The sequence below is a fragment of the Equus asinus genome, chromosome 16, assembly GCF_041296235.1.
Source record: "Equus asinus isolate D_3611 breed Donkey chromosome 16, EquAss-T2T_v2, whole genome shotgun sequence".
Lineage (NCBI taxonomy): Eukaryota > Metazoa > Chordata > Mammalia > Perissodactyla > Equidae > Equus > Equus asinus.
In genome coordinates this window covers 42,429,498-42,551,200 of record NC_091805.1, presented here as the reverse complement: position 1 = coordinate 42,551,200, position 121,703 = coordinate 42,429,498, and the positions used below count along the sequence as shown (strand labels likewise).

Below are 121,703 nucleotides of genomic sequence, written 5' to 3'. Positions count from 1 at the left end.
CCCCCCAAAAAGACGAGAAAGCGCACAGTCCAGGCGCACTGCGAGGGTCCGGAGCGCGCGCGCGCGCGCTCACACTCACTCCGGCCACCCTCCGGCTCCCAGACCGCGCCGAGCCGCGGGAGCGGCCGGCTTCCCGCGGCAGCGGCAGCGCAGCAACAAGTCTTCCGAGCGGCTGCCTGGGCCGAGCCGACGCTCTCACGGCAGCCGGAGCTCCGCGGGCCCGGGCTGCGTGCGGTCAACTCGAGGCGGCGGCGGCGGCGGCGGCATGTGGCCTCTTCCCCCCATTCATAAATCCAGCGCAGGGCACGGATGGCGGGCGGGGCTGAGAGGAGCGCGGCGTTCGGGCGGGCGGGGACTGCGCAGGGCGAGGCGGCAGCAGGAAAACAAGCGCGCCGCCGGAGCGAGCCTCCGGTCCTGCGTCCGCGGCTCGGCGGCGGCTGGGAGCGGCGCTGGGCTGGGCGCTGCGGGGGCCGTGCTGGGGCGGGGGGGCCTCAGACGGGGCGTCCTGCGCGGCACCGAGCCTGGGAGGCGGGGCCGCTCTGGGGAGCCGGGCTCCGGGGAGCGGGGCTCTGGGCACTGGCGAAGGAGTCTCCCGGGCAGCGGCCGAGCGGCCAAGGACACCTGCAGGCTTCCCGAGCTGCGCCGAGCGGGAGCCTCAGCGCAGCGCCCCGGCGCCAGGCTCCTGCGATCTGGCGGCGCTGGGAGCCACGCCATCCACGCGTCTGCCCATCTCCGGGCGGGGCGCCGGCCTTGGCTCTCGGTAAAGAGCGGGTGAGAGGTGGCCTAGGGGAAGGGCCGCCTCAGCGCCGGTGGGCTGGAGCTCAGGGGGCTCGCCGTCTTCCTCCGGCGATGGCAGCGGACGCCACTCTCTGGTGGCGCCTTTTCCTCCCGGCCCCGCCTCGCTCGGGCGCGCCCTCCGCGGGGCAGGATGGGCGGGGCGCGGCGCGGGGCCGACCCGGCTAGCTGCAGGGCTCCGGCGGCCGAGCTCAGCCTTCCTCCGCGGACCCGAGGCGAGCCGAAGCGCGTAACCCCCTTGCCGCCAGCGCCCAGCCTAGCGCGCCGCCCCTGCGCGCCGCCGCCGCCGCCATCCCCTCCCACCCCCCTCGGCCCCCTGCCCCCCTCCCTCGAGCCCGCAGCTCCTCCCACTGCAGCCTGGAGACTCCGAAGCGTTCTCGACCCCTGACCTCTAACCTCCGCCTGCCCTCTTCTGGGGGCTCCGGTTGCCCCCTCCTCGCCAAGCTGGTCGCGTTGTTGCGGTTTCATGGCTGACTGGAGGCCCGGGGAGGAAAGAGAGTGGAGAGAGGGTGTCGCAAGGAGAAGGCTGCCCCCTCCTGCCCCAGACACCGTGTTGGGGCCTCCTGACCACCCCACCCCCATCCTGCGCTTTCGAGGCCCAACCAGGACCAAGACGCCCGAGATCTTGATGCTTACAGCCTCTGTCACAGTCACCGAAGCCCCCGCGGTGGAATGGGGAACCTGGCAGCCTTGGGCAGAGAAGTAGGTCCTGGTCTGGGTGGAAGGAAATCGTAGTCCTGGCGCTGCTATGGGTGTGGGGTGAAAGGTCATTAAAGCCAGGGCTCATCGTTGCCCTGGGGGCACATAGGTGGTGTCCCGGTCCTGCCTCCTGGTTTTATTGTTGTTTCACTCATTGCAATTTGACTTTGCCCTTTGTATGTCTCATCTCCCTCTCTGACCCTGAGCTCCTCCAGACCACCTTTTCATCTTGATCTCTCCCACAGTGCCTGCTTCTGAGAACCTGTTTGCTAAGTGATTGAGAAGCTGCTGTGCCCAAAGCATTAGACACCAGGCCGACTTTATTGGCCTCATCCCAAGAGCAATTTCCAGATTCGTTTATTTTTATTTGTTTTTAAGTCCAGAACCTCTTCTACATCTTTACATTAATTCTCTTTTTTTTTTACTGCTTTAGGCAGCCTCCTTGTCCATCTGGATGGTGTAAGGAGGACTTCAAGGCGGAAGTGCAAGGTGACTGACACCTGCCCTGGACACCTGTGCACAATCTGATGTCCAGATCAGGCAGTACCTGGCTCTACTGGGAAAAACAAGACAAGGAGCTGGATGTGCTCTGAGGAAAGGTTACACGCCTGGTGCAAGTGCAAGTAATTCTAACAATGAAAAGTCTTATCATTAATGAGGTCAGAAAACCAAATGCTGGTGATCTTTGATGATCTGCACTAATCTGCAGAGGAGGTAGGCACCATCCTGGACTGTGGTCAGAAACACACATTTGCTGCCCCTCCCCCATTTGTGTCTAGTCCACCCACCCCTTGGACCTGATGTCTACATTTCAGAGTTTAGGTAGCTTTGAGTTTGCTGCTGCAAAAAAGAAATATCCCAAATATGACTGGGAAGAGAAGACCCAGGGCAGGCCAGAAGGCTGAGTGAGGAAGGAAGAACCACACAAGAATACTAAAGAACTGGCTGTAATGAATAGCTTTCGAGTCCTAGCTGGCAAACTCCGTTGGGGTGTCTCCCTGACTTTCCATTCTTCAGGCTGGCTGAACTCAGGTGTTCGAAGAAAGTGGAGAGGTTGATGGCAGGGGGGTGAGAGAGGGGGAGAAACTATCCCAGCATCCACACTTGAGACATTTGTTCACCCAGTAAATATTTCTTGAGTGCCTACTGTGTGCCAGAAGCTGTTGCAGGCCTGGAAATCAATGAATAAAACAGAGCCCGCCACCTCGCCTGGTAAAGCTCTGCCTCTAGGTGCTTCCATTCTGTGGCATTTGTGGACGGAGATAAGCATGTGGGGAGATAGGTAGAGGGAGAAAGCTGCCAGGGAAAAAGGAGGCCTGGAGGGGAGGCCGGAAAGCTGGGGTGTGGGGTGGGGGAACCCAGGAAGAGCCAAGGAACCCAGAGGGCCCATCTGGGAGAGGCAGCCAGTAAAGGTGCGCTGGGGAGAGGCCCCCTGAGTCAGCCCACTGACCAGCTCCTGGGGAGGGGAGCCCAGCCACAGGCCAGAGGCCTCACCACTTGTTAAAGATTTTATCCTAGAGCTCTGGGCTGACGTGTTACCTGGGTCTTTCTGGAATATTCTGAGGGATTCTGTATGCTGCAGTTGGCATCATAGGGTTTGTCCCCGTCAGTCTGTGTGTGTGAAGTCATGCTGTTTCCCCAAAACACAGATGCCAGGAAAGAGGGGAGCCCCCTGCCCAGCCTGCAAGTGTGACAGCCTTCACTTGATGGGTGGGTGCTGCCCCCTGGTGGTGCTGGGAGACCCTGCTCCAGACCTCACCCTCATCTCTGGGCTGTGGTGATGCGGAGAAAAGGGGCTGATAGCCCGGGTGACAGCTGATTCTGGGCTTCCTGTCAATTCCAGGACCTCAGGTGCCTCTCCCAGACTAACTCTCCTATCTGGGACTCTGCCTGCTCTCTCCCTTTTCCATTCCTCCAAGACCTTGGTAACGGACAGGCTTAAGCAAGATCACGAAGCAGACACAGTTGTAAATTCCTAATCCCACAAGGTTCTTTCTCTCCATTATCACCTTTTCTCCACCTTCCTCCCCTGGGTGCCCCCGTTTCTTCTGGTTATCAGAAAAGAGTGTCTGTCTGGGAGCCAGTTCATGCTAAAGTGTCAGCCACAGTGGTTTCTCTCACCAGGAATAAAGGTATGGCAGAAAGATAGGAAAAGAGGACCATGATCCCAGAGGACACTGATGGGGGCTGTCAAGTACCTGTAGACCTTCTAGAACCCTCAAATAAGGCCCTTTCTCTCTCAGAGCTGAAGCTGATCTCGCCAGTGGGAAGCTGGAGAGCTTGACATCAAAGTCATTTACCCATCTCCTTACCCTACTGGGGGCTTGGCAGGGGGCTCAGCCACTTTGGGGTGACAGGAGCCATCAATCTCTCCATCTTCCTTCTCTGGACTCTGCTTGTTTGGAGGGGCTAAAGGCCTAGAAGCTGCCAAGACAAGGTCCTATCCATTGCTACTCATGCCTCCCCCTTTTTGGCATTCCAGCTCCTGCCAGGGACTGACGCCTCCCTCAGGTTCAGGTCAAGGAGCCAGCATCCTTTCCCAGCCTGCCCTGCTCCCCAGTCTGGTTAACTGAGTTACTCTATCAGCATCATCATTGGGGCAGAGGGTGACAGTGCCTTTCCCCCCATGGAGGGAGAGAAGGGCGAACGAGAGTTTGCTTATCAGTTCATTTTATCCTGCCTTCCCCTCCCCACCCCCCGGCAGCCTGCAGGATTTGCAGGCTCCAAATAAACTGCTGAGAGCCTTTCCAGGAGGGATCTGGGGAGAACCCAGCCATAGAGGACAGTCGACGGGGCCTGGTGGAGGTCAGAGAGAATGGTTCTGCACAAGGGCTGAAGGCAGCGTTGGGTTGCTGTGAAGGTATTTTTGGGGCCCCAAGGAACTCCAGAGATGGCTTTTGATGGCCCAACTCTTAAAGGGAAGGGACCAAAAGGGTGCAGGCCATAAACTCAGGCCTGGCTGTGACTCAGAGCCCCATAAACTGTGGACTTGGAGTCATAGGGTTGGAAGGGACCTGGTGCCAGCTCACAGACACATTCTCCTTGAGAGATTTCAGGACTAGGAGCTGTGGTGAGTTCTGAGAGACAGCTGGGGCTGGGGTTGGGCCAAGGGCAGAGAATGATATGGGGGCCCCCATGGCCTCCACATGGAGACCAATGAGAATCAGGATCAGGGCCAGCTCAGTGGACCCCCCCAGAGCCCTCCTTGCTCAAGGCTGCTGGGATGGAGACCCAGCCTGGGTCCAGAGAGCCTGAGTACGCGCATGCACGTTAGCTCAGGGCCCAGCTGCCAAGACTCCTTGGCACTCAGCATTTCTCCATCTAGAAAAGTACAGATTCCTCCCACCTGGGCTAAATTCCAGCCAAACTGGTTCATTCCATTAGAGCAGTTAATTAGTCCTGATGGGCCTGGTTCCCCCAAGCAGTGTCCTGGGGACAGGAGAAGTAGTTGTTTGAAGAGGCAGACCAAACTGTAGCTCCTCTTGGATGCTCATGAAGCCCAGGGATCCTTCCCTGCCCTGGGAAGAACGGGGAGACCCAGCACCCACCCGGCTCTGACCCAGAGAGCCACAGGATGATCTGCACTGAGTCTTGCTGCTCTGCAGGTGGCACTGTGGCTGGCATGGAGTGATCTTAATAATGGTTTATTTGTTGTTGAGTGACAGCATAGTCTTCTCCCCATTTCCCAGGTTTCTTCCTATTTAAGATAATATAAGTAAAGAAAGTAGTGTGCCTGGCACAGTGAGTATGCCTGTGGGCAGGACATTCCAAGTCAAATTATGATGGCCTCTGCAAGGCAGGGATCCCTGCCAAATTCTTCTTTGTAGATTCCCAGGGCTTAGGACAATCCTGGGCACTCAGACCCCTCGATTCATGCTTGATGCATGGAATTACTGAGGCAGTGGGATGAGGGTGGGAGACCGTGGGAGCCCTGCCTGTCAGCACCTTGCTGTATGGAGGGTGCACTGGATTGAGAGTCAAGAAACCCAGGCTTTGGCCCCAGTTTTTCCCCTGCTTAGTTGTGAGAATTCTTGGTAGATCTCTTCCCCTCTCTGGGCCTCAGTTTCCCCAACTGTTCTAGTTGGGCCAGATAATCACTAAGGCTCATGTTCTGGTTACTATCACTGTGAAGCGAATTACCCCCACAACTTAGTGGTATAAATCCAACAAGCGTTTTATTTTGCTCATGATTTTATGGGTTAGGAAGCTAGGAAGGGCTCAGCTGAACCATTGTTGCTCAGGGTCCCTCACGCGGCTGTAGTCAGGTGTCAGCTGGGCTGACCCTTCACTATGGCGCATCCGTGTGGCTGGCAGTTGATGCTGGCTGTTGGCTCGGAGCTCAGCTAAAGCTGTCAACGGAAGCACCTGCAGACACACGGCCTCTCTAGCACGGGCTGGCTTCAGGCTAGTTGGACGTCTTACATGGCGGCTAGGTTTCCCCAGAACCATAATCCTTAGACCGTCAGGTGGAAGTGGCATGACTTTTTCTATTCTAGCCTCAGAAGTCACGAAGCATCACTTCCGCCATATTCTATTGATCAAAGGACACATTTGCTCATCCAGATTCAAGGGGGGAAGCATAGACTCCACTTCCTTGAAGTGTTAAAGAATTTGGGGCCTTAAAAAAATAAAAAACCACCACATCCCTGGGTCTACAGAATTCTTCAATGCTGGGCCAAGCGCCTGTGGCTGGAGCTGGCTGAGCCTGCGTGGCTGGTTGGGGCTGTTTGTGGGGGAAGCAGGACCGTGTGTAGGACCAGTGACACTCCCCTTCCTGGAGACAGTGCCTTCTCTCCTCTCCTTCCTTGGCTTCTTTAGGTTTAGGCCGCAACTATTCTTTCTGAATAGCTCTGGGAGAATGGCTCATTGCATGAGTGATGGGACCCCCAGAAGGAAGCAGGCCCCATGGATTTATTCTAGTTGTAAGAAGAAAGGAAGCTAATAGTTAATGAGAACCTATTCTATTTTAGTTTGGAAAGAATTCTATACTGTATTCCAGAAGGAGTTCATTTTTCCCATATAACATCTCTGCAAGAAAGGGATTTTATTGTCATCCTCCTATTATAGATTAGAAAGTGGAGGTTCAGGGGTTTAAGTGACTTGCCCAAGGTCGTGCAGTTGGCGACAGAGCCATAACTCAAACCAATCTCCTGCCGCACGCCCCCGGGGCAACCATGAGGCAGCAACCATGAGGCATCAACAGTGGCCTCTTGTGTCCTCCCACATGCCCTTCTCCTCCTCCCTGTCTGCTCCCTCCGCCCAGGGCGCAAACTCAGCCACTCACCTCCCCATCCTAACTTACCTGTTCTCTGCCCAGCTCTGTCTCTCTAAGCTGACTTCCCCTCAGGAGAAAGCTTCCACTCGGTACCAATGACTGAAGATGCCCAACGCCCTGGAACAGACCCATTACATGGGCAGACACAAAGTCTTTGGCCCCCTTCCAGCCAACAAGTGGGATCTGTAGGCCTTCCCCTTAATTCTTGGCAGATGCCGTGACCCATAGGATATGCGGAAGTGACACTGTGCCATTTTCCAGGCCTAGGCCTTAAGAAATTGGCAGCTTCCACCTCCTGTCTCTTGAAATGGTCTTTCTGGGCACCCCGAGCCATCGCATAAGAAGTCTGGCCTCCCAGACGTGAACTTTGCTGGACAGGCCAGCTGAGATGCTCCTCTGGCCCATGTCCCAGCTGAGCCCAGCCCTCCAGCCCTTCTCAGTGAGGTGCCAGCCATTTGAGTGAATGAGAGTGAGGCTGCCTTGGACACTCCAAACCAGCTCATCTGCCAGCTGAATACTAAAAAGTGACCTCAGTTGTCACCAGAAGAGTTGCTCAGACAAGCCATACCTGAATTGCTCACCCCAAAGACCATGAGATATGATAAAATGCTTGTTTTAAGCCACTAAGTTTGGGGAAACGATACACAGCAACATGCCTTATCTCATTCAATCCATTCATTATACCTATTTTACAGATTAGGAAGTTTAAGCTCAGAGTGATTAAGTAACTTGCCTTGGGTCTCCCAGGAGGTGGGAGGCCTAGCTGGCATTTGAACTTGAACTTGGGAAGTCTGACTCCATAGCCCCCTTGCACCCGAGCCCTTGTTATATTGCTTCAGAGTCTGAGTGGGTCTGTGTGCCCCTGCTGGCAGGAGGGTTGACATTTCAACCAAAAACATTACCTTCAACCAAAGGATTGGATGAATTTACCAGGAGTGACATTTCCAGCCCTAGGACATTCCCCTGTTTGAGAGATAGGTGGGGAGATTTGGAGTCCAGGGCACGGGGAGTTCCATCGCAAAATTCAGGGCAGTGGACGCTGATTTATTCATGTATCTGTAGCTGGCACAGAGCCTGTTCCCAGCAGATACTCAATAAATGTTTGTTCAATGAGTAAACTAACCCACAAAGGAATGTGATGAAGTTGGAGAGGTGGACTAAGACCCGGACAGAAGGGGTTTCCTGCCATCTGGTGGCTATTCCTGGAACAACATCTTCTCTATGGCAGAAGGAAACAGAAGGTTCCTTTGGGGACCTTGGCTGCCTGTGTCTGAGATCAGGCAGCACCATTGCAGACTGGAGTGGGGTGGGGTGGGGCAGGACCTCCCCTACGAGCCAGATGTCCTGCCTCTCCAAGTGTCTATGCTCCTTGAGGGTGAGGTTGGGAGCAGCGCTCCCCCTACCACCAGCTCATTCTGTTCTTCACGGAGCCGAGCATTCAGGAGGTGCTTAATACATACATACTTGGGATTGAAATTTGAGAAAACAGGTAATGTCAAACACCATATTTAATCTTTACCTTCTACTGAAGTTTGCAAAAGAGCTACCTTGAAGAGAGGGGCCACTCCCTCAGAACTTAGAACATGCTGGCTCCTGCGAACGCTTGAGTCCCCTGCCGTCCCCCTTGTCACTCTCAGGCCTCTGGATGCTGGCAGCTTTCCAGCCCCCAGCCCTTCCCTGAGATGGGCCTCCACATCTCACCCCTGCAGAGCTCAGAGGTATGGCTCTTGCTGGCAGGGTGGTGGTGGGGGGGGACTTCCCCCACAAAGCCCTCTGAGTGGACACTGAACACCATCCTCACCTCAGAAGAAGCAGCATTTTCCTCACCTGGGAAAACCCAGACAACAGAGCCCCTCCCTCAGAGAACAGCTGCAGAGATCCCATGAGGTGGGCAGGTGGAGTACTCGATGCTCAGGGAGGCCCAGGACAAGTGTGTACATTGTTAGACACCCAGGACAATTCCTGGGAAAATAAATGCAGGTCCCTCCCCATCCTCCCCAAACTCCTCAGCCAGCCAGCCTGCACCCACAACTCCCACAGCCGTCCTCTCGACCTGCCCCATCCAAGCTTTCACACAAAGCTGCCCTCGGGACCCTCAGCCTCCCCCAGCCCCTCCCCCTGATCCCAGACAGATCGGAAACGCAAGAGGAGCTTGGTAAGAACAGACACTTTATTGTACACCATGGGGGGGCAGTGGGTAGAGAGGAAGGAGGGCTCCGGGGGTGACAAGGCCCCATCCTCTCCCCTGGGCTGAGTGGTCTTGACCCAGGGCTCTTACCAGCCATGGGCCATACAAACTTGTATTGTTCCAACCTTGTGCTGGAACCTAAAGTGATGCCTGCCGTGTGTGCTTGGATCTGTACAAAGCCGAGCTCGGGATGGGAAGATACCCTCGGCCCCCACCCCACCCCAGTCAGCAGGCCCCCAGTTTCAGGGCCTAGTGGATGCTCAGGGAGTCAGGAGCATTCCCACCTGTTCAGTCTCTTCTCTTTTCCACAGTGGGGAGTTACTCCGGTGGGCTATGAGGATGGGCAGAAGGGCAGGCCCCTGCCCATAATACTGCAGGCTTGCTCAGGGTCTGGGACCACGCAGCTTCTGGCTCCCAGCCTCATGGCCTATGATGGGCTGACTCAGGGGACTTCTCCCGGCACAAGGAACGCAGTGGTCCCTCAGATTTATTGCTGGAGAGCAAAAACCAACCTCGCAGGCATCAACTTGTATGCTCCGCCTGTCCACCCCGATCTGGGCCTCAGGCTTCACACTGCCTCAGTGAAGAGGGCTCCCTGAGCAAGAAGCTGGTGACGGGGCCTGGAAGGCAGGCAGGGCAGGGCCCTCTTTCAGGCACGCCCTGCCCTGCCCTGGAGTCTGCTCTGTTTCCTGTGGGCACTGCATAGACAGCACCAAAGCCAGTGGGGTGGGCACCCTGGGCAGGGACGTGGGGGCCTGCCCCTCCCCAGCCACCTCCTGCTCCTCCAGGCAATCTGGGGCTGAATCTTACCTGTCAGATGCCCCATCTGCTCTTGACCCCACTGGCCTTGCCGCCCACCCCTTACTCCCGGCTCCCCTGAGGAGTGAGCAGAGGTGTGTGCCGGAAGCCCAGGGGAGGCGCAGCTGTTCCTTTCTGAACAGTCAGGACTGCCTCAAGGACAAACTCAGGACAGAGATCTGTGAGATGCCCTCTTGGGGCTCTTGCCATCTTAAGAAATCCAGGACTTTTCTTCCCGATGAAGAGCTTATGACTCCAGTGGGAACAGCAAGAGATTGGCTGGAAAATAAATTTGAGGGCTTCTTCCCTCCAAGGACCTTCCTTCTCTGTTTCTGGCAAACCCAGTGGTGTGAAGGCAATGAGTCACCAGCAAGAAACACGTGACTTTCCCACAGCAGGCGGCTTCCCAGAGGACCTGTCCTGAGGCCTCACCTGACACATAGAGAGGAGGCGGTGGTGGGGCGAGGGCAGCGTGGTCTTCAAGAATGGGGTGAACACTGGGAAGCACAAATCAGCACCTACACACACCCACACCCACATATGTGCACACAGCACACACATGCACACACACACACACGCACACCAAGCTCTGGGCCCTATGTCTAACAGCAGAGACACAGCCAGGACAGGGCCCGACTCACCGCAAAGGCTACAAGCACGAGCGAGCCCACGAGGACCAAGCAGACGGCCCCAGCTCAGCCCCCGTCACAGGCTGGCAGGCTGGGGCCTGGCCCAGCCACACGCTACAAAATTAAAAATATATCAAATATACAATGAAAATAGATCTGTACAGCACTGAGGATGAAAATAGTCCACCAGCCACAGTATAATATTGGGTTTGTCATTTAACAGCATTTACACCCACATGTACAGATTGAATATACAATAGAAATAGAATTTATAGAAGAGTATATATAGAGTGTCTCTCCCGGGGCCTTGCTTTTCCTGTTGCTAATTCTGTTTGGGATTAGGCATGGGGCCAGCTGGGAGGCGTTGTCAGGTGAGGGGCCTGAGGCGGGCTGTTGTGGGTGGGCTTCCCTCTCCCCTCACACACTCAGGAAGGACAGGTGGGGCTGAGAGGGCTGGAAATGGGAGAAGAGGTGGGGGAGGGACCAAAGGACTAAGGGGCGAAGGAGCGAACCCTGGGCCTAGTCTGTCCCTCTCAGGGCTGAGAGCACTGGGAGCCACAAGAGGAGTCAGGACACTGTGAGGGTGCCCCGGCCCAGCACTGTGGCCTGCTCCTGCCCTGCTCCCCACAGCTCTCAAAGATGGAGATTTGCTGTCCCAGCTTCTTTCTATCCATCCATCCAGCCAGCCATCCATCCTCCCATTGGCTCATCCATCTCTCTGCAGACATTTACTCTCCAGCCAGGTTCTAATGCTCCCAGCCTGCACTCCGAGGGCCTCCCTCTTCTTGGGGAGGCCCAAAGGTGAGGGTGGGTGGGGATGCTGTGGGGGCTGGGCCCCAGGACAGAGGCCCGGCCCTTCCCTTTGGCAGCCTCCAGTGTCCACAGCACTGCCTGTGGCCCTCCCCACCACGGGCCAGGTGGCTTGGGAAAGGTTTCTGAGGTGTCTGCACGTGACATACACACCGGGTGGCTGTGCTTATACTAGGAGAGTGAGTGGCGGCCCAAAGGGGCAGTGAAATTATCTGTCTTTCCCCAGGTGCGAGGCCTCCCGGGTGTGAGCCCCTGAACTCCAGGGACTCTATTCCAGGGGAGAAGCTGTCACTAGCAAGAAAGGGGGGCCCCAGGTGAGAGGAGAGGGAATGTGCTTCACAATTGTGCTCCAAACCTCTGAATTGTGCTGTGAACCGTCAGGTGTGCTCTGGAAACCTCTCTGTGCACTCTCCTCTTCTCTCTTGAGGGAAGAGGCAGAGCCACCACTCTGGGCTCCAGGATCGCGGGGGGCAGAGTGGGAGGAGAGGGCAGGGAAACAGCTAAGGCCTGACGGAGCAGGGAGGGCTTCAGGCTCAGGCAGGTGCATGAGCACGCCCCACTCACCCTAGGCAGGGCAAGGACATCGGAGAAGCCACCTGGAGACAGGGGCAGAGGAGCCCCCCTGACTCCCACTGCTCAAGCCAGAGGGCTCCATCCACCTCACAAGGCAGAACCCCATCCCAAGGTGAGCCCTGCATCCTGGCACATGTCCTACCCCAGCCTCGAATAAGGCACCCCCTCACACCCTCGCCCTGGTCCCTCTCACCACCACCTGGCAGCACAGAGGGACCCCAAGACCTCAGAACTGCAGGTGGCAGGTTACAGGGACAGAGAGAGGGTGGAGTGACCCCTAAAGTGGCCACTCGGAGTCTCCCCTGTGCTGAGAATCAGGACTTCTGGATTGTTCCAGTTATTCGGTCACAATTTGGTGAAAGGGTCTCAGAGGGTTACATAGGTTGGGGACCTGGACTGGGGGACAGAGCTTCTCCCGGCCCCCACACAGGTTTTGGGAGCAGAAGTCAGCTGGGCAGAGGGCCTGGCCTAGGGGCAGAGGCCAGGCTGGGACAAGTGGGCTGGTCGGGTGTGGGGCAGAGGCAGGCGGGGTGGGGGCAGCAGTCACAGCTCTGACTCGGGGGTGCCGGCCAGGAGGTAGCCACTTCCATAGCGTCCATTGGGATTGCCGCTGTTCTCGAGGGGTGACGTGCTGCCGGGCCCCAGGTAGGAGCGGTGAGTGGGCATGGGGGAGGGCGCCTCGCTGGGCACCTTGCTGAGGATGAAGCGGGTCTCGTCATTCTCCTCCAGGTTGGAGATGTCCTTCATCATGCGGCCCTTCTTGTAGGACACGGAGAGGGTGTTGGAGCCATCAGAGAGCAGGTGAAAGTGCCGCAGGACGAACACCACAGGGATGGGCAGCGTGGCCACGACGATAAGGGTGATCAGGAGCGCCATGGCCCAGTTCGGGAAATACAGGTAGCGCTCGGCAGCCTGGGGGGCGGACGGGGGTGAGGGCTGCTGCCCAGCAGGGTGACAACCTCACCCTCCCAGGACCTGCAGAACTGCCTCTTCCTGCCCTCCCTCCACCCCCACCCCCCATCCTGGCCAGGCATTGGCAGAGATGGGGTCAGCAGCAGGTGCTACTTGAGTTAGCCCGTCACTTTGGTTAGGTCTGAGCCTCCCTGGGTCTCAGTTTCTACATCTGTAAAAGGATGGGTGAGTCCCTCCACAGGCGTGGAGCGAGAACATGGTTAGAAAGACTGGACAAGGACGTCAACCTTTCGACCCTCAGTTTCCCCATTTGTGCTATGGAGATAATGCCTTCTCTCTCTTTGGGCTGTTGTGAAGGTTACAGATCAGGTGTGCAAAGCCCCTGGCAGGGCCTGGCACACAAGAGTCACCCTATAAGGGTTGATCTCTATTGCCTGTTACATTAACGGCCTGGGAAGATGCCAACGTCCCTGGGGTTTCAGGGCCCCCACCCCTCACCTCCTCCTTGATCCAGGCGCTGTAGCCCGGGGGTGTGACCCCCAGCTGGATGATGCTGGCCGTGGTGAGCACAGCCATGCACAACGGAGACACGAACTTCCACATGTAGAAATAGAAGCGGTAGGGCCGGAAGCCCAGCATCTCCGTCAGCTCCTGCATGAACCTGCCAGGGGCAGCAGAGGGCCCAGCAGTTGGCACCACCACTGTGCCTGCCCCTTCCTCCATAGCCACCTCCTCCAAGAAGCCTTCACTGACCAGTCCTTCCCTCCTGGACTCTTCGATTCTTCACATTCAATGCTCCTGATCTATTATTCTGTGGCCTGGCTACAGAGCCTCTGGGAAGGCTCTGCTGTCCTCCTCTAACCTGCTCTGACTACGTCACACTCCACCCAGGGATGTGATACAGCCTACCCGACACGCCCTGGGCTGGCACGAAGCAGTATGGGCTTCTGTGTTCTCTGGGGCCCGGCCCCACTCAGGCCGGCCTAGCTCTAGACGCCCCCTGCTGGAAAAGAGGTAGAAGTGCATGTCCCGAGTGTCCAAAGGCAGAAGTTGGCCCTGACGCAAGGGTTTCTAACCACAGCTCTCTGGGTGCAACTCTGGGAGGCTGGCATGCTCTGTACACAAATGGCATTAAAAAAAAAAGTCATGTTCACCTCAATAGCACTTAACTGAAATCTTAGATTTCTTTCCATTATAAATGCAAGCGACCACAGTAATATTAACAGTACCTGTGACTGTCACCAGTTGATTAAATCACAGATAACGTGATTTTCTTATCACATTACAATTGAAGATACCTACAACATAATTTGCGTTCATCGCTACTTCAAAATTATCATTATTAGAGCCACAGCTAGATGTTGAAACTTAATGCAGCAAAAATAAAGCACATTACTATATCATAGATTTTAAACAGTAATCTGCTAATTTTCAATATAATTAGTTTCCTATATAATCCTATATACACCTGCTGAGGTACTGGGGCCTCACCAGACTGCAGGAGGGTCAGAGCCCCTTCTAGCAGCCTCTTCCAGCCCCGGCTCACAAGCTTGCTCCCTCCTCATCGCCCGGCCCCTCCTGCCCTCCCTGGCAAGGAGATGGCTGGAGCAGGGCCCGTGAGAGAGGGTGATTCAAAGACGGGGTCCAGACGTCGGGGGAGGGTCGGGCTGAGTGGGTTGGTAGAGTCCAGGACTCACTGAGGACAAGGAGAGTGAGGCCACAGCCAACACTGAGAGTGGGGGGACCTAGACCTGGGGCTTCCTGGGGATACAGATTTGTTCTCAAACGAGGCCTGAGGCCTGAGGCCAGGGGCTGACGGTGAGTGTGGGTTTGTCCCAGGCTCAGGCCCTGAGACCCAATCCGTTCTTACTGCTGAATTCTCTTACCCACCCGACCAAACTTAAGGCCGAAACCACACTCATCTCACACCCCTACGTAGATCACCTCAAAACTGCGAATCAGGCTCCGGAGTCTCTATGTTCTTTGAGGGCAAGGGCTTCTCGTACACCCAGTAAGTGCTTAACAGGCCTAAGAGATTTCTGAAGAGTTGTGCTATGGTAATTTAAGGCAATTTAGGGTGATTCCAGGACCTGAACCGGGAAAACTTGCGTCTTCAGACTGGCTCTGCCTCTCACTAGCCAAGCGGCCCTGGGCGGTCATGTCTGAGTCTCAGTTTCACTTGTGATCTAGAAGGGCACTTTCAGCTCTGACATCCTGACTCTGTGATCTCCTGTCCCGCTCACAAGCAGCCCTGGCAACACAGCACTCTCCGGGGAGTCAGGACGGGACAGACCCCTCCTCCCGTCCCCACCCCTCCCCACATCTCCCTTACTTCTTGGTTCCATAGATCCAGGCCACGGCGACGTTCTCAAGGATGACGATGACGGTGAGTGGCAGGGTGGCCGAGTAGTCATCAAACATAGTGACAAAGTAGTTTCCGGAGCGCTGGACGAACAAGAGCCCCACGAAGAATGCAAAGACACAGCAGCCCACTACAGAGAGCCGGGAGGCCGGTGTGGGGGCAAAGGTGCAGGGTGGGCAGGCCTGGAGGTCTTGGGGGGCACCCAGGCCCTTCCCAGCCCACCCCTCCCCACAGCGGACCTGCAGCCCACCCTCAGCAGGCCCAGCCCAGCCCTGCCTGGGGGGAGGTGGTCCAGATGCTGAAGGTCTGAGCTCTCACTCTACTAGGCGGGGAACATCCCAGGGCTGGGGGGACAGAGATGGAGCAGGGGACAAGGCCAGCATGGAGGGAGGCTACCCCTGCCCAAGATGATTCATCAGGCCGTTGGGGGAGGGGCAAAGGAACCAAGAAGGAGGTCTGTCTCCTAGCTCAGGTTTGCCACAGATTCCCAGACAGCCTTCTCCCCCTGGCTCCTCAGTGCTCTTCTCTGGGCGGCATGGCCAGGCTCCAGCTGCGTCTCAGTGGTGGGGGCGGGCTTCTGGGTACGGGGTCTTTCTAAAGTCAGAGCCACAAGCTGATCGTTGTCACAAAGTGAGTGGGGTCTGCTGGGAGGAGTTACCTGTGAACATCTCCTTGGGCACCTTGAAGGTGTCGATGATGGGCGTGGTGATGCCCGCCATGGTCCCGATCATACTGCCCAGGCCCAGGTTGATGAGCATCAGGAAGAACATGACGGACCAGAACGGGGAGGCAGGGAAGTGTGTCATGGCCTCGGTGAAGGCGATGAAGGCCAGGCCTGTGCCCTGCACAGACTGTGGGGTGGATAGGGGGCAGAAGGCGAGGGCTCAGTGAGGGCCCACACCTACCGCCCCCCCGACCCAGGAGTCCCCTGCTTCCTTATGTCTGCCCTTGGAGCCATGGAAATAACTATTCCCTCTGTCACAGGGCTCCCCGCCCCCAACTAAATCCTCTTGTTTTGGGCCAGTGGGTCTCACACTTGAGTGGGCATCAGAATCGCCCCCAGGGAGTAGGACACCAATTCAGGAGTTTGCCTGTGGGACCTGGAACCTGCAAGCTGTACAAAGACTCCAGGCGATTCAGATGAAGATGCTCACATTTAGAAACACACCAAGCTCAAGGCCCTCCTCCTCTAAGAAGTCTTCCCTGATTGCTTCAGCCACAGTTTTGGCTGCTCCCAGCTCTGAACTCCAGACCTTAACGTAGTGGTCTTAACCTCAGCTGCCCAGTAGAATCACATCAGAGCCTTTAAAACCAGCAACGCCCGGGTCTCACTCTGGGGACAATGATTGATAGGTCTAGGGGTAAAGCTGGCTATCAGGGTTGTGTAAAGCCCCAAGGTGACTCTGATGGCAGCCAAGGTAGAGGACCACTGCTTTAATGCTTGGGTCCCTGCTCACGGGGCAACTGACCACACACTGCCCACTGACACACTTCTGTGTTGTCCTGCAATGTCCTGCAATCGTGAGGGAACACCTGCCCCCACTGTGTATGTAATCCTTGTCATGTGGATGTTATTGAGGTTGTATTGTATAAAAAAACTGCTACAAGAGGCTGGCCCAGTAGCCTAGTGGTTAGGTTTGCGTGCTCCTCTTCAGCAGCCCAGGGTCCATGAGTTCGGATCCCAGGCACAGACTTAGCACCACTTGTCAGGTCACACTGTGGCAGCATCCCACATAAAATGGAAGGGGATTGGCACAGATGTCAGCTCAGCAACAATCTTCCTCAAGCAAAAAGAAGAAGGTCGGCAACAGATGTTAGCTCAGGGCCAATCTTCCTCACAAAACAAAACAAAACAAAAACGGCTACAGCCCGAGTTTTATTCAGAGGACCAGGCCACACCGTGAGAATGGGGCAGGTCTTGTGGAAGGGGGAGGTCCTTCCTGCCGCCAGTCACCTGGGAAGAAACCAGGGCAGGGGTCCCCAGACTGGGCCCTTCTGCTGTTGATCACATGGGAAGAGTCAGGGGAGCGGATGCAGCTCCCTCATCTGGGACGGTGCCAGTGGAACGGAGCTGACGTTGAACATGGAGCTCAGACCTCAGTACTGGGAAAGCATCACCCTCCCTGGCCCCAGAAAGAGGGGCAGGGTTGGCCCCAGCTGACAGGAGCTGGCTCTGCCCCACATCAGCCTTGGCACCAGCTGGCTCCCAGGACCCTCTGGGCATGTCTCTCCCTTGGCACCTCTTCTAATGGAACAGTCACTTTGAAAGTTTCCAGCTGTGCCTATGGGAATAAAGGCAAGGTGTCCAGACTTGGGCCTGGGCATGAAAGAGGGGGCAGCCTGCCCCTGTCCTACGCCACCCCAGGGACTAAGGGTCACGGTGGCAGTAGGAGTTAGAGTGGGGACAGCCAGGGGAGGGGGCAGAAGCATCAAGGGGGAACTCAGAGCATGGGAATCTGAGCCCTGGCTCCCTGCTTGCTCACTGTGAGACCCTGAGCAAGCTCCCCACTTACAGGCCACTCACCTATAAAATAGCGGACAATATTAACACTCGACTCATAACGCTGTCATCAGGGCAAAAAGGGACAGACACAAAGGGCAGATGCTAATGCTAACACAAACACCTACTTTCTGCGTGCTGTGTACAAGGCACTATTCCAAACGCCTTTCCTATGACCCAATCAAAGAATGTGAAAGTCACCCTCAGCACTTCCCATGGTTTCTGTTGTCTGTGTCTGCCTGTCTCCTGTCAGGAGCCAACCTACCTCAGGGCAGCAGTTTTGGCTGTTACCTTTCCTCTCTCCCTCTCTGGGCACATAGTAGGTGCTCAAGTAAATGAATGAGTCCCTGGTGGCTTTTGGAAGCCTGCACCCAAGCTCTAGCTCCCCACAGCCTGTCTCTGGGTTCCGCACTTCCACGTCTGCCTCCCTGCCTGTCCTGGGAAGGGCAGTCTGTCCCTCACCTTGTCCAGCTCGTCCTCCAGAAGGCAGGGATCGAGGCCGAGGGCTGAGAAATGCTCCTCTTTCACGGTCTTGATGACCTTGTACATCTCCGAGTAGTCCTTGGTGGTCAGGTGGGAGAAGTTGACGTGAGGAGGGATGAGGGCCCGGCTCAGCACGTTGGAGTTGAGGTACCCCAGGATTTTCTCGGCATTCCTGCAGCACAAAGGGGAGAGGGCCAGGTCAAAAGGAAGGAGTGGGCACGACCCTGGGGGCACCACCCAGCAGGACCCCTGGACCATCAACAGAGACATCGCTGGAACTGTCCCTGGGGTCCAGGGCTGGGGACAGAGAGAGCACCTCTCATCTCCATCCCTCAGCCCAGGGGGATGGGGACTCTGCATCCACAGCCCGCCTGTCCCTCCTGGGTAAGCTGGACAGGGAGGAATAAGGACATGAGGAGAGGGGCCACCTACTCGACCACACACTTCTCATTCATGATGTTGGCCTTGAAGCCCAGCACAGCGAACACCACGAGGGTGGCCAGCACCGAGGTGAAGAAGTTGATGAAGGACACCAGGGCGGCATCGAAGTGGCAGTTGTTGTCCTGCTTGTTGTAGCTGGAGAAGGCGATGACACCCCCGAAGCCCAGCCCCAGGGCAAAGAAGACCTGTGTGGCTGCCTCCCGCCACACCTGGGGGTCCAGCATCTTGTCCAGCTATGGGGGGGCCATGGAAGGGGGAAGAAAAGAGACACACAGATGATGGTTTTATTCATGCACTGAAGTTCCCGCCACATCTGCTTCCTTCAACCTCAATGGAGTTCAGAGGCAGCGTGGGAGAGTGGGAAAGAGCTGGGGCCGTGTGACCTTGGGCAATTCCCCTAACTCCTCTGAGCCTCAGTTTCCCCATGTGTAAAACACACATAACAGTATCAACTTCAGAGGATTGTTGTGAGGCTTAGGTAAGATAAAATAAATGCTATGTCCTTACATGGTAACTTCTCAGTTAATTTTAACTGCTATCACTGCTTACCATGAGCTATCATACTAAGGAACATCTCCAGGGCCATCGGGTATGAGGTATAGTGCACCTCTCTAGGGAGTGCCATTCACTTAGACTGTAGTGTGAATGGTGCCTCCTAGAGCCATGCAGTGTACAACCTGCACAACAGCACAAGAGAACTAAGAACACCAATGTCTCCCTGATACCCCCTCCACCTCAAACCATGAAAAAAGACACCACCTTCTCCTTCCTGCCCACCCGATCTCCCTTATCCCAGAAAAAAGGCCCAATGTTCATTCATCCACATCTACATGCTTCAGGTCACAGAAGAACTCCCACCCCCCCATCTACCCAACTTGAAGAGCAGAACCAGACACTTCCCAGGAAGGGGGAGCCTCTGCCTGACCCTCCATCTGCCCTCAGACCTGACAGAGCCTGAACCCCAGTGGCATCTGCATGGCATGGGGCCATCTCCAAAGCACTGTCATGTCCATTTTCCTTTTATTTGTTCCTCAAGCCAGGGGCCACAGCCTGGACCCAGCACGGGCCTCTACAGTCAGACAGACCCAAGTCTAAATGTAACTCCCATCTTTAATGAGCTGAGAACGCTCAGGCAAGTGACAGTGCCTGCTTGATGAACCTTGGTTTTCTCATCCGAGAAGTGGGAAGAAAAACATAGCCCCCCTCCCAGAGTGACCGTGAGGACCAAATGTACAGCAGCAGGCAATGCCTGGCACATGGCAGCATCTGAGCCTGACAAAATGCCTCTGACCTAGTCAGGACAGGGTTTTTCGGTGGGAGCAGGGATTATTATTCATATTTTGAAAGAGTAAACTGAGGCCCAAAGCTGAAATGACTTGCCTGAAGTAGTGGAGCCAGCTAGTTTGGGCAGGAGTTACTACAATACAGATCACCTGGCGCTAGGCCAATGGCGCCCTCCCAGCGCCGTCTCCTGACTCAGGTGGGCTGCCAGCTATGCTCCTCAGAGGCTTTCCCTTTGACTTTTGCTGCTGAGGTGGCCCCAAGTGACCTCACTCCAGACAGATGAGGGAGGCCAAGGGTGAGTTAGAAAGTTAGCTACTCCTGCGGACACAAGCCTGCGTGGTCCTGGCCCGGCCACCCCTTACTGCCCACCGTGGGTAAGTCTATTCCTCACGTGACAAGGAGGTGGACTGGCGGGTCCATCCAGCTCTACTATTACAACCCTAACAGCCCGGACAGAGGGCCACCTGCCTGCCATTGCAGCAGCTTCCTGGGCATATCTGAGTATCTGAGTGACCTGGAGTCACTCCGCCAGCTGAGAAGGCAGTGGCAAGCTTGGAGGCTGGCAGAGCGGTGGGGCTGGGGAGGCACCCCCATGCTGAGGAGGAGGAGGTGGGGGAGACGGTGGTAGAGCTGTCGGACTTCAGGGCCATACGCAAATGGAGACCCAGGAGGACCGCTTGGCTGGAAGGTGTGTGTACTCCAGGGGAGATCAAGGCCCCCTACCCCACACATAACAGGTAAAGCCATCTTTGGTCCACTGAGAAAGCCCAGAACCCAGACCTTAAGGATCTAAGAGCCCCTTGGCACCCATGAGAAGGTGACACCCTCCCGTCTCCTCCCCCTCTCTGTGCACTCAACAGTTGTATCGTGACGTGGCCTTCCTGTGGATATGACATGCAGCCACTCATCCATCAGACCCCGAGCACCTTCTTTGGGACAGGCCCAGGGCTAGGTGATGGGAGCCATGGGGAGCAACAGCAGGCAAGGTCCCAGCTCCCACAGAGCTGACACTCAGAGAGATGGACAAAGTCAAACGACCCCACAAATAAATGTGACAAGGGCTGTGAAGGCTGAGCACCCAATGCTTGGAGAACCTGTAACAGGGGTTTGAGTGAGTCAGGAGGCCAAGGAAGGCTTCCACGAGGAAGAGATCCTTCACCCGCTGGCTGGAGTAGGGAGGACAAGGCTGGAGTGGTACAGGTGAGGCTGGGAGAGTCAGAGGAGTCAGATCAAAGGTCTGTAAGGATCCTTGTCTTGATCCTGAGAAAGCACTTGATCCAGGAAACCCCTACGGGGCGTGAAGGAAGGGGAAACAATCCGATGTGCATTTCTAGAAGAAACCAGCAGATGCAGCAGACCTGCTGGGATGCACCTTCTGGGGTCCAGTGGGGAGGTAATGGCAGCTTTGCCTAGGGTCAGGGTGGTGCAGATGGAGAGACTGTAGCAGGAAAAACCAGCATGACCTCAGTGATGGGCTGGAGATGAGGGTGGTGGAGAGGTGATGGTCACACTTCTGGCCTCAATAGCTGAGCGGGTAGAGACGGAAACAGAGGAAGAAGGGCAGGTCTTGGCAGGGTCAGAGCAGAGAAGATCAACACGTTGGTTCTAGAAACATTGCATTTACTGTGTCTTTGAGATAGCTAAGAGGAGATGTCAAGTAAGGAGTCAGACAAATGGATTGAGAGTTAGAGGAGAGAGCTGAACTCGAGATACAATTCATGAGCAGCGGTATACCTGCAGGAACGAAGTTCTGGCTGTGGACAGAGAAGAGGCAGGGGCCTGGGGCCAGTCAGGACCTCCGAGTTCAATGCAGGGAAGAAGACCTTACAAGGGAGGGAGATGGGATGCAGTCGAGGCAGGAGGAAAAGCAAGACGGGGCTGGATGATGAGGCCATGAGAAGAAAGCCCGTCAGGAAGGAGGAGGGCCCCAGGCTCCCAGTGAAAGATGCTACTGGGAGGAAAGAGCCAAGAGGTCAGGGGTAGGCTTAGCAGAGCTGCTCAGGGAGCCACGGGGCCAGAAGTGAAGTAGGAGTGAGAGGAGTTGAGAAGCAGAAAGGAAGAGATGGAGGTGAAGGGCAGCAAAATGTGCCACCCAAAACAGGCCTCTTTGGCACAGGGGTTACTGTGAGCTGATTATTTTCAGAAACTACAGACACAGGAGAAGATCAGACAACAGAGGATAAGTAAGCCTTGTGTAAGGGGAGGGCCTGTGCCAGGAAGAGAGCCAGTAGGAGATAACTACGTGCTTACCAAACACTTTCACCTTCCCATGAATCACCTTTAAATGGATTATAATGTTCAGAGTGGAGCCTGGGAGAGTGAGACGACCAGAGAAGTGGAGCAGGGTCGTCTCACACTGCTGAGGGCCCACTATGCTTAACATGTCCTCTTCCTCACCAAAGTAAGACAGGCCCATATTTCCTTATGTAAAAACCCTGGGGCCAGACTGGTTTTGAAATTCAGATTTTTGTTTCTAATTATATTTTAGAAGGCTAATATGGTGCTTATGCTACACAACTACATAACACTCCCGATGGGGTCTGGGGCAGCACCCTGTAATCAAACATGTTGGTATTTCTGCAGCAGAATATGAATATTCACACCAAGTGAATCAATAAAGACTATAAATAGCCTCACATCTGTTCAGGTCATTTTGCCGCCAAATGAGTTCTGGGGGAAAGAAAAAAACAACTCTGTTTTTCAGGGCTATTTGGATGTTGGCATTGTGAATAAAGAAATAGGGGCCTATACATGCTCCTAAGAGAAATTTGAAGATTATTAAAAAAGGAGAACCAAATAATCATTGTCCCTCTGGGAAAGGACTTCTGTATGTCCCCTCTCGTGGGTGGGTTTTTTTTAATGATCCTCCCAGAAGGCTCCAGAAATGGGCAGAGGTCATAAATGACTTAAGCCTGGAAGGCATCCTGGCATTCGCCTGTGTTCACGGATGTCAGTCAGGACAGTTCTGCCAATCAGCTGGAACCTGGCACTTCCCTCAGGCTAAAACCTGGACTAGTGGGAGGGCTCTGGGTAGTTTGGTGAGTTCCAACTACGAAGAAACACAAGATTTTGCGAGAGAGGGCAGACTGAGATGGACCCCACTCTGGTCATGTTGTTGGTGTGTTGAAAACTCTTCGATGGTCCCCACTGTCTAAGGGAAAACCTTTTTCCACTCTATGTTCTGAACGCTCTACATGCAGTGGACTTACTACTCTTCAAAACACCATAGTCTCATACCTCTGGCCTTTGCCCAGGCTGTTTCCTCTGCCTGGAACTCCCTTCCTCCCGCTCACTTTCTGGTGAACTCCTATGTATTTCTCAAAACCCAGCACAGATGTCACCCCCTCTTTGAAGCTTTTCCTGACTGCCTCTGGCAGAGCTAGTCGTGGTCCTTGGGCTCTCACAGCTCTTGTCAATACCTGCATTAGATTTATGTGTCTGTCTTCCTTTCAACACTGTGCTTCTTAGGGCTGGGCCCATCTGCCGTTCATCTTTGTATGAGCAGTGGCCAGCACACAGAAGAGCAGGAACAGTGAAGGCAAGAGAGAGACAGACAGACAAAGGCGGACCTGTTTCCCAGAGGTGAGCTGAGCGGGAAGGACCCCACAGGGGCCATGAAGTTGTACCAGCCTTTATGAGCTACCATGTGGTCTTCTAGGACAAGAAGATCCTTAGCACTTGTAACTTCTACTTTCTAAAGCATGGCTATTTTGACCCTGGCTTGCCTTCCTTTTCTCTTTCCTCTTCTTTTGAAATAATTGTTTCCTTTTTGATCTGTTCAGTCATTACTGAAGTTTTTACAAAAAGGTCTGGACCATCTGTGAGACCCAAACATATGCCATCATTAAGATTTTCACCCCTCCCTAAACCTAAAACTAAGATGTGGATAAATTCCCTGGGCCCAGTCACTGTTCGGGGCCAGGTTTCAAAAAGGAGGCAGCTACCCCATGAAGGAGACCGTAGTCCCAAACTGCACCCTCCGAGCTGGCCCTGGAGCGGGGCGGGAGGTATTTCTCAGAGGACACAGTAGGATGGCTTTGCATGCAATGATTTTGGATGCAAACAAAAATTGTTTTTTGTTTGTCTGTATGTTAAGATTGTATCTATTTGCTATTCTTCTTCTGTTTTAAAAAATTCTAGAACTTTTATTGTGAAATGTACAAAAGTGGAGAGGATAGTGTAGTGAGGTCCCAAGCATCCATCGCCCAGCGTTAACAATTATCAACACACGGCCGATCTTGCTTCCTCTGTATCCCCACCTTTTCCTCTCAATGCCTAGATTATTTTGAAGCGAACTGACGAATCCAAATCTGACATTAACAAGGGGCCCAGGAAAGCATCTGCGAGTGCCAAAGCTTCACCTTGGAGGAGAAAACTGCCCTGGGGGAGTGGTCCCTGGGTATCTCCCTTCCAGCCTGCAGGCCCTTGGAGGGGCATCCTTGAGATGCAGATGACCAGATGCCAAATGTTCATCTGGGGGTAAACTGAGTCAGGCTCCTTCCGTATTGAATGCCTGTTGTTGCTTGAGCTTAAAGGAGTTCTTTCAGGATTTCTGGGATGATGGTGCATAATTTCAGCAAGGTCTTGATCATAACGTCAACAGAGGATGAAGCCATGGCCAGACCTCAGGAAGCTCAATGTCCTTTCCAGACATCAGCAGTGACTGCAGGAGGAGAGGTGGGAAACGGGCTTTCCTCACCAAAGACAAGGCTCGCACCCTCCTTGGGGAGCCCACCCTGAAACAGCAACAGCTTCCTGCCATTTCCTTGACACAATGGCTGAGTCACTTCCTAACACAGGGAACAAAGCGTTTCACGGCATTTGACTCAGCAGCATGAAGATGCTTTTTGAAACCACAAGCAGCTGCTGAGCGCCTAGTCTGAGCAGCTGCGTGACAGGAGCACATGCTCTTGCTTCTCAGCATTGCCAGGCACCTGCCGGCGCGAGAGCCAGACGGGGCCACGACACCAGATGGCACTGGAGCATCGGGTTCCTGCTGCCCAAGAACAGTGTCACCTTCACAAGGGACGAGAATAATAACAGCTAACGCTGGCCACGCGCTCTCTGTGCACCACGAGCAGTCCTGCACACTCTCCTGACAGTGCTGCGAAGGAGCTACCATGGTTCACCCCATCTTGCAGCTGAGGAAACTGAGGCTCTGAGAGGCTAAGGAACTTGCCCTCTGACTGCTGAGAGATGAGGATCTGGGATCTGAATCAGACCATCTGCTCTGGAGCCCACCCTCTGGTCACTGGCAGGCCTGCCCTCATCATCCTGCTGAGAAGCCTTAGTCTGACCGTGGGAGTCAGAGTTCCACACTAACCTCTACCCCCTGGCCTTCACAACTTACAGGGACCCCACTTCTCTTCTTAATGCACACCCTTGACCCTGTGGCCAGTCTGGCTCGCTGGTCAGGACCGCTCGCTCGTCTAGACCCCAAGGCAGCAAAGCAAGAGGGAGATGCCCGAAGCCCCCATGCAGCTCGGGCTGTGCTGGGCCCCACCCCAGAAGACTGGCATGACTTTCATCCTGACTTCAGGTGAAGGCTGTTTTCTGACACACCCTTGGTACCACTGGGCCTGGAGGTGGACGGGGTGCTGCCCATTCCTCCAGGTCACTCGCCGTCATTCCACTGTGCACCATCTCTCTTTCCAACACTACTGCTGTCATAATTCTGGGCGATTTCAACGCCTACATCAGTGTCCCTTCCAACAGTCTGCCTCTCTGTCCCTTTGCCTCCTCCCTTCTGCTATCTTGTCCTCCCCCCACTCCTAGGGTCATGTGTGGCCTTTGTCATAACTAATAGTTGTGCTCCAACTGTAATCTCAATGTTAAGAGTCCTGCAGTCCAAAGTACCCCATCCTTCTGGCTCGCTCCTTCTAGTATCTTGACTCCAAATATAACTCAACCCCACTGGGACCTGCCTCTGTTTCACTGCCCTCACCCCGTGTGTATCATAACCTCCCTTCCTAATGGGCTTAGTCAGTGGTCCTGTACACTCTCAGCTCCCCTGCCATCTCACTCCATCGTCACTGCTTGATAAACTCCTAACCCTGGTGACTCCACCCCTCCATCTACTCTGGGCCTTCCCCCAAGCAGCTAAACACAGCTGGAGAAGTCACACAACACACACTTTGGGACCCTGGACAAGTGGGACGTTGGACAAGTCATTTAACCTCTCGTTGCTTCAGTCTCCCCATGTGCAAAACGGCCATGATAGTAACACCACCTCCAGGGTCCTTATGAGAGTCAATGAGTTCCTAGGGGTAGGTATGTATATGGGTGCCTGGCACATGGTCAGCACATCCATTGTAAAACACACAATTGTTTTAAGTACCTCACTGACTGTGGGAAACAGCCTGCTCTCAGAGATGTTGAAACGTGAAGAAGTGACCACCTTGGAACTGGCAAAGCGTTAGCTGTGACCATGCAGGCCAAGGTCACCCCTGACCCCCAGTGTGACTTCGTGCTGCTCCCATCCACACATCCCCACCTCTTCACAATTCCTTCAGGCTCACTCCTCATGAGGCCCCAAACCCTCCTCCACCATCCTTACCCTCAGCTGATGACCTTGCTGCCTACTTCACAGAGAAAAACGACACCCTCGGGAGAGAACTCCCGCAACGAGAAGCTCCTCGCCACAGCTCCTCAGCTGCCAGCATCTGTACCCACAGGCTGGCCCATCCTCTGTTCCTGTGGGGACAGCGTGTGCTCCTAAGATCAACTCCTCTGCATGGGCACTGGGTCCCAGCCTCCTGCTTATTCAAGGACTTTGGTTCCCTCCTCTCCAATAGCATCGATTTCCCCCTTTATTGGATTTTTTTAAGTGTACAATTCAGCATTTTTTAGCATAGCACAGAGTTGTGCAGCCATTACCACAATCAATTTTAGAACAACTTCATCACCCCAAAAAGAAAGTCATTTAATACTCATTAATAGTCAATCCCCATTTCTGCCCCAACCTCCCCACAAGCCCAGCCCTAAGCAGCCACTAAATTACTTTCTGTCTCTACAGATTCACCTGTTATGGACATTCCATGTAAATGGAATCAGACAATATGTGGTCTTTTGTGACTGGTTTCTTTCACTTAGCTTAATGTTTTCAAGGTTCATCCATGTTGTAGCATGTGTCAGTACTTCATTCATTTGTATGGCCAGATAATATTCCATTGTAGAAATATACTACCTTTTATTTTTCCATTAATCAGTTGATGGACATTTGAGTTGCGTCTACTTTTTGGCTGTTCTGAATAATGCTGCTATGAACACTCGTGTAAAGGTTTTGTGTGACATACGTTTTCTCTTCTCTTGGATATGTGCCTAGGAGTGGAATTGCTGGGTCATATGCTAACTCTGACTAACGTTTTGAGGACTTGCCAGACTGGTTTCCAAAGCCGCTGCACCATTTTACATTCCCACTAGCAGTGTATGATGGATTATTTTTATCATCATACAAAATTCTGAAATAACACCCTCGATCCGCTGGCCGTCTCCAGTTACCACCGCATCTCTTATTTCTCTCCTCCCCTTTACAGCAAAACTCCTGAATATAAGTGGTCTCTACTACTTATCTCAAATCCTTACCTCCCATTTTCCCTTGAACTCGTTCCTATTAGACTTTGCCCCCAGCACTCCACCAAAACACCTCTTGTCCAGGTCACCAGTGACCCCTCTGTTGCCTCATCACTTGACCTCTCAGCAGCCTTGGACATGGCTGACCATTCCCTCCTTCTTAAAGCATTTTCTCCATTTTGCCTCCTGGGATGGACACCTCTCTCTCTCTCTCTCTCTCTCTCTTTCTTCTCCTCCCTCGTTGGCTCTCTCTCTCTTCCAACCTCTAAACGCTGGGCCCCAATGCTCAGTCCTCTTCACTGACTATGCTCACTCTCCAGGTGACTGTAACCAGTCCATGGCTTGAAATACTCTGATTCCCAAATTTATATGTCCACCCGACCTCTATCTATCCAACCACCTACTCAACATCTCCACTCAGATATCTATTAGACATTTTAGACCTGCCATGTTCAAAACAGAACTCTTGGTGTTCCTCACCAAACCTGCTCCTCCCTGTCTTCCTCCATCTCCCTAAACGTCAACTCCATCCTTCTAGTTGCTCAGGCAAAAGGCCTTGGCATCATCCTTGACCCCTTTCTCTCACACCTCACATCCAATCCAACAGAAAATCCCATTGACTCTACTTCTTAAACATATCCTCAATCTGACCACTTCTCATCACTGCCATTGCTGTTACCTGGGCTCCAAGCACAGTCACCTCTCACCTGGATGAATTCACCTGGATGAGGCCTTCTAGCAGGTCTCCCAGTTCTGCCCTTGCCCCCTCAGATTCTCTGTGGCAGCCAGAATGGTCCTTCAAAGATAGAAGTCAGATCATGTCATTCTTCTGCTTGAAACTCTACAATGGCTCCCATTTCACCTAGTGTAAACATGCAAGTCCTTACCGGGTCCACAAGACCACCATGATCTGGCTCCCCACTGCCCCTTGACCACCTACTTCTCTCCCGTCCCCTTCCAGCCACACTAGCCTCCTTGAATATGCCAGACCTATCCAATCTCAAGGGATTTTCATTTATTTTTCCCTCTGTTTGGGATGGAATGTGTTACCTCCAAATGTCCATGTGGCCTGCTCCCTCACCTCCTCAGGTCTTCACTCACATGTCACCTTTTCAGGGATGCCCTTTTTGATCACACTAGCTAAAGTCACTCCTTTCCCCAACACCCCTAATCCTTCTTTCAACACCATCTAACAACTCTTTTATTTTATGCTATCTGTCTCCCTCCCCTAAAACACAAGCTCCATGAGGGCCGGGAAGTTTGTCTGCTTTGTTCACTGCTGGATCCCAGGACCCAAGACAGTGCCCAGAATATCACGGGCATTCAGTGAACCTTTGCTGAATGAAGGAATAAATGAAAGATGGTCATTTGGGTTGTTTCAACCTTTTCTTACTAAAACATGCTGTAATGACCAATATTGTGCACAAATCATTTTGCTTGTGTGTGAGTACATTTGTGGGACAAATACCCAGAATGGAATTGCTGGGCTGAAGGACATGAACAGTTGTAATTTTAATAAACATCCCTGGAAGTTTTGGTGGTTAGAAATGTACCACTTTGTGTTGAGTAAATCACATGATTAATTGCACAGTACCCCATACTTACTTGAGTTTTTTAACTGGATGTAACGAAAGTAACCAAGAGAGGTAGTATCCAAGAAATTCAAGAAATTCATTAGCTATTCACATGAGTTACTGTCCCATCAAAGATGCTAGTGGGCCATCACAGTATCCTGGCCACAATGCATTTGCCACACTCAGTAACTGAAAGTCCAAGTCCTACATTTTGGATTATTTCTGATGTTGGAAGACTTTATAGAAGTGAATACCTTCCAGGTCATTTAGCATATCCATGGAGAGCCCATGCTTCTTTGAGGTGGATTCTGAGATGCCCTGGCCAAAAGTCTTCTTGGACTCTGCCACAGCTGCCAAATGGCATGACCCCTGAGGATGTCATTCACATTGTGGCCAGTATAAATGGAGCAGTGCACAGCCTAGGCAGCTGTATGCAATGACCCTGGCACTCTATAGCACCATTCTAAGGCTAGAACTTGAAATGGTTCCAGGGTTCCTCATATCTCACCAATCCTGTGCTGGAACAGTCACAGCTCTGCAACAGTAGTCTGCCATGTGTGGACTGTCAGATGATTGTTTCGGGGAGTGGGTCCACCCTTGTTGCAGATGACTTGGAGAGATTTGTAAACAGCCACCTCACCTCAACCATCTCTATTAGCCTTACATGCCTCAAAGAGACAGTGGCACAGGCTGTGAAGGGGATCCTTGATGGAGGAGTTTGGCCTCCCCTTCCCTGCTCAACACATCCCTCCGGGGTCAAGGGCAGGAGCTGCCCCATAGAATTGCTCAGTGGATAAGGTCTCAAGATGAGCCTCACAGGCTCTATCCAGATGGCAAGTCACAAGAGCTGGATGGGTCAGGGGCCACATCTGCTGGGTTTTGGTGACCTGGCTCCTCTGGGGCCTTCTGGATTGATTTCTTTAATGTTCACCTCATGAAGGGTCTGACCACTGAAAATTCTAAAATGTAATCACACTGTTTCCTGAACATCAAGGAAACGGTTTTAGAAAGGAGCACCCCCCCTCCATTGTTCAAAGTACACATCACCCATATTGCATCCATCTGACTGGCAAATGTTGCAGTCTAACAAATGTGAACAACAGAGACTCTCATATACAACTGGTGGGAGTGTTAATAGATGCAACCAGCTTGGAGAGCAATTAGACCAAAATCTAGTAAAACTGAAGATACGCATACCCTTTCAGACAGTAATTCCACTCCTACACATATATACACTAGAGAAACTTGTGCCCATGAAAACCTGTGTAATAATGTTTACTGTTGTACTATTAGCAACGGTGAAAACTGGAAACAATTTAAATGATCATCAACTAGAAAATTAATAAATATTAGTTTAGTACTACTATGGAATAGTACACAGCAGTGAAAACGGATGTGCTAGAGCTACATATATCATTATAGATAAACCTCAAAAAACAGTGTTGAGCAAAATTAAAAGCAAGGTGCAGAAGGTTGCATATAACATGACGACATTTATGTAAAGTTTAAAAGTATGCACAAATGCTAGATGTTGTTGACAGATACACATATATATACAAGTTTTTAAAAATGTATTAGCAGGATAAATCCAAAATTCAGGATAGTGGTTATCCTTGGGGAGGAAGGGATCAGGGCAGGCTATACAGGCACTTTTATGGCGTCTGTAATATTTTGTTTCTCAAGAATGTTTACTATAGTTCAGTCAAGAAGGTGGTGTAGGCAGACTCTAAACTCACCTCCTCCCAAGGACACAACCAATTTACAACTACACTTGGAACAATTGCTCCTGAGAGAGAACTTAAAACTGGGTAGAAAGAACTCCAACAACAAGGGACAGTGCTGACTGAGGTGGAAGAGGCAGAAATTCCTTTCTGGAGAGAAAAAAAGCCACCTTCACAAGCCGTGGTGCTTCATGGCTGGCCAGGAGCAATCCTAAGGTACGCAGCCTTCCCTGGAGGAGCAGGGAACCTGAGTGAGGGAGGGTTACCACTATACGCATCTTATGGACTCAGCACACCTGAGACGAGTGGCATAATATCCAGCTTTGCTGGCTACTAACAACAATGGGGAATACCCCCAGAAAAGCTATTGGACATAAGAGGATAAAAGCCAGCTTTTAAAGGGCACATACACAAATTCATCCATTTCAGAAAGCAACCTAAAATCACCAGAAAGAAAAGTGCATGGTCCTTTAGTGGAAAGAGACTCAACTGATAGACTGTGGGTGCACCTTGGTGAGAGGTGAGACCTCCCCAGGCTGAGACCACCTCCCCAGGGATTGAAACAATGATGGCAGCCATTATTGTGACCTAGTACAGACATGCTGACACAGCTGCTGGCAGATGCCACTGGAGTTCTTCCACTGGCCTGTTAGCCCAGGGTCTGCCACACCCACTAAAGCACTGACTTAATTCAGCTCAGCCGGAGTAGGCAGCCCACCCTAGGGACTGGCCCTATCCAACAGCAAGCCCTCATGCAACTTGTGGGCCTACGTAGGCTGGGTGCCTGATCCTCTGCAGGCAGGCAAGTGGGTCTGCCTCTGAGGAGTATGGCATATGTGAGGAGTGGGTAGAGTGTGTGTGGCATTGGGAGACTGTGTGGGGCCTCTGCAATGGGGCAACTGGGTCTGCTTCAGGGAGTTGGAGCTTGCACACAGAGCAGGACTGTGTTGACAGTGTGTGTGGCCCTGTGGCCAGTAGGGCTTGTCAGCTGAAGAAGACTTGTCCTCCTCAAACAGCCCCATAGGGGATTGGCCCCACTTTCCAAAGCCTGAAACAATTGGGTGCTCCCATGCCTCAAGTCAGCCCCACTCAACTGCAATCCTGAGAGAGCTGAAAAGAGCCTTGCAGGCTTGAAGGCCCACAGCAATTGTAAGCCCTTGAGCCTAGCAGCCAGCCACGCTGGGGGGCTACTCACAGAAAAACTGCAACAGGGATGTGCTATTAGATCTTGCAGCAAACTGTACTGGAAATCCCCATGCCTGATAAAGTGACTGAAGGGTCCATAGCAGCCACATGCAGCTGAGCATTACAACCAGCTGGCCAGAGGGACAGCCTCGCCTCCCTGGGCACCTGCAGCAAGAGCAACACTGCCACAAGAGAAGGACACACATAGCCCACACAGAGGACACTCCTGGAACATTTGGAACTAGTGACAAGAGGGAAGCATACTGCTGGGCCTCATAAAGCATCTCTTACATAAGTCCAACTTTCCAAGATCAGGAGATGTAGCTGATCTACCTAATACATAGATATAAACACAGAGAAAGAGACAAAATGAGGAGGCAAAGGAATACATTCCAAGTAAGGGAAAAAGACAAAACTCCAGAAAAAGAACTAAATGAAAGAGAAATAAACAATCTACCTGACAAAGAGTTCAAACAAAAAGTCATAAGGATGCTCACGGATCTTGGGAGAAGAATAGATGAACTCAGTGAGATCTTCAACAAAGAACTGGAAAATATAGACAAGAACCAATCAGAAATGAAGAATACAGTACTGGAAATGAAAAATTCACTGGAGAGACTCAAATGCAGAGTAGATGACACAGAAGAACAGATCAGTGAGCTGGATGAAAGACTAGAGGAAATCACCCAAGCTCAACAGATAAAAGAAAAAAGAATTAAAAAGGACAAGAACAGTCTAAGGGACCTCTGGGACACCATCAAGCACACTCACATTCATATTATAGGTGTCCCAGAAGGAGAAGAGAGAGACAAAGGGCCAGGAAACCTATTTGAAGAAATAATAGCTGAAAACTTTCCTAACCTAAGGAAGGAAACAGACATCTAGGTACAGGAAGCATAGAGAGCACCAAACAAGATAAACCAAAAGAGGCCCACACCAAGATACATTATAATTAAAATATCAAGAATTAAAGATAAAGAGAGAATTCTAAAAGCTGCAATAGAAAGGCAACAAGTTACATGCAAAGGAAACCCCATAAGGCTATCAGCTGACTTCTCAGCAGAAACCTTACAGGCTAGAAGGGAGTGACACAATATATTTAGACTGCTGAAAGGAAAAAACCTACAGCCAAGAATACTCTACCTGGCAAGGTTATCATTCAGAATGGAAGGCGAGATAAAGAGATTCCCAGACAAACAAAAATTAAAGGAGTTTATCACCAAGAAACCAGTCTTAGAAGAAATACTAAAGGGAGTTATTTAAGTGGGAAAGAGAAGACCATAAGCAGGAATAAGAAAATTATGACCAAAAAAAAGTAATAAAATCACTGGTAAAGGCAAAAATACAATAAAGGTAGCAGATCAACCACCTATGAAGATAATATGAAGGTCAAAAGGCAAAAGTACTAAAATTACCTATTTCCATGATAAGAGGGTAACAGACACACACACACACACAAAAGGTTAGATATGATATCAAAAACATGAAATGTGGGAGGAGGAGAGTAAAAGACTAGAGCTTTTAGAAAGAGGTCAAACTAAAGAGACCATCAACTTAATATAGATTGCTATATATGTAGGTTATTATATATGAACTTCATGGTAATCGCAAACCAGAAACCTATAATAAATACACAAAAAATTAAGAGAGAGGAAGCCAAACATAACACTAAAGAAAGCCATCAAACCACAAGAGAAGAGAGGAAGAGAAGAAGAAAGGAACAGAGAACTACTAAAACACCCGGAAAAAAAGTAACAAAATGACAATAAGTACATACTTATTAATAGCTACTTTGAATGTCAGTGGACTAAATGCTCCAATCAAAAGACATAGGGTGGCTAATTGGATTAAAAAAAACGAGACCCATATATATGCTGCATACAAGAGACACACTTCAGACTCAAAGACACTCACAAACTGAAAGTAAAGTGATAGAAAAAGATACTCCATGAAAATGGCAATGAAAAGAAAGCTGGGGTAGCAATACTTATATCAGACAAAATAGACTTTAAAACAAAAACTGTAACAAGAGAAAAGCAGGGCACTACATAATGATAAAGGGAACAATCCAACAGAGGATTTAACTTGTATATATCTAGGCACCCAATATAGGAGCACCTAAATATATAAAGTAATTATTAACAGGCATAAAAGGAGAAATAGACAGTAACACAATAGTAATAGGGGACTTTAACACTCCACTTACACCAATGGATAGATCATCCAAACAGAAGATCAATAAGGAAACATTGACCTTAAATGACACATTAGACCAGATGGACTTAGTAGATATATACAGAATATTCCATCCAAAAACCACAGAATACACATTCTTTTCAAATGCCCATGGAACATTCTCCAGGACTGATCACATATTAGGCCACAAAACTAGTTTCAATACATTTAAGAAGATTGAAATAATACCAAGCATCTTTTCTGACCATAGCAGTAAGAGACTAGAAATCAACTACAGGAAGAAAATCAGAAAAGCTACAAATAGGTGGAGATTAAACAAAATGCTATTGAACAATGATTGAACAAATCAAAGGAGAAATCAAAAAATACCTGGAGACAAATGAAAAAGAAAATACAACATGCCAAAATTTATGGGATACAGTAAAAGCAGTTCTAAAAGTTGTTCTATAAACTTCTCATAGCAATACAGGCCTACTTCAGCAAACAAGAAAAATCACAAATAAACACTCTGATGGTGCACCTAAAGGAACTGGAAAAAGAAGAACAAACAAAGCCCGAAATCAGTAGAAGGAAGAAGATAATAAAAATCAGAGCAGAAATAAATGAAACAGACACTGAAAAAAACCAATAAAACCAAGAGCTGGCTCTTTGAAAAGATAAACAAAATTGACAAACCTTTAGCAAGACTCACCAAGAAAAAAAGAGAGAGGGCTTCAATAAATAAAATCAGAAATGAAAGAGGAGAAATTACAATGGACATGTCAGAAATACAAAACATTATAAGAAAATGCTATGAAAAGCTATATGCCAACAAATTGGATAATCTAGAAGAAATGGATAAATTCTTAGAATGATACAACCTTCCAAAACTGAATCAAGAAGAAATAGAGAATTTGAATAGACCAATCACCAGTAAGGAGATTGAAACAATAATCAAAAACCTCCCAAAAAATAAAAGTCCACGGGCTTGCCCAGTGATGCAGCAGTTAAGTGTGTACATTCCACTTCTTGGCGGACTGGGGTTTGCCGGTTTGGATCCTGGGTGCAGACATGGCACCGCTTAGCAAAAGCCATGCTGTTGTAGGCATCCCATGTATAAAGTAGAGGAAGATGGGCATGGATGTTAGCTCGGGGCCAGTCTTCCTCAGCAAAAAAAAGAGGAGGATTGGCAGTAGTTAGCTCAGGGCTAATCTTCCTCAAAAAAAATAAATAAATAAAATAAAAGTCCAGGACCAGATGGCTTCCCTGGTGAATTCTACCAAACATTCAAAGGAGACTTAATACTATCCTTCTCAAACTGTTCCAAAAAACTGAAGAGGAGGGGAGGCTTCCTTACTCATTCTACAAAGCCAAAGGTCTCCTGATACCAAAACTAGACAAGTACAGCACAAAAAAAGAAAATTACAGCCCAATACCACTGATGAACATTGATGCAATAATCCTCAACCAAACACTCGCAAATCGAATACAATAATACATTAAAAAAATCATACACCATGGTCAAGTGGGATTTATCCCAGGGATGCAGGGATGTTCAACATGAGCAAATCAATCAATGTGATATATCACATTAACAAAATGAAGAATAAAAATCACACAATCATCTCAACAGACCAGAGAAAGCATTTACCAACATAAGGCATCTGTTTATGATAAAAACTCTGAATAAAACAGGTATAGAAGGAAAATACCTCGACATAATAAAGGCCATATATGACAAACCCACAGCTAATATCATTCTCAATGGAGAAAAACTGAAAGCTATCCCTTTAAGAACAGGAACCAGACTAGGATGCCCACTTCCACCACTCTTGTTTAACATAGCATTGGAAGTCCTAGCCAGAGTAATCAGTCAAGAAAAAGAAATAAAAGGGATCCGGGAAGAAGTGAAACTGTCACTATTTGCAGATAACATGATTTTCTATGTAGAAAACTCTAAAGAATCCACCAAAAAACTTTTAGAAATAATAAATGAATACAGTAAAGTTGCAGGATACAAAATCAACATACAAAAGTAAGTTGCATTTCTATACAATAACAAGGAAGTAGCAGAAAGAGAAATTAAGAGTACAATTCCATTTACTAATGCAACAAAAAAGAAAAAAATACCTAAGAATAAACTTAACCAAAGAGGTGAAAGATCTATACACTGAAAACTATAAAACAGTTTCTGTAGAAAGAATCTGAAGAAGACACAAAAAAATGGAAAGATATTCCATGCTCTTGGATCAGAAGAATTAACATCATTAAAATGTCCATACTACCTAAAGCAATCTATAGATTCAATGCAATCCATATCAAAATTCCAATGACATTTTCCACAGAAATAAAACAAAGAATTGTAAAATTTATATGGAACAAAAAAAAGACCCCAAATACCCAAAGGAATTCTGAGACAAAAGAACCAAGCTGGACATATCACACTCCCTGATTTCAAAATATACTACAAAGCTATAGTAATCAAAACAGCATGGTACTGGTACAAAAACAGACACACAGAGCAAGGGAACAGAATTGAGAGCCCAGAAATAAACCCACACATCTATGGACAGCTAATTTTTGACAAGGTAGCCAAGAACACACAATGGAGAAAGTAAAGTCTCTTCAATAAATGGTGTTGGGAAAACTGGACAGCCACATGCAAAAGAGTGAAAGTAGATCACTATCCTACACCATACACAAAAATTAACTCAAAATGGATTAAAGACTTGAATGGAAGCCCTGAAACCGTGAAACTTCTAGAAGAAAACATAGGCAGTACACTCTTCGACATTGTTCTTAGCAGCATATTTTCAAGTACCATGTCTGATCGGGCAAGGGAAACAATAGAGAAAAATAAACAAAATGGGACTACATCTAACTAAAAACCTTCCGCACAGTAAAGGAAGCCATCAACACATGAAAAAAAACTAACAAATTGGAGAAGATATTTGCAAACCATATATCTGATAAGGGGGTTAATATCCAAAATACATAAAGAACTCATACATCTCAACAACAAAAAAACTAACAACTCAATTAAAAAATGGGAAAAAGATCTGAACAGACATTTCTCCAAAGAAGATATGTAGATGGCCAACGGGTACATGAAAAGATGTTCAATATCATTAGCTATCAGAGAAATGCAAATCAAAACTACAATGAGATATCATCTCACTCCCATCAGAATGGCTGCAATTAACAAGACAGGAAATAATAAGTGTTGGAAAGGATGTGGAGAGAAGGGAACCTTCATACGCTGCTGGTGGGAGTGCAAACTGGTGCAGCCACTACGGAAAACAGTATGGACATTCCTAAAAAAATTAAGAACGGAACTACCATACAATCCAGCTATTGCACTGCTGGGCATTTATCCAAAGAACATGAAAACACAAATGCATAAAGATACATGCACCCCTATGTTCAATGCAGCATTATTCACAATTGCCAAGACTTGGAAGCAACCTAGGTGCCCATCAAGGGACGGATGGATAAAGAAGATGTGGTATATATACACAATGGAATACTACTCAGCCAAAAGAAGCGATGCAATCCATAAGAAATGATGAAATCCAGCCATTTGTGACAACATAGATGGACCTTGAGGGTATTATGCTAAGCGAAATCAGTCAGAGGGAGAAAGTCAAATACCATATGATCTCACTCATAAGTAGAAGATAAAAACAACAAACAATCACATAGAGACAGAGATTAGATTGGTGGTTACCAGAGGGGAAGGAGGGAGAGAGGAGAGCGAAAGCGGTGATTAGGCACATGTGTGTGGTGGTGGATTGTAATTAGACTTTGGGTGGTGAACATGATGTAATCTACACAGAAATCGAAATATAATGACGTACATCCGAAATTTATATAATGTTATAAACCAATGTTACCACAACAAAAAAAAAAGGAATGTTTACTGTATTATTATATATGCGTGTTTCTATGCCTGAGATATTTCATAGTTGAAAAGACGTTTTAAAGAGTGTCTGAATCAAATGCAGAGCAGTGTTGTGCCTGCTGGGACTGGTAGCCAATCTCGTGGATCAGTTCCACTTGCTTCCGGAGTTACAATCCAGGCTCTCTTACCACCACCAAGGGGCCCATCTGGAGACCTGCGTGAATCTCCACTTTTATGCGCATCTCCAGAGTATATAATTTCCTCATAAAGTTCAGTAAAGTCTAACTGAAAGACTCAGTGACTGCATCAGACTGATCATGATTCTAGAAATACAGCTGAAGTAATTCATAAAAACAGATGGCTTTCTTCTCACAGCCGTTTTCCCCCAAAGAAACCAGGTTTGCATTTCTTTCTTCTTTGTCAGACATCTCATGTTCACAACCACCCCACGCCAGGCACATGGCTCGGGAGTCACACTCGTGCCTCAGGAGATTCACTAAGCGTTTCATGAAGTGGACCTCCGCGATTGCTCACGTAGAAACCTCAGACCTTTTATCCAAGAAAACCCAGGGCTGATTTATGCCTCATCTGGGGGAGGTGGAGTGGTGTGTGTCTTGCCCATTGCTACCCTGGAACACCAGGAGCTGCTCACAGCTGCAGAGCAGAGGAGTCAGGAGGAAATGGGGATTTCAAGCCCCACTAGCTCTGGACTCTCCTCCCTGTGTCATCTGTATGAACTTCCTCTGTAGGTGTGAGCGTGTGCGCACACGCACAAGATGGCACCACTCAGGGCCGAGGTCGCAGGCCTCAGCGGGCGGAGTTCTGACCCATGCCCACAGACTGGAATCTCACCAGGCCCCTGCTGGTGGCTCAGTGATCAGCTGGCACGTGGAGGTGGGCTTCAGCCTGCCCAGCTGGGGTTACTAACGTACACTGCTTGGGGCACCTTGAAGGGAATCCCAACCTGCATTAGAAATTTTCTTCTTTCTCAGTGGACTGGCTCATGCCAGCTGTGCCCAGTGGTCTGAGCGGAAACAGAGAGGCAGGGCCACAAGGTGGGCGAAGACCCCTGGTAGGAACCTGGGTGTATCCTTCAGGAGCCTGTGCCCCGCTGCCCCTTGTCAAACTGCACAGTGGTCCTGCCCGGCCCCCACTGGCCACAGGGAGGACTGCATGAGAGGAGATATGGGTGGATTCGGGAAGCTAAAGTCACTACCCATGGGGTCTACTATCTTTAATACAGTAGTGACCTCGTTCCCCTAATTTGGGTACAAGCTGGGTCCCGGGGAGCTTTCTCCCTTTAGGCCTCTTCTTGGTTCCTGCTGTCACAAATCCATTCAACGAAACCCCCTCCTCTCTGCCCCCATGCCACCCCCAAACCCGACTTGCCCCATTGCCTGCAGCTCACCCTGTGCTTTTCCATTCCCTTGGGTTCCCTTTGATGGCAATGTCCTCCTGCCACCCACTGAACTTCTACCTGCTCCCTAAACTCGTTTCAGAGGTTATCTCCTGAGGATTCTTTTGATTTCACCCAAATTGATGTGACTTCCCTCTCCTTGGAACCTTGAGGGCAGGGCTCCCTTCCCTGGGGCCTCCCTCCAGGGCCTGACACCAGGCCTGACACACAGCAGTTCCTCAGTGAGTGTTAAATTGCACGAAGCAGACCAGGCTCAGTGGAGCTGTTGGTGTCCCCCAGCTGCAGGAGCCCCAGACCCTTACCTTGGGAGTGAACATGTGTAGGATGCCATCGATGGCTCCTCGCAGCAGCAGCCCCCGGACCAGGAAGCAGGCCAGCACCACGTAGGGGAAGAGGGAGCTGAAATACATCACCTGCAGAGAGAACAGGGACCCACCGTGGGGCAGAGCCCCTCCTGCAGCTGGTTCCCCCTCCCTGCGCACAGCTGGGGCACAGGAGCCTCCTCTGATGGCAGCAGAAAGCAGAGCCCCGGAACCCATGGGCATAGGGCCAAACCCACCACACGTCTGGCAATGAGCCAAGACAGAAACAGGAGCGCAGACAAGCTGGAGTCAGCATGGCTGTGCCTGGGGCTTGTTTCCTCCTTTCAAGGGTTGGCGGGGCTGGGTCTGTGGCCTCCCCACCCCAAGAACTGCCAAGGGGGCGGGAACCCTTTGCTCTCCCCTCCTCATTTTTCCATGTCTCATGCCTGCTTTTCTGTCCCCGACTCCCGTGGACCCCCTCAGAACTCCCCTGTCCTTAGAGCTCCTTTGACAGAAGGCATCCAGGAAGTCACAGACACGGCTCTCAAGCAAAAACATCAGAAGAAGGCCCTGCCTCTTGTGCTTATAAATCCTGTGCTACTTTCTAGCACATGTGTTTCTCGCACATTCTATATATCCCCACGAGCCTGGCACAGAGCCTCACACAAAGGAGGTGCTCACAAAATGTGTGCTGCCCTGAAACAAATCGAGAAGGCTGTGTGGGCAGAATGGCGTGAAGGTTAAGAGCATGCGTGTCTGGAGCTAGACCACCTGAGATCCGATCCTGGCTCTACCATTTACCAGCCATGTGACCTCGGGCTGTTTATCTAACCTCAGCATGCCTCCATTGCCTCATCTATAAAACGGGTACAACAGTTCCTAACTGAAGGTTGTTGTGGACCAAATGCATTCACACACGGGCAGCACCTGATAAGTGCCACGGAGCGCCAGCTACCATTCTGGCCTTGGAGAGGGAAGAGGCGGCGGCTGAGACCACTCTCCATTTCCAGCTTTTAGCTTCCTTGCTCACAAAGTCCAGTAAAGAAACTGGGGTCTCAGCAGACAGCAGGGTTCCAGTTCCAGCCCTGGGACTGACTGACTGCATGATCTCAGGCAAGGGGCTTTCCCCTCTCTGGGCCTCAGTTTTCCCATCTGTGAAATGAGCAGATTGAACTACGGGACCTCTAACGTCCTTTCCAGCCCTGGCAGTCCAGGAATACTGACAGGTGACAAAGAAGAAAGGGCCCTTACCTGAAGGGGACTTGAAGTGCTGGGAGAAGGTGTGTGGGGCCTGGCTGGTCTGCACGCTCAGAGATGGGTGTGGAGCCGCCCACAGAGGCCTCCAAGGCCCCTTCACTCACAGCACCCACCTGCTCAAAGAGCCCTTTAGCTGTAGACACGGTGAGCTGTTGGTTTTCACCAAAAATTGCTCAGAGCAGGCTCTTCTAGGGCTATTGCTTGGGAACCCAAGGGGCTAGGATGTAGACAAACGTCCCTGGGTCAGCGCTCCTGGTTTTCCTTCTCTAAAGTTTGCAGAGCCTGCCTGAGTCATCTGAGCACAGAGGTGACTGGGGTCAAAGCAAGGCTTTCCTGCAAGCCCACTCCTGATAGACTGTCCACAGAGACCAGCTCTGCAGCACTGACTCTCCCATCACCTCCTTGAGGGCCTGTGTCGTCACCTTGCACCATCCAGAGGCCAAGCCCACTCAAAGGACCCTGCACGGGGTGGCCCAGAGTTCTCAGCCCCTGCCCTTCAGGCTTTTCTGCTGCCCCCCGTGTGGCTCTGAGTGCCCCCTCATGACTCACCTTCCCTGAGGACTGGATGCCCTTGACGACAGCCATGCCCACGATGCTCCAGGCCACAAGGAGGCAGAGGGTCATCTTCCAGTTGAGGCCCCCACTCTCCGAGATGGAGTTGGAGATGTCCAAGGCCTCTCGGTACCAGAAGTAGGTAGTGGCTGAGCTCTTTTCACACTCTGCCTCCACCACTGAAATAGCAGCAAAGGCCACAGGACCTCAGTAGCGGGGCTATGGGGCCACCTCCTCTGCTGGACCCCCACACAGAGCAGCAGTGGGCAAGGGGATAGCTGAGTGTGGGTAGCAGCCAGGGGCCGTGTTTGTTCTGAGTTAGCCAGGATCTGGCAGACCTGAGGACTCCTGAGTCTGAATCTGATGGGCTGAATCTGATCTGGCTGAATTCCCACTGATGCCACCCTCTGCCCACGTCCGTTCATGGAAGGCAGGAGGGGTTAGGCAGAGCTGGCCTCAAGTTCCGGGGGGGAAGGTCCTGAGCTGGGAGCTGGAAACCTGGATTCTCTTCCCAGACCCTCGGTTAAATCAGTGATGTGACCATGGGAAAGTTGCTTCTGGGCCTCAGTTTACCCATCTGTGAGTTGGGATAAATCACCCAGCTCTTTATAGGACTGGCATGCAAATTAAGGTTGTTTCCAGATAGAATGGTGTTAGAGTAACACAGGGTAGTTAATAACAACTAAACAAAAGTCACAACTTCCAGAGTTTTACCTACACTCACTATTTAATTCAATCCCTATAAGAACTCTGTGGGACAGGCTGGCAAGAGATCATCAGAAGGGGAAATGAGGATCAGAGAGGGTAGGTGTCTTATCCAAGGTGACAGAGCAAGTCAATGAAATCTCATGTCTGTGCCTAAGCCTCTGAGGCTCCTTCGACTCCTCCCTGAGTGAGGGCTAGCTGGGGTCCCCAGGTGGTCACACTTGCCTGCCATGGTCCCGTTCCTGATGACAGGACATTCACTCCAGGGCAGTGGGTACTGGAAGGACTTGAAGAAGTAGAAGATGCTCCACCCGATGATCACATTATAATACAGCCCAACGAAGAGGCAGACCTGAGGACGAGCATCCAAGGTGGGGGAGGGGCTCACGAGGCCACAGCAACCGCCACCACCCCCCACCCTGGCCCCATACCCCACCCAAGGCCCAGCGCTCAGCTGACTGCACACAACACAGCACACAGCCTGAAGGAGGAGGAGGAGGGGCAGGAGGCGGGCAGCTGAGGGCCTGCTCCTAATCCTCCCTTCATCTGCTATTCGGAGAATCCGCAAAGGAATGTTTCAGATATTAAAGTTCTCTCCTTTAAGCAATAAACTCTTACAATGTTAATCCTTTCCAGTTTGAAACTCTTCTAAGATGCTTGAAGCACTTCCCCATCATTTCCTGATGACTCAGGATTACAGTTCCCGAGCTGCCCTTGGGGACTACGGAGGCCTGCTCAGCTTTTCCTCTAGAGTAAATGGCCCCAGACTGCTGCGTCTTTTGAGGTTTTATGGATGCTTCTTAGTGGTTTCCTATGTCCTCCCTTCTCTCAGGACACTACTGTCTCTTGGGTACTGTCAGCAGCCTGCCTCTAGAAAGATAGCTGTTCTCATTTCTTGTCTCTAGAAAGATGTCACCCCTCATTTCTTGGAAACATAACCAACCTTGGTAGAATTGTATCTAAAATAGGAATGCCTGGATTCTGACCAAGGGTCCACGGGGTTTCTTTGAAAGTAATGCTTATACATGCAGGGATTTGCGGCGTCCACTCTGGATGCTGAGCAGTCCCTTTGAGCTCCAGGGCCCTGGCGATATTATGCCTCAGTGACACTGCTGGTCAGTGAGAGCTGAGGGCCCCCTGCTTCACCCACTTCACCTGAGCCCTGATGTCCTACAGCACACCTTACAGGGATACAGGGGGGAAGAGACACCCAATTCCTTCACCTGGGTGCTTTGAGTCCAAGGGGGACCCCCCTCACATGCATGCGTATACACATGGCGGCACCAGCAGTGTGTGCTGTATTTGGCCATGTCACCCGTGTAGAGGTGACCCCTGGCATGAGAGCTGGAGCTGCACAGACCCTCTCCCAGTCTCTGCCTGAGGCAGGTTTGGGCTGGCCCTGCCGCTAGGCTGGACAGAATCCTCAGTCCCTTCCAGAAGCAGATTCCACTTTTTACACGAGGTGTGAGCATGGGCACCTGTGGGCTTTGCCTTAAGGGAGGCTCAGTTTTCTCACCTAGACACTAATCGAGGTCTCATCTGTGGCCCCACGGATGAGCCTGGAGCCCTCATGGGGGTTCCCCATCCAGGCCAGTGGGGTCTCCCTTTCTTCCACTATTCTGAAGCCTCACCCTTCCTGGGTCGGCCACAGGCTCCTGTCTGAGTCCTTCTCCGAGTCTGCTCACGTGCACAGTAAAATGGCCAGGAGACCCCGTGCCAGGGCTGCCTCTTCCTATACCACCCACTTGCCCAACTAAAATACTTTTTGACCAGGGAAAGAGGAAGGGCCTCCCTCACGGGGAGTTGACAGGCTGGTAGCAGAGAGGGGTATCCGGGATGGCCCACATGTCCCCAGAGAACTCGGGCCGAGATGTCCCAGGCACCCCCTCGTGAATGTGTCCCAGCCTTTCCTCCTTAGCGACAGTTCCAAATACTATAATCCTGCTTCAGGCAGTGAAGCCAACTTTCAGTTTAGGAAGTATGTGGTCCTGAGACATCAGCTAGAAGCAATTCTCACATTGAAGGTCTCCCTCCCTGCCCTTGACCAGGCCCAGGCCTCTGGTCTGTAAACTCTGTCCCCAACAGCGGCCCCTTTGCTTCTTGATTAGTGCCCACCTCCAGCCCCCAACTCACTATGCAGCTGGAGAAGCCGATGCCCCCCAGGCGGGGGCACACGTAGTGCCACACGCCGATGCTGCCGCGGCGGATCCTCTGGCCCACAGCCAGCTCCAGGAAGAAGAGGGGGATCCCGATGATGATCAGCAGCACCAGGTAGGGCACCAGGTAGGCACCTGGGAAGGAGGGAGGGACGTCAGAGGGTGTCCGGAGCACGGCGCCAGGGTAAGGGAGGGGTGGCAGCCTGTCCTACAGTCTCGGCCACATCTCTGATCATCCTGAACTGTCATCAGTCCTTGTGCTCCTCCAGGAACGGTCTGGGTCACACACGTGACCTCCTTCTTCCCCTGGACTCCCCTGACCCAAAATGCTAAGGGAGGATCCAAATGTATGTCAATGCCTCCTGCTCACAAGGCAGACTCAGAAACGGACAGACAGACACCATACTGCCTCTCAGGAATCCATATATCAAGCCATAGGCAGACAGACACACTCACCTCATGATGCACTCTGTGGACTCTGTTTGCACCCCCTTCTGCCCACAGAGAAGCAGCCCCAGATGGAGTGAGCCCCTGCTCACTCGCCCCTTCCCCCCAGAGGCACAGACCCCGGGCACAGCCTTCCCTGTGTCTGAACCAGATGCTGATGCAGCAGACTGGGCTGCTCCAGGGAAGCGGAGCTTGGATGCTCTCCAGGGAGAGAAGGTCTGACTAGTATCGCCATTAATCTACAGCTAATTGGGAGGAACGGGAGAAAAATTAGCAGTTCAGGAAAGCGTAGCTGTGAGGATCACAAAGGATAGAATGGATCCGACTAAAGATTCCAGATGATAAATTAAACTTGCTTCCCTGGACCTTACTGCAGACACAATCTCGATTCCAAGTGACAGGGCATTTAGCAGGAGAATTAAAACTATGTCTGGACACAGACGAGTGATTCCTGCTGAGAGCTGTGCCAACAACCCAGTCTTGTTACCAAAGCTGTCAGCACAGCCCTGCCTGTCTGTCAAATGGTGTCAGACCAGCCCCAGTCACCAGTGCCCTGATGGTCACCCAGCACCCCCAGACCACGCTTAGCAAGAGACCCCCGGCCACACTGCTCTGCCCCCATAACATGACGTCCCACATGCTCCCCAACATGTGCCCAATCTGCCAACAAACCCAGGGGATCTTCTGGGCACAGGACCCAGCACTTGGCAACAGTCGGTTGTTATCCTCTCTGTACCGGGCATGTGCAGTGGGGGGGGTGGGGGGGGTGGTATCAGGACACCAGAAGGCACAGACACTATCCCAGGAGAGCTGGCAGGACCCTCAGATTCACAAGAGCAATGTCAGAGCATGTGTGTACACACACACACACACACACGTCACACAAGGCCGAGCACATACACGCTGAGGGAGGGGCTGGGGTCCAGTGGAGCCAAATAGGAAAGTCTTCTGGGGGAAGCTTTATACAACAGCATCCAGTTCATCAAATACGCACATGCACACAGTCACACACACACATAAATTCAACACGTCACTATCAGGAGCCTCATCATGGTGCTAAAAGGAAGGAGGGCCTGAGGACTCCTGGCTCTGTCTTTCATCCTAGTTCTGTCTCTTGGTCTTGGGCTCAGGGAAACGGAAGAGGAGAGAAGTGATCTGCAGGAAAGCAAAGGGACATAGCCCCACTGGTTTTGTATTTTCCTGCAAGTCCTTGACGGGGGCAAGAGTTGCGGGGAGATGGGTTCCAGGGTATCAAGAAACAGGTTGGAATCTTCTGTGGATGCGTCTCTCCTCTCTCCAAAGAACCCGGGAAAGCCCTCAGGGAAGTCTGTCCAAAGAGCCATCCTGCAGCAAAGACTGGCCAGCAGCCACCCGCCACTCAGGCCCGCCCACCTCAGCTGGGCCCCAGGGCACTGACTTGACCGCAGGTCTCTCCACCACATGGAGACCTAGCGAACCACAGCGCTCGGGGGCTGCGGTCTGGGTGAGCAGGATTTTTGGTTAATCAGAGGTACTTTTTCATATCAACCCCTGTTGCAATCATTTGGAAACACACCCTCTTCCACCTTAGAAAATACAACGTGGGGACACGCCCAGATTTCCCTTTCCGTTTCCGCAGCTTTCAGGAGCCTCAGGTCATCAGTACGACTGGTTGGGAGCTCTGTTCAGGGTGTCAGGAAATTTAACAGAACATGGTTATAGGGAGAAGGATTCCAGAATCTCTAATGTCACCCAGATCTCTAATAGTCTATGTCTCAGTCTGCACTATGGGTCTCGTTTCTGGCAAACCCCAAGGTTATTCTGGGGATTTGAAAGCCCCCTGGTCTCAGCCTGCTGAGATGCATACTGAGTAAGGGTTACGATCCAGACCCTGGAGCCAGACCTCCTGGGCTTGAATCCTGGCTATGCCATTTACCAGCTGTGGACTTTGGGCAAGTTACTTGATCTCTCTGCCACTGTTTTATCATCTGCATAAAGAGGATGAAAATATTAGGTAGAACCATATGAAATTACTGATATTTGACCATTTTTTACTTTCAAAAATGGCCATTTCATAGAGGATCTGAATAGATGTTCTTCCCAAGAAGACATACAGATGGCCAACAGGCACATGAAAAGATGTTCAGCATCACTAATTGTTAAGGAAACGAAAATCAAAACCACAAGGAGATACCACCTCATACCTGTTAAAATGGCTATTACAAAAAGACAAGAAATAACAAGTGTTGGTGAGGATGTGCAGAAAAGGGAAGCCTTGTGCACTGTTGGTGGGGATGTAAATTGGTGCAGCCACCACTATGGAAAACAATACGGAGATTTCTCAAAAAATTAAGAATAGAACTACCACATGATCCAGAAATTACACTGGTGGGTATTTATCCAAAGAAAACAAAAACACTAATTCAAAAAGATAAATGCACCCCCATGTTCATTGCTGCATTATTTACAGTAGCTAAGACATGGAAATAACGTAAGTTTCCATCGATGGATGAATGGATAAAGAAGATGTGGTATATATATATACAACAGAATACTACTCAGCGGTAAAAAAAGAAGAAATCTTGCCACTTGTGACAACACGGATGGACCTTGAGGGTATTATGCTAAACAGAATAAGCCAGATATAGAAAGACAAATATTGTATGATTTCACTCATGTGTGGAAGATAAAAACAAATGAATGAAAGAAAGAAGATAAAAAGAAACTTGTAGAAGCAGACAACAGATTGGTGGTTACCAGAGGGGAAGGAGGTGGGAGGAGGGTGAAATGGATAAAGAGGGTCAATCGTATGGTGACGGATGGAGACTAGACTTTTGGTGGTGAGCACACTGTAGTCTATACAAATGCTATAATTTAATTATAATGTCATACACCTGAAACCCACACAATGTTATAAACCAATGTTACCTCAATTAAAAAAACCCGGCCATTTCATATGCTTCAATTCTGTACCTATTGTGTAGGGCTGTTGTGAGAATTAAATGAGTTACTTACTCATAGTAAGCATTTGCTGAACATTTGCCTCTTTCTCACAAAAATAAACAGGAAAAAAACCCAACAAGCTAGGAGGATGCAGAATAAAGAAACTGTCAGCATCTGGTGCAGCTAAGCAGAGTTCCAGAGTTTTCATCCAGAATTAAGCAAAGTTTTGACTGGAACACCCACGGCTCAAAAACACAGAGCTTCGACTCTCATAGCTCTCAGACCAAATAGCTGTCTCCTTCCTGTGATAATTTGCCTCCTTCCAAAAGACGTTTACGATGACTTACTATAAAACTCGTAACGTATAGGAGAGTTAAAGGTAGAGATAAAAAGGGATTCCAGGAGTCAGAGAGGATGGAAAAATGAAGCCAGGAACATCGAATGGAGAGCTGAGGATCCTGAGAGAGGACAACACTTTTCTTCTGGGGGTTGTTTGTGACGCCTGGTGACATGGCGATTGTCTGGTGACACTGTGAACTGGCAGATTTTGGAAGAACACTACTCTTGGGGTGGGTGTAAGGTGGGGAGAGGGACCCTGTGATTGGCATTGAAGCCACAAAGGACAAGGCTGGAGGTTTCCAGCTAGAGTCCCCAAATGTGACGTGTCCTCCAAAGTCATTTTGGTGCTCTGAGCTCTTCTCAACATCTCACAGCACGTAAGGAAACCACACACATTCGTATCTTTGCTTTGGGCTGGTCTTACATAACTCAGCGACCTGGCCATGCCATACAGACTGAAAGCTCTGATAGGCAGCTATTTATCTGGGGGAGAAAATCTTTCAAAGCAAGGAGAGCATGTAGGGAATAGACTGTGCTGTGGAGGAAAGAGGAAAGCTCTGGCCTGACTCAGCACACAGGCTCAGTCGGGCTTTCTCACTTCCTGCCTCCAGCAGAAATTCCAGCCAGACTCAGCCTTCTGGACCGGGGAGTGTGTCCTGGAGAGGAGGGGGCATCCCTGAATGGGCTGCATCTCTGGGAAAGGCTACGTGGAGAGAGTCCCCAGAGCAGGGAGGGAAGGAGCCAGGTTAAAATGCCTGCAGAGCTGTGGCCGCCCATCAGGCTGGAGCGTGGCAACCCCAGGCACGGAGACTCAGGGGCACAAAGACTCTCCGCTGACTTAAGACACCTTCCCAGGACCAGAGCTCTGAGCTTGCAGACGTCCTTGTTTTCAGCCCCCTGAGTTTTTCTTCATTTTCAGTCAGTTTTCCCCCCAGCCCCTGCCCCCCGCCCGTTTCAAAGCAAGTTGCCTTCAGAACATTCCAGCCTGCTTTGGAGGGGCTTGAGGGGGTAAGGCCTGGGGGCATTTCCCCATCCTGGGGGCTGGAAATGATGAGGAGATAGGGGTCTGATAGCAGGGCAAGAGCCCCCAGGGAGACTCAAACTCAGGGGATAGCGTGAGGGAGGCAGCAGGTGTGGCGAGGAAGTGCTCAGGCCCTGGATCCAGGCTGCCCATGTTTGAATCCTGACTTAATCATCAGCTGGGTGACTTTGAGCAAGTTATCTAACCTCTCTGTGCCTCAGTTTTGCAGTCTCTAAAATGAGATGATAATAACTCCTTCCTCACATAGGGTTACTGCAGGGACTCAGTGGTTGAACCGTATGAAATTGGTGCTTTGGCTGTTTCAAGATGCTCAGATATCAGCGCCTTCACGTATTTCAGCCTAATATCCAGTAAGTGCTGACAACAGTGCCTGGCACCTAGTAGGCATTTAATAATAATGGCCAACAGTTGCTCTATACTCTGGGTCAGAGACAGTGTTAAGCGTTCTACATGTAAAGCTCTTTTAATCCTCTCACTGTCCTGGAAGGCAAGAACTACTATCATTCCCATTTGACAGATGAGGAACAGAGAGGCACAGAGAAACTAAGCAGCTTGGACAGGTTGCTGACTGCAAAGCTGGGACTAGAACCCAGGCCGTTCAGGCCCAGAGCCCATGTTCTTATAACCACGGCCAAAATCTCTGAGAGCTGCTAGCACTTAGCTGTTCTAAAGAGGCTCACTCTGGAGTCCTGAGCTCCAGCCTACAGAGGTTCCAGTTCTGCTGCGCAGAGGGGTATCCTTTTTGCCCCTCAGCCCAGCCCACGTGCAGGGCGCCCCGGGGCGAGCAGGGCTGTCTCTTACCTCCTCCATTTTTCTGGCACAGGTAGGGGAACCTCCAGATGTTGCCGAGGCCCACAGAGAAGCCGATCTGGGCCAGGATGTACTGCAGCTTGCTGTTCCAGGCTGGCCGGTCCTCCGCATCCAGCTCCTCCTCCACCGCCTTCTGCTTGCCGCCTGCCTCGCCGGCCACATTCAGGACGCTCTGCTTGTAGTCCACGGGCTCCTCGAGGGCCAGCAGGTCGGCCACCGACTCCGTGACATGCTCACTGCTGTGCTCACGCTGGGTCACCTTGCTGTTCTTCGGCATTGGTGCCACCTGGGCCGCACAGCCTGGCTCCCCAGCACACAGACAAGGTGGGACTGGGCTATTGTCAGCTCCTTCTCAGCCAGGGACCTGTGAAACCAGGTGAGCAGGAGAGGATTATCTCGCCACACCAGAGAGGTGAGAAGCCCAAGTGGACACAACCCAAACCAACTCCCCGTCACACACTCAGAGGCTGGTCGGCGGCTGGAATATTGAGCTTGCCTCCCTCCCCATCAGGGGCTGCCCGCTGGGGAGCTCAAGGTCTGCAGACTCAGTTTTCCCACAGGCCTTACCTGAGCCTCATCAGGAAGGTAAACCCGATGGGGCAGAAAAGGCAACACCAGACACCAAACCTAGACAGGGGTTGTCCATGATGACACTGCTCCCTTCCATAATTGCAGGTCCTAGAGTGTTCAAGATGGTCTGGAGGTCCCACAGCCTTTCCCTCCCAGGGTAGCGCAGGTTGCGGCCGAGTCCTAGCCTTCTCACGTTCTTTTTAGCCAAAACCACCTGGTGAGACCCAGGGAAGCCAGTGTCTGCCTTCTCTAGGGTCTTTCCACTCAAAATGCGGTTCATGGGCTGGTGGCATCACTGGAGCTTGTGAGAAATACAGAATCTCAGGCCCACTCCAGACTTGCTGAATCTTTCTCTGTATTTTTACAGGATACCCGAGTGATTCAAGGGGACATTACCGTTTGCAAAAAAAAAAAAAAAAAAAAAGGGCTAGAGCTCTCACCGTGAAGCCCATGGACACCACCCCTGCGGGCTCTTCATTCCCCAGGCAGGAGCACTGGCCAGGCTGGCACCAGAGCCCTGGAGGTGTTCGCTGGCTGCCAACAAATCCTGGGTCATTGCTCAGCACTGACATTATCTGAGGCCACGGCAGCCAAGAGCCGTTCTCCATCCTTCAGTGACAGTTTTACAGCAGATAATGTCTGCACAGCACGGGCGGGGGAGGCAACCCCCCGCCCCAACACCGCTTCTGCCGTTCCTCATCTGTCTTTCACGCTTTCCCTTAAAGCAAGAAAAGCACCAAGGAAATGCGGCCTCTGAAGGATCCCAAACATTCTGCTGTTTCAAAGCACCTCCTCATTAAGGGGAGGTTGGAGGATTTAAAATTAAACATACGTCCACCCCACCCGCAGTTGCCCTGCATCTTTCTAGGGATATAAATTACCCGGCTCTGTAATTACTTTTCTAATGGAAAGAGCTGCCTCTGGAAGCCACGCTCCTGTCTGTTCTCCTGGTATGTGTCGCCTGAACTGCACAGGCAAGGTCACTGCGCTGCAGAAGCGCACATGGCTCCCCCTCCTGCTGGGCTTGACCCAGACTTCCTGGCTGACTCCAGCAAACACCTGACCTTCAAAGGGACCTGGCCAGCCAGATCCTGTTACACACGTAACAAAGCTGGGAAGCCTGGCAGATGGGGACAACTGTCCATGCTGGTCTGTGGGCTTAGCCAGCCTTCCCCAGGCCTTAGACCGCAACAGTGGGTGACACTTCCCTGACCTCCTCATCCAAGGGGAATAGTAAGTCTTTAGTGACTGTCTCCTTCCACTCCAGGAATAGTCAGGGTCTTGGGCTTTGGTATGCCTGGGAGAGAGCCAGCCTGCCCAAAAGACCTCAGAATTCCCCATAAGGAGCACAGTTTTCTGTTAAGACTCCACTTCACAGTGGGTCAGCTGAACAGCCCCTTGCATCCTGGAGTGTGCCCCAAGGTGAGATTATGTGTCTGTGGACCCTTCAGCCCTCAGCCTCCCCAGGGCTGCTAGTCTGCCCAAGCTACACAAGCAAGTGGTGCGTAGGAGGTGTGGAATGGGGAGGCCTGTGTTCTTATCTGGGCTGCCAGGATGAGCCCCCTCCCCACCACCCCACCCAACCCCACTCAGCAGGTCCCTGACCCCAGGGCACTCAAATGGAGAAAACCTAAGCTAGATGCAGTGGCTGCTCGTGTAGCTACCCCACATCCCCTACAGCTTCCATCAAGAGCTTTTATTAAAAACTAGAGCTGGGGAGAAGACTCGGGGTCCCTCGGCAGACGGCAATCACCAGGACGCCCCAGCTCAGAGACTCTGCCCAGGTACTCTTCCTGCAGCGGGATCTGATCAGAACAATCTGCAATGTATTAGGGATGATTTACTGCTCATCACGCCACCACCGGAGAAAAGCAGAGGGGAGTCTGCAAGAATGCAGAATTTCTCTTGACGCTGACCAATTGGAGAATATGCTTCCCCAGAAATAGCCTCGTGATAGCAGCTAGGGTCACCAACATGAGAAAGGGCTGGGGGGGTGGGAAAGAGGCGGGGAGGGGACAGCATCATTTTAAACTAGAAGGACTCAAGGACAATGAGCACATTCTGGTAAAGCCAGAGGATACCCACAGCAGCATCACGGAAACCACAAGCATCAGCTCAATCTGAGCGGCTTCCTTCCTAAGACATCACTGATGTGCGTGAGCACCCTTCACTCGCAGATGGGGGCCTAGGGGCCTCCTGGACCATCAGGTTTGCAGGATGCAAAGTGCTGGTGCAAACTTGCAAGCTTGAGGCACTGGGTTGGGTTGCAATCATGACTGGGACCCTCTGTGCCCAATGAATAGGCTCAGGTAACAAGAGAGTCTGACAGCATATTAAAGCTTGAGGGACTCTAGCAACATTCTCATTTTATATGGGAGGAAACTGAGGCCCAGAGAGAGGAAGTGGATTGCCCAAAACCACTAGGTTGGACTCAGCAGGGGGGTGGGACACAGGAAGAAGACAGTTGGCTGTGGTGGTGGAGGGCAGGGGCTTCGAGGTCAGACAGACCTGGGTTTGAGAGCTCCCTTCAGTCATTCATTCATTCACTCATTCATTCACTCACTCATTTGACGTACATTTACCGAGTCCCTTCTCTGTACCAGGCTCTGTGCTAGGTGCGAGGGATACAGCAGCAAACAAAATCAGCAGAGTTTTTCCTCTTGTGGAGTTTATCTTTCTTGTGGAAGAGCCAGATGCTAAAGAAACATATACAATGGCCAGGGTGATGCAGGCCACAAAGAGAAATAACACGGGGGGCAGGGGGCGGGTTGCAAGCTGGAGGGCTGCTATTTCATGGTCTAGAAAGGCATGCCTGAGGAGGCGACGTCTGAGCAGAGGCACTCAGGAAAGGCACAGAAGCACCGTTCCCCTAAACATAGGTAAGTCCCTCTATTTATATTTGGCCATATAAGTGCCTTGTTTCTCTCAGGAAAAGCCATAGTGAGTTTGTGGCAGGAGTGGGGTGGGGGTAGAGGGAAGCATTTTGCAACAAGCCCATCTCAGAAAAGTCCATTTTTGCTAGCAAGAATTGGCACCCCCTGAGGCCGCTGGGGCAGCACCCCACGAAGGCCAGCCCTGCTCACCTCCCCCTGGTGTCAATGCAAGGCGGGTAAAGGCTATGGATGCAGTGCCAGGTCTGAGCCCAAAGATCAGCAACATTATTACTAACAAAAACACAGCCTCATCTTAAAGTGTAGCGCTATTATTAATCAAACTATAGCCTGTAATTGTAATAGTTTGAAACCATTTAGAAACATCTTTTACACAGTCTAAGATACAATATGGGGGGTGATTCTGCTCAGAAGCAGGGGTGCCTGGGATCAAACCCTCAGCTGTCGTAAGGGAATGGCAGCAGTGCCCACCTCGCAATGTTGTGGGGAGGACAGGTTGCACAGGTCTCACACGAGTACCAGCTTCCAGCAAGTGCTCACAAGTGTCACCATTCGTGTGGTCTCATTTGATTCACGCCCAGCCTGGGAATTGAGCTGCAGCCCCGGACCAGACAGTGCATGGCTCACGTCACAGGCTGTCAGCCTTCAGGTCTCCTCACTCCTGTGCTCCCTTCACGTTTTAAAAGGGGAGATGGCAGCAGCATCTTGGAACAGCCCTCCCTCCCCACAGCCCCCAGCTCCCTGAAGCCTGGAGTCACCGGGCTGGTGAAAGGTCAGCTTTCAGACCCGGGCATGAGAATCCAACATGTACTCAGCCAACGACCCCAAAGCACTGCCCGGGTCAAGCACCAGGATCAGAGAAGGACCCATGAGGGGCTGAGTCCTCTCTGCCCTGCCAATGCAGCTGTGGAGCCAGCCACGATCCAGGCACCTGGAGGCTGGCCAAATGCTAGTCCTGACCAGCCACCAACCACCCACGCAAACTGGCACACTGCCCTGACGTCTCTGGGGCTCAGTTTCCCTGTGTGTAAAATGGGTTGGTCTGGAGAATTTGTGAGGCCTCCTTCAGCTCTGCATACATCCAGGGAGTGCCCCTCCTGCACGTGAGTGTGAGCAAGGCACGATGTGCCGCAGGCACTAGACGCCACAGGTTCTGCAGCCTGGCTGTCATGCCACCCTCCGTCAGTTGAGAGTTCGCTGGGGTGCCGTGGGGATGCTTTGACAGCCAGCCCAGCTGTACCCGAATTATCCCCCTGTAGTAGCTGCGGTGGGTTGTAAAGCTGTTTTCACGAGCAGCGCCTCAGATGATCCAGCTCCACAGTACCTCCGAAAGGAATGCCTTAATTACTTAAGGCACAGTGCAAGGGGCTTGAGCGCCGAGAAAGCCCTCAGTGCCAGATCTGTCACTTAGCAACGGGTGCAGCTTCAGTTCAGAATAGCACATGTGAGAGGTGAGGACTGAACGAGTGAACTGTGAATCTTCTTAAAAAGAGAAAAAAATAGTGCGATGAGGAGACAGACAGGTAAAAATATCTCCTGCCAGAGGCCTGATGCCCCACAACTTCCCCAGCACAGCACTCAGCAGTTACCTCGAGGGGGTGGCGGATGGCTGCTCACCTGCCACCAGGGCCACCCCAGAATCCCTCCACCCCACAGCAACCAGAGAGCGGGGGAGCCTTCTGGAATACTGAAGTCAGCCCTCTGAGCACCCACCTCCTGGGGTCGGGCGTCTCTTGCTCAGGAAGGTTATACCAGGTAATTCAAGGGACGAACTCAAAGGAATCACTCCTTTCCCTAGCGAGACCCCCAGAGGAGCTAAGTGGAGAAGGTGCCTTCTTCTGGAAGCAGGTAGCCAAGGCGACTACAGACCCCACAGTGCCCCACTTCCCGGAGCCCCTCCGGGTGCGCCTAGCTTTGCTACCCTTGGGTCTCGTGGCTCTGGAAAGAGTGCTGCACATTCCTTTTTCTTTTTAATTTTTATTCAATTTATTTAAACTAAAAAACAAAACAGTTCACCCACTTCTCCCATCCTCCACCTCCTCACCTCTTACAACCACTAATCTGTTCTCTGTATCAATGAGCTTGTTTTTTTTTTTTCAGATTCCACATACAAGAGAGATCATATGGTATCTGTCTTTCTCTGCCTGACTTGCTTCACTTAGCATAATGCTCTTGAGGTCCATCCATGTTGTTGCAAATGGCAAGATTTCATCTTTTTATGGCTGGGTAGTATTCCATTGTATATACCACATCTTCTTTATCCATTCATCCATCAGTGGACACAGGTTGTTTTCATATCTTGGCTACTGTAAATAATGCTGCAATGATCACGGTGGGGAGGAGTGCATGTATCTTTTCAAATTAGTGTTTTAATTTTCTTTGGATACATACACAATTTCTGGATCATATGGTCTATTTCTAATTTTTTGAGGAAGCTCCATACTGTTTTCCATAGTGGCTGCACCAATTTGCGTTCCCACCAACAGTGCACTGGGGTTCCACTTTCTCCACATCCTTGCCAACACTTGTTATTGCTTGTCTTTCTGATAACAGCCATTCTAACAGGTGTGAAGTGACATCTCATTGTGGTTTTGATTTTCATTTCCTTAATAATTAGTGATATTGAACATCTTTTCATGTGCCTGTTGGCCATCTGTACATCTTCTTGGGAAAAATGTCTATTTAGATCTTGTGCCCATTTTTTAATCAGATTGGTTTTTTTGCTATTGAGTTGCATGAGTTTTTTATATATTTTTGATATTGGCCTCTTATCAGATATATGATTGGCGATTAATTTCTCCCATTCAGTAGGTTGCCTTTTCATTTTGTTGATGGTTTCCTTTGTTGTGCAGAAGCTTTGTAATGTGATGTCGTCCCACTGGTTTATCTTTATTTTTGCATGCTGCACATTCTTAAATGCAAAGCTCTATAACCGGGAAGCCAGGAAGCACCCTGGAGAAGAGGAGAGCAGCGGGAGAACGCCCAGCTCCCCGAGCCAAAAAGCTGAGGTCCAGTCCAAGACTAAGGGGTGGTGAGAAGGAAGCGAGTTTGCAAGTGACAAGTGGCTGTGGCCCAAACGGTTCTCCTAATTACCTCAGAGCCTCTGGGCTTCCACCAAGCCCAAAACAGGTCAGTCACTGTTATCAGAGATACAAATTGTCCTCCAAATGATGTTTAATTGTTTTATTGAAACCTCTGACAGTCACCTGGGGCAATCTGCTCCTAACAGGCCCTGGCCTTCACTTGGCGGCTGCTCTCCTCGGGCTTTCTCACCCAGGACACTCTCCCTCCTTCACTCTCCATCCCAATGTCACAAAGTCCTGTCAGTGTGTCAGCTCTGTCCTCTTTCCCAGCTCAGGCCTTCTCTCTGTTAGATGCCTGCAGCCGGTTCCCAACCCCCTTCTCCTCTAGGCTCAGGGGCCCCTTCTTGAAATACGATATGGCCCCACTCCCACTGCCTGCTGCAGAGAGCCCACTGCCCTTGCTGTGGCATTTGCAGCCCCTCCACTGGGCCCCCCCCCATCTCCCCACCTCAGCTTCCATTTCTTCCCTCAGTCCATCCCCCACTCTCTCAGCAGAAATCCCTCCCCACCCTCTGCCTACTGAAGCTTCCAGTCTTTGAAGGTCCAGCTGGAGGCCTGCCCTCTCACCTCCATGACACCTTCTGCAATTCCTCAAGTGAGAATTAATATCCTTTTCTCTCTCCTCAGAACACTCAGGTAATACTATTTTACACCGTTACCATTTGACTTGCTAGTTGTTTATATGCCTGATTCCTTTTCTAAACACAAAGCTCCCTGAGGGCAGGAGCTAAGGTGCATTCAGCTTTGTGTCCACTCTCCATTGCCCCCGGCGCAGCCAGTGCCTGGCACACATAGGACAGAACACAGTACTTACAGAGTTTCCAGGGTCCCTGCCTTCCCACCCTCCAAGAACAACCTGCTGCCTATGTTGAAATCTGAACCACTGCCTTCGCCTTTGAAACAAAGAGGCAGGGGCGAAAAGCTAACAGATCTGACCAGAGAGACACTGAAACCTAGCAGAAGTCTGCACACCCCATCCGGGGATGGTGGGGGGACGGCTCTAATCGAGTGCAGCCCTGCAGCACATGTGGGGAGGACCCCACGACTTGGAGGCAGCTTTCTGTTCCGTATTCATCTGTAAAATAAGGATCAGTGCTCATCTACCATTGCATCTGGTTACCACATGGATAGAACGAGAAAGAGAAAGAAAAGCTTACTGAGAAAAAATAAACAGAACAGTAATTTCTGACTCCATTTCACAGATTTGCTGGATTTTATTTTGGTCTCCCATCCATCTCTCCAGTGACACCATCTTTGCTTCTGCAAGGCCAAAGCCTGGAATCTTACTATTACAAGTGCTCAATAAATATGATATAAATGAAGTGAATCAATGAATTGATGCATTTTGAACTCCCCAAATTTTCTAGAGTTTGATGTAATTTCCAACTTCAAATTTTTCCCATTCTCTGATCCCAAGAACATCTGATGCCCAGGACGCCCCAAGTGGCAGTTTAAAGCTAAGGTAAATGAGAAGCCCAGCCATTGTTCACTGACCTTCTGCCTCTTATAAAGGAGCCACGATTTGTGCCTCACCTTCTCCACTTTGTAGACAGGATCCATCCTCAACTCAGAGAAATAAATACTGGATGGGCACAGTCTTGGCACAGAGCATTCCACGGGCTGGTAGACCGTTCCAAACAACACGCAAAGGAGCCAGTGGGATCTTCTGCAGCCCATCTCAGCTCCCTGTTGCATTTGCCAAGCATGTTCTCTGCAGTCAGTATTTTGTTTTCTTAGTCAAGGAAGAAGGGAACTGGGAAAAGAGGCAGATGGTCCCGAGAGGGAGGAACTGGCACTGGGAAATGTGACCAGGGCTGGTGCAAACCAGCTCTTTTGGTTCAGCCTCACCATTTTAGGTGAGGGGGACACACACGCCCAGTGGGTGTGTGAGCAAGAGCAGCACCATCGCTGCCCCACAGGTGCATTCTCTCTTGTACTAGAATGGAGGCGCTGAGGGGACTTCTGAAGGCAGGGTGGAGTGCAGTAATAATACCAAGGACAAGCACAGTGTACAGGCGCTACTTCTTGAGGGCTGACTCCATAACAGCCACTGCGCTAAGCAGCCATTATCTCCTTTAACCCTGCCAATAATCCTATGAGGTTGGTACCACTGTTGTTCCCAATGAAGAGGTAGAGGCTAAGAGCAATAAATTACCTATGTTCATTGAACTTAAGACCCTTGGATGCTGGCACTTTCTTGAAGTTACCAGAAAGGGTCAATGGAAAGATTTTACTCAACTAGGTCACCACTGCCACCTGACCAACAGCTGCTTTGAGTCACTGTTGACTGCATGTCATGTCCTGATTTTAAGATGTGACAGTGCGCAAAAATAAGCATCTTGGAATTGAAGAAATAATGCACACAGTCAAAAAGTGGAGGCCCTGGTCCACACCAATGCACTCTGATGCCAGAAGCTGCCTCACAACCACAACATATCACAGAAAGATCCCGGGTTTCAGAGCCAGGGAAACCTGGATCTGAGTCCTGCTGCCACTTACTAGCTGTGAGTCTTTGGGAAAGTACACAACCTTGCTTGGTTTCAGCTTCTGGACCTGAAAAGATGGAGATGAAGGCTCTGACCTCACGAAGTTGTCATGAGGATGAAATGAGATAACAGGCTGGGGGCATACCATAATCCAGCCCCTTCATGCGAGAACATGGGAGAAACGGCCTCAAACCATAGCACAGTCACCCACTGTCCCACGATGCCCTGGAACAGGTGTGTAACAAGCACGCTGGTGCCCAAGGACATGGGAGGCTGGCAGGACACAGGGGCTCAGTGCTCCAACTGACTTCCCACTTCCCTCCTGGGCTGGGAGGAGAATGGAGCCCAGAGACTCCTGCAAAGTCAAGCTACTGCTGAAATTTGGGATTTTAAAAATTCCTCTCTCTATTTCTCCCTCCCCTCCTCCCTCCTTCCTTTCCTTTACTTCCTTCAGCAATATTTACTGTACACTAACGATGCACAGGCCCTATTCTAGTCCAGCAGGGAACAGAGCAAACAATGTCCCTGCCTGGGGGATTCATATTCTAGTGCAGAGGGACGACTAAAAATCAGGCAAATATACAATCAATAGTGTGTATATAGGCATATACTATATCTATAGTACATATAAAGATATCAAGTAAATCTATAACATAGAGTATGAGGCAATGGGGTGAGGCAGGGATGCTGCAGGATGCTAACAGGAAGCAGGGGAGGGATGTGACCCACTCTTTTAAAAGGCATCACCGTAGGACAAGTGAGGAGACAGGAGGGTAGGCAAGAGATGATAGTGAGCCAGGCCAGGTGGTGGATGAGGGTGAGGTTTTAAAGAGTGAGGGAAACAGAGGAGCCCAGGGCCCATCAGGTCCCAGACAGGTAGAAGACTCATGAGATTGTCCCAGTTTGGAAAAAGAAATTAAAAAAAAAAATCAGATGTGAAAAGAAAAAATCCAGGAGCAACACCGTGAAAGCCTCACTCCCTTCTTTCCTCATTCACAGGAGGCCCACAGTGGTGATGGATGGGTCCTCATTGCATCTGCCCAAATCCTCTGGTCTGGATTTTCTTAAAGCCACTATTTTGTCTTGTCTCAGAGACAGAGGGACTCAAGGGTGTCCAATTACCTAAGTTACCCACCCAACCAAGTGAAGAGCACTTGAAGGAGCAGTGAGCAGAAACCTTTAATTACAGTCCTGACGTGCTGTCTCTCTCCTGAGAACCAGAGAGTCTGTGCCTCTTCCCTCAATCACCTTCAGTGAGCTTTGGGGAGGGGCGGGCGGGAAAGCATTCCCGTGGGGAACAAGTCACGGGACCACTGAGACCACAGCAAAGGTGGCAAACATGCTGAGGACCTACTGGGCTTACATATGTTATTTATCCCCCTAACCACTCAGGATAAAATATAATCCTCACTTTACAGATGAAGAAGCCTAGGCTAAAAGAAGATCACTATCGTGTACAAGATTACCCAGTCATGAAGGGGAAGAGAGGGACTCCAACTGTGGTCTCCCAAACTCTGTAGTCAACGTTCCTCCTGATAGGCTGGTGCTTACCAATCTTTTGCATGTGGTGACACACAGAGAAGAGAAGATTGATATGGTACACTGGGGGAAAAGGAGGAAACCCCACCACCCTGGGCCACAGCAGGCTACTCCAAGGGATGAAGGCATCATTATTCCTGGGCCACATGCTACCATCTGTGGCACTGGTTAGGAAAGTTCTCCAAAGTACCATGCTGCATGGCAAACTGATAGACCTGAGTCTCATTCGGCAAGTCAGCAGGGGGCCGAGTTCATCTACCACCATCTCTCGCCGAGGTCAGGAGCTTCGTCACTCAGCCAGATCCTTTCCCAAAGCCAAAGACATAATGCAATTTGGGGAACAAGTCAAGGAGATTCCTTCCAGCTGTTCTAAAGGTGTTCCCAATTATTAGCAGGCAGGTTGTCTCAGTGGTATGCCAGGACCGTGGACAGCACCCAACAGGCCATTTGGGGGAGCCCGTGCTGGGTTGCCCAGCAGAGGCGCACCCAGTCTCCTTCCTTTAGGTGCCCCAGAGAAAGGGCGGTCTATGTTTTCACTGAATACTCACCTGGCAGCATCTGCTAGAGCCACTTCTCCAAGTGCCTGTTCACATGTCTTGAAAGGGAGCTTTATCACATAGCACTCCCGACTGGAGTAGAATTTAAAACCAAAGGAGCCCAGGAGTCTTATAATTAAAGAGAAGAAGCAACCAGCAGGAACTTGGGGTGTGGACCAATGAATTCTATTTGCAGGTGAAAGAATAGGTGGAAAATTAGTGGTGCACAGAATCCAGCAGAAATTCTAATTAAACCAGTAATTAGAAATGATGGACTACAGGGAGAGCAACTCGTTATCTTCAAATGAACTGCAAGCAGGCTCTGGAAGATGGAGTGGCAGCTCAGTGGGACAACTGCAGCTGATGAGTAGAGCCCAGGGCCTGGGAGCCGGGGCATTATTTCCTCTGGCCCCACACTTGCCCCACCCTCACTCCACAAGAGGCCACAGGGCAAACAGGGCTTTAAGTCTCAGCTCCCAGGTTGGGGCCACAGGCTGCCCAGGACTCGCCTGACCCAGACTTATTTTCTAACAAAATATACCTGATTGTGAACGTGAGAATAATTTAGGACAGTAATCCATCTTGCATCTGAGTTTATGTTCTCACATGTGAATTTTCTATACACAGCAAATACCTAATTTTTTTTAAATAACTGGATTTGTCCAGAGATGAACAATGTTTTAATTTTAAAAATTACTAATGGGGGTGGGGGTGTGTAGAATGATCAAAGGACAAAATGGCTGCCTATGGAGCAAGGGTTTCTGGGAAGACCTCTTTGTCTGCTGCGGGTGGGAGAGCATTAACGCACCCTCACTTACAGGAACTTTCCCACCATGATCAAAGGTGGTTCAGAGGTGCTGGGCAGGCTAGGACACTATGAGCCTGTTCCTCCAGGGATGGCAATTTCTCATAGAGAAAAGGGACAGGGAAGCAGGAGGAATCAGATGCCAAGTTTCCCAGAACAGCCAAGGACATAAGTGGCAGAGCCCCAAGAGTGAGGAGAGAGCAGGCCCTCCACAGACAAGACCAGGAAGCAAGCAGCATCCCTGGGAGCAGCCCATGTCAGCAGCCGCTGTGAATAACCTGGGAGTGCTAGTGGCTTTGCTCCGGGGTCTGGGACCTCATCAGAAACTGCTGCTGGTCCCTGGCACACACTCTCCAGCACAGAAACCTGACACCCCAGAGCTCCCACCAGTGACTGGCTGTCCTTGATTCTGCAGATGCAGAAATCCCCACAGCAATGTCCAATCTGCTCTGCCTCCTCCCTCACTGCTCCCAGCACCAACCTCTGACCTGGACAAACTTTAAGGATATGAGGTCAGGGGTGGTAGAGGTCAGGAAGAGAAAAACAGACAGAACAGTAGAGCACCAAGATGGAGCCTGGGATCTTCTTCTGGATTCCAGCCCACCCAGCACCACATTCCATATTCCCCAAGCCTTGAAAGTTTACATATCTTCATTCTCTACCAATTTCCCATTGGTGGAGGCCCCTTTCCCCCTTTCTCAGGGAACCAGCTGAAAGAACTGGACCCACAGGGTTAGACAGCCTCATTTGTGTAAATGCCTAGGTTGTCAGCAAACATTTATCAAGAAGTTGTTATGGAGCCAAACCCTGATGGCCTAGTGGTGAAAGTTTGGTACACTCCACTTTGGCGGCCCAGGTTTGCTTCCCGGGTGCAGAACCACACCACTTGTCTGTCAGTAGCCATGCTGTAGCAGCAGTTCACACAGAAGAACCAGAAGAACTTACAACTATACACAACTATGTACTGGGGCTTTGGTGAGGGTGAAGGAAGAAAAAAAAAGGAGGAAGATTGGTAACAGATGTTAGCTTAGGGTGAATCTTACCCTGCAAAAGGAAAAAAAAAAAAAGCACTCCTTACTTCTCTAAGAAGTGATTTCTCTAAAAAAAAAAAAAAGGAAGAAGTTATTATGGATCCACATCACATAGTGATTAAGCGCATGAAGTTTGGAATCAGACAGGCCTGAGTTCAAATTCTCAGGTTGCCACTGACTACTTACGTGACCTGAGCAAATTATTTAGCATCTCTGAACCTCAAGTCCCACATCTGTAAGTGCAGATAGCAATCTGTCTCCTGGGATTGTAGTGAAGATTAAATCAGATGGTGTATGAATATAGCATTTAGCACAGTGCAGAAGCCTCAATAAAAACCTGGATATTATCGCTGTCTGCCAAGCATGGCGTGAGCTGCCAGAATCCAGAACTGCACTCATCTCCCTAAGAGCAGGAAAAGTAAGCATTTCCCCACAGGTCACAGTCCCACCCAAGTTCGGGACAGTGCACTGACACAGATCAACCCGTGGTACCATCCTTCTGACCTCTGGAAGCCTGGGACACCAGTCAGGGCAGGTTGATGTGAAAGGACTTTGTAGGGCCTGAGTATCAGAGTTTTCCCATCCTCGTGCTCCAGATGTTTGGCTGTGAGGACTTCTTGCAGTCCAGCCTGGCAGCAAGTGATAATTCAGACGTGGCTCTAGGAAAAAAGCCCAGATCCATCTTCCCGTTAAACTATTCTACTGCTTATCTTAGCAGCTTTCAAAGGATTAATGACGAATTGTCCTGCTGCAGCAAACCGGGCCAGCAAAGGAGCACGAGGGAAGGGAAGAGGCGCAGGCAGAAATAATATACTCCTCAGGAATCCTCTCATCTCTGTCTTTACCAACCTTGGAATTTGCTCCCCGAACCAGTGGGGGGGGCATTGATTCCAGGGTGCATGTACCACATGCACCCACACACGCATACACACATGCACAGGCACACATGCACACAGATATGCACACACGAATACACATGTGCATGCACACACATATACATTCGCAGTAGCACACATACATTCCCAGTCCCCTGGGTCAGCACGGCCTCTTTCTTGCTGCACTAGGGATCCCCTCATTTCAGCTCAGCACCAAACTGAGACACATTACAGAAGGAGGGAGCAAGGCACCCATGACCCTTCAGGAAAGGCGGGAGACACACTCCTCTCCTCTCCAGGAAAGGCCAGCCTCGCCTCTCCCAGACAGTTCTCTTGCAGCTCTCAGCTCCATCATGGATAGGACAGGTGGGGAGGAGGATGGCAACCTGGATCAAAGGGCAGGGCCCCCTGAAATCCATCCAGCAGGTGCTGCAACTTGGGCGCAGGCCACGCTCCTGAGCAACCCCAAGAAGTCAAGGTCTGTACTGGAGTCTCGCCCTGGAGCTGTTGCAGGCAGCTGAGGGCACCCAGCAAACCAGCACAGCCCTGCCCACCGCCCCCACCCCATCCTGCATCGCCCTGTTCTTACTCAGGCTTCCTCATTCCCCTATTTCAACCTAAGCGTTGGAAATAGGTCAGTTTGAAGCCGAGTTATGGGTCCTTCTCAACCACATGGGAAGCCCTGCCACTTCGATTTGTTTCCACACTCCCTCTCACATCAAGGAACAAGGACAGAGCCTAAGAGTCACCTCTGGTTAAGGTCCATAAGGAAAGGGGTGGGAACTAACATTTAATGAGCATCTGCGACGGGTCCAGCACTGCACTCAAAATAAGCCACCAGAAAAGGCAGCGCAGGCATCCCTGTTGTACAGCTGAGGAAACCAAGGCTGCAGAGGTGAAGTGACTTGCTCAAGGTCACCCTGCGATGGCACGTGGCAGAGCACTGGGCCCAATTCTGAGCGCCATCACAGAGCCTCCCGAGGAGCCTCTCCTCCCACTCCCCCCAACCCAGCCTTGCTCACCTTCCTCATGGGGGCGGAGCTTCCCAGGAGGCGCGGGATCCTGAGCTCCGCTTAGCTCGCTCTGAGGACTTGCCCACCTCCGGTCAGTGGTCCCAAAGCACCGGGAGCCCAGGCCATTCCTGCTCACAAGTCCCGGTAAAGAGCTCCATTCAACTGGCAAGCAGCTGACACACGACTCCGCGTGTGACTCAGGCCAAACAAACTCACCCCAATCTGACTGGTGGGCTCCTGCACTGAGTCACCCTCCAGGCTGAGCTGCGGGGATTTGCTGAAACCACCTACTTAGCTACAGCTGCTCCCTTAGAGAAAAAGCCAGCAGAGGAGCTGGAGCCTCTGAGGTCCCCGCGGATGGGCCACAGTCAAGGACAACCGGGAGTGACCTCAAAGCCCTCGCTGCCCAGGTGATGGGTCCGCTTCCCTGGGCCAGGGGATAATGTAAGCACAGCGGCAGGCACAAGACGCCTCCACTGCTAACCTCAACTCACGCTGACCTTGTTCTCCAGACATCAGTCAGCATTTCCGCACAGCCTAGTAGTTAGCTCCAAGTTTGGGTTGAATTCTTTTTTGAAACCATTATAGGATTTTCTTACTTCCTGGAAGTTCCTGTAACAAGAGCACTGCCCTAAAAAGAATCTTCCTTTCGCTACCACTCCCCTGTCTCCCCAGCGCAGCTCCACCTGCCTCCTGTTCACAACAGAGTTGCCACAAAGGTAGGTCTGGTTCGAAATTCCCGAATCCATAGAGTCCCCTACTTCTCAAAGAAGGAAAGAGGGATGGGATCAAATTACTATCTTTTTTACATTCCATTGACGGCGACAAGGTCCTGTAAGGAGAGTGGCCTCGGGATTCCTGAACACTTGGAGCCCTGACAGGGCTGCTTGGACTTTAAAAGGAAATAGCACGCTTCCCTCCAGGGCGGCCGCGCCCCTGGGGGAGCAGGCTTCCTAGAGCACTGCGAGCATCGCTTGAAAGCCCGGCGCACACAGGTATAAAAGTGGCCGAGGCCTCTCTTCCGAGGCGGCGCCCCCTCCAGACCTGCACCCCGCGCACGTCCCCCATCTCCGCCATTCCGTTCCTGGATGCGCTTCCCTCAGGGAGGATGGGCTCCCCGCTAGCTCCGAATTCAGCGAGGATCAACCCCAGGACGGGAAATTAAATATTCATCTTGGGCGTGAGCGCTCTGCTTCTCCTGCCAATGTTACTGTCAAGGTCACGGGCCTGAAGCCGAGCGGCTGGGGCTGGGGTCTCCAGCCGCTCAGGAGCCTCCCCGCGGGAACTGCGCCCTGGACGCGCAGCTCCAGAAGGCGAAATCGGCCGGGCCTCCTCCCTGGTCCTCTGCGGGCGATTGTCCCTGCAGCTCTGCCCGATTACCTCCGGAGTTCTCGGGCCCTCCTGAGCCCGGGAAGCTGGAGCCCAGTGCCCAACCCATGCGCGCTGCGCTAAGCACCCCCGATGCGCCGGAGGAGCGCCAGCCTCCGGGCTCCGTCGCCAGGCAACAGCGGCTGGAGCGGCAGGAGGAGCCCTGGGCCCTCGCAGGGCCGGGCGGATAACCGGGCAGCGCCGCCTCGCACCTCCGTCCTTAGGCCTCCCTGGCTGGGGCGGGGCCGCAACAGCTAAAGTTGCGGTGGCTGACCCGGTAAAGGCAGGCTGGGCGCGGCGGGCGACTCACCTGTCCCGCGTGGTTCGTCCCCCGGACTTGTCCGCTGCACTCCGACGGGGCAGCTGCAGTCGCCGACGGGTCGCGGGCGCACAGCCTTTCCCACGAGGAGCCCGAGGGTGGCGGCGACGGGCCCTGGCCGGGGCTGGGAGGGGACCCGGAGCTGCGCACCCGCACACGCGACTCTGCTCACTCCTCACTCCCTCCCTCGCCACCGGTCCTGGCCCGTCTCCCGCCCGCCGCGCGCGCTCAGGCCTAGGGGGAGCGGCCCAGGGACCAGTTTCCGAGGCGAAGGGAGCGCGTGGGGGCTGCTGGTGCCGGGGCCGAGTGTCACCCTCCCTGAGCTCTGGCTGCGCCGGCTCTGCGGAGCGGAACGGAGCTGGGAGGAGCGCAGCGCGCACTGTTCCCTCGCTTTCCGAAAGGCCACCCTGGCGGCGGGGCGCCGTGACGCAGGCTTGACTCACGCGCGGGCCCGCGTCAGTGCGAGGCTCTGGGGCCGCGATCGAGGCTCTAATGGCCGACGCAGGCGGAGGAGGTGGGCAGAGGGAGGGTGAGGGGCTGTCCCCGGAGCAGCCTCTTGAGGCCCTTGGGCAAGGGACCCAGACTCTGGAGTGGCGTCACCAGGGCTTCTGCCCTAGAGAGGAACCGGGCCCCACTGGCCAAGGGCCTCCTAAGCCCTGGTCCTCCCTTCCTTCACCTTTTCAGGCCCATCTCTTTTGGCCCTCCTTCATGAACTCAATCCCACCCAAAGTGGTTATTCCCCCTGCCCTAGCCACTTCCACCTCCACGACTTTGTTCACTCTGTTCGCCTCACTTGGAATGCCCTTTCCACTCCACCGTCCTTCCATCCTACTATCGTGCAAGACCATTCCCTATGCAATGCAGCTCTTCAATACATCTCTCCTATTGAGCTCCTACTGTAGCCAGGGGCTGCAGGGGTGGAGAACATCAAAGAGATAAGGTTATGGAACTTCTGGGAGAGGCAGAGTGGGGTTGACCCAGGTAGCTGTAATACAAGGCAGAAGGACCAAAGAAGCGTACAAGATGAGTAAAGTGGGGGACAGCGAAGGGAGAGGGAAATTCTGACTGGGCTCTGGGCAGGCCTTATGGAGGAAACGAGACAGGATCCTGGCCTCAAAGGGTGAACAGAACTTCAGACAGAAGGAGGGAAGGACGACTCCTGTGGAGGTGACAACATGACAAGGGCAAAATGCAAGACAGTGGAGAAGGTGAGCAGGGGAGATGATTGCCTGAGCTAAAGCAGGGGTGGGGTGAAAGGAGGTGAAGCTAGACAAGGCGGTAGGAGCCATTGTCCAGGGCCCTGGAGGGCTGTTTGGGGAATCAGGAATAAATTTTCTCTGCTCTAGGGGACACTAAGGGGACCTTGGCATTAGAGGCAGGTATTTGGGAGGGATGGGAAGTGGAGGCTGTCCCAGTTGTCCTACTGAAAGGCCATAGGACCATTGTCATGAACTCTGAAGCCTCTGAGATTTTACCCTTGCCATCTAACAAGTTAACCTGCCATGGTTTCATGGATGCTGGCAGAAGACATGAGACTCCTGGGCCAGAGACAAAGGACCTTATTACTCATAGCACAGCAGGCGATATGAGCTTCACATTCAGGCCAGTTTCCCTTAACCTTGAGCCCCATGGGAGGGACATGGGGCTGGCCAGGTGATACTGCACATGCTGAGGAACTGGAAGTTTAGGAAACATGAACCTTTTATGATGAGCTGCAAGGAAACCTGCTCAACGGTTGCCTTGAAGGGAGTCATTATCATTATTATAGTGGACAACAACAAACCTGCTCTGCAAACATCCTCAGAAAGATAGCTGGAACAAAAAGCCATCAGTGCCTCTGTCCACAAGACTTGTGGAAGTGAGAGACAGTGCTGGAGAGTTATCCCCCAATAGACATTTATCTTTTCACTCAGCAACTACTTAGTGTTAGGCTCATGTTTGCCTGACACTGTTCTAGGTCCTGAGGATTCAGCAGAGAACAAGACAGTGATCCCTGCCCTCATGAGCTCACATTCTGCTAGGCCCAACCAGCGACACGGCTTGGGGTTGAGGGGTGGGGCAGGAAGTAGCAAGTGATACAGGAGGCATGACAGAGGTGAACAAACATGATATGACAACTGACGGGGTGGGAGAGATGAGAGGAAGGAAAGAGTTAGAGATGGGTGGTTTTAGGGCACGGGAACTTGCAGGGGGTGTGGCGATGGGAAACGGGAGGAACTCTGCAGTCTTGCAGACCTAGTTTTCCCCCTGACTGCCATTTACTAGAGACCTTGAGCAAGTGACATAACCTCTCTGAGCCTCAGTTTCCACATCTGTAAAAGGAATAATACATACCCCATAAGGTTGATGATGAGATGACTTTATAAAAATATCTGGTATCACATCTGATATAATATGCTTAATAAATGACTATTAGTGGTATTATTAGATGATCATATTGTTATTAACCAAGAGGGGAGATCCAGAAAGAGGAACAGATTTGGGGAGCATGAAGGAAGAAGGTAATGAGATTATGGATTTGGGACATACTGGGAATTAAGTGTCCATGGGATATCAAGATGATAACCAGAAGACGTCCTTGCCTCTCTGCCTTATATCACATGTACCCAGTAAAGCCCCAACCTTGAATGAACTCAATACTTGATTTCTCTATGCCAAGTTCTCTAGAGAAAAACACACTATGGGGCACATGAGTGTCCCTCTGCCTTCATGGTCACCAACCTCAAGTGGGCTCCTCATGCTGCCCAACAACCTTCCTCTGACTCGCTGGTCAGCTTACTTCCCCACTCTCTCAAAGCCATGCCAGCCTTCTCCACTCTCCTCAATTGCCCACCTACTGTCCCTCCACCCCGACTCCATAGGTCCCTGGTTGCTTTATTCAATTGGAGGCTCCCTCGGTTTTCCACTGACAAGTAAACCTGCCCCTATCTGCACCTACACTTGCCCTGCCCTCTCCTCCTCCTTCCTCCTGAAACAGCAGGGGAGAGTGTCTCCTGCCCCCAAAATCAGCCCCCACCTGTCCACTGGCTCCCCTGGACCCACGCCTTCTTGAGAACCTCAACCACTGTCAGTTACTCCATCTCTCCTACCTTGTCAACCTTCTTAGCAACTTTTAAGCGTGTTCAAATATTTTCCTTTTAAAAAGTCACTAAGCTTTCATCCCCACGTTCTCATTTTCTTCTACATTTTCTGCCTCCATTTTCTTACTCCCTACTCATGCCTTAACCCACTTCTGCCTCATCATGCTGCCAAGATGGCTCTCTCTCACTAAGGTCACCAATGACCTCTATGTCACTAAGTCCATAGGACCGTCTCCAGTCCTCATCTTCCTGACCTCTCTGTCGTACTTGTCTTGGATGCCCTCTCCTTTCTTCTAGCACTCTCTTTCCAGGACTCCACACTCCCTGACTTTCCTCCTACCCTTCTGGCCACTGCTCAGTTTCCCTGCTAACCTTTAAATGTTGGGCTTCTAGAGCCCTATCCTTTTCTCATTCTATACTCTGCTCCTAGACCACCCCTAGACCAATGACTCCCACATTTGCCTCTCTATTCCAGACCCTCCTGAGCTCCATACACTCAACCTCCTCCTCCACCTTTCCCCTGGGCTCCCTCAGAATCACCTCCAACACACATATGCAAGAAATACATTCAACATTTCAAAGATCTACCCTGTAAAACATTCAACATTTTGCTTCTTGCTCCTTCTCCAGTGCTCCCTGTCTCCATGAATAGCTGACCCAACCGGAAACCCAATAATCATCCTTGAGACCTCCCTCTTTCTCACTCCTTCATGAAATCTGTCACTAAATTCTGGAGATTTTATCTCCTAAACACTTCTAGCATCTGGCCATTTCTCTTTCATTCTGCTGCCACAAACCTAATCCAAACAGTAGTCATCACTCACGGGGACTCTCCCAATACAATCACTTCCTAACTCCAACTCCTGTCTTGCCCTCTTTTCTCCACACAGCAGCAAGCGTGAGCTTTTAGAAGTACAGATATGACCACACCTTTCTAAGCCTGCAGAGTTTTGCCCACATCGTTAACACGTCCTTCAAGGACCCTTCTCATCTCCAGCCTCATTTCATACCTCTCTCCCCATGACCTTCCCTGAACCCCATCTACCTACACCAACCTTCCCTCAGCTCTCCCCACTCCCCCACTCCTTCCTGAGTCAGCCTTCCATGTGCCCTCTCTGCTGGGAGGCCTTGAGGTCCCCTCCTCCTCCTCCCTCACTCCCTGCCCGCTCACCCACAGAGTGCACCTCAAACCCTAATTCTTCCTGCCTCTCCTGACCATGGAGAAGAATTCTTCTCAGAACATCCCAAGTGGACATTTCTTCTCCTTTGCAGCCCTTGTCGTGATTGTAATTAAGTACTTCATGGTGTGACCGGCTGCTCAGTGATGGTTTCTTGGGCTGATGTGTGAGCTCCACCAGGGCAAAAACTATGCCATCTTCAACACAGAGTGGACTCTCCGTAAAGGTTTGCTGAAAGAATAGATAAAGCGAGGTTAGAAATATGGGTATAAAGTCCAGAAAAGAGGGTCAGAGACACAGACTCGGGAGTCACAGACATACAGGGACGGTGAAGCAGAGGGGAAGACAGCTCTGCAGAGGAAGCGTGCAGAAGACCATCAAGGGGATAGAAGCTTTGGGGGCAGTGCTTACTTCTGAGCGGCTGGAGGAGCGAAAAGGGCCATCAAAGAAGACAGAGAGGAAGAATCAAGAGGTGAAAGGACACTGCATTTCACAGAAGAAAGAATTTTGAGAAGGAAAAGGCAGGCCACGACGTCAAAATCTGCAGCAAAGCTAAAGAGGATGAAGCGTGGAGGGCGTCCTTGACAGCACGCACGGGGCGGTGGGCGTGAAGCATAGTGAAGGCCCTGAGATGGAAATGGGGAGCAGGGCTTCCAGTACAAAGTCTTCCTGAACCCTCAGGCCTCAGTGACCGTCTCTCCTCTCAACATCCAGAGAACTGATTCTGCCTTTGACCAGGCCTAGAGAAATAAATTTAAGTTCCATAGAATAACGTTCTGAGGGAAGTACTATTAGTATCCCCGTCTTATTAATGGGGAAACTAAGGCTTAGTGTGGTGAAATTATCTGTCCAAGTCATACAGTGAGGTACACCCTGGGCCAAAGTCCTTGCTCTCGATCTTGACAGTTAGGGCCTTATAATGTGGGTCCCCCTTCACGTCTATGCCTTGACTCTCACAGTAGAGTGTGATCGCTTAGAGGGTAGGGACATTTTCTTATTCATCTCTCCATGCCTCACATCCCCGGCACAGCGACTCACACATAGCAGATACTCTGTCAAAGCTTCCAGGCTGGGCAGCCCTGTCAAACACGGAGCGGCCAACACAATGACCTGTCTATTCTTTTCTCAACATCGGTCGTGCTTGAAAGAGGAGACACATTTACTGGTTTACTTCCCCTCCCCAGCTTTCCCCCTTCCACCCAAGCCTGCCTTTCTGAAAAGAAAGTGAAGGAAGGCTCCTAATTTTTCTCTCTCTCCACGTGAACCTAAGGAACACTACCCCCAGATGCGTTAAGTAGAAAGATGAAGGAGGAAAGGTGTAGGCTTTTCCCCAGGACACAAGGAAACAACCCAAGGTGCAACTCACCTAAGTTGTGTTTGTGTTTCTGGGTATCTTAAATGCACGCATGCTAAGATATGACCTCTCCTTTGTTCTGAGTGTCACAATTATTAGAGTTTTTCCAATGTCATGTTTTTTAAAATGGTCCCCAAATTCTTTGACCATACTCTCTTCAAGAAGTGAAGTCTATATCCCCTCCCTTTGAATCTGGGCTTTGTGACTGCTTGAATAAGAGAAGTATAGTCATGCATCGCTTAACGACAAGGATGCACTCTGAGAAATGTGTCATTAGGTGATTTTGTCATTGTGCAAAAGAGTACACTTACACAAACCTAGATGGTATAGCCTACTACACACCCAGGCTATGTGGTGCTAATCTTATGGGACCACTGTTGTATACGCAGGCCTCACTGACTGAAACATCACCGTCGTATATACAAGCCGTCATTGACTGAAACGTCATTACCCAGCAGATGGCTGGAATGTGGTGCCTATTTCTGGACCCAGGCCAAAGAAAAACAGTAGTTTCCATTCTCCTTCTCAGAATTCTTTTTTTTTTTAAGATTTTATTTTTTCCTTTTTCTCCCCCCAGTACATAGTTGTATATTCTTAGTTGTGGGTCCTTCCAGTTGTGTCATGTGGGACGCTGCCTCAGCATGGCTTGATGAGCGGTGCCATGTCCGCGCCCGGGATCCAAACCAGCAAAACCCTGGGCCACTAAAGCAGAGTGAGCAAACTTAACCACTGGGCCCCAGGGCTGGCCCCCCTCTCAGAATTCTTGCTCTTAGAACCTAACTGCCATTCTGTGAGGAAGCCCAAGCAGCCCATGGAGAGGACCATGTGGAGAAGAGGCCCCGGCCCCCAGCCCTGGCTGAGCTCCTGACCTACAGCCAGCACCACCTTGCTGGCCATGTGAGTGAGCCGTCTTGGAAGCGGAGCCTGCAGCCCTGTCAACCCTCCCCAGCTGACACTGTGTGGAGCAGAGACAAACTGTGCAGTTGAGTCCTTCCCAAATGCCTGGCCCACAGACACCATGAGAGAGAGAAAAAAAAATTGTTGTCTTAAGTCACTAAGTTTTAGGGTGATTTGTTACACAGCAATAAGTAACCAGCACAGCCGTGCGATGGTTCAACGAGTACAGAAGTAGCAAGAAGGTCAGTGAGCACTCTTCACCCACCTGCTGCTCTCAGGCCTGTGAGAACTCCCTCTGCCCCACTTAGAAGCAGTAAATGAGCCTCTTCCCACAGCCATCATGGGAACCCCATCCTCCTGGATGAATTGTGTTAGGTCACTGAAGAGCATGAGCAAACCTCACTCAATTAGAGTTCAAAATCTAAAACACAGCTGATAAGAGAGTCTGTACCCACCACTGTTACTAGATAAGTGTGACTTTAGAATAAATGCAGGGCTTCTTGTGGCTCCTTGAGAGATGGTTACCCTGTCACCGCCTCTGAGGGTGAAGCCAATCCCTCCAGGGCTTGGAATTTTCCCTAAAGGAAGAGGCAAACACCAGTGTAACTCCCTGGGGAAAATGGAAACTGGAACCCAGAACATCATCTCACCAATCGAGCAGAAAGATGAAGTGTATTTGCCCTCCTGAGTCAGGAAGTGAGACAGGACGGCTCCGTTCCCAGACGCAGGATGAGGGAGCAGCTCAGGAGCACACTGAGTGTGTGGTTAACACGTGGCCTGCTGTCCTGGTGGGGCGGCTCAGAGCCTCACCTCATTATTATTAGCTTGGGACCTCTCAAGGCCAGAAAGTCCTTGCCTGTGAAATGAGGTTAATAAGAGTGCCCCCCTCGTAGAGTGTGGAGCATTAAATGTGACTTTTCCAAGTAACACATTTATAACAGTAACTTGGCACATAATGAGGATTCAACACATGCAAACTCTTGCTGCTGCTGCGATGATGATGATGATGATGATGATGACGACGACGACGACGATGATGATGATGATGACGACGATGATGATGATGACGACGACGACACGGTGAGGAGCTGGGCCAGGAGTTTGAAATGGGGGTGTGCTTCAGGCTAGAGCTCTTTGTCCTGGGGTCCTGTGTAGATGGAACAGGACTTTGAGCCTAAAGAGGAAGCTCTGCCTTGCAAACCAGGCTGTCCAAACCTGACCCGCGTGCTAAGGAGGGAGCAGTGAGAACCTGAATGGGGAAGGGACTTCTCTGGGCAGAGTCAGGACAGAGCGGGCAGCTGCCCCTCCTCACCTGGCTCATCTGGTGCCAACCTTGGCGGATGGCAGCCCTTCCTACAGCTCCGAGCACACCTGAGCCTGTCTACGTGCAGAGGTCTGCTTTCCACATTCAACGAGATCATATCTGGGGAAAGCTACTCTGGGTCAGGCACTGTGCTGAGCTCAGTCAGCTCCCGGCTGAACTCAGAGGCAGGCTGTAGACAACCACAAGGACAGCTGGGAAGCTGTTCAGGAGCTAAACAACTTTTCTCCATACAAGCGGGAGCCCGACAGAAGCCCCAAAGCAGCCCGAGAGGTGAGAAGACAACGGGGAACTTCATCCAGACAGAAAAGGAAGCAAACGTTTCCTAAGGGAGTGAACATGGGGCTTGCCTAGCACCAGGGGTGTGTGTTCAGCTCAGTCTATGGTCTGAGTATCATGTTGCTCAGAAGAAAGAATAGGATTCTCTCTCTCTCTGTTTATTTATCTATAAAGACTCAAGTAAAAATCTTTATAGAAGCAGCATAGATGACTTCATTACCTTTTACATTTCTGTTTCATGGTTTCTCTCAAAACCCATCATTCTCAGTTCCATCAGAAAAATAATTGTAGTTTTAGTTTATTTCAAGCTATAAATATAAATAGCTGCTAAAGCAGTTAAGTTTGAGCTGCATTCCTAGAGTTACAGTTTTCAGATGAAGGGACGGCTGTTAACGAGTCCATCTAGCTTCCTCTCTGGAGCTAGAGGACCTCTCTAAAGAAGCAGAGACCAAGCAGGGACAAGCTTGGGGAGGAACTGACCCTGTCCCCAACCTCACAGACCTAGGTCTGGAGCTAGCTGGCCATTTAGAAGCTGTGAGCTTAGAGGACAAGCAAGACACAAAGCCAGAAGGCTAACTGGATTCTCTAATGTGGAGGCCTGACATGTTAGGCTGGAAAGCCTCTACTTACATCAGAAGGTAACAGGGAGCCAGTGAACTTTGAGAGCTGAGAGCAACATAAGGAGGATAACTTCCTATCTAGACTTCAATGGGAGGTGGCAACCCCAGAGTCCTTCAGAAGTATCTCTACTCCCTGACAGGAGACCCCAATTTCTATTCCCAGACTCCACCTCACAGCAGCTTCAAGAGAGAGCCTCGTCATTCCTGACCTTAACTCCCCAGTCTGTAAAGTGGAAGCCTCATTTTCAGGTCTGAAAGTGGTCCACTCAGTGGTGAGCAGGGTCACGGGAGCTGGGGCTCCGGGAGGAAAGTGAGGAGAGAGAGGGGCAGTGAGAGGTCAGAGACCCTGGAGGACCAGAGAGGGGCCTCCAAATTTGTTCCTGCACCCGCCACCTCACCTTCCTCAGGTGTGACTCAGGTCAGCCTGTGAACACTTGGTCCCTCACCTCCCCTGGCCACTGAGACCGTCATGCACAGTGATGGAGGAGAGGAATGGACAGCTCTTCACAGGAGCAAGAGGCACCACACAAATGCAGGCCAGGCCCCACTGCCCAACTCCAAAGGCAGCCCTGACCTTTTGCTCCTTGGAACTCGGTGGCCCGGAGTGCTGCCTGGAGAGTCTGACTCCACAGGGTCCTCACCGAGCCACACAGGTGTCCCGACTAGACACCTGCCTGCGTGAACGTCCAGAATACAAATCAAAACCGACCTTTGGGATGAGTGATGCTAAGGGATCCTTCGCTTTACAAAAGGATTCGCCTCCTTCTCTTTTTCTGAGACAGTGTGAGGTAGAGAGTCAGGTAAACTCAGGTTCTGATCCAACATGACCTAGCCAGGTGACCTTTGACAAATCACTTAATATCTCTGACTTTCAGATTCTTTAGCTGGAAAATGGAAATAATAACCACAGGGTGGTTGTAAGGATTCAATGAAGTAAAACCCTGAGTAAACGGAAGGCAGTATTCCCACCGTTGCTATTAGCAGGACCTCTTACGATGCGCCAGGCACCACTCTAAGCCTCCTACACTCACGAACTCATTGAATCATTAAACAGCCATTTACCCTGGGGGTTTTAAACATAACGTGCATTCTTCCCTTAAAAGCTGAAAGCTTCATTTAAAAAATAATTTGCAACTAAAAAGTTTAAACAACAATATAATTCAGTAATGTGATGGGAGACAAAATTAACATGTAAAATATCTATAACCTTCAGATATACAACAACCAGTTTGAAGATATAAGAAATGCTTCAGTTACAATTAGCAACAACAAAAAAAGAAAATACTTAGGAATAAACCTTAAAAGATGTGTAGAAAGTCTGCAGGAAGAAAGCTTCTGAATGCTACTGAGAGATTCAAAAGAATATTCAAACTTAAGAAATGACATATTCTTAGATTGGAAGACATGTCATAATAAATGTGTTAATTCTCTCTAAATTAATCTATAGTTTTAAAATGACCTCAAGGAAAATAACAAAAGGTTTTTTTTCTTTTTAACTAGACAAGCTGAGTCTAAGGTTCATATGGAAAAAGAAACAAGGAAATAGCCAGGAAAACTATAAGGGAGAGTAATGGGTCTGGTGGGGGGAATTCACCTGGTGGTAAAACATTATAAAGGTACAAGTTTAAACAAACGTGATCCTGGTCATGAGAAATACATGAGGCAGAACACAAAGTCCAGAAACAAATGCAGATTCAGTCATTCTGAATATGATAAAGACTATATTTCAAATAAGTAAGGGAAAGATGGATTTTTAATAAATGATATTGGTTTGGCCATCAGAAAAAAGTAAATTTGAATCTTTTCCTTACTCCTTACACCAATATAAATTGTAGAGGTATCGAGATTACTAAATGTAAAAAAAAAAATAAGCCATAAGGATGCATTAAAAGCAGTGCCTAGAGGGATGTTTATAGCCTTAAATAGATATATTAGAAAAGAAGAAACCAAACATCAATGAGCCAAGCAATCATCTCAAGAACTTAGGAAAACAGACCCAAAGAAAACAGAAGGAAGGAAATTATAAAGACAATGTAGAAATTAATGAAATAGGAAAGCAAACACACAACAGAGGGTCATCAAAGTCAGAAGTTTGTCCTTTGAAAAGTCTAACTGTTTTTTAATGAAGACTAAAAGTACTAAAAGAAAACATGGACACAATTGTGATCCTGTTGGCAGGGAAGACTCTCCTAAGCGTGATGGAGTCCCTGGCACTCCCTCATGCCTCCTCCTGCTTTACTGTTCTCCAGATCACTTATTGCCACTTGGCACTCAATTCACTTTCCTGTTTATTTGCTTGTTGTCTGCTTCCCAACTAGATGAACGCTGTGTCCCCAATACCTAGAACAGTCTTGCCCTATAGTAGGTGTTTAGAGGTATCTGTCGAGTGACTGTTTAAGAAGTGGGGGAGGTATTTCTTTAACGTACAAAGAGTTCCTAAAAATCAGTAAGAAAAAGAGAAAAGGATATGAGTAGAAAGTTCTTAGAAAATAAAATACAAGTGTCTCTTACATATATAAAAAGAGGTTCAATTTCATTCATAATAGGAGAAATGCAAATTGAAAAATAATGAGATACCATGTTTTAACTATTATGTTGGCAAACAATTTCTTTTAAAAAAGTTGATAAAATCGTCTCATTTGCAACATGGATGGACCTTGAGGGTATGATGTTAAGCGAAATAAGCCAGACAGACAAAGACAAACACTGCACGTGGAATCCTATGTGGAAGATAACAAATACGTGGATAAAGAGAACAGATTAGTGGTTATGAGAGGGGACAGGGATTGAGAGGGTGGGTGAAAGGGATAAAGGGGCACGTATGTATGGTGATGGATAAAAATTGGACTACTGGGGGTGAGCACAATGAAGCGTATTCAGGAATTGATAAACAATAATGGGTGCCTGAAATTACACAGTGCTATAAACCATTTTAATCCCAATAAAATTACTTAGAAAAAAGTGCAAAACAATACAATTGTTTATAGAACAATAATGTAAGTCATCGTAAAAGTTACAGAGGAATAATGTGTATGAAGTTCATGTAGTGGTTCCCCTGGGGAAGGGAAAGAATGAAGATTGTTCAAATACATGATGTGGAGGCTTCATATACACCCGTATGATTTATTGCAATAAAACACCTACAGTGAGAATAGTGACATGGATGAATTCGATAAATTTGATAAATTTGACAGGCTGCTCATTGTTATTCTTTACTTTTGTTTCACTTGAATAATCCATAACAAAAATAAACCTATGTAGGATCAAAATATTAAAAAAAAAAAGTTAAGTCAGTAACACACATGTCGCCAATAGAAGAAGGTTAAATTGCACAATCTCTGTGGAAAATAATTAAACCACATTTATCAAAATTACAGGGGCACATCCCATTGCCCATTAGCCCATATCTATCAAAATTATGATGGCACATACTCATCTTGCACGTGTTTGTTGGAAGGCATTAGAAATACTCCTAGCAGCAGTGTTCGTAATTTAAAAAAATGGAAATAAGTTAGATGTCTATCAAGAATGAACTATTTAAATAATTTATGGTACCTCCACACAATGAAATTCTTTACGGCCGTTAAAATAAACGAGCCTGCTCTATATGTTCTGCTTTGGAAACGTCTCCAAAATGTACTGTTAAATAAAAATAGATGCAGAATAGCGTGGAGGGGCGTGACCATTTGTGTGTGCTGCAGGCACTTGCAGAGGCTTAACATATGTCTGGAATGACACATGAGAAACTGATCACAGCGCTCGCCTCTCGGTGAGGACCAGCATGACAGAGGGGAGGCGCGGGAGAAAGATCCACTTCTCCTCGTATACCTTGTGTCTGTACCACATAGTCAGTATGGCTGTATCTGCTTCCATATGCATATGAGATCTCTAGAAAGGGAACATCTGAAACGGACCACAGAGACATCCTCTGCAGAGGGAAACTCGGGGCCAGAGGACCTGGGGAGGGGAACTTGGTACTGGACTCACTTTAGTTTTGTTTTAACTTCTTTTTGACCATGTGAATGTATTCATTAAGATAGCAAAATGCATTTCTCCTTGCTCCTCTAGACTGCCCCTCTCTCCTGGACCCCTGCCCCATCCTATCCCCTCTGTTCAGGCACACTCTGCTGCTCGCTGCAGCACAGCATGCTGGGAAGAGCATGGACTGTGGAATCAGACAGACTGGGGTTGTCATTGTGACTTGGAGCTTCCTCGTCCTCATCTGTAAAATGGGGATACCAGTAGTTATCTACATTATAGGGCATGCGAGGATTAAAGGACAGGATATATGTAAAGTGAGCGCTCAATAAACAGCAGTTACTGTTAGCATTTACTTGCCTTTCTGGACGATGGCTATAACACCCATGAGGGCTGGGGGGCTGGTCTTCCAGGTCTTGTGCTCGGAGGTATACCTCCTCCCTTTAGCAGCTACCTCCAAACTCTGAAGGAAGGAAGACGTGGCAAAGCTTTGAGCAATGACAGTATCTTCTAATATTTATTGAGAGCAGCAAGGACATTCCTCTTGTTTGTACTTGGGGGGTGGTGAAGGAGGGTGTCCCAAATTACCCACAGGCCCAGCTTCCTGGGGCCCCAGACTCCCAGCCCGGGAGGAAGTCTTGTTCAGTGTAAACAGAAGGAAGAGGGGGGCTCTGCTCTAGGGTGAGCTGGCATCAGCTGGGAGGGGTGGGGAGGGGAATGCGCAGGAGACAATAGGAAGGGAGGAGGCTGTTTGCCTCACAGTCCTGGGAAGGGAGAATCAGACGCAAAACCTGCCTTGCCCCAGGGCCAGCATGGGGCTCTCCATCCTGAGTCAAATATAGACCCATTTCCATAAAAGCACCAGCCTGCTTCTATAAATACCTCAGCCACTTTTCCGGGGTTCTCATGTGACTTTGATGCCTACCTCGTCTGCGGGGCTCCATCTCCATGGTGACCGGGTCATGTGACCAGCCACTCTTCATTCATGGCAGGTTGCCGCATCCTGGCCTGGGGGCGGGGTGGTGAAGGAGGGCGGGAGGGAGGGCCAAGGAGAGGGAGAATGGGGATGAACAATGAATAAAGATAAAGTGTCCAGACTTGGGGGAGACTGTAGAGCTTGAGGCTTACTAAGAGTATGCTCTGACAGAATTCTTGATCTCCCCGGGCTGGCTGTCAGGGGAGGAACATTTTTATTCGAGAAGCAATAGTCATCCTTGCCTTTGAGTCAGAGAAGCAAACGTTCAGAGCTGTAAGGCACCTTAACAATCCTCTAAGGTTGTTACAACCCCCTTGTTCTCAGGTGAAGAAAACCAGGCCCAGAAAGGTGGAGTGACTTGTCCAAGGTCACGTGGCAAGTCAGTTGCAAAACTGGGACAAGAACCAGGGTGCGTGTCAGTAGCAGGCTACTCTCCACCTAGTTGGGGCTCAGCTCTGGGCTGCGCGCTGTGGCAGCCACAGAGACATAAGTGTGACTCTGGTGAGTGAGACTTTCGGTACCTTTGTTCCCAGCTTATGCCACCTGGTGGGAGTCACAGGTCCTCTAAGGGAAGTGAAAACAGAACTCGTTTATTCTGTGCCAAGACTCGGCCCTGGCCTCTTGGCTGATAAATGTGGAGAGAGTGGCTAATAAATCGTGAGAAGTCCTGCAGTGTCGAGCAAAGCCAGATGTCATCGTTGTTAATCTGTGGAAGTCTTTTTGTGATCAGAATGTCCCAGATCTGTCCCCATCCAGCTGAATCCCTCAGACGTCACCAATTCCTGCATTCCTCCTTGCCTTGTGCTGAGGATGAGACAAAAAGGAAGAAAAAGAACAGCTCCTGCCCTCGCAGAGCTGCCTTGCTTAGGTCCACGTGGAGAAGCCAACTGAGGAGAATCTCTGGGGATGGACCTTGTCTGCAAGCAGGGTTGGCTAGAGAAGTCAGGAAGTCAGGGAAGCTTCCTGGAGGAGGGGGGCAGGGGGCGCACAGCCTGGCAGGCGGATAGGGAGGAGCATTCTCAGGTGGCCCTCGGTGCTGGGACAGGACCTGGGTGTCCTGGGAGGGGGACAGTGCTATACTGAGGAGGAAAGGCTGGCCAAGCCTTGGGATAGGATGCTTCTGACTGCAGAGCTGATTCACATGGTTCAATCACATGAGCTCCAGCACTCAGCAGTGGAGGGTCCAGGAGGAGCCGGATTCAGAGAAGACAAAGAAACTCTTGCCTTGATATATTCCTGAAGGAGGCAGAGAACAAAGCAGACATCACCACGGGGCGGCAAGACCATCAGCATCAGCCATGGGCTCATCACCACCTGGCCTTGGGACAGATGTCCAGCAGGCTCCACGGAGTTTAAAATCCACCATGCTGGAGGCTGGCAGCAGCCGGAGTGGCCCAGGGCAGGGCTCTGTCTCCCCCATTCTTCACCTGTGCAGTCTCCGTGGGGCTGAGGACAAAGCACCCCAACTGCCCCCACCCCCGAGTCTGTGAGCCAGCCTAACGGTGGACGGACCAATCGCCAACCTCCAAAGGGGAGAGCAGTCTCTCTGATAAGGGAGGACGAGCTGGCTTGTGTGCACGCCACGCTTCCTCTCTGCTTCACAACAGCTGAGCACCCACGCTGTGTGTGTTTACTTTACCCAGACCGCCAGCAGCTGGAGGCCAGAGACAATGCCCAACCTACTTCTGTAAACCCCTCGCCTGGCTCATGGCAGGGGGTGTTGAATGGAAGCACAAACTCATTCAATGCTGGCTGGTATTTGGCTTGGTGGTGTAGACAGAGCACAGCTTTGGCGACAGACCTGAATCTGCGTCCTGGCTCTGTCACCCACCCGTGTGGCCTTGGGGAGCCTGCTTAGACTCTCTGAGCCTCAGTGGCTCATCTGTGAAGGGGGATAATGTTACCTACTTTGAAGAGCAGTTGTGAAAATGAGAGGCAGTGGTTACCAACCGTCTGGCACACAGAAAGGATTTTAAAAGGCAGCTGCCTCTATTGCAGTGAGCCCCAGCTCCCTTGTCACTCGCCCTGGAATTCTCCTGCGTCTGCCCACTAGCACATTCCTGTGCACCATCCCTTCTGCCTAGAAGGACTTCCCACTTGGTGCCACTCGTCAGAAGCCTTTCTGTCCTTCAGAGCCCCATCGCAATGCCACTCCTCCCTGCTGTCTTGCCTGATCAGCTCCAGCCCACAGGAGGTTCCTTGAGTCGACTCTGCCAGCACCTCTACTGGCCACAGTGCTGTCCTTCAGCATACCGCACACCCTGCCTGTAACAGCAATAACAAGAACTGTCATGATGGAGCACCGTTTACTGCTCTAGGATGAGACTTAGGGCAAGTGGCTTGCCACACAGCTAACAGGTGGCAAAGGTGGGAGATGAGCCCAAGTCCACCTGGTTCCACAGCTTATGCCCAGCTTCCGCATTCTTATTCTTAATTATTGTTAATCATACTCTTACTTGACCATCTTCACTCTCTCCAATTATACTATAAGCCTGTGTGGTGTGGCAGAAAAATCACGGGTCCTGGAGTCAGCTGGAAATGGGTTTAAAGCCCACCTTTGCCCCTGACAAGCTGGGGACCTTCTGTGGGTTCTTAACTTAATCTCCAAATCTGTTTCCTAGTCTAGAGCTGTGAGCAGTCCAGTGAGATGGTATGATGTGTGGTGAGGGGCCTGTCTCATAACAGCAAATGGGACCACTCACCCATCCTGTTTCCCCAGGGAGCCAGGTTCAGAGTGAGGGCACCGGCTGGTACAGCAGTGCGTGCCCTGGCCCAGCACCATTCGAAGGGCTCCTGCGCTTCCTTTCATCTTCTTCCTGACAACAACGGCACGAAGCAGATGCTCTTAATATCCCCATTTGACAAAACCAAAGCTTAAAGAGGTTAAGAGACTTGCCGGATGTGACGCAAGCAAACCGCAGAGCCGGCGTTGGACCCGGATCTCTCTGAGCCCAGAGTCCCGGCTCTGATCCCCTGCGGGCTCTCGGCAGGCAGGGGAAGGATGATTCCTCTTCCCTTTCTGCTGTAAGATAGTTCAAGCAGAAATCACAAACTCCGTTTTACAGATGGAGAAGTAAAAGCCTGAGGGCATTAAGCCACTTGCCCAAGGTCACAAGCCAGTGGGTGGCAGAGTCAGCTCTCGAACTCAGGGCTTCTAAACCCAGTGCTCCCCTTTCTCCCTCACTCCCTGCTGCCGGTGGCGGAGATTCTTGAGACAGAGGCATGGCGACTCTGGGACCGTGGCCAGGACATTGGCCACAGGCCTCAGCCTGGGCCCAGGAAGCCTCCAACCATGGAGGAATTTGCTTTGAAGACAAAGGATGACTCCTGGCAAGGAGAGTCGTTCCTATTTCTGCCCCAGACAAATGAGAAGCTGCCGCAGATTCCATGATAAATCTTTTTGCTAAAGATGATGCATCACTTGGGCTGGTTCTAAGCACAGAGTCTTTGGACATTATACAAGTCAATTACTAAGACCAAGTTCTCAGCTCCGAGCAGAGATATTTTCATCGAGTGGCTGTAACGGAGCCAGGGCCTCCCAGGGATCCAGCTGGGAAGCTGGTCCACTTTGAGCGATGTTGGGGGTGACGGCAGAGTGGTGACGGCTGCCCCAGGAGCCCGGCAGGAAAGGTGTCCCCCACTCCCATCATGATGGCCTCATGTGCCCTCACTTTCAGCTGCCTGGAGTTGGGGAGATAAGGTTCCCTTCCAGGCCAAACCCCAAGTACAGAGCTGCAAACAGGGCCTGGCTTCCCCAGCACCAAGGCTCAGAGGCACTTGCCCTGTATCCTGAGGGGCTCCCTGCTTGAGCTCAGAACACTTCCAGGTCATCTCTCTGCCCCCAAAGCATCACAGCTTGCTGAGGCTGGCCCCTGAGAACTGCTCCAGGCCAGCAGGTCCAGCCTTCCTTCCTACCCAAAACCCTAGGAGAAGCACACGGCTGGTCTTCCAAGGCCAGGAATTTTAAACCTAATAAGTTTGTTGCTCCAACAGGGTCTTCCTCTGGCCTGAGTGTGGCATTCAATGTTTCATAACCAAAGTTTGAGGTCCTAGCAAGAACACTGGGTGGGAGAAGTAAGCTTCATTTACTGCTGTGTGACTTCAGGCAAATCTTTAACTTCTCTGGGCCCCAATTTCCTCATCTAAAAATGTGGTAAGTGGTTCTTCCTACCTCCAAAGTGGTAAGATTCATTCTTTGGGATTCCAAGAAGGCAGTTGAAGATGGCTGGAACATAAGATGAGGGGGTTGGGGGTGGTGAGAAAGAGGGAGGCGAGATTAAAGGGAGAGGGCAGGGGTCTGAATCACACAGAACTTGAATGTCATGCTAAAAAGCTCAGATTTTATTTTAAAGGTAGTGGAGAACCAGGGGAAAATTTTAAGCATGGGAGTAGAGTTGCCATATTTAGCAAATAAAAATGCCAGACATCTAGTTAAATTTGAACTGGGCATCCTGTATTTTATCTGGCAACCGGGCACGGCAGTGACAGAGAAAGCACTTTGGCCACTGACTGGAGAATGCATCGGAGGGGACACAAATATTATTATATTCCCGGCAATAATTACAAAAGTTAATATTTGTTGAATGCTTGTTTTTTGCCAGGCACCATTCTATTTTGTGTGTATAAATTCATTTAATTCTCCTAACAAAGTGTAGTATCTAGTCTCATTCCCATTTTTACAGGTGAGAAGACTGCGGCACAGAGAGGTTAGGTGACTTGCCCAGGTCACACAGCTAGTTAGTGGCAGAACTGGGATCAGAGTCCAAGGACCACTTGCTTAACCACTGTGACGTGCTGCCACCCTGGAGGTCACAAGAACCTGAACCCAGGCCATGCAGTGGGAACCGGATGATAGTTAGAAGCTGTTTTGAAGTCCCAGTCCCTGGCTCGGGGGTGGCATCCTGTGACCGGCAGAGAAGTGAGAAGGGAGGCACAGGAGTCTTATCGTATCACATCACATGACACTCACATGTTCAGATCACTCAATACTTTTCAAAGCAGGAAATTCAGCTCATCAGAAAGAGAGCCAGCAATTCTTCAGCATCGGTCACACACCGGGCGCGTGTACAGTGGTCCTCGAGGTTTTAAGAGGCACCGTCAACAGGGCGTGGTCCTTGACTGGATGTGGGGTCAGGGCGAGAGGGGGTAAAGGGAGACTCAAGGGTTCTGTTTTGGGGTGACTGAGGGTGACGTTAACCAGAGAAAGCATTTGGGATGATGAGCTGCATGGGGTCTGGGCCCAAAGTGTGGGGGGTTGGAGAGAAGATGCATTCATTCCAGGCCATGCTAAATTTATCAGCTACAATGAGGCAGTTGAGGCCCAGAGAGGCTAAGTGACTCTCCTGGATTCACACAGAAAGTAGGTGTTAGGGCAGAAACTGGAGCCGGAGTCTCTTGACTGTATCTGGGTGCCCGGCACAGACAGAGCCCTGGTCTAGGTTCAAAGATGGGATGAGGACGGAGAGACCTCAAAACACAAATCGTGGGCAGTATCTGGGACCCTGTTTGAAGCAGGTTCAGGCACGCCTACGTGCTCGGCCCTGAGAGCAGACCTTGCCCCTTCAACTCTGAAACGAAAGCTGAGGGCAGAGCTGGGCTGAGTTTTAGACACTGGGGGCCAAAAACAGTCTCTCTGCAACGGTTTTTCTCCGTCTGTAAAAAGAGAACAACATCCACAGCAGAGTTGTTTTGAGGATGAAATGAGGTACATAAATGGGAAAGCGACGTAATTTGTGACTGTGCCATTATTCCGTCCTTCTGCCTCTGCCCTGCCCCCTCCCCCTTTCCATCCTCCTCCATTGTCCTCTCTCCTCCACTCCCGCTCCTGTTCCCTCGTCTTCCTGCCCCTCTTTTGAAGCCTTGGGACAGAGCCCGGTCCAGAGAGCGTCTGCAGAAGAGCAGCCTGGAGACAAAGAGGCCACCTCATGTCCCTCGCTGGCCACCCCGATTCTGTGGCCTGGACCAACCCCCACCCCACACACACTCACATGCCACACAGGGCATCCCACCACACTGGGACCAGCCCACCTGGACTTCTCTCCAGCTGACCCCCATCAACTCTCCTCCCTGCTTCCACGTGCACCGGCCTCCCAGGGAGCCCCTCGGGAGGCGGCAGTAGGGACAGTAGGAGCAGCGGTGGAGGCCTAGGGGATGGGGAGGCTCCAGCCCTGACGGCCTGGAAATGTACAAAGCCGATCCCTAGGGACCAAAAGAGAGCCTGACGTCAAACCAAGGCTGAAAATACAGTCTGGAAAGTCACGCGGCACCGTGAAAAATGAGCTGCTCTCCCCAGCCGGAGACGTGGGGAGTGGGGAGAGACATAAATCCCGGTTCTTTGGAGTCTCAAAAGAGCAGGGGCGGCGCTGTGAGCCTCTGGAATGCCTGCTGAGAGGTCCTGGGGTCCCCAGTGCCCCATTCCGGGGCCGAGGCACCTGCAACAAACCCCCACCGTGACTCCCATGAGCAGACAGCGCCCTGAGAACCAAGGAGCACCCAGGGGACCCTAGGGGGTGGTCCAGCACCCCCTCCCCCACGCCCACCCCTGCCCAGGGTGTCTCTGGCTAAGCCACAGTGTGGTGGGTACATGACCTCCCAAACCACACCCAGAGGGCCCAGCCAGCCAGGACCAATGCCTCGGTGCAGAGGTCAAGGTCCCCCGATGGCACGAAGCTCTGACACCCTAGCCGGCCCAGGAGCCTGCCCTCCCATCTCACTTTCTCCACCCACTCACCCCCACGAGTAGTTATTAGTTGCCCGGTTAATACAGGAGAGACTGAAGTCCAGAGCTGTTGGGTGGCCCAGTGCCCACCCCGCAGCCTCAGGGAGGGCCCCGGGATCCTCTGCAGCACGTGGTTCTCAGAGGCCAGACTCCCACTCGGACTAGTGTGAAAGCAGCAGAGGAGCCCCAGGCCCTGAGGGCTGGCCCGGGGGTGGGGCCTTCAGGGCCGGCCAATGTCAAAGGCAGATGCCCCCCCCCCCACCCCCGTCTTGGCTCTCCATAACCTCCCAAGAATTAAAGCAGTCCCAGAGAAAGTGATGGGTGTTCCCCCCAAAAGCGACTGAGGTTAGGCTTTCACTACCCTGCGGCAATAGAACCAAAAGAGAATTTAAGCTGTTTTAGAAAATAAAGAAAACTTGACTGCTGTCACCCTGAGTTGGAGATTAAGATCCTCGCCTTCCACACACTCTCCTATCACTGCGTTTCCTTCCCTCTTCTGGTCTGCCCCTCCAGCCTCTCTTTTCAACACCCCAGCTCTGGTGTTGTCCGCTCTCTAAATCCCCCCGCGTCTCCCGCACCATGACCCCTCTACAATGAGCTGCTCTCTCCCCCGAGCTTCTCCTTCTCCACAGGCAGCCTCCTCACCCTGCATCGCAGCGTGTCGCAGATGTGTCTGTCTCCTCCCACAGTGCCCCTCCGGGGCAGAGAGGTGTCTTGGTCATGTCTGCGACCTTCAGGGTTCAGCTCCATCCAGCCAGAGGGAGGGCCTGGCTGACACCCATGGAATCTAACCACACGAGATTCGTTTTTATGCCACCCTCTCAAAGACCCTAAGAGACAACTAAGGTGTGGAGCCCTGGGCTGACAGGCAGAGGGGGCACCAGACTCCCCTTCTCTGGGCGCCTGTCCACAAAGGGCTCTGACCACCCTGGAGTGGGACTGGGTAGGAAGCAGGGGGCGGCTAAGAATAAAGCTCCTCATCTAGGTGGTCAGGTGCAGGGTCAAGCCTCAGGGCATTTGTATGAAAACCTGTCAGAGCACGTCACTCAGCTCAAAGTCCTGTCGTGGCTCCTCATCTCACCTGGGATGTAAACCAAAGTCCTTAGCATGACCCCAAAGCCCTGTGTGATCTGACTCTGTTATCTCTCAACCTGTCTCATACTGTGCTCTGCCTCCTTCTTCCTGTTGCAGCCACAGCAGGCCTCCTACAACACCCCACCTCAGGACCTTTGCACCTGCTCTCTCCCAGTGCTCAAATACCACCTCTGGGGAGGCCTTCCCTGACTACCCTTTTTGAAACCACACACACAAGCATACACATACACACACACACACACACACACACGACTCCCCGGACCTCTTCCTGGCTTTATTTTTCTCCTTATCATTTATCACCAAACTGATACCTATCTATTTTATTTGTTTGTCTGTTATTTCTTTCCCCAACTAGAATGTGAGCTCAGTCAGAGGAGGAACTGTTATCTGTTTGATGTTCATCCTTCTCCTAGTTGATTCACACTGGCTCCTTTAATATCCTGTATCTTAAATTCTAAGATATAAAGTTAACCGCTATTAAAACATCTTATATTAGATGATAAGGGAACGATAAATGGGAAGAAAACAAAGATAGTCACTTAATGGAAACAGATATATAAACATATTCATAAAGAAACACAGTCCTTGTTTCTATAACGGCCATGGCAGTATTTATAATTCACTTCTTCCACCAGCCAATCTATATTCCCTGTGCCCTCAGCAAGCACCTCAGCTGGTCGCGGTCCTTGCCACGGTGGGGGTGGGGGTGCTGGGCATATAGTAGGCCCCCAAACAATATTGAGCCACTGAGGAAGAGGCTGGTCTCACAGGAAGTAGAGAGAAGACAGGAGCCAGTCTGTGATTTGTGTAGACAGCCAGAATAGATAAACTGTCTTTAAAAAGTTTTACTCCCAAGACAACTGTGCAATTTACCACCCAGATGAGAGAACAATCTCTTGTCAGTTTTCATTTCCCAAGGTGCTATGACACAGCATCAGAGAGTCGTCACTGGCTGACGCTGAGAACCTACCTGTCTCAGTTTCCCCACATCTGTGGAGGGCAGGGGTGCACGATATCTCTCTGGGCCTGGATGAGTAGGGTGCTTAGACACTGGAGGCAGTGCACAGAGTGAGGCAGAGGCGGTCCCTCGTGCTCCTGCACCCCTCCTTCCTCGCCTCCCTCTGGGTGGCATTTTCCAATTCCCTTACCCGTGCCTTTAACAAGGCCCAGGGGACCCTGAGGGACGGCCACCTGGGTTCCTGCTGGTGCCCCCAGAGTGCTCTGCTCTGCCTGCAGGCCTGGAGCTCCTACCTCTGCAGCAACTTCTCCTGAAGGTTGTGAGCCCAACTATTGCTCAGGGCAACCAGGTCCAGCGGGAAGACCAACCCCAACCCGCAGCTTTCTGAAGGTCAGGCGTCAGCGCTCACCCAGCTGTACACCCTGGAGAGGCACCCTGGACTCAGAGCTCCATGAGGGCAGGGGAGAAATCTGTTTGCTCACTATCAGGCCCCCATCTCCAGCGCTGGTGCCTGGACACATAGGTGCTCAACAGTTACAAAGGCAGCTAGCAAGACAGGCAGTGCCGCTGGGGGCTGGGAGGGCCCCTTGGGGTCAGCCCCCCAACCAGAAGCACACTAAAGAGGGAATTCTGGGGAATGGAATTTAGCCTAGCCAAGCCAGGCCACCACAAAGCCATCACATACCCCATTGGCTTAAATCTGCAGAAATCTACACTTCGTGGTGACACAGTCACAGTTTACAAAGCGCATTTGAATTCCATTGTGTCGCATAATCATGACAGCTCTCTAAAGGGAATTGTTTCATTTTACTAGTGACTTACCTGACCTCACACACAGCTGGTAAGCGGCAAAGCTGGGACTTGAACCTGTGCTGGCTCATTCATGTCCTCGCCAAAGAGTGAGTTTGATGAGGGGACGGAGGAGAGAAGAGCTGTGGTTTTTGGATGCACTTTAGAAAAGGCCAAAGGAACAGAGACCCAGGCTTTGAAGACAATCTTTGCCTAAACTGTGGTTGTGCTGGGCCCATTCTGGATGATAACAAGATAAGGGGTCATGAATAAGGGATCTTACTCTCCCACCACACATGGTGCTAAAAAGGTCACATTTCGTTCTGCAGATTAAATGTAATCTGCTCCAAGCCCCCATCCTACCAGTCCAAAGGGAAATTCTATTTGCTGTTATTGGAGCTTTCTTGCCCACCTGTCCATCAGGGGCGAGCAGAACACTCAGGGAAGGGCCCACTGCCCTCTGGGCACTCTGTCCACACAGATATGCTCACTGACCAATTCTCATGGTCCCCGAAGAGAAGTGGGTCCCCTGTTTCTGGGCCAATTTGGGGCAAGGGTCTCTGCTGCGAGTCAACCTTCCCAGGGCCCCCTGCAGTCAGTGTTCCCAGGCCCTGCCACCTCCCTGGAGCCCCATAGGGAAGTGAGGCACCAGTCCCAACCTTGGAACCCCCAACACTTCCCCTTTAGCCTGTTTTTCCTCCAACCTTCCTCCCACTTCCTCCTCCTCCAAGATAATCCAACAGAATCTCAATGAGCCTAGAATTTTATAAAACAAAAGGTGAGAAGAAGGAGTGAGTGTTCTTCCAGGGTCTGACAACTACTGCCCTTGGCCGTACCCCTCAAACAGTAGTGACAATGACAAACTCACTGAGCCTTTACAATATTCTTAGCACTTCCCTTATGTTCATGCATTTAATCCTGTTAATAGGTCTCTAGCGAAGATGGTATTATTATGAGCCACTCTTACATATGAGGAAACAGAAGACACGTCCAAGGTCAACACAGCTCCCAAGTGGCTCCCAGCATTCTTTTTTTTTTATGCTTCTTTTTTGGCCAGAAAGATTGCTCCTGAGCTCACATCTGTTGCCAATCTTCCTCTTTTTTTTTTCTCCCCAAAGCCCCAGTACATAGTTGTATATCCTAGTTGTAGGTCATTCTAGTTCTTCTATGTGGGATGCCGCCACAGCACGACTTGATGAGCGGTGTGTATGTCCGCGCCCAGGATCCGAACCAGTGAATCCCAGGCTGCCAAAGTGGAGTGCACAAACTTAACCACTCAGCCACGGGGCTGGCCCCACCCAGCATTCCGATTCCAGGGCCTATGCTCCAACCACTGCTCTGCGCCATCTCTCACCAAAATCTGATGTAAGGCAAAATCAAGTCACAAACTAAAATTGCAATAAATTATCCCACCCCAGTAGGTGGGAGTAGAGAAGGGTAGTAAAGGTTTCAGATACTGGGTCTGCTATATACCAGCTCTGGGACTTTGGGAACTCACTTACCTTCTTTGAGTGTCAATCTTCTCAAACATAAAATAGGGTTGGTAATCTCATCCTTTCAAGCTTGTTGAGAGGACCAAGAGAGAAAAAGTACGTGAGAGCTCTTCATAAACTCTCAATTTTGTAGACTTTTCACGTTAAGGGCTGGGGCAGAACGTCTGCCTCACCAATGCCTGGGCTTGACAAGCTTGGCCTTGGCAGGTAACAAAAAAGACTGCCCAGGCCAAAGTTAGGTCACTGTGCTGGGAGCTAGGGGACCAAGCAAGAAATTCTCTTAGAAATAAGGACAGAGAGTGAGAGAGAGAGTTTGCGTTTGACAAGAGATTTTCACATATTGAGGTATATGGGGTAACTATTCAGGTTCAAAACTTATTCGGCTTGAACTAAAAAGCCTGCCTTATGGCCTATCAAACATACACAGTACATCTGCTTAACCATTAAAGAATACGCTCTCTCAAGAATGCATCGTTGGCCTGGCCCCGTGGCTGAGTGGTTAAGTTCTTGCACTCCACTTCGGCGGCCCAGGGTTTCGCCAGTTCAGATCCTGGGTGCGGACATGGCACCACTCATCAGGCCATGCTGAGGTGGCGTCCCACATGCCACAACTAGCAGGACCCACAACTAAAATATACAACTATGTACTGGGGGGATTTGGGGAGAAAAAGCAGGAAAAAAAAGAAGATTGGCAACAGTTGTTAGTTCAGGTGCCAATCTTAAGGGAAAAAAAAAAAAGAATTCATACTTCCCCTCCTACACCCTATTGGTAACACTTGGATTAGTCCCTTTCCTGACATCACGGTTCTGTTGACCTGCTAATTTGCAACTGAACACCTCTTTGAAATTCTGATGAAAATGTATCCTGGGTGTGTGTAATGTATGTTCTTTGTTCTAAAAAGATATAAAACCCACGCTTCTCCAGAACAACTTCTAAGGCCTTCCCGAGTTATAATTCTCACTCTGGCTCATAATAAACTCACCCCAATTTTGATTTATAGGTTGGTTATGGATTATTTGCGTCGACACTTTCCTGTGCTAAAGAGGCTGGACAGCACACAACTACATTTCCCAGACGCCTTTGCGGCTAGGGCCCACATGTGACCGAGTTCCACCAAAAAAATTCTTTCAGGAAGCTTGGGAGGAGGAGGGCTAGGGGATATGTGGAGGTAGAAAGAAATGTGAGGAAGCAGCTGGGCCAAGGGAGACTCCATCTCCTGGGCCAGCTGTGGGAGGTTTCCAGAACCTCCTCCCCGGGCAGTGGGCAGCAGCACAGTGGTTTCCACCAGATCAGTTCTGCGGGATGCTCAGGTATTTCTCCTGGCTTTGTAACGTCTTGGTCCTCTCCAAGGTTCTATAAAGTACCTAATATCCTCTAATAAATTCCTTTCTGCTTACATCAGCCAGAGTGGAATCTGTTGTTCCAGATTGGTATCAGAAGAGATTCCAAGCAAGAAACCCTCAAGGAAATGAGAATCTGAGACTGGTTTTCTGAATGAGTTGCATTTCCAGGCCACAGAGAGCTGGTTAGCATCAGTAGACGGGATGTTGGTGGTAGACGGGCCACCATGATGCAACAGCTACTGCTGTCTCCTGAGGGCTCCACAATAAGGTGCCCGTGGGAGGCAAGGCTTCAGCAACTGGGCAGCCGCTGAAGGAAACCTGTTAAATAAACCTTTATTATGAGAAATTTCAAACAAACACAAAAATGCACCCTGTTTCTCCAGTTATTCAACCATCATTCTATTACTGTAGAAACTTCCTTGGTCCCAATTCACTGGATTATTCTGAAGCAAATTTGATATACCATTTCATCCAGAAGTATTTCAGTGTGCTTCTCTAAAAGGTAACTTTTTACAACTTAACCAAAACACTATTATCTCACGTTGTAAAAATTAACACTAATTCCTGAACACAGTCAAATACCCGCCCAATGTTCAGATTTTCCCAATTGTCTTGCCTTTTTTCTTTTTTTAACAGTTTGTTCACATCAGGATCCAAACAACTCCATACATTTCAATTAGCTCATACAGCTCTTAAGTTTCTTTTGACCTATAGATTTCCCTCCCCCTTTCTCTCATTTTTCTTCCTGTTGAAGAAACTGCATTATTTATTCCATAGAATTTCCCACAGGCCAACTGCCTTCTAGCTTGTTGGAAAGTTAAGATCTACATTTTGAAGACTTTTTCAGCTAAGGTTTCATCACAACCTGGCTTCTCCCAAGCAGACATAGCCACCTGTACGCCCGTAGGTGGAAGTGAGCCAGGTGAGAGGCGGCTCTTCAGGGTGCTGCTGGAGGCGTCAGAGCCTCCTGGGGTGCCTATGGTGGGGGCTCTGGGCTCTCAGCCAGGGAACCCCAGGAGCCAAGCAGCAGGTGGGGTGGCAGCATGGGTGTTCCTCTTGGCTGTAGTGTACCCGGCACTACAGTGTCCAAGCCTGGTCCTTTGGCCCTCCCAGGAATTCTGTAAACCACCCCACTCCACGCAATAAATCCCTTTAGGTGTAAACTGGCCAGAGTGTATTCTGTTGACTCCAATAGACATTGATGAAGGGGCAGGGGATCAGAAAAAGCATTAATTCTGCACAGCACTTTAGAGTTCACAAAACGCTTTCACATACACCATGTCATTGGGTGCTCTTAACTACCCCACAAGGAGAGCATTCTTGTCCCCACTGAACAGATGGGCCTACTGAGGATAGGCCAAGAGACCAACTCAAAGTCTCACAGTCAGGGAGCATCTCAAGACTCAACCCCAAGCCCTCAGATTCCAGGTCCAGCACTGTTCTCTCTCCCCATCCTGCCTCCCTCTCCTAATGGGCTGCCATATTACAGCACAGATGAAGGAGGGTCTGGGGCTAAGATGGCCCTAGAAAATGAGGCAGCACAGAGAGATGTAGAGTCTGGAGAAAGACTCTTCAGTTTGCTTAAGATGAATATGCATCTTCCTCAAACATCTCTACCCACTGATGGCGGCCACGGGGCTGCTTAGGCAAAGTCTTGGGGTCTGAGCACCCCGAAGCTTCTCTCCTTTCTGCCAGGCTATGGTGGAGGGAGGGAGGAACAGTGGGTCAGGAAAGGCAACCTTCCAGGCTAGAGCCCTCTCTGTCACCCCAACTCTGTCACCAAAGCCCCTCCAGGGTCCCTGTTCTAGTGTGTGTGTGGAAGGGGGTACGCTCGGTGTTGGTCAGAGAAATAAAGTGGAGGGGACTCAGGCGACCTGAGAGCACTGAGGCTTTCTCCAACGCGCATTGCCGTTCCAGTTCGAGCAGCAGCAGTGGCCCGAGGTTGTCTGGATGAGAAGAGGGACCAGCAGGGGGCTCCGAGGGCCTTTCCTCTGCCTCTCTGATGGACAGCAGCTTTGATCCTGGGGTCTGAGGCTCATAAATAATGGGTGCCCTGGGACTCCTCCAAGGGTGGCTGGCTGACAGGGCCGACTCGGCTGCAGACCTGGCCCCACTGCAGCGGGTCCTGACGGGTTTACGGCCAGCGGCCGACAGTAGTCACCTCAGATTTATCACCCTTCTACGAGGGCAGAGGGAGCTGCTGAAGGCTGCCTGGAGCCCTTCAATCACCATGATGGGAAACGCTGCCAGAGGAGCAGAGGGCAGGTAGGCAGGAGCCATCCTGGGGGCTTGGGCTTCCTGCTGGCTCCTCGGGTTACAGTCCCTTCCAGAGGGGAATTTACAGCCTGGAGCCCAGCGCAGCTGAGTAGCCCCCGGGGAAGAAGCCAGGAGGGACTGCAGGAGCTGGGCCAAGGGAATGAGGGTGCCCAGTGCCAGCTGGGCAGGGCTAGGCAGAGCCACTGGAGGATGTGCAGGAACCCAGCACCCAGACTGCTGGCCACTGTGAGTGGGAGTGGCTGTGACAGTGAGGGGCAGCTTGCTGCCACAGCTGACACTACATGTGTGCCCACCTGGGCAGTCCCACCACGCTGGCAGCATGTTCATCTGCGAGCAAGTCTGGGTGGGGTGATCCCATGTGTGCAGATGTCTGTGCCCTTTCTCTGAGTGTGTGTCTGTTTTGGGGTCTATACCAGCAAACAGGTGCACACGTGCAACGAGGCCATGTCCCACTGTCCTCGAGCACCAGGCTGGGTTGATGTGCCCATGAATTAGTATTGCACCTGTGGGCAGGTGGGGGCTAGGTCAGGACATATTCAAAGGTAGTGGGTCCCTGTCCACACCTGTCCACTGGGTAAGTCTGGGTAAACACAAGAGGAGGAGGACAAGGAGAAGAGCTGCTGGTGGTGTTTAACAGAAGGGCAACTACCGATGACTGAAAGAATGGGAGGAAAGAGAAGGTGGGCAGGGAGTGGGTGGAGAGAGACAGAAGGAAGACAGAGGGAGCTAAAAGGAAGCTCCCACATGTCCGCACAATGCAGCCAACTCGGCCCCAAATGTGATCCAAGAGAACAGGAGGGGAAGGGCAGAGAAGAGGGACAGGAACAAACGCAGACAGGACAGGGAGAGGAGAAAGGTGACTCAAGAGGGGAGGAGCAGGGGGAGGCAGCCAGCGGGAGCACCTTCTGCTCCAAAGGACCCCAGCACCCGGGCTTGGCAGCTGTTCTCGCCTCAGCCATCTACTTGAGCAACAGCCGGCTCGGCAGCAGGACCCTAACCCTGGCAGGCAGCCCTCTGGCCACTCCTCTGCCACAAGCTGGCAGCCACTCAAGCCCAGGTCAGAGCACAGGGACAGCGACGCAGCCCAGGGCAGGGATCTTGCAAGGCAAGCATGCCACCTGGAAGAGTTTACGCAGAGAAGGGGTTCTCTGTCCTCAGACATACATGGGCTGATGTGCACATGCAGGCACACTTGCAAAGCCCAACTGCCACCAAATACACAAATGTGCGCACACACATGTCCATTCCCATGTCCCTATGTGCGTGTCCTATGAACACCCCTGTCCTGACTATATGAAGCATCACTTGAACATAGCAAAGCTGGTCCAGGCCACTCCTTCCTGCAGCCATAGTAGTTTCTGGGCTTGGCCCTGCAAAGTCCCTTTCTGTCCTTGAATTTTCTGTGTGGGATCTTCTGGCCAGGCTTCCTAGGCCAGGCCAGGTCAACTGGACTCCAGCTGCCTGAAGTCCAAAAGGCAAGGTCTGGACCTGGACACTGCAAGTCACACAGAGCCAGAAGCTCACTTCTGCAAACCTGGCTCTGCCACTGTCGACATCGCCCCATAGGTGTGAGGTTTTGGGGGGTTGTCTACGTGTTTGTGGGGGTGCACCTTGGTGTGTCTGCATGTCTGTGTATGTCTGGGTGTCATGAGGCTGCCAGCAAGGAGAGATGCTGGGTGTGCTGAGCCAAGTGACAGTCCTCCAGCTGTGACATGCGGACTCCCTGGTGTCGGGAAAAGTCCTTCAGGTGCCCTTTGACTGCCCCCCTTTCCCATCCTTCACTGGCTCAAATGCTACCTCCCCCTTGAAGCCTCCCAGAGACTCAGCTAGAGCCACCACTCGCCTATGCCCCCATGGCTTCTCGGCTGAACGTGACACTTTACTTGGTTTATTACCAATGATTTCATACATACAAAAATATATAACGACAAAACCAACACCTGCTGTGTGGACAGGCTGCAAGGCCACCATGTGGTGGGCCCCATGACCTCCATCCCCTGGTGTCCGGGCCTTTGTGAGATCCCCTCTGAATGTAGGCGGGACCTGTGACTTGCTTCTAACTATTAAGTCAGGCATCCAGGGTCCCTGGAGTCCCTAGAACACTGTAAGTTCCCCCCCTTCTCCAACATCTGCAAGAACTTTCATCCTCAGAGACCATTCCCTGCCCCATCATTCAAAACTATGTGCCAAAGCAATGTCCCCAGCTACCAACATATCACCACGTCTCGTGCCTGTGCTGTGGCAGGAAGTTAGGGGCTTCCCTGAGCCCCTCCGCTGACCATGCAGCAAGGGACGGCAGGGGGCGGGCTCCTCCCTAAACACCTTCTCAGGGAGACAGGGCTCCTCAGCTACCAACCTAAATCCTAGCACAAAGCCTGACACACAGCAGGACCACCATCAACGTTTACTGATGGAAGAATAAAGGATTGATGAAATAGTACATGAACAGGATGCTGTTTCCAACAGAAAGGCTACTTTGCCAGGGACCAGAGTACTGAAGGTGTTGTCCTGCAGGTGGTGCAGTAAGGAGCTGGGAGAAGCCAGGTTTCTCTGTGGGCAGGAACACAAAGCTGGAAACCTGGATGCGGTGGCTGTTCTGGGATGCCTCCTACTCGAGCGAAGTTGTTACCTGTAGGGACCTGTGTAACCTTTCACGGTGGGAGAGAGCAGCCACGGAGAATTAGGCGGCAGAGCTACATGCCCAAGGCTGCAGTTTAGAAGGAGCGCCCTCCTCATTCCCATCGTCCCTCAAGCGGTGACAGCAGAGAAGGGAACAGGGAGCTTCCAGCTGGTTTTTTGGCACAGGTTTAAATCTGAAATAAGGTGAAATGGGGCACAGGGAAGGATCTCCAGGCAGGCAGCTCAAGAGCTAGGGGTCTCTGACAGAAGAGGGCTCCAACCCATCGCTGGAGAGGGAAGGGCCCTCTGCCCCCAGCTTCCCAACACACCCCCACCTACTGTCCTGATACCTGTAAGTTCATCCACTAGGGGACAAAGCCTGTCACCCCACACTGAGAACATAGTTTTGAGTAAAACCTCCCTGGGAGAGGTAACAAACAGAAGCAAGTTCTCAGGAAGTCCCAATGCCGGTGTGTCCTCTCCTGTGCTCTGTTCTTGTGGGGAGGGGGAGTCAGCAGTGGGAGGCAACCGGGGCACAGAAGGGCAGAACAAGTTTCCTGCCTCCCATTCTGGGGCTGGAGTCATCCTCCCGTGCAGCACTGGGGACAGAAGCAGTGGGGGTGACCGCTCTCAGCCAGCCCTGACACTCCCACTAACTAGACAGAAAACAAGGTTTCCTGGTCCTTTGTGCCAGCTTCTCAGCAAGAGGAATAAAATGGCTCACTTACTTTTATCGCTTACAGATTTCCCGGGAAATGGGCTATTAGTTCCCCTAATGTAAAGATAATAGGTGCTCGTCCCCCTTGACAAATGGCACAGCTCCAGCACAAAGCACTCACAGAACCATCGGGAGCCTCTCCTGGAGAGGAAGGAGGGCCTGGGAGCAGGATCAGGACCTGGACAGGAACCAAGGAGAAGGCCGGGGCTCCCCGACCCCCAATCTGTGGATGCTGGCCGCAGACACCCCGGCCAAGTCCTTGTTGCCCCAGGGAGAGGCCATACCTCACATAGCCCACATCCTCAGACGCCCTGACTTCCCTCTCCTCTTGGCGGAGGGGACGGGGCTGGGGCATTGGTGAAGGAGACGGTCGTTAGCTGAATGAGGGTGTCCCTCACTCTGGGGTGGGGGGGACAACTACTACTAAGCCAGCTTACAGAGCCAGAGACAAGGTTTCTGGGGTCTCTCCCTGCCATTGCCACTGACCCCACCCCCAGGAGCCATCACCCTCAGTTGTACCGTCTTCATATCCAACCCTCACAGACACGAATGGGCTAAGTAGATACTATTATAACAATCCCCATTAACAGGGGAAAACCCTGAGCATCAGAGAGGTGATGGATGTTAACCAAGGTCACACAGCAAGGCAACAGCGGAGCTAGGACTGGAATGGACGGGGGCCGTAAGCCGAGGACAGAATGCCTCCCAGAGAAGTGGGCTCTGCTTGGTCAAGACACTGCCCATCACCCCCTTTCCTCTGTCTCCATCACCTAGGACTGACATGACCATAAGAACAGCACTTCAGGGATTGGGTTGGGGGCAGGCTCTCAGTGAGCTCCCTGCCCCCTCATACAGAGTGTGTGGGGGTTCCTCAGCCCTTGGCAAGGGCCACTCTCTCTCACCAAGAATAAAGGGCCTGGCTCTCTTGTCATCTGTGGGGACTGGTGCTCCAGGCTGAGCCCAGGCCCTGTGGGTGTCGCTGGTGCCTGGGCATTTAGTCTCACAGCTGGGCTCTAGCTTATGTGGCTGCTGTACGAGCCTCATTTACGCCCTGTCTCTTCATCTGGGCTGCATGCTCTGTGAGAGCAAGGACCCCGACTGGTACCAGTTTTGCTCCCGGGAAGCCAGGGAAGTGCTGGGCTGGAAATGGGGGCTCAGTGACATGGCTTGATTGATGAGACTTGGGGCAGGGGTGGGGTGGCTCTGTCCATGTGTGTGACTGTGTAAACAGCCTTTTCTGCCTAAGCCTCAGTTTCCTGCTACTCCTGATCTCTGTGTGTCTCCCTGAGAGCTCCAGGCCTGGCACACAGTAGGTGCTCTCCTCCCACTCCCACCTCTGTCGTCTCTGTCCCTTTTGGGTGTGGAAGCACAGCAGGCAGAAAGCATGGACAGCCTCACCCAGAGGGCAAGAGGCAGCTACCTGACCCTCCTCATCTCTTGACTGTCGGAGGTCTTGGGGGTAGGCGCCATGGCCCAAGGATGGAGGAAAATGAACTCACATTATCTGTCTGTCTGTCCCAAAGGAGAAGGAGTGTCTGTTTAGAGCTATGGAGACTCTGAGCCAGGTTGTTTGCTGATAGCCTGGGAGGTTGCTGGGCATGCTCGGGCAAAGCTGCTCAGCCCAGGAGGGGTGCCCATGGGGAAGTCAGAACCCCTTCCAGGGGATGGGGATGGAGGTGGAATCATTCCATGTTTCAGACGGGGAACCACAGGCCCAGGAGGGGACAGAGGGCTCCAAAATCTCTCCAGCTGCTCTGAAGTTTCACAAAAGGGTGAGGATGTATCTACATCACAGGAATTCGTGGGGACTCGCCAGGGAGCACATGAGGGTGAGGCGGGGTGAATCTGAGCATGCAAACAAGTAGGATGGGCAGTTTACTGATCAGCCTTCCCCTTCTCCTCTGCCTCCTGGTCTGGGGGCTCCGAGGTCGTGGCCTCAGGCTCCCTCTCCGCTGCGGGCTCCACTAGGGGCTCCTCAGTCAGGAGGTACCGTGCCAGCTGCTCCAGGTCCCCCAGGCTTATCCTCTGCAGGCGTTCTTCATGCTCCTGCCTCAGCACCTGCAGCACTGCCTTGGTGTCCTGGGGCCCAAAGTGTTTGGCTAGGACCCGGCGCAGATGGTGCCACAGGGGATGGGACTGGTGGGCCTCCTCCGGCACTGACTTCTCCAAGGGCCGCATGATGACATTGATGGAGGCATTGGGCCCGATGCAGTAGTCGGAGAGATGCTTGTCATCAGCCAGAAGCTGGCCACGGAAGAGCAGGTGCTGCTGCTCCTCGGGCACCTGCAGCTGCTTCGACACCAGCTTCTTCAGCATGGCCACGCTCTCTTGCCCCGACACCTTCAGGCTGCATCTCCGGCCCAGCAGCAGCTTGACCGTGAGGAACATCGGGTTGAGAGTGGAATCAGGAGGCATCCATGCTCTGGCAGCTGCCCGAGGGTTAAGGGGCCCTCCAAGAGAAGATGGCTGCTCCCTGTCAATGCAGGGCAGTGGTCCCAGGAGGCCAGGGCCCAGCCAAGGTGGGCAGCCATTGGCTGACGCACAGTGATGTCACAATGCTGCAGGAGGGCTCACTTCCAGAGTGGGACTTTAGGAGAGTTAGAGGGGCATTTTGGTCACAGAGCATCCTTTTTCCATGAGAGGAGGAAGGAGGGGAGAAGAAGAGAAAAGGAGGGCCAGGAAAGAAAACACAGGACCTGGAGAAAGCAAAGTGAGATAGGGAAAGGGAGGAGCCAAAAGGATGGGGTGGCAGAAGGCAGCATGTCCATGTTGATTCATCGACACGGGTGTATTGGGTGCCTCCCCTGGGGAGAGGTCGTCTCACAATGGGTTCTCTCTGCCCTCGTGACGCCCTCAGTCTAGTGAGTTGGCTTACACTGATCAAGTGTTTTCTTTCTGTCAAGCTCTTTACACGCTCTCTTGGATTGGGTGTCCCAGAAGTGGACCCTGAGACACAGAATTGAGTGCACGTGTTTAGTTGGAAGGTGATGCCAGGAAGTGCCAGTAGCAGGGTGAGGAAGCGAGCGGGGAAGGGAGAGAAGCCTAAACTGCATTCATGAGTAGGTTGCTTTTGTGGGCAACTGGGTGCCTTCGATCCTGCTGGGCTCCCTGGGAGGCTGCGAGAATATGCCTGAGTTGTACCCCTGAGAGGCAAAAAAGCTGCTGGATCTGTGTGCTCTGACTCCTGCCTTTGGTTCGTGGGCGTGCTGACTCCTTGGCTCCTGTGGCCTGCACAGATGCAGAGCGTGCTCCTGTGACCAGAGCAAACTCCTGGGCAGAGCTTCCCAGGTGCTGGCAGCAAGAGGCCATCAGGTCTCCAGGAAGGCGAGCACTAGGGGATAGGCCTGGGCCATCAACAGCATCTGCATCACGGGCACTGCCATATGGAACCCTCACAACCTCTGAGGAAGGTACCGCCGCCTTCTCCACTTGCCAGAGGAGACAACGGAGCTCAGCGTAATCCCGTGGCTAGCAGGCGCTAAAGCCTGTGTCTCCGCTGTTACCACGTGGTACCGTCTGAAACATCTGCTCGGTGCTTCTGTGTGCCAGGCACCAAGCCGACACCAAGCCGACACCAGGGCTCCAAGGGGAATAAGGAAAGGAATAGCAACTTTGGTGTCAGCAACTTCCGTTGCCTCAGCAGTTTCCAGTCCAACTTGTTGAAAGTCTCCTGGATCAAGCCCTCATAGGTCTGTGTATTTAAGCCTCTGAGGCGGGTATCACCATCTCATTCTAGAAACGAGCGAGCAAAGAGAAGACCTGGCTGGCGTCCCACAGCCGGTGGGGTGGTTTTGTCCTGAGCTCTCCGTGCTCCCTTGCTGTGCTCAGCAGGCACCTGGGCCTTCCTCTCCTCCTTCCTCTCTCTCTGCTTTTCCTTCCTCTCCCCGAGCCTGGACTACACTGAGTGATACCGTTGCCAGCATCCTTGAACCTTCCAGACCTTGCCCTTCCACGGCACCCAGCCCTGCTCCCCCGCTGGGGTGCTGCAACCTCTACCTCTTCCTCTGGCACTGCCAGCCTTGGGCAACGGAAAGAAACACCCATGGATGCCACAAACTCAGTTGGCCCTCCCTCCACCCCTACCCCCAAGTTCTCACTCTCGGGAGGTGACCCAAATTCTAGTCCATAGAGAAACTAAGCTCACAAGTAAGGAATTACCTGACATCTTGCCCATTTCCCCACCTACCCGCGTGCTGCCCCAATCCAGCTGCTCCTGCTCCTCCTCCTCTCCCCTACCAAATGAGCCCTCTTTTATTTCCATTCTTCCTTGGAAACATCTCCAAAATCCACCCCTCCTCTGCATCTCCACTGACTCCAGCACAGTTCAGACTCTCACCCTGCTTCCGCCCTAGCCTTCCCCACTTTGCGTCCTCCACTCTAGCCACACTACCTACCACCCTTCAACTCATCCTTCAAAACACTGATTAAAAACCACCTCCTGGGGCCGGCCCCATGGCCGAGTGTTGAAGTTTGTGCGCTCCGCTTTAGCGGCTCAGGGTTTTGGTGGTTCGGATACTGGGCGCGGCCATGGCACCGCTCATCAGGCCACGCTGAGGCAGTGTCCCACATGCCACAAGTAGAAGAACCCACAACTAAAATATACAACTATGTATTGGAGGAGTTTGGGGAGAAAAAGCAGAAAGAAAAAAAAAAGATCGGCAACAATTGTTAGCTCAGGTGCCAATCTTTTAAAAAGAAAACCACCTCCTCCATGAAGACTTCCCTGCTTGCCCCAGCCCTGGGTGCAGGTAATCCCACCTCCATCTGTGCAATCATTACTCCCCTGGGACATACCTGTGTGGAAGCACCCAGCACTTGTCTGTGTCTCCCTCACTGACTCTCGGAGGCAGGGAAGGGGTCTTATCCGTCCTTGTATTCCCCAGCTCTAGCACACAGAAGGCCTCAAATACACATCTGTTGAATGAAGAAGATAAAATTTAGACAGGCTGAGCCACGCAGGAGGATGCAGGGTCCAGAATGGCAGGCTGTGGAAAGATATGAAACCGCCCGTAGCCTCTCTCACCCCCACCTCCTCCCCTAGAGAGACGAAAATCCAAAATTACATTAAAAAAAAATCAGAAAGTGATTCCAATCTTTACCAAAGGATCTTCTATAGTATTCTTTAAATAGTCAGCTCCCTTGGTGCATTTGAAATAAGATAGAATTTGCAAAAGTGCATACAGTATGTGGGGGCCTGTGGACTCCGTGATGGCAGGGCAGAGAGAGCCAGGGGGTGGATGAGGTTTCTGTCAGGCCATCTGGAAGCTTTGGAGGGGAGGATCCTGTGGTGGAGAAGCTGTGGGATGGACAAGATTGGGGGCATACTGTGGGAGATGCCCAGAGCAGAGCTAATCCAAGGTGGCTTCCTGGAGGGGGCTGAGGTTTGAGTCATCTTCTGCAGGAAACAAAAGGAAGGGGAAATGGGGAAGAAAGTGGCCAGTAACCTCTCTTCCGGGCTAAGGAATTTCTGAGGAAAAGGGCAGGAGCCAGAGTTCTGAGCTGGAGGAAGATGAGAACAAGCCAATGCCTCCAGCCTCTCCTCCTGAGACCCTCCCACCCAGCTGGGCGCTGCCCAGGACGCTGGCAGCTGCCGGGGAAGACACAGTGGGCCTGGACTTCTAGAAGCACACGAGAGCCATAGCTCGGGCTCCGCCCCTCCAAGGCCAGTGGTCACTTGCAGGCAAGTGCCCTGTGACAGGGATTTTCAGGGCCACAGCTGCTGAGTCACGCTTTCCAAATCAGGCTCCCTGGTCTAGAGAGCCCCAGCATCCCAATGGGCGATGAGGACAGAAGCTTTGGAATTAGGGGCGTCCCGGGAAGCTGAGAGAGATGGTCAGCCGTCGACCCTGGCCTCTGTGCTGGGAGCTCCTGTTGCCTTCCCCAACAGGAACAGTGGGGGCACCTTGCTGGGCCCTCAAATCCTATTTGGAGCCTGGAAATTTCATAATTTTTCCCAGGTAATTGCTTGCCTTAATTATGCAATTAGCTTGAGAAAATGTAGTTGTATAATCAGAGCATGCAATCAGACAATGACTGCCATAAGTGGGGAGATGAGCGGGAACCAGCGGGTTTTGTGACTCGAGGGAAAGGAACGAATGTGTGCAGAGAGAACATTGGAGAGTGGCAGCTTGGACCCCTCTTGCAAACAACAGCAAATGTAACTGTGTCCTTGGGAGACAAGCACAGTGTCTGCAGGAGGTGGAGTCGGGGGGACAGGTGAGTGAACACCAGGTGCCCGGAGCCCTTGGCAGTACTCCTGAATGGGCTGACTGGACACTGGTATGCCGAGGGCATGAATGCCACAGGATAAAAGCCACGTGTCCAGCTGCAGCCTGGGGCCTGCCTTGAGCAAGCTGGCTCGTGAGTCCCGTCTGCCTCCTCTCAGAGCCCGTCTCCCCCGCAGGGTCACTGTGAAGGCCGAAAGGGGCAGGTCATGCCCCGAGGACCTAGCACAGTGCCTGACCCAGAAAGACATTCAGTGTATATTTATATAAACTTACAAATGTAAGTGTGAGCTCTGTCACCCTCAACTGTCAGGGGAGACCCCATTGCACCTAGGAACGTGCCCAAAGCGAGACTCTCCACAGGCGGGGTGAGCACACCCTGGTTGCACGGGTAGCCAGCCCAAGGGCTTCAGCCAACTTAGCCAGTGATGGAGAAGAAGCCGCCCAGGATGCCTGCTGACAGCCAGGGGGCTCGGCCTGCGGGGGGTCTACAACCACGCCCTGGGGCTGCATGGTTCATCAAAAAGATACGGCATGACCTCTGCCCACCTCACTCCCTGGGCAAGTTATCGAGTTATTGCACTTTACTAACGTCAGGCTGGCCTTCCAGGGTGGCTGGGGGAGAAACTGAGAGTCAAGAAAACAGAAACAACACTGGGGGCAATGTGAGAGGAAGAAAGACAGAGTGACAGAAACAGCAGGGGGGAGGGCCCTGGAGAACAAGAAGGCTGAGCGCAGGAGATGCTCAGAAAGGGAAGATGCACAGAGGGCGGAAGGGAATGGGGTGAGAGAGAAGGGGCAGGACAGAGGAGCAGCCCACAGTGCAGAGGGAGGAGGGGATGAAAGGACACTGGGGCCAGGAAAGAGAATAAGGAGCAGGAAGGAATTGTTAATGCAAAAAAGAACAATAAATACCTCTGCCGGCTCCCTGCCCAGAACAGTGCCCCTCTTCCCCTCTCCTTACAGGCCGGAAATGGTTCCCGGGAAAACTTTGGCAGAGGAAGTGGAGTCCAGGCAGCTGTTCATCCACAGCCGGGTTGAGAGCCTGAAGTCGTGGTTCCAGCAGCCCCTGCCTCCTCCTCCCCACGCCAGCCCCATCATCCAACAGCATTTCCTGAGCACCCACGGGGTGCATGCGCCCTGCAAGACCCTCGGGGGAAGAGAACTGCTGAACAGGCAGGTGGATGCTGGCAAGTCCCCGGATACAGGCCGGGGACAAGGTCTGTCCTCAAGCCACTACGGTGCTGTGAGACCCACTCAGCCTGTGCTGCCTCCTGTAGCTGTCACCAGGGACCCCTGCCCAGGGGTCTCTTGGGGCTGCTCTGTGCCCAGTCAGGCCCAGCCCAGGACAGGACAGATAGCTCTTTAGACGGCCCCTACCCCAGGCTGCTCTCCACAGTGCCTGGCACACAGTAGGTGCTCGGTAGGTAAATGAGGCCCACTGCCCGCCCTCATCCACTGGCTGGCACTAGCTGTCTAGCAGCTGCACTAAAGTGGGTCCAGCGCTGCTCCAGTTGGAACCCCAAAGCCCCTTCCCACCAGATCTTAGGGAACTGAGGCTGAGGTAGACAGGCCCAAGCCTGGACGGGCAGACCCCAGGGGAGCTGGAGCAGAAGGAGGGCATCAGATGGCATGGGGTCACAGGAGCCATCCCAGTCCTGCCCTCGCTGACTGTGGGTGGGCCAGCCTCTCTCCAGGCCTCGGTCCTCGCACCAGACAACCTAGGCCCTGCCCTGCTGTCCTGGAGAAGTCAAACATGGGTTGGGGGCAGCTCAGAAGCCCAGCCCAGAGCCCACACGGGACTCAGACACACCTTCTGGAAAACCTTGTGGGGCTGCAGCCTGCTGTGACCACTAGATGTCACTGGTGACCTCCCAGGCTGGCTTCAGCGACCAATGCCATCGAAGCGGGCCTGCGGCCTCCTCCCTCTTGGGGCCTAAGCACACAGGAATGGAACAGGGTCCAGAGCCTCATCCGGAGACCAGCCCCCTTCTCCCGCAGACTGCCAGTCACCCCCGCCCCACCCTGAGCTGGGTGCTGTGCCAGGCGCTGAGGCAGGAAGAGAGGATAGTAAGACGAGTCCCTGTGTGGGGGACACACACACATAAACCCATCATTTTGGCATTATTTGTAAACCTTACGGAGGAGGGAAAGGAACTCCTGACTACATCAGGAGGTGGGGCAGGTCAGAGGCGCTTCCCCAGGGAGGGCCCCTGGGTGGGTCTGAAGGAGGAGCAGGAGCTGCCCCACTGAACAAGGCAGGAGGGGCGTCCTGGCTGGGGGCCCAGCACGCGCAAGCCCCTGTGGAGAGTGTGGGGCTCGGTGCGGCTGGAGTACTGAGGATGGCAGGCAGAGACAGGGCAGGCAGAGGGGGAGAGACAGGGCAAGAGAAGACAGAGAGGGGCCAGCCACCTTCACGGAAGGGCTTTCCGCTGGGCCCCAACTTCTCTGAGTTAAATACGTCACAACCTAAATGCCTGAAGTGCACACAGGAGTCCCGAAGGAGCAGCCCACAGCTACTGCTCACTCTCTCTTATATGCGTATGCACAAACACACACACACTCTGCCACCCTAAGCCGAATCAATGAAGGGGCTTCTTTACTACACTGTCTCTGAGCTCTACCAGGGCTGAGAGACAACAGGAGCCCCTCCCTCAGCCCCGCCAGCACTACACTGACCAGAATGAGTTCTCTGCTCCCTCAGCGCCTTCTCTGGGGAGCCCTGGAGGGGACACTCCCCATGGTGTGGCTGGCGGCCTCATCTCAGTTAGGGGTACTCCAACCGAGATCCACACGGGGCGTCCCCTCGGCTGCCTGCACCCTGGGCTGTGCAGTTGCAGCTGATAAAAAAATAGTCTGCTTCAGCCCATAGCTGTGTTACTGTAATGTTCATTTAAACATACTAAATGTGCTCTGAACTTTAGCGTAGTGGTATTATAAATGCTCAGGGAATGGGAGTCAGCGAGATGACGACTCAGACAAGGGGCCGTTGGCGAGCCCTGGGAATCAGGAGAAGGCTCAGATCCACAGGACCCTGGGTTGGTTACGCACGCATGCGTCCATGCTTGCATCCCACAAGCATTCCTTACACACTGAACACGTGCCAGGCGTTTGCAGTAGACTGTGGGGAGTAATCTGCTGTGCAGATTTACCAGGATCAAGAGGTCATACTCAGACTGGACTCGGACTTGGCAGGTGAGAGGGCGGAAGCGGTTTTCTTCAGTCCTAGAAAAAGGGACAGGTGAGAGCAGCTCAGGGAAGAAAACTTTGGGGCCGGCCCTGTGGCCGAGTGGTTAAGTTCATGCACTCTGCTTCGGCAGCCCAGGGTTTGGATCCTGGGTGCGGACATGGCACCGCTCACTAGGCCATGTTGAGGCGGCGTCTTACGTGCCACAACGAGAAGGACCCACAACTAAAATATACAACTATGTACTGGGGGGATTTGGGGAGAAAAAAAAAAGAAAACTTAGGCAGCGCTAGCCTTTGCCAGCTCCTCACTGCCCTTCAGGGCAGGACAGAGGGCCTAACTAGGAAAGGCCTTCTTCCAGGCCAGCTTAAGGAAGTCCTCAGGGGGCTGCGGGTGACACTCGCTCAGATAGTGTCAGAGGCCCAGGGAGGGATCTGTGGGGCCAAATAGGAAACTGCCTTCCTCACTTGGGGCCAGGCAGTGGGGAGAGCTGCAGGGCCCTGGTGGCTGAGGCCGAGGCTGACATGCCAGGCAGGCAGAGTGTTACGAGGAATATTCTGGTTCATTAGGACTGGTACTCTGTAACTCATGAGGTGTCCTCCAGCTTCTTGAGTGCTATTTCCCTCTTGGTTTCCTTATAAAGTACTTCCTGAGAAATCTGTAATCTTGTCTTAGTTGCAACAATAAGAAAAAAAGACTTATTCACATCTAAGCCAGATTCAATGGAGAAGGAAGGGGCTCCTGGGTCAGGCTAAACGGTGGCAGCTACAGAGAATGGGCTGGGGTGGGCACCTCCCCAGGAACAGCTTTGATGAATGCTCCCTCCCTCCAGGGATGACTGCTCCTTTGAAGATCTGTGTCATCAATCAGAGTGGCAAGAACCCTCCACCATGCAGCAAAGATCAAACATGATGCGTTAAAAGTGAGGACAGAGGAGGTGCCCGCCGAGCTCTGCCCCGAACACCTCCTGCTCTTGGTCTTGCAAGTCCACAGCCGAGTCTGGATGGAGAAGCCTCTGGCCACTCTAAAGATGCAGCCACACTGATCCCACAGGTCCAAAGAGGCCCCTTGTTTCTCCTGGAGAGATGCCAAGGCTGGTCCTTCAACAAGGCAGCTTGTGCCATCCTTTCAGCCTGACTGTCCTTGGATCAGATTCTTGCCCATCTGCCCCCTTCTCTCAGCTGAGCTAAAGGCAGGCTCCTGCCAGGGAAAGTGGCATGTAACCAGCTGCATGACCTTTGCCCCAAAGGATGCTTGGACCAAAATGGAGGTACAGAGGGAAAAGAGGGAAGAAAGGTAGGAAGAGACCAGGTGAGACCGAGCTACCTCGGACACGGGCTTCTGTTAGAAGAGGGAGTGAATTACAGCTGAAGAAGGCAGCTAGTGAACTTGGATTTGATCTGGGCTTGCTTAACCCCAAGGAGGCCTAACAGCCAGGTGGGGTGCTGGGCTGGACAGATTGCTGGTTATTGCAGTAGTTGATTCCTGCTCTTCCAGAGGGTAGCACTAACCACAAGCAGCCAGTCATTAGAAAAGGCTGGAGCCAAAAGCAAGAAGGAGAAAATGCTAATCCAATCAACAACTGATTGCATGTCCCTGGGAGCAGCACGGGCTGCATCGACCAATGGAAAAACCCAAGCCCCATCAGGGGCTGCCTCAGCCTCCCTAGGAGGTTGTCAGAACTCCTTCAACTGAGTCATTCCTGGTATTGAAACCCAAGCAATGAGCGCTGGACCAGCAGCCTGAAATCCCCGCTGATGGCCCTCCCAGGGTCACCAGCATGGGCTCAGGAACTTCTGCCCTGTGTTGCCTCCTCAGCTATAAGAATATCACACTGGACTGACTACACTTTGTCCATTAAGTCCATCCCCTAACAAATGTTCCTGGGCCTCCTAGACGAGTCAGCCCTTACTCTCACTCACAGGGATCTGATTAAGAGTTAAGGGTCTGGAAAGGGGGAGGGCTTATGGTCAGGCAGGGAGTGCAGAGCAATGGGACCAGATGGAGGGTGGCATGGCTGGCGAGGGCAGTATGTGGGCTCTTTGCCCCGTAGAGGACTCAAGAATGTCCAGGCAGTCATGAGCCAGCTGTCAGCCTGCCCTTCTCTTGGCCTCTCCAGAATACTGGCCCCATTGACAACTTAACACCCAGCAGAGCCCTGCATCTCAGATTCAGCAACCACTGGCTTGAGGCCGTCTCTGGCATTTGTAATTGGCCTGGGCACAAGGTCCTCAAAAGAGGCCTAGGAGGCAGCGGGTAGGTGGCCAGGTCATGGGAGGGCCGGACTGAATGGAGGCTGAGAGCTGCCCTAGCTCTGCACACCAGCTTCCTGGCAGGATGGCAGCTACCCATCAGATGCCAGTGTCTGTCGGGAGTGGAGCATCTGCAGTGACAGCCCTAGGGCCAGGAAGCAGGGTGTGGGAGGCATGTGAGGTGATGCTGGGCTCCTTGCCAGCTCAGAGCCCAGATGGCAAGAGGAAGCCTCCAGCCTGGACAGCTGTGGGGAAATGCAATAGAGGCCCTTGCCTACGGGTTCTGATTAAGTGTGTGTGCCGGCTATTGGGTCTTCAGCCCTGTGACCCTCTGGCCTCTCAGCTGGGCAAAGGCAGAAGTCCTGACCAGGCTGGGTTCTCTGCCAGACAGGAACCAATGACCTAAGAATAGGGCCTGGTGGGAATCCGTGAGTTGATGAATAGGCTCTTCTCTCCAGGCTGCTTCAGGGTCACAAAGTGGTTGGTGCAGGAATCTCCTGAGCTGTCCAAAATCACAGTGCATCCTCTCAAGCTCCCACTTATACCTGACCCCCGCCCACCTCCTTGTAAGGACATGGCTGGGGAGAAGGGTGAAAGGGGATCTTGGTGCAGAAGGATTTAGGATAACATTTAGGGAGAAATTGCTGATATGAGCCTGGGATGCTGCTTCCTGAAAACTTTTAGCTATAAAAACTACAACCCCTGTTTACTTGAATCAAATCAGACGCAAGGTTAGCTAGAAGCAGGGAGTTGGGCAAGATGACCTTGACAAGCAGATGACCTTGACAAGCCTTCATGGTGACCTCAGGCAGGGGTGCCTGGACAGAAAGACCCCTGCCCTCTTGTCCACCAGGCCTCACGCTAACGCAACGAGAAAAGGCCAACTGAGATGTAAGCCTCATGTTCTAACCAACAGAAGAGTTGATCAGGTGCTCCTGCTGCAGCCGAGCCCGAGGACCCCTGGGTTGTAGAATCATAGTTGTCAGAGGGAAAGGGAGCTGAAAGAGCAGGCTCTGCCATCCCCATCAAGAGACTGGAGTTCAGAGAGGTAATTTGCTAATTTCAGCCCTATTTCTGAGGGGTTTCCATGGCCCTGGAGCTTGAGGAGAATGCCTTCCAGGAGAGCAGCTGGCACCAAGCCCAAAAGTAAGTGGGGCAGGACAACCATGGGGAGCTGGGTGTGCAGAGTGGTCCCCAAGGCCCTAGCCAAGTTTCTGGGCCCCAGATGAAGAGTGAATCACTGCTTCACCCTGGAGGGGAATAGTCAGTCACCTCGTAAAAGTTTATTTTTATACATGTCTGATCTATTTCACATCCGCTCAGATATTTTGACACATATACAGGAAATGTAACTTTCCCCCATATGGCAGTGTTTGGTTGGCCAGACCTGGGGAAACTCAATAGGGTCACAGAGGAACAGAGGGGAGTTGCAGCATCAGAGAAGAATGCCAGAGGCCTGAGGCCGAGATGGGCACCTGGGGCAGGCAGGCTGGAGACAGGGGTCACAGCGAGGTCAATGCAGAAATCCCCCTGCCTGGGTACAGAGTCCCGGGGCCCAACGCCTAGGAGGCTGAGTGTGCTCTGGCTGCTGCTCCCCAGGAGGGATGCGCTGAGGATGAAGCGGTCCAGGAGAGAGTAACCAGAGAGAACAGTCCAGGGCATGTGGCTGTTTGAAGAACAAAGACAAGTCGGGTCTGAGACGCAAAGGCAAAGATACCTCGGACATCAGCAAGGTATCTCAGCAAAGGAGCAGGGCTTTCCCCGACATCCCAGCATCCTGGCATCCTGGCACGAGGAGATGAGGAGACCTACAGCTCAAATGAAACAAAGGCTCTGGGCTGGGCACTACCCAGCTGGCCCTTCCCCAAGTCACTGAACTTGCATGGACCTCAATTGCCTCATATAGATATTGCAGTTGATATTACCCAGCTAGGAGACCTGGAGGATTCAAGGAGAGAATGCATGTACTGTTTCTCCAAAGGGTCTGATAAAGGAGAAGGGCTGGGAAAATGCTGGTTCTCTCTCTCTCCTGAATCATAAAATGGGGAGGATACTGGTATGTCTTGTGCAGGGAGGATGAAATGGGAAGATGTGTGTGAACCACCTGGCATAACACCTGGCTCCGGGGTGGCCAGTGAACTTGGTTCTTTCCTTCAGTTCCGTTCAACAGGTACCGAGCTCAGAGTCCAGAGAGAGCGATCCCATCAGGTCTTCAAATGATGCTGACAGGCGCTGGAGGGGTGTGCTCGTAGGATGGTGTGGAAGAAGAGGGAGCGGCTCCTCCCCAGGGGCCCCTCCCCGCTGCAGACAGTCAGAGGAGTCCTTATCAGCTCTCCCAGAGAGAAAAGTAAACCCGTGCAGCTCATCATTCCAAGAGGGACAGTGGGCCAGAATAACACACTGATTTGGAGGTGCTTTTCTCTCTCTTTTTTTTTTTTGAAGCTTATATTCATAGGCATCGCATTCCTACAGGGTGCCCCAGGGAGGCAGGCTAATAGATGGGCATCTCTAACTCATGGAGTTGAGATGTGGGCAGAGCCCTGCTCTCTCCCGTGACCCCTTGATGCTCGCATCAGATGCAGGACATGGGCGGGTCTGGCTGTGGAACAATCTCTCCTAAAAAAGCCATTGGGGTTGTCCTAGTCCTACATGCTTAGAAACCACACAGGCAGCCTGGACTCTGCCTCTGCCTCTGCCTCTAGGGCCTGCTTCCCCCAGTTGTAGACACCGCTGACCTGCAATATGTCACTGCCTTGGTCACCACGGCCGTGGGGGCTGGTTCAGGATCTCCACGACCAAGGAGGAGCCTCATTGTCCCTGCTTGGTAAATGGAGCTTGACAGCCAAACCGTAGCTTAACCGTTGCTAAGCCGTAGCCTTCCTCTCTTCTCCTCTGGGACCCAGAGGGTGGAAGCCCCAAAAAGCCCAGGGAGTGTCAGTAGGTGGAGGTTGCACTTGGCCTCACCTCACTCTGTTCCCCCACCCACCTCCCTGTAAACCCTGGCGACACAACAGGAAGGCCCTTTAACTAGCACATAAAAGTGCTTTGGGCTTTCAAAGGCCCTTACTGTGTTTACAGGGGGCCCAAGACTTTTACGGGCCATTTCCAATTCCCCTCCCCCAACCTACTGCTGTATCTTGGTTTCTAACTGTGTTGTGGGAATTGTCACAGCCCAAGCCAAGTGACCACAGGACAGGAAGGAGGATGAGAGACCCCTGAACCTGGGAGGCAATGATGACTGGGCAAGACCAGGCTGACCACCCACCTGTCCACCCTCTATGGGCCCGGTAGTGTGCTCAGAACCCCTCTGATTCACCTCTCTGTCCTGAGAGAGTACAAAATCAGGACTCACAAAATTATTCACCAATCGGCTGATTTGCAGCCACAATAACTGCAGATCAGTCTTGGCAGGGACCCAGCAAACACCTCTGATGGGCAGTGAGGGCCCTGTCCTAAGAGATATTCAGCCCATTCTGGAAGTGGCCAGGCAAGCGAGCTGTCCAGACCAGGATTCAAACAATGGATCTCTAAGATCTTGTTTAGCCCTAAAAGACTGTGAAGCTATAGACTTCTAAGGATTTGGGGGGAAGAATTATTAAGAACATATAAGAAAGAATATATTAAGAATTATTAAGCATCTCTCCAATGCAGAGCTGGGCTTCCCCAGGCCAGAGGCCTCATGGAAGAGCCTGGGGGAGTTTTTCCCCACCTGGGCCTCCGATCCTAGCTGGTGCAAAGATCTGTCTGGCTCTAAGTGTGTGGGGGGTGGGGGTGGGTGGCTTCTCAGGCTGGGAGCTGACAGAAGCCTGGTGGCCAGGAGGAAGAGGCCAGGACCTCCACCTGCTCCCACCTTCTCCTGCCTGGAGACCTCAGCCAGGGAGAAATCCTAGCCCTACAGGCTCCCAAGGCAGACAGCAAGGCCCTCACTGGGGTCTAGCAGCTGTCGCCTCTCTCTGGGCCCCTGCCCGTCCTTCCCCTCTGCCCCCTCCCATCCTGACTCTGTTCTCTCTGTCTAGTTCTTTCTTTGCTAATTTTTTTCTTTCTGGCAGTTTTTCCTCTCCCTCCTCATTCTTCCCTTTTCATAGTCTTTGGTCTCATTCCTATTCTCATTCTCCAAACCATTCCATTTTGTTTTGATAGCTTTTCTCCCCCTTTTCTTCCTATCTTTTTATTTGCTCTAATCATACTCTTCCTTTCTCTCTTGGACCAGATTGTCTCTTCACGTCTCATTTACCAATGAAATCACACAATTTTAAGATTCAATAAACACATGCTATGCACAGCATCAGGCAATTTCACATTTATTATTATAGTTAAACCTCACAACCATTCTCTGAGGTTGAGTTTGCTCCCATTTTACAGGTGCAGAACTGAGGCCTGGAGAACAGACATGATTATCTTAGAACCGCACAGCTATCAGATGACAGATCTAGCATTACCTCCACCTGCCTCCTGTAATAACAAGAATAATCAAGCTTCCTATAGTAGCAGCATATAGTATAGTGCCGAAATAGACAATATACAGTACAGCGTCAGATACCATCCACAGTGTTTGTTTTCGAAGCACACACATCTGTATCACAATCCTATGAGGTAGGTACTCCTACTACCCCCATTTTACAGACGATGAAACTGAGGTGCAAAGAGATTGAATAACTTGTCCACGGTCATACACCTAGGAAGTGGCAGAGCAAGATTCAAAGCCAGGCACTTGGCCTCCAGACTCAGCAAGCAACATCACTCGACAATCCCGCCCCTCCCCACTCTACAGCAGGTGGTCCCTTTATCGGGAAATTCAGGGTGGTGGAGGCACGGCCTCTGGTTTAGACAGTAACAGAGTTCTCAGAGGCCTGTGAGCCTTGCCCATGAGAGGAGAAGGTGTCCACAGCATGTGTCAGGGTCCATGTGTCCTGAGAAACTCCAAGGCCAGTGCTGAGGAGGGACGTCACAGGAAGGGGTCGGCTGAGACAAGAGGATCCTGTCTTGTTTCCAGACTAGAGACAATAAAGGCCTCTATTCGGAGCCTCTGACCCCCCAGCCAGCTTCTCCCGGAAAGGCCTCTTGCCCCCTTCTGGGAAGGCCCTGGAGAATGTGCCCTTCCTCCTGACCCCGCTCTGGGAGCGGCAGCTGAATCTTGCTCAAGGAGGGGCCCATCCACTACAGTCCGGCTGAACCCCACTTGGACCCATGGCCTCCCCAGCCACGGGGGACTTCTTGGGTACCTGGTTTGGCTTTCCCCCCGGTATATCGAGGAATGTGCTTCTGTCATCCTATCCTCCCTCCCCGATCCTAGCCCAGCGCAGAATTGGATTAAGAACAAAAATATGAGCTGTGTTTGTTTTAATCAGCTTCAAGACATGGGGGCTTTTAAAGGGAAGGCGAGCAGGCCGGAGCTGGCCCCGGGGCAGCCAGGCTGGGCGGTGATGCCATCCAGGGGTCAGGAGCATGCTGAGCAGTGAGTGCATCGGCAGGTCAGATCCTGCAGCAGATAAGGGCTGAGCAAGAGGACATGGGGGGCCGAGGGCTGGGGCTGAGGGACGATGAAAAGGATGGGAAGGAGGGAGGGAAAGACACAAGTTTCCCCTGACAGCGCAGAGGGGCCAGGCTGCCCACAATCCCCATGCTGGAGTGAGGCCGGAGGCTGAGGGAGCCTCCTGGAGCCTAGAAGAACCAATAGGGAGTAATTTCTTCCAGAGGAGGGGCTTCCTCCTGGCCTTTGGAATGAAGAATGATGGGAAAGAGGTGAGGGAGGGTCAACAAGGGTCTCTACCACCCAATCGCAGAAAGAGCCCCTGGCAGGGGCTGCCACAGAGCCCGAGCAGTGATATCTGGACTCAAGCTACGTGCCCAGACGTGCCAGCACTAGAGGGGATAGGTGCTAACATTAAGTCAAACATGCAGAAGCCAGTGGAAAAAGGGAGGTGTCAGGGCCAGGTCGAGGGAACCAAGGCCTGATGGAGCAAGAGGCTGGGAGAAAATCCCTGGGCAGATCTCAGGTTCAGTGAAGACCTGGGGGCTGTGGGTGTGGAGGGAGGGCTCTGAAGTGGAAGCCAGGAACCTGCCTACTCTGGGATCCTGGGACATTTAGCAACTTCTTAAAAACAAGCCCCTGTGGCCACATAACTGTACACTTGCTGTGTGATGGCTATACTCACATTAGCCCTGGGAGACAAGGGAAGGGGCCCGGAGAGGTTCAGGGACTGGCCCAAGGTCACACAGCCAATGAGAAAAGCTGGTACAATTCCCTAAGGCTCAGGATATCCAGCCAGTGCTCCAATCTCCAGGGCTGGAACAGGATCCAGATGGAAACAAGGAGGTCAGAAGGTTGAGGGCAGAGCTCCCAGAGGCCCTTCCCAGACGCTCCTGCTCCCCTGCCACCAGGCTCCAGGAGAAGGACCTGGATTGGCTCTGCCCACACTCCATTCAGCCTCCAACACTGTGGGCCGCCCTTGCCTGGAGGGGGCGTGATGCTGCAAGTTGGGGCCACAGCCCACCCGCCCTTACACCAGAGCAGGGGCGGCTCCTTGAGACAGATCTGGGTCTTCTAATTCAGGTCCACAGACGGTTTTGGTCCACAATGATGCTTTTCCTGGTCTGAGGGGAAGGGGAAAAATTGTAGTGAATTCTTTATATGGTACATTTCCTCAGCTTTTAAATTTGAAATAGCATCCCTTTTCTCGTTTAAAAAGCTCTTTCTTGTTACAAAACGTGATGAAAGTAGGACTTCTAGAAAGTCTATTCTTGGTAAAATAAAAATGGTCCACCCTTTCAATTAAAAACAATTTTAAACAGTCCATAAAATCCACAAGTTTGGGAACAACTGTATTATTTCATTCGGAAACATTGTTACCTAGCCTGAGGCACAGGCCGGGGCTCTGCATGCTACAAGTACTTAACAAATGCGGACCACAGGAGTTATCACCATCCAGGCAGTGATGGAAAGGGCATCACAGTTTAGTGAAGTCCACACACTTGGGAGCACTGGACTCTAGAACCTCAAACAGCCAGGCAGGCCTGAGCAGGTCACTGTGGTTTCGGCCTCAGTTTCCTCTTTGCAAAGAGCAGCAGACAGGACTATGGGGTGGCCTCTGAGATGAATCCCAGGGCAGCATTCCATGGCTCAAGGAGGGGTGACTCCGAGCTCCTGGAGAACAGTCTCGAGCCTGAGCACGTGGCCGCCCACACGAGAGGTTCTAGTAACAACAATAATAAAGGGTCTGCTGGCCACAAGAAAAGGGCTTAATTGGACTTTATCTAGGACTTAGGCCCAAACCAAAGGAACACACTGTCCCAAGCCTCTGGATGCATCTCCCAGCCCCTCCAGGCTGACACCAGTCTTGGAGCTTCCCTTGCAGCCTGAGTCATGCCACCCCCTGCAGGCCAAGTCAATTCAATTCAATGCAGCAAAACCTGACTTAGCCCGGCTCTGTGCCAAAGGGGTGGGCACATGCATTATCCAGGAAAGCAGTACATACGGCAGTGCTGCATCATTTAAATTTAGAATATACCTATTCGTATGTATCTACTGCATCCACGCCTGTTAAGAGGCAATTAGACTAAATAAAATATGACCAGGCTCCACCCTCAAGGACAAGTCCTTGGAAAATAGCCCAACTGACCCGAGGGGGATATAGAGGAGAGAGGGGACCCAGTCCTCCCCCAGGGGCATTCTGGCTACCTGAGAAGGTGGGTGCCCTGCACAGACCCAGCAACAAGGTAAACCAGAGGCAGAAGGTGTGGACTGCAGGCCATTCACAGGGCCTGGGACGTGGGAGTCTCTCTCAATGCTGGGGCTGCATTTGAATGGGCGAGGGGCCGGGGCCATTCTGCCCCTTCCTAAAGCACGGCCCTCACACCCCTGGGGGAGGAGAGCTTGTGCCTGTCTGGAGCAGGGCACTGTCACCCCAGGCACTGTCCCCAGGGCGTGGGTGACTTTTTCCAGCCTTGGTCTGGTTGTGAAGCAGGAAAGAGATGCTTTGGCAGGGTCCTTGGGTGCAGGGGGAGTGAGCACAACTGCCTCCACTCAGCGTGGAAGGGACAGAGGAGCGATGAGGGCGGGGCGATGGCAGCCCTCCCACCCCCTCAGGCGGCCCAGCTCTGCACAGTCTCAGCCCCATTCCCTAGACACCAAGGGACACCCGCTGCTGACACCATGGCATTGGGTTTCCCCTGGGCTAGCTCAGGCTACTGTCACCAGGCCTGCCAGGAAATTGCTGCTGACACTCGCGGAAGGGCCCGAGGAGTGGGGAGGCTGGGGATTGTGAAGTCTGTGAGTTCTGAGCAGACACTAGACGGGGCTGCAGCAAGGGAGACAGCTGTAGGTCTGAGGGGAATTCTAGCCACGCAGGGCTGGGCCTTGAGTCTTCATCCTGGTCCTGCCCCTCTTGGGCTTCCCCAGGAGGCCAGGGAACCTGGCAGCTTGTGGCCAGCCTGGCTTCGTGGGGTAAGATGGAGGGGAAGGGTCAGCACTGTCTGAGGGTCATAGGACTCCCCTCCACACCCCTACCCTCAAGGTTGTACAAATTTGCCCCTTAGCATCCCCCCAGGAAGAAAGCCACAGCTGCCCCACCCTCACCAGGCCACATGCCTGGACACTGAGGGGTTCCTACCCCCTTTAACCTGGATAGGGATCATGACCCCCTCCTCCTGTGTTTTCCCCCATCCCGCTGCTGTCCTACCAGGTCCTAAGCAGCCTGCTCTGCATCCTTACCCAGCCTGTATGCCATTCCTTTCTCTCTCACTCCCCTGCTGCCTCTCTCTTCTCTGCTGTGTTTATTAAAATAAAAACATGCATTGGTTCCCAGGTGCTCCTGAGTATTTCGAAGACTTAGGGAGAGGGCTGGGCATGTTGGCGATGGAATGACCAGAGCAACAGAGCACTCTCTGGGCTCTCAAGGGAATACTTACAGGAGGCTGGGCCCAATCCACTTGCAAAGAAATATCTATGGATCTCTCTCCCCTCTGAACTACACGGCTCCCCACAGATGAAAGCCCTCAGTTCTAGACTGTGACATCTGCCATGGCTTTGATCCTGGACCACCCAACCCTAGCCTCAGCCCCAGGCAGGAGGAAGAGGAAGGCCAGAGGTAGAAGCAGGCCCATTGAAAATGTGGGAAGGGTCCGGGCCTGCAGGGAGAAAGCCACAGGGGCAGCCAGGCCTGCCCACAGAGTGACAGTGGTGATGGAGATGCGGTTGCAGGGTGATTGAGGGTGGTGAGCACCCGCATGTGTACAGGACAGGGGTAGTGGGAATCCAGCCAGGGCTCCTCACAAGGCGATGGACAGTTCATGGTACCAGCCTGGCAGCCTGGGGCATCTGGCCTCACCAGCCAGCAGCTTCGAGCCTCCCCCCTAGGCAAAGGCAGGCCTCTCTCCAGGAGCTCCTCAAGGGCAGGAATGGATGATCCACACAGATGATCAATCCATCCACCCATCGCGGGTGTCTGAAATACCTGCCACAGGCCTAACACAGGACAAACATGCAGAATTGTCCCCAAAAGGCCCACCTCTCAGTCTAGGACACTCAGGAAGGCACTTCAGAGCAGGGCAGGGTAGGGTGGGGGTGAGAAGGGGGGGTGGGCTCTGATTGGGCGGTTCTCAAGTTTGGTTTTAACAGATCATGAAATTATGACTTAATGTTCTTACTTTTCACTTACCCAAGTAAGGACATTAAATAACTGACAAAAGAAAGGTATTTTAACACTTCTTTAAAAAATATAGAGGATTAAATAAAAGACAGTCCTTCTCAATATCAATTAGTGATAGAGGTTAGACCAGGGGTTATCTTGGGGGGAACTGACTGAAAGGGATACCAGGAGGCCTGGGGAGCACTCATCAAGTACCAGTTCTAGATCTGGGAGGTGGCTGCACAGGTGTGACATATACAGAAATTCGTTGAGCTGTACACTGGGGCTACTGCACTTTGCTCACATAAGTTACACCTCAATGAAAAAGTAAATAGAGGCAGAAGTTGGACATTAAGCTCACAGAAGCTCAGGACTCAGAGGCCATGCTTCATGAATTCAAATTCCAGCTCTACCTCTCGCTATCTGTGTGACTTTGAAGAAATTACTTAACCTCTCTGTGCTTCAGTTTCCTCATCTCTAAACTGAAGATAATCATTGTACTTACCTCAAAGAGTTCTTGTGGGGACAAAATGAGTAAATATATGTAAAACCCATCAAAGAGTGTTTGGTATGTAGTAATTACTCAGTAAGTGGTATTCATTGTTATTAATATTATTCAAGAAAGCGAAGTTGCAAAGTTTATATTGAAATATAAAAATAGATTAAACTTCCAATTAAGAAAACATAAAATGACATTTCATAGTATGAATTACATTATATGATATTGCTTTCTTACACAAACTTATTAGAGGCTCTGTATTTCTCATTCATTATTCAACAAATATTTATTGATTGCTACTAGCTTCCAAAACTATTCCAGACAGTGGGAATAAAGCAGTGAATCAGACAAAGTCCCCGTCCTCGTGAGTTTACATTCTCATGTGGGAGACAGTCAGTGAACAAACAAGGAAATAAATATGTAACACAACGTCAACAGAGAACACCAAAACATCTACACCTAGGCATACCATATCCAAACTGCAGGAAATCAAGACAAAGAGCAAATCTTGAAAGAATTCAAAAGGAAGCAAATGCTTTACCTCTAGAGGAACAAGGATAAGAGTTGAACTGACTTGTCTTCAGAAGCCATAAGAGGAAGATGGAAGTAGAGTGAAATACTTAAAACGTTGAAAGCAGAAAACTGAACCTAAATTTGTGTATCCACTGAAACTATCCCTCTAAAGTGGAAGAGAAATAACGACTTTCTCATACAAACAACATCGACGGTGATAAGTGCCAGGAGGAAAACTAAGGCTGAGGAAAGTGAGGGGGGCAGGTAGAGGTGCCACGTCAGGGCGTCAGGAGACCTCTCCAAGGAGGTGCCATTTCCATGGAGACCTGAATAAAGTGAAGGAAGGAGGCAGGAGCCATGCGAGGATCAGGAGAGAGCTCCTGGCAGAGGGAGCGGCAGGGGCAAAGGCCCTGCGGTGAGATGGAATCTGAGAGGAGCAGAAAGAAGCCAGTGTGGCTGGAGCACGATTAGCCCAGGGCAGAGGGTGTGATGTGAAGAAGGAAAGGTACAGGGCCAAGGTCATGGAAGGAGCTTCTCCTGAGTGCCATGAGGAGCCATTGGAGGAATCTGAGCTGAGGGTGATACAACCCAATTTACATCTTCTGCAGATCACTCTTGGCTTTGGTTTGTGGAGACCAGGGAGGAGCAGGGAGATCAGCTACAAGGCATTGTCCAGGCAAGAGATGGGGGGGCATTGACCAGGATGGTGACAGAGGAGGGAGGAGGGGAATCACTGGATTCTAGAGGCTTCTGGAAGGCGGAGCCAGTAGGACGATAGATGGTTTGGATCTAGTGTGTGAGGAAAAGAAAAGGGCAAGGGGGGCATTTTGGCCTGAGCCACGGGGGAGTGGCAGCGCTTGGAGCTGAACTGGGGGACCTGGGAGAGAAGCAGGCTTGGGCATCAAGAGTTCTGCTGTGTTTGCACACGTCAAGTTTGAGAGGACAAATGGATAGCTGGACACACAAGTCTAGATCAAGGGAGCGGGCAGAGCTGAACGTATCATTTGAGGACGGTCAACAGCACAAGTGTACAGCTCAAATGCCCTACTGGATCTCATGTTCGGGGTTTTCTCACAATCTTTCTGGAAAATTCCCCGTAGCCCTGCTAAGGAAAGTGGAAACAGTCTTTCTAGGGTTGTCTCATCAAAGCTGGAGCATTCTGGGCAACACCAGAGATGGAAAACCAGCACCCCTTGTCTCCAGCAACTCCGCCAAGCCTCTCCCTGTGGGCTGCAGCATACAGCGCGGTGGACCAGACGTGTGAGGGCAGAGAGCTCGGGGCAGGTGCGGACAGGAACCAGATGAGAGGCACACTCTGGGCCAGTGGCCAGGGAAAAATTCCTCCCGGGCAGGCGCACTCAGCGCT

At 51.6% G+C, this 121,703-nt stretch overlaps 2 protein-coding genes across 2 annotated transcripts; both read right to left on the bottom strand.

Annotated features, from left to right (window-relative positions):
- Positions 1 to 8,920: 8,920 nt before the first annotated feature.
- Positions 8,921 to 66,805, bottom strand: SLC6A17 (solute carrier family 6 member 17). Its single transcript, XM_014835254.3, has 12 exons — positions 66,334 to 66,805; positions 49,818 to 50,190; positions 44,244 to 44,401; positions 42,336 to 42,462; positions 41,403 to 41,584; positions 39,597 to 39,707; positions 18,457 to 18,698; positions 18,004 to 18,196; positions 15,700 to 15,892; positions 15,012 to 15,171; positions 13,178 to 13,340; positions 8,921 to 12,679 (listed from the first exon to the last, which is right to left on the bottom strand). Exons 2-12 carry the CDS (start codon positions 50,101 to 50,103, stop codon positions 12,311 to 12,313), a joined length of 2,184 nt encoding a protein of 727 aa, XP_014690740.2. The 5' UTR covers positions 50,104 to 50,190; positions 66,334 to 66,805; the 3' UTR covers positions 8,921 to 12,310.
- A 33,106-nt stretch (positions 66,806 to 99,911) lies between these two features.
- On the bottom strand, positions 99,912 to 100,424 carry UBL4B (ubiquitin like 4B). Its single transcript, XM_014835267.3, has one exon. It carries the CDS (start codon positions 100,422 to 100,424, stop codon positions 99,912 to 99,914), a length of 513 nt encoding a protein of 170 aa, XP_014690753.2.
- Between the last annotated feature and the right edge of the window lie 21,279 nt (positions 100,425 to 121,703).

Coding starts and splice junctions, on each gene's coding strand:
- SLC6A17 (XM_014835254.3), bottom strand. CDS start 50,103: ATGCCGAAGAACAGCAAGGTGACCCAGCGTGAGCACAGCAGTGAGCAT. Junction 18,197..18,456: donor AATGAGAAGTGTGTGGTCGA/GTAGGTGGCCCC, acceptor TTTGTGCTGCAG/GAATGCCGAGAAAATCCTGG. Junction 12,680..13,177: donor GCGCCTGGATCAAGGAGGAG/GTGAGGGGTGGG, acceptor TCCGCCCCCCAG/GCTGCCGAGCGCTACCTGTA.
- UBL4B (XM_014835267.3), bottom strand. CDS start 100,424: ATGTTCCTCACGGTCAAGCTGCTGCTGGGCCGGAGATGCAGCCTGAAG.